Source organism: Pholis gunnellus (genome assembly GCF_910591455.1).
Source record: "Pholis gunnellus genome assembly, chromosome: 17".
Classification (NCBI taxonomy): Eukaryota; Metazoa; Chordata; class Actinopteri; order Perciformes; family Pholidae; genus Pholis; species Pholis gunnellus.
In genome coordinates, this window is record NC_136544.1 from 15,709,111 (window position 1) to 15,850,833 (window position 141,723).

Here is a 141,723-nt window from a genome sequence, read left to right on the forward strand (position 1 = left end):
GGCAGTAATGTGATCAACAGGAACTAATATTTATGTCTTTTTATGTGTTTTTTACTGTAATAATAACCCAAAAAACTAGATATCAGAAGTGAGCTCTTACCAGCTTTACACTGTTAGATATGATACGTGTGTGTGTGTGTGTGTACAGAGGATTATAGATCTTACTCATGAAAAGCAATGATTTAGTCTTTTCAGCAGTGAAGCCACTTCGGTGGAGGATTTTATCTACCAAATATGTAGATATGAAATTCATTTTTTATAAAGGCTTTTGAAAAATATCTATAGAATAATCGATAATATTTTGGGGGTTTTGGTTCATTTATATATTTTTCACAATACATTCACAATTTACTTGTATGTCTTTAATTATGTATTCAATATTGAACACTAAATGAAATGGTGTCCTTACACATTTTATAAAGGATGCTTTTATTAACTTCACTGATAGAGGGTATTTATTTATGGGCAGAGGGAGCACTCCTCATATAATAATTAGGCCTGCAATAAATTGAGACTATTGATGTAAAATTGCTATAAAACCATTAACTTTCATCTAAACTAGTGAAGAAAGAATCACCTTGTGCATGAGCTCTTCGTTATAGGGGAAGGTGTTGGATGTGGGCGTCTGTCCGTCCTCCGTGTCCGTGTCCACAGCAGATGATCCGTACGCGCTGTCCGAGGACAGCAGCTTCTCCTCCTCCTCCTGCCGCCGTGCTTCACATGCGTCCTCCATCACGTTTGATCTGAAGCCTGAACGTGTTCTCTGGACTAAAAGCAGACGAGCTTCTGCAAAACAAACTAGACGTTGAAACTTCCTCTCAGCTTCGTCTGTCGGTCATCCCCTCCGGCCCTCCTCCTCCTCCTCTTCCTCTGCAGGATTATATCCTGAATACACAAGAGCGTCACCGAGGTGTAGTTTACAGTATTTATGAAGTGGAAACCATGTCGGGCATTGCTACGAGGAAGTGACAACACGGAAGCGTTCAGCACCCTGGAGAGCGCCTCCCCTTCTCATAAACATGTCCTACTTCCCTCAGCGGAAACAGGACATTTAAGACTAAAGTTGAATGTAGTCCATCTGGAATATAAGAATTACCATTCTAAGACCACTAGACGAGACATGTGGGAGAAAACAGCACTACAAAACCGTTAAAGTGTTTGTTTTTATTGAGTCATCAGTCAGGATGAGGCAGACAGTGACCGGCTCCTCAGATAAGAGCCACAGCATGACTCAGCAGCCGCTGGTTATCACAACAGCACGGACCTCAAGAGACCCGAACCCCCCAAAAAACACACGGTCTGCTTCAAACGACACCGAGCAGGTGGGACTGTCAGATACAACATGATTAGACAGCAGTGATTAATACTTTAACAGAGCTGGAGATGAACGGACAACACACACACATATACACACACACACACACTTCCTCTCAAACAGCGTAGAAAAATAACATCTGATCCGACGCTTACTCTCGCTTATATCCATAAAACTGGGGCTTCACTGAAGCAACTGTACTGTGCAAGGTGAACAAGGTCACTTGAAAACTCATATGGTGTGGACTATTATTTAAGAGCATTTAAAATTAGGTATAAAAGAAGCTAACTAAGACACAGACGGGGGGGGGGGGGGGGGGGGGGGCTCACTATCCTCTGAAAAGGCATTGATTGCACGTCTCTGGAAGCCGATATCTCGTCGTAAACAATTCATCTTCTCACTAAGTGAAGGCAGCGTAGATTCTCTTGATAAACACACAGCGGACTGCTTAACATTGCGGTTGGTGGACGTGAGTTGAATCGAAATGCACCGGAGGAAATTAACAAACAAATATAATAAACAAGAGCACAATAACAACAACAACACAGGAAGTAGAACGTGTTGTGTCGGAACAAGTTTGCAATTTAAAAGTCTTCAATCTAAAAAAAAAAAAAAAAAAACATTTTGGGGAAATACACTTATTCGCCGTCTTGTTGAGTTAACGTCGAAGTAGAAGATTGATACCACTTTCATGTTACTATGAAGCTCCAGCAGGCAGTTAGCTTAGCACAACAGCTAGCCTTAAGAAGTATTAAAACAGCACATCTAACAGAAGTAGTCCTCATCATCTGTAAAGCAGCAATTTGTCGTTTTTAACCCTTTTCTTCCGGGTTAAACAAACATCTGAGCTTCAGATACTTGAGGTGCTGGTAGACTGATTCAGTTGCCTTTGGAAACCAGGCTAGCCGTTTCCAGTCTTTATGCTAAGCTAAGTTACCCGGCTGCTGCCTCGTACGTACAAAACAGAAGAGGAGTATCAACCCCCTCATTTAACTCTGGACAATAAACTATTCCTTTAAAGTGTTATCTTGTGAAGTTGGCTTTAAATCAAAGAACCAACAAAGTAGACTCATTCATTTCAGATAGTTCGTTCTCAAACTTAAAAACAACAGCTGACAAAACAATCTCAACTTACGGTCTCCTCACTCACTCACTGAGGGTTTCGACAATAGACATCAAAGACTTAAAGAGAACTAACAGACGAAACAAATACATTCAAAAACAAAGATGTGTCACAGTTAACAGAACTAAACTCTCTCCTCTCTTATATCTTCCTAATACAAGTACCAAGTAGTTAGTGATGTGTCTGTGCTGTGAAATGAAAGCGATGACTCCATAACACTGTAACCGAGTGACCTCTGTTGAACGTCACCGTCTTACAGTAAAGTGCACTTCATCTGCTCCTCGTGCTCACGGAACAACAATGCTTCAAAAATAAGCACAACGCTGTCGTTCAGAGGCTCCGCTCTCCCTTGAAATGAAGAAGAGTCCGTAGTTGAGTTTTGACAACATCCCGATTCTTTCAAAGCGGAGGAGAAATGGAAAACTGTGCGTTCAAACGGAGTCCCCCCCCCCCCCCCCCCCCCCCCCCCCAAACTCCGACCCTGACTGGCAGACGGTGTGCCAGGAAAATAAAAACTAAACGTCCGTGTAACCGTTCAGCAAACAATGACACCAGTCTGTGCGCTGGCAAACCGTCTATGTGCAAATTTCCAGCAGTCACATCCTCCTCTTTTGAGTCTGTATTCACTGAGAACGCCTCGACTCCTCAGTGCAGGAAGACCCGTTTGTTTATGTGCCCTCTGAGCTCGGAGACGAGATCCGGTCCACACGGGTCCTCTTGGAGCTCTCTCCAGTGCAGGTCCGGCTCTCCCTCGGTCTTCCTGTGTATGCGTTGAGGTCTACAGTCTCTCCTCTCTTGGGGGGGCTACCTGATCCGCCCGTCGCTTTTGACCGGGCCCAGTTCAGACTTGGGGTCCGGGGACAGGGAGCTCCAGGAGGTCTTGGAGCACGGCCCCACGGCCGGGCAGGAGGAGGACTGTGTGGCGCACAGACCGCCTGTGACCCAGAAGGTCCCGACGCTGCTGTCCACCCACGCTTCGAGGGGCGGACCCACCAGCTGGGCTCTGCGCTGGGCCTCCTGCATGGCCGGCTCCTGGGGGGGCAGCTTGAGAACGGAGCTCAGCTGCTGGAAGCTCTGCTCCAGGTACAGGTTACCCGGAGGCCCCGCATGGAGCCAGCTGTCCTCTTCTGGAGCGGACAAAGAGAAATTAAAGACGGAAAGGAGTTTTTAAAAGATACAAAGAAACTTTAAACCTTCAATATAAAAAAGGATACAGAATATCGCCCGGCTTTTGTCCTTCAGACTCACATAATGACAATCAAAACGCTCTGAATCCACGCCTCACCTTTGCGTAGCGGCTCCTTATCTTTGAAGGTTAGGGGCATGACCAGGAAGCGAACTTCTGCCACTCGCTCCCACTGTTTCAACACCCGCACCGTCCAGGTGCCGGGCCGCAGGGGGCGCTGCAGCGCAGGCTTGTACTGGGTGTACTCCGCATCCACATCCACGGTAATGTCGTAAGAAGCTGCCACCACCAGAGCTGGGTCGATCCACACGATAGTGGCGGTGAGGTTGGGACCGCGTGCCCACTTCTGGACCGCCAGTGGTTCGTTCAAAGGGCCGATCACGCCGCCAAAGTTGCGAAAGATTCTTTCTTTCGGATCCCACTCTGTGCCGATCTGCCGGAGAGAAAGACAAAAGGAATCAATGGATTATGTGACACAATAGAGCAATACAATGCCGCCTCCGGCTCTGACGTTCATATTGTGTTCGAGGACAAGCAGACAGAATATGTTAGCACTCTCTAGCTCACCTCCCAAAATTAACGTATTTAAAATAAAACCTAATTAACCTTCAAAGTCTAGTTGTGGTCGAATTAAGCCCCGATAAAATCAAGCCAATTTTTCCCCATATCAGGAAGAAAATCTTCCTGTGAAGCAGTTTTCTTAAGGCACCTTGATATTAAAAGGTTTGCACAATGATGATGATGAAGAATCCTCATCTTACTTCCAGGTTCTTGAGCCTTTCAAACTCCTTCAGGTTCCTCTCGAGGACGAGCGTGGCTTGGGGCACCGCCCACATCTCCAGTGTCTCCCTGACCTCTGAACCCGCCGCCTGGACTTCCTGCCGCACCAGATACCCTTGGAAGCGGTCGTCATAAAAGTAAACGTGTACTGACAGAGGGTAGTCTACTGGTTCAAACCTGCAGGAAAAAAAAGACAGTTATTTTCACCTGTTTTTTCCCCCAAAAATGTAAAAAGTGAACCGTGTCTACGGACCTGCAGGCCTCCACGTTGCTCTGAGTAGTTGCCAGATTCTTGAGGCCCAGACGAAAGAAAGCGGTGTAAGCGGTGAGAGCCGTGTCCCCGAGCGAGGCCACGCCATCCGGCTGCTCGAACAGACTTTCCCAGTACGCCTTAACGGCAACGGTGCCCGGAGCGTACTGGCCATACAGGTGAGTGTCCAGGATGTCTATGGCCTCCTGGTTCACCGTCGACTCAAACTTGCGTGCAAAGAATGTCGGACGAGTCAGTTGCTGTGAGAAAAAACAAAGAATAACCACAAAAAAACAGCCTTTGAGACACTGGGAAACTAGAAGCTAGGTCAAAAAGCAGTCGTCGCTCTGCAGCTGGTCCGCTCACCTGGATCCGGATGAGGTCTTGTGGTTTGAAGTCATTGGGGGAGCAGCCACACCAGTCCACAATGTGCTTGTACTGACATTTACAGCCCAGCTTACGGTTCCAGTTGGTGACGCGCAGGTTGTTGTCCACCAGGGTCTCACACATGTGACTGTTACCCAGCACCGTGTGGAAGAAGGACTAGGAGGAAGTAAATACGCCGTTTACGCTGTGTTGTGTGAGAGTGAAGATACTGTTTAACGGTCAGAGACGAAGTATAAACTGTTTGTATCCACTGGCTCGAAATTGCAAAAGGTCGCGCCACAGGGAACAAACCACTGCACCTCCTCTAAGACTTTAAAGCACACAGCCAGATAAACTCAAAGGAGCCCTTCTCTCGTCTGGCACCTCTGCTGCGCCCGGAAGCTTAAAGTATTACATTATCTCCGCTGTCGGGCTCTTCTGAGACAGACTTGTACATCAAACTGTCTTGTCTCGACTGCGGGGGGAGATAAACACGCCACCTCAGGCTTACTTACCTCAGCGGGGAGCAGAGCGTAGGAATAGAACTGCTTCAGCCCCGACACCAGGTCGTCCTGGGAGTTCATGACGTACTCGACGAAGCGACGGGTGAGCGCGAACCAATCGGAGCCGCCCGAGACCTCGAGGCCTTCTGGGATGCTGCGCTCGCCGAGGCGCCACATGTGGTTGTCGCACTCGTGGAAGAGACGGTCGAGGCCCTGCTTCTTAATAAACCTTCCACACAGACAGACAACACGGTTTCAATAGGAAGACACCATGGTGCTATTTGCAGCATTTATCAAACAAAAAACAAATGTTTATCTCACAGCTGGCACACTCACCGGGCGTTTTCTCTCCCGTGGGACTTGAGGAAGTTCTTGTCTCTTTGCTGCGACAGGAACTCCACCAGTTCATCGTTGGTCCTGCAGGAAGGCGTTCAGGTGAGAATCGAAAGGTTCGGTTTAAGAGTATGGCGGCTGTCTGATAATATTCATGAGTGGAATTAGCTACTGTGGACAGGGTTCCCGTTGACATGGGATTGTCTGCGTGCATCCAACCAATCAAAGCAGCCCCAGAAATCAGACGACTTATTTACTTTAAGCTCTGTGATTTCATACTGCGGCTACCAGAATATTCTATTCATCTGGCAAATGCTTCTGCTGCTACTAATGTTACAGTCGGTCAGCGAAGGAATCAAATCTGCACGCTCTATTGAAAGATTAAACCACCAGCACACCAGGCAATCATGAGATAATCAACACATACTGGAGATGTTGTCACGGCTCTGACGCGCAGCACATGTATTTAACACTTCGAATGGCGTTTAAATGCATCACAATGACGTTGATCTGCCGACCTGGTGGGGAAATCTGTGGCGCTGAGGTTGATGAAAAAATCCCACTTCCAGTCCGCCATGGAGAGCAGGTCCTGCATGCTGCGTAGGTAGGCCTTCAGGAGGCTGGCACCGCCCCAGATGGTGACCATCCGCCAGGGCGTGGCTCGGATGTTCGGGTACTGCTGGGCGAGCTGCAGGACCTCCCGGTGCAAGTACCCGGACCGCTGGAGAGTTTACAAAGCAGAAAAAAGGCGGAGTTCCTGCATCACAAAGGTAGTAATGTAGCGCCCACAGATCTGCAGCTGTGCCAACACAACCGCACGAAGCTGGCTCCAGTTGAAAGAGAATTGGATGTGAGCAGAACAACAGCCACATGGTGCTTTGTGTTGTGGGTCACCATAAAGACAGAGGAAATAGAAATGAGCTAGTTTTGCCTTTTTTCCCTCTTTCCTTCTCAAAGTGCTAATAGCAACACAGAACTGAGACGAGCGGAGCTTAAAGGATACGACTCTGTTAAAGGAAGTCAAAGAGCCAAGCAGCTGTGAAGCTTTATTCAGAGGCATTAGAGGTGGTGGGAGACGCAGCCACGAGTCTGATGATAGCAGGAAGCCAAAAATCTCTAGGCTCAAAAAAGACCTTTTGTTAAAATTCCCCTTTAATTAGATTAATTACCAACTCATTAACACGCAGCCTGTTTACAAATGAACACGGCTAATAAAAAAGGTCCAGAAGCGATAAATGGGCAGTTTAACAGAGAAAAGACACTTTGATCAGGGACATAAAGTCCAATTGTTTTGTTTTCGTGAAGCACGAACTGTGTGCTACCGGCTCCGTCACTGTGTTAAATAAACTGTGGACATTTGTGGACGAGTCTTAAATTTAGCCGGGAACAATCTGTGGTTATCCTGGCCGTGTTCATGAAGGAGATAACAGCAACGAGAAAGCCCTAAACTCACAGTCCTCGCTCGTAGAGGGGCCTGGTAGACTGACTCAAGTACAAGATGACCTGTTTCACAGACTCATCTGTCAAACAGGCGTTTGCCTCCGTGATAAATAACAGTGTCCGAGATGGCGTCAGTCCCGCTCACTACCTATTCATCACTGCCTCCGGTGAGCCTCTTCCCCCCGTCCTTTGGCAGCCGAACAGAGCGACTCTCCAGGACTCGACAACCTTTCCGGGCTAAACAGGTGCACCGACGACAGGCACCTGAGGTCGGCCGTACATTTGTCTTCGAGCTGCACACGATAGCAGACTTTTCCTCCACTAAATCCGGCCTCTAAGAATAACCACACTTCACTCTATCCAGGCTAATCCCCTTTACCACACCGCCAGCCCCACGGGATATATTTAACCTCCATCGTGCACCAAGAACTAACCGGTAAAAGCGTTTGTGAGCGCCGCAAAGCCAGAACTGAGCAGGGAGCCAAATAACGCGCCTCAGTGTTCAGCATCACCGTAAATAAACAAAAAGCTCGCACCACCAGCAGAAGAAGAAGAAGGAATTCTCTCGTGCAGGATTGTGCCGTCTGAGTGCATTTGCGATGCCATGTACATGTTACAGAGAGTGTTTGGTAGTCTCCCTGTAGGGCTCACCTTGTCCACGTGGATGTAGTAGTAGTGGTCGCGGTGATATATGGCCTTGATGAGGCGCTTGAGCTGCCGTATAGCTCGGCCGTGCACCATCAGAACGAAAGCCACTCTGACGGGGTTCTCCACTCCGGACAGGCTGTTGTCCAGCTCGCCAAAGGCCTGGACCTGATTTGATATTCCTGGTCAAAGAGGACATAAAAGGACTGAATCAGCAGGGACCAGAGAAATCTCACAGGCTGGGTGTAGAGAAAGACACTGTTCGGTGGATAAAAGATGGTTTTAGCAGGTTACATAGTACCACATTTATGGGAATTCTTTTATTGTTGTTGGAACAAATCCTAGTGACTTCAAAAATGCATGTTCTCAAGTATGTAAACCACAAGATCTCCAAATAAAGATACTATTTGTGTTTGTTCTCACCGAGCTGGGGGCAGAACTGAGGGAGTGCGTCCGGCATCAGCTTCCCGGCCTGATGCTGACACACGATGTTACCGATCTCCTGTCTGCACTGCTGCGACCCGGCGCGATGAAGGGCCGACAGCGCGTCCTTGCCTCCGATGTCACATTTGGGCACAAAGTCACTGCTGGGGGGGTGGTGCGCCCCGTCCACGCTGCCCGGCTCCCCCAGTACGGCGGCGGCGGCCGGTAACTTGGCCGCCCCGTCGGCTCCGCCTCGCGTATCGCTGAAGTTACGGCTGCTGGACGGGTCGTGGAGGACCACGCCGTCCAGCCCGGCTCCCGTCATCCCCCTCTCCTGGGGAGACTTCGGCCTGATGCCCGGCTTCTCCCCTCTGCGGCTGGTCCCTCTCCTCAGCGCACTGGCCGCCGTGCCGCCCGTCCTCTCCGACCTGCCGCTCCATCGGCCCCGGTTCCTCCCCGACAAAGAGTTTTGTTTCTCCCAAAGAGAGGCGTCTCGTTTGAGGTCCTGGCTGTTGTGGTCAGGCAGCTTAGACCGCCGTGTTTTTCTCTGAGGAGAGAAGAAGAAAGCAGGAAAGAGAAGGTGGGGGGGGGTTATTGCTAAGAACATCTTGGACAAACACTACTGGGAGGAAACGTTGATTCACAATCCAGGAATAACTTGAGGTAAACTAAGACCACCACTAAGACAACAGCTGCAGGAGCCCCAGAGGGAAGGATGTGTTTACTTCTCTTTCTTCCCATTTCTCTGATCTGGGTTATTTTTAGCTGAGCCGCTGCCTTTTTGTGAAGCTAATCTGCAAAAGGCACAGTTCTGGATAGCCACACACACACACACACACACACACACACACACACACACACACACACACACACACACACACACACACACACACACACACACACACACACACACACACACACACACACACACACACACACACACACACACACACGTAATGAATTCAGTGATTAACTGAAGAGACCTCAACCAACCTCTGTCTGCACCCTCTGGCAAGAAGAAAATGCAGGAAGAATGCAAACAAACGTAGACACGAACACGGAAACAGAGCATGAAACCTCAGACATTAAGGAGGTTGTACAGGGAATCCTCATTTGTTTTTACTGCATGTTTGTGCAAAAAAAGAAAAGAAATGCACTTATATCAGAGGGGTAAATACAGTGAATATAGATGTCAGATACTGCACACACTCTCTTTGCCTGAGATTAGTGCCGGATTTGACCCAGCTAGGCATCATTATTCTTTAATGTTTTTATAATTAATATATCTTCATTCCATCATGACTGCATGATTTTTGTATGAGATTCACATCTCAAAAATCATCCTCTGAGACTTTAGAAACTCTGAAATGTCCAAAAGACGTGATCCTCCTACATTACAGTACATCGGTTTAGTCAAACTGTTCAAATGTCACAAAACTGGAAGTAACAGCAATCAGGGAAAGATCCATTCCAAGGGATGTGTTGTGTTCCTCCAATAGACAAATAAAACATGTCAGTGAGTTCTCCTGCAGTTTAAATACCCACAGCGTACGGTATCATTTTAATTCAAGAGTATCGAGGGAATCAGTCTCACTGGAGCACAGATCCCACCTTCAAAAACAAGACTTTAGCCATTTTTAAAAATCTTCTAGCCAAACAGCATCTCAGCTTTGGCACACCAGATTACTGGATCACACAAAAGGGCGCTTCAAAATGTGCGCTGTGGGAAGAAGAGGAGGAAGAGGAGGAAGAGCAGCGAGTGGGCTGAGAGCTCTCTCTGCCTCTTGTCAGACGATGTGGCGGAAAGGAACGGGAGACCGCTGCTGCTGCGTGGTGGGACGGGGAGCCAGATAACACCGTGCCAACGAAAACCAGCTGCCAACCAACACAGCAGAGTCTGCTGCCGGTGGCCAACTGGACTCTTAGACCCAGTACAGTGCGAGGCATTGTGAAGCCCAGTGACACACCAGTCGTTGCAGCGCGGGGCCTCTTTCAGTGAGTCTACATGCGCCTGAGTTATTGTCGGTGTTGTGGTCCAAACGTCTCCTCAAGAAGAAAGCTGGTTTCCTGAAGACACCCGGTTCACACAGCTAGAGATTCATGCTAAAGAGAAAAAACGTTTGTTCTCAACATCAAAGTCCTGATGTATGAATAAAAACACCACCGTGAACTTCATCTTGCCAGCTGACACCGACAGATATTTTCGGGCTGCAGGAGTAAGACGGAGCTAATGTTTCCACTTTCCTTATCACTCGCTTTCACAGCTTTTAATTAACGCCATCGTGTCAAAACGTGTATTGATTCAAAGGCGAGCCGTGCAGCCTCTTCTCTTTCCAATTAAAAGAGGAGGGTAAACCATATCGGCATCACCATCTGCTGAAGCGGTGAAGCAGCAGCGAGCGCTCAGCTCTGTAGGACAGCACAGGCAAGCAGAGGATGACAGTCTTCTTCTTCTTCTTCTTCTTCTTCTTCTTCTTCTTCTTCTTCTTCTTCTTCTTCTTCTTCTTCTTCTTCTTCTTCTGTCCTTCCCCCCCCTTCAAGGGCTTTAAATACAAACCAATGTGGCCGAGTTCACACATGCACAGCGAGCCACCGATTAGAGCAGATCCGAGTTAGAACATGCAACGACGCAGCGCGCTGACATTTGCACAGATGTCTGCCAACATAGTTTCATGTCAGGCTGAGCAGCAGTGTCACATTACCGAAGCCAGAGTTCACCAAGAACAAACAAGAACCGTTTTCAACTTGAAATTGTTTCTTTAAAAAGAAACACAGCAAATACTTGTGTGCAGCAGTGATGGGATTTTACAGGTGTGTACGTCTGCTCCTTCACAGTCCTCTGTGATCTACAGTCGACCACAGACGCCCACAGACGTGTCTCTGTGACTCTGCTGAAGCATGTTTAAGCCTGAATGCACCTGATGAGGGAGCAGAAAGCCCAGAGGCTCAATGTGCAAACAGGTGATTGAATTAAAAAGCAACAAGATGAACCACATGTCACAACTTCCCGTTTAAGGAAATGGATTACTTCGTTGAGACTGAGGATTGGTGGATTGGCACCGACAACAGAATCACGATCACTTATTTAAAGCATCTCCGGGTCAAACTTTAGCATTACACCTGCCGCCAGCTTCACCCTGCAGGCACTGGTGTCCGTGCTGGGAGGGACATCATACACAGTGCGTCCACGCTTGTTATATATCATGATCAGGGATCCAGCAGCGTTCCTCAGGTTCACTCAGGTTTCAGCGTGCATTCCTGTGACACTCACTAAAAGAAAGACTCCTCCACGTGTCACATCTGTTAACAAACCTCATTCAGTGGGAGACCAGGAGCAGCCACTGCCTCAGGGCGGAGCGCTCCAGGTGTGCGGGGGAGACACAGAGATAAGCTTCCCATGGTGGTTAATGTTAGATGGGTTGTTTCAGTCGCATGGAGAGGATCCACTTTCACCGTTATCCCTCTGCGGGTGTTTAGGTGTGATTCACAGCTGAGTGAAGGTCACATACAAAGAGCAGCGTGTCGATATAAACACAAACAGTGGAGCAGATGTGCAGAGGTGCCTAATGGCGCGTTTTCAGCTCATCGTGACGAACGGTTTGTGATCAATGAATCATAACGGAGTACTTTCACGTGCTCCTGAAAAGTTGCATCACTTCATAGCCGCCCTTTTGACTCTTCGATGTGTAACGTTGGTACTTACTCATCATCATCATCATCATCATCATCATCAACAGTGACTCCAAATGAAATGTAACGTCAGTGACCACTGCCGCTTCTTAAACAAGTTAACAAGTTAACAACCATTACACCAGTACTATAAATACGTATGATTTCTTAGTTATAAACACGTAGTAATGTCAACTGAACTGTCGTGGTCGCTGACAGACAGACAGGACGGGGCTGCTCCGGTTGTAACGTTACCGAAATGTTTCGGAGCGGCGCTGTTCACTCAGCGGCTAACTCAGCTAGCATCGGCTAGCGCTACTGTATCATAACACACAGGGAGCTAAGCGCTACGTTAGCGGTTTAGCTCTAGAATTAAACCCTCACAGAAACAGATCATCTGTGACGGACTGGGACTCACCTCTGCCTCGCCCTCCTCCAGACTCCTCAGGCTCCATACCACGAGCCCCTGGACCAGCAAGATAGTTAACGCGGCGGCTATCGCTAGTTTATATCGGCGGAGCAGCTTCTGTACTCGATCGCTGGCCACCATTTTTCTCGACTCCAGTTGAGGAGGAGCGCGTGCGTGGCGCATTCTGAGCTGCGCGGGCACGCGATGGCGTTCGCCATCCTCAGGTTGCTGCTAAATTTGTCTTTTTATTTTCATTGCGACAAATCCACATATTTCATGTTTCCGTCTGCAGCAGAACCTTTTTTTTAATCATTACATATTCCTACTGAGTACATCTTCTACAGTTAAATGCAGACTTTAAAAAAAAAATCTTATAAAATCTTATATGATAATCCGTTATTAGTCTTCATTAGTCTAATATATATATATATATATATATATATATATATATATATATATATATATATATATATATATATATATATATACAGTATAGTGCGAACAAGAGACATAGTAAAAAAACAATAAGTAAGTAATTAAGTAATACAACAGTAAAGAATATTAAATAATCCACAATAACTAAAATATTACATATACAGACAGAATAATGTTTTGGGTTATGAAATACATCATGTGACCATATACTTCTATCCTTCATTGTGTTGGAGTAGCCCACAGCTTCTTATTATCAGGTTACAGCTGACTTCCTTCCTCCTGCTGCCTTTGGTCCTTAATATATAATATAGTTTATTGATCCAAGTCAGAAAGGCTTTATCAGAGTCAATATGTTGAGAACACACTTTAGAGATCCACCCTGTCAACGGAAGACGCACAGACCATAGTTAGATGAGGTCAGCCTTTATCAGATAAATCCAGCCATGAATAGACCAATACATCTAATCTATTGTTCATCCTTATTACTTAAAGTTGTGGTTTATAATGTTAATCTCTATCCATTTTATTTATTCCTTGTTTTTAGTATCAGTAACTTCTGACAGGCATTTGTCTTAATTATTATAAGTCTGTTGTTTAAAGAGAAAAGCAGTTCCCCCTCCATGAATACTAACTCTACATTGTGGCCCTTTGTCTCATCTCGGGACGGGACCCCCGCGATCTCCAGGGTAACGGGACCCCAGCTCAGGCATCCGGTGAGTTAATCTAGTGGTCTGGATCCACGGCGGAGGAAGCAGCGTGCTGTCTACCTCCTCAACATCATCTGAACTGGTCGTGATCGGCCCGTGAGACAGGTTATATTGCTGTTTTCTGGGGAGCCGTCTGTAATAAATCTGGGGGCTGCTGCTCGGAGTCAGAGCGACGTCACGCGGCCGTTGAGAGGGCGTCAGTGCGCCTCCACGAGCTCCACACACACGCGCTGCGTGTGTTTACCGAGCGGAGAGGGTTCGATCCCCACTTGCAGAGAGAGAGAGAGAGAGAGAGAGAGAGAGAGAGAGAGAGAGAGAGCGCGCATGTAGACTGTCCGGGACCGAGCAGACAATGACGAGGAGCGACGGAGCCGCTCTCCGTTTCCTTCTCTGCTGACATGAGAGGCTTCGTGTTGAGCCTGATGAGTTCAGGAGGATTTGTCATTGGGACGCTGACAGTTTACACAGAAGAAATGTCCACAACTGCAAGTCCAACCATCCCATCCTCACAGCTGACTTCGGATCAGCTCACAGTGGTCGCTGCATGCTGTAAGTTAACTCTTAAAAATGTTATGAAGAAAGCTTGTTTTGTCTCTCAGCATGTGTCTCTGGAAAGTGATTTTAAATGTTCTGCTTCCTGCATGATTGCACTTATTCTAGACATATTGCAGCATTGTGATAAGGGTGGATACTTCCCTTTTATAGTTAACAGCTCATTTGATCCGTCACATATTGCACAGAGCTTTGAACTATAATTAATTACAGAGTTCGTCTATTATTTCCCAGCTGTCATTGTTTTTTGACAGACAGCCAGAGCCCCAGGAGAGAAATTACACCTTTAAGTTTTTTTTAAACTGCAGAGACAGACTGTCAGTCAGAACTCAAAGTGCTTCAGCTCGCTGCATTTAACCAAATTCACCGAACTGCTAAAAAGGACAAAACTGTTCTTTTACAAGTTGTTTCCCAGCCAGAAAACAAACAAAAAAGTCAGTTTGTTTAACAGCGACTAACAGACATTTCCTTCTCTCCTGCTTTTCAATTAGTTTCCTCTCTGGTGTTCTTTGTGGTTATTGTGGTGCTGCTGTCCGTCATCTATCACAAGGATCTTCAGTGCTGCAAATTCTGCTCCTATCAGGGGCCACGTGCAGATATGGTGAGAAAAAAAAACAAAAGGGAGAAAGTGTTTTCTTTCTTAAAAGTGTCTCCTATGTTCAGTTGTTGAGGTCCCGCTGCAGAGAGAGAGAGAGAGGACTCAAAGACACCATGTGCACTCGGTGTCGCGCCATTACAGAGTGTCACATTCAATTTGCATGGCTGTGGGAAAAGGACTACAATAAACCCGATATGATCATTGTCGGGCGGTGGATTAGCTGCCCTCCAGAAATATCTGCCACAGTAACTCTAATGCAATTGGACAGAATCAGCACTTACCGCGCATATTGATGCTACTTCAGCACCAGTGTAATTAAATCACTGCAAATCAGATTTTGTTGCTAACGTCGGCGTAGCAGGTGAAGCAAAACAACCTAATCTTTAAGAGAGTGTGTGGCCTTTCATGTCATTATGAATCTATTTTTTTCACACCTCAAACATCACAAATCCCTCAACCTAAAAACAGGTAAGTGGATAAAGCTGTGGGCGATGGTTCAGGACGAGGTGAGGAGGAAACGTAAACACAGCGGTACCTTTTCATTGGATGTTCATTCTCTCTGCTTCCTCTTCCTGACTTGTTTCTCTCCTCCTTGAGTCACAGGGGTGAAGTCTGAGTGTTATCTTTGGGTCGCAGAGACACCACTCACACCTCCCCCTTCAACAGACAGGAAGCTCTGTTCAAGCTGTGGGTTTTAAGTTTTTAACGGAGGAGTCCTGTTGTCCCATTTAAGGAGTTAACAGAGCGTTTCACTGGTACATAGCGGTCTTAGTTACAGCTGTGTAGGTACACAACGTTCAGAACAGTAAAACACATCGTGATCGTAAACAGAGTGACAGAGTCTGCACCCATATTTTCTGAATTTCAGAGTTCATTTTAATTTGCCACGGGATAATTAATAGACTTCAGAGTCAATATTTCCCTGGAACCGAAAAGGCTTTGTGTTGTTTTTATTATAAGGAGACAGAAAGTGAAGGTTAGTCATTCCACGAATGAAACGCACACACACACAAACACTTTCATTGTGCTCCTGTGGGACATTTCACGTCTTCAACTTCATCGTCACATACCTTTCCCTGCTTCAGTTTGCACCATGAATAGTGGGCCGACCCCTCCGTGGGTGTTGGGGACACAAGGGGGACAATGGGTCTCCTTTAGGTTGCGGCGGTGGAAAAAGGCACACACTGCCGCCGGGGTCCTCCCCCGACTTCAGCACTGATTTTACACGGTTGTGCTTTTTCACACTGGCTGAATAAATGGCAGGAGACAAAAGGACAAGTCTCCTTTTTTTTCTTCTCTTCCTTGAGGACTTTTCTTTTTTTTGTTGCTTCTTAAAAGTACAAACCAGCGAGGGGAAAGTGACCTTTGACATCACTTCTTTGGTGTCGTCAGTCTCCCTCTGAAACGACGTGAGGATTATGGCAAAGGTCGTTAGTTTGCGTCACTCTTAAGTGTGAGTGATGTCATTGTTTGTATTAACTGGCCTGGGAAAAAGATAAATCTGATGTTTCAATACCACTTTTTAGACGTTTGTTGCCTCTCAGTCAGAGGAAATCTCCTCAGCAAAAAAAGCAAAAGTTGTCCCAACGTCTCTTATCCTTTAAATCCGAGTCAGGCGACAAATTGACTTTGTTGCACTGCCGGCCCGAATGACATACGAGGCCATAATGTGCAGTGGAGTGTGCTCGTTAAGAGGTACCTGCTGCAGTTACAAGGGGAAGAGAGAGACACTGAACAGACCACACGGTGGGGTTTGTTGCCGAGGGACCCTGATGCACAGTAGGACATCGCATTGTTCCCCACACAAAGGAGACTCATTTAGACTCCAGGCAATTACAGAGTTTTCCGGGCTTGTCTTTTTTTTTTCAGGATTGCACCTTGTTTTAGAGTGGGTGGGACTGGGAGGAGGAACGGAAATTGGAGGGTGGTCTTCTCATTGATTAGATGATTTATGGCATCGCTAAACCAGCCAGTGTCTACAGTGATTAACCAAGGCATGAACATTGGTTAATTGGGCTGAAAGGAGTGGATTTTTGACTAATTGCAGCAGGATAACTGCTAATGCTCCTCTTTCTGAGACACAGTTATGACTGCTTGTTTTACAGCACGCTCCTCCTCAGTACTACAGCAGCAGGCAGACACTGGTGGGATCTCCTTGTCTCGAGCCGACTCAGATCATGGATGACAGCACTCAGGTGAGAGAGCCACTCAAAGCATCCCTCTTCCCTTCTGTGTACACTGTCCACACACTATGCAGTAAACATATCACCGGGAACATCAAATGAGCTTTAAAGTGCCACATAAAAGCTTCTGTTTCCCGTCCCTCATGAGTGTCCCTCTGTGTTGTGCGTCTCAGCAGGCGGGTCAGCTGTTCTTCGTCGGCCTGCCCTCCAGCTACAGCCTGCCCACACTGGAGGGCCCCCTGCCGAGGCTCCCCTCCTACGAGAGCGTCCGAAAGAAGGACCGCCAGAGGCAGATCCACATGATGATCGCGGACCGCTTCGGCCTCAATGGACCCATTGTGACCGAGGTCAGCTAAATTAGGGATTAGGAATGTGTCGCGGCACTTGATACAGTCACAAATGCTTTTTGACAATGGAGTACGTTCAGGTGCTGCTGTTTCCGTCCGGCAACAGAGAAGATGTTGTGCTCCTGTTACAGTTTGAGGAAAAGCTAAATCTCATAATGTAAACTCGTGTTATTATGGAGGCCCCCCGGCGTGTACCTTCACAATGAATGGAGATAATGAGAAGCGGGCTCTTTATATTATGACCGCGCTGTCATACAATATTGTAACAAGAGCGTGTTCAAAGATTAGACCGCAGTAAACAGGATTCTCTATCGGCTCATCTCGTGCTCGCTGCGGAATTGCGCTGGCGGCCGCGTTCCAAGGTTTTACCGTGTTGATCTTTCGCTGAGCTTTTGACTCGCACAACGCTTGAGCAAGCAAGGTAATGAGTAAGAGGCACATCAAACATAAATTAAGGGCCAGCGTCCTGAGTGCAAACAGAGCACGAGAATGCAGCTTTGTGCTCCCGTCTTTACTGATTTTTTTCCTACTTTGACCTTCCCCCTTTTTCCTTAATTAAACAATCCTTAGCATGGCTGCCCATCCCTTACACACACACACACACACACACACGCACACACACACACAAAGAAGGCACACACAGTACTTTCCAGTCAACCCATCACCAGTCACTTAAAAGTCTCCCTCCCCATAACTAAAGTTCAACCGATGGCCCCTTAATATCTGCCCCTGTCTGTCCTGCGGACCAAGGCAGGATGGTAGTAAAACTTAGCGGCCTGGTGTGTGTATGTGTGTGTGTGTGTGTGTGTGTGTGTGTGTGTGTGTGTGTGTGTGTGTGTGTGTGTGTGTTTGTGGTGTGTATCACACAGAGGGCAGGGTTGTGGGGTTGCTCCTGTCGCCCGAGGGTCCCCAAGCAATTAAAAGATAAGAAGACCCAGCCGGGTAAAGGGAATCAGCCAGATGTGATCAGAAAGATAATGTACTGGAGAAAAAGTATGTTCCAGGCGACTGACGGGGAGATTAATTGGTAGAGTAAATACAAACATGATCCACTTATTTTCAGGGATGGATATCAGACCTCAGGGTGTTTTCACTTTTCATCCCGAGGAAAAATATTTTCTGTTCCACCGTGAATAAATTTGCGGTTATCACCTTAAGTAGTTATACTGTTTCTGACTTCTGTAGATTCTGTTTAGTTTGTTTTGTCTCTGTCTGTAAATCACAGTAATAGTCTCACATGGACAAGTAGCAAAGACTTCAGTCACTCCAAAGACTGGTGGGTCGCAGGAGTTTTTATTAGGGTCTTCCATATTTAAATTGATCTCTTATATATCGATGGTACACCTATTGCAGCTTCTAAGTTTGCTCATTGCTGTACTGGATCAACTTGTCTTATACTGTTAACACAATTCAAATAACACCATTCAATCCAAAGCTTTGCATTGAATACATACACTGAGTGGTCAGTTTATTAGGTACACCTGTACAATCTAGTCAGTGTTTGGTGTCATGGTAGTTTAAGGTGGTGTTGTATTGGACTACATTATATTGAGACACGAGGGGTCCAGAATATATACTTTGTCCAGTACAGCACCACCAATAATGACCTCAGTGCTACAACATGGAATTTAATTAACATCATGATGGTGTCAACAGAAACTGAACAAATAGACCTCATGTCATTACACTGTTTAAGGTTCAAAGATCATTTATTATAGGGTTGCACAAAGAAATGCAGTAGTCCTTTGATGCTTCACAAGACAAAACTAAACAGTAGTGCATCTTCTTAAATTTGCATCAAGAGGAATGTAAACAGCAGCAACAAAACAACTCTCTGGGCAGATAACATGGCCGACATCTTAATATTAAAAATTCGACATCCGGGAAAAATGGATGAACATCGATGTACACCTGCTCTCGTCCCACCAGAGTCCTGCGCGCTCCTGTTAACAAAATCTCGTACTTTGAAACTGTGTTCCTAAAATCCGTCTTGTTTTGACTCATTTCCTCCAGCCTCCTCCTACTTATGAAGAGAGCATCCGCCACTCGATGGAGCTGCCGTACGACATCTCTCCTCCTCAGAGCATCTACACCAGCACCGGGCCCGACACGCCTCCTCCTATCACCTCTGACACCAGCAGCCCTGTTCTACCTGTGTGATTGATTACTGAAGCGAGCTTCTCTATGATGCATGTGAGAGACACGTGAAAGCTTTATAAACAGAGGAAGTTACCAAAAAAAATCACACGAGACTTGTTGGAGACTGGATCACGACTGGATCCTTCAGATACCTCAAGACTTTAAGACGAGAGTTTATGTTGAGATGATGGTGAAGGAGCAACCAAAGAGGAGCTTCAGGAAAGGACAGCTGTGGCTCGGCACTTTTGAATGTTACAAACACTTAACGACAGGTACAGTACTCACTGGAGAATCACTGGATATTCATATTTACTGAGGTGGCTGGTACACCTTGAAGAAGAAAGTCACGGACTACATGAAACCAAAAAGCGAACCACTATTTACTTGTGTTGATTATACTGTAAGCGCACACCTGTCTTCTCTTTTATCGTGCTGTCCCTGAGCCAGAAGCCTCATTGTCAGGTCTGTAATGTTATCAGACACCTGTTTTGCTTCTGTCGAGGCCCAGCACGTAGGTCAGCCTGTGAGAGGGAGGGTTCAGAAGAGGTGCGAGTGCCTTCATGAAGTTACTATAAGATGTGTGTTTCTTTACCGTGCTTATTTTTTCATTTGAGGCCGATGGGACTCTTGATGATTTCTCACCTATTTATAGCTGTCGACACATTGATTTGTTCTGTTCTCCAAAAGGTTTCAAGGAGCAGAGTGAAGAAATGAAAACAATAACAAGTTCCGATCCGACTTTTTCAATCCCGATACCAACACTTAGTCTCTGGGTGTCATTGGATACTGAGAACGGATGTGATGCCAGTGTTTATCTGTGTTATGTCTCACTGTGTGGAAGTGACTGGGATCGTTCTTTTATGTGTAAGGCAACATCAGGCTTGAGTTAAACATTGTTTTCCTAACTTTGTGAAACAAAATGTAACAAACAAACACATTGATATAAATGTACTGAATTGTTATTTATTGAAATAATGCTATCCAATACCAGACCGTCCCATTGTCACAGAAAACAAGCTGTGCGAGTCAGTATCGGACTGATATCAGTATCAGTGAAGCTCTGGTTCCTTGCTTGTTTTTCTTTATCACAGGTTATTGTTTTGCGACCTACCATGCACACATGCCAAATGTGTGTCCTGCACATTGTCATGTACTGTATTTATTGAAGAAAGAAGAGTGGCTCCACATTATTATTTCTGAAAACAAATGTAATAAATCCTTTTCTTTTTTGTTGTTGTTGATGCCGGACTATTCTAATTATACAGCAATAGCACATTATGAACAAACTAACTGCAAACATTATCAGGAAAAAGATCAAATGTGTATGTAGAAAGGGTTAAGAATATTACATACTGTTGAAATCAAGAATGTGTATTCTGTTCTCAGTGGAGCAGGAAAACCCGTTTGTGGGCCGTATGTTTTGATGTCGATATATTTATATCAGCATTGGATCATATGACCGTGTTTAATGGTCATTTCAGTGAAAAGCCCAGTGGAGGTCCACGACCGAGGAGCCTGCAGGCAGAATAGTGTCACCAGTTGTTCCCTTTGACTGAAACAGACAAAAGATATCTCTGTTTGTGAAACTCTAAAGTCTCAAATTAGTCTTTTTCATCTCTGGTCAAATGTTTCTTTGTCTTGACTCAAAATATTAATACTTCGTCAAAAGCCCGGCTTTTTAATAAAAAAAAAGCAGCAGACCAACATATTCCCTGTGTTATTTATATTTCTCATATCAGGTCTATGATGATTAAGTCAGAGTTTATATCACTGTGAACATGTATCAGGTCTGAATTTAAAATACCATCAGTTCAAGTCTCGCTGGTATTATTGGTAGTATTCTGATCCTTTATGTGTAAAGTAGAAATACAACAGTGTACAAATTCCACAGAGAAAAGTCCTGCATTTAAATGATTACTGAGGAGTATTATCAACAAAATGTACTCAAGGTATTAAAAGCTGAATTATATAGGCATGCCGCAGAATGTTAAATTATTATATATTACAGGATTATTATTACTGATGAATAAACATGTTAACAGCATTTGAATGTTGTATCTGACGGAGATGGAGCTCATTTTTAACAATCTGCACCATGCATTACATTTCATAAAGTGATCGTTTTGTATAAAAATATGCAAAGTAATTATAGCTATCATTAAAAAAGAAGTAGGTAATAGTAGAGTTATTCTTTTAAATAATAACCACCGTTTTATTAAAATGTAAACCTGCGTCAGTAACAGCGTCATAGATTACCACTTACATGACCGCGCGCTTCGTCCTCCTCCCTCCTCGTTCGTCACTGACGGAGAAAACCGAACCTGCCCGAGCAGCCGACCGTCAGTCTGGCATGTAAACAAGGTCAGACACTGCAGCACACAGTCCAAACAGCTCCTCCAGACGCGGACGGCTGCACGATTTTAAGGACAGAGAAGAAGAAAACTTATTTACTAAACCTCTGAGGAGAAAGGTAGGCTCGTGCATCATGTGCGCGTTATAATCCGTGTGCTATTTGTGTTGTTGTTGCACGTCCGCACTGCAGTTATATGACAGTACCAGCATAAATGTATAAATGGTGTCATTCTGTTGCATGCACAGCTTCAGATAAATCCCTTTTCAACGTGCACTAGGAGTCTAACTGCAGCTATGATATACATTTACCGCAAAGTCACGCGGAAGGTGTGTGTTTACCTCGTGCGCAGTCATCAGCTGGCCTCTAACTGGGTCGCTCTCACGCTGCAGAAACTGCACGGTCATGTTTTCCCACGACATTGCTAACCCTTAAATAAAGGAGCGTTTCTTTCCAGTCGCTCTTTGGCTTGACTTCAGTCTCTGCAATTCCAATATCTTTCTGTTATTTATGAAAAAAAATAATTTAGTTTAATATCTTACTATGAATTATAATTACTGCATACATTTTATTGCAACACACATACACAGGTACTGTATGTACAAATACCTGAGTGCTGCAGCTTTGTGGAGCTCAATATGCTGCAAACATTTAATGTTGTAATAATTCATCTGCCTAACTTAATTAATAAACAAACCAGCCTGGCTATGTATGAAACTGCGATAAACACTAGTTCCTTATAATTAAATGACATGCAAGTACAAGTTTATTCATGCCAGTGCATTCACCCACATTATCCTCAGTCTGGGCATGAAAACCAGTTTAAACTGGTCATCCCAGCGGCTTCAGTGCCAGACAGACACAGACTGAGCTGGTGCGTTTTTCTGCAGATGACGATGGAGAGAAAAGTGAGTGAGGACAGAAAAGAGAGAGACTAACCAAGGACACTCTCAGACAGGCACAAGTGTGCAGGGCCAGTCACGATTCAGACCGCCTGCTCTGAGAGCTCCATTCTGCTCCAGTCAATCATTCATTTATGTGTTCTGGAACCCGAAAGACTTCCTTCTAGACCTATTATGTGATTTCATTAACTTTACATGTGAAAGTTAAAGCTGCTAAAGCCGAGGACACGACATCCCTCACTTCTAATAAGCTGCTGTGATCACTCTCTGTTCTGAATGTTTAATGGTTTACATGACATTCTGCTGTTTTTGATGTAAACATTAGCAATGTCTCCATTTTCTTTTAAATCTCACAGAACAAAACTAAAAATGCATTTAGGCTTCAAAGTCAAGATATGACCCTGAACTGGTTTGCTAATTATCAAACAGCAAGTTGTGATGTTTCACTTCATGACATGATGTAAATTAAGTGCAGAGTAATCTTCAGTGGTGCAAGAAGTACTCAGATCCTTTACTTAAGTAAAAAGGAGAAAAAACACAGTTTTAAGCCCTGAATTGAAAATGTTACTTAAATACAGTCGTATTATCAGCAAAATGTAATTAAAGTATCAAAAGTACTCATGCAGAATGGCTACATTCAAAGTGAACATTATAATATTTTGTTTTTTAACCAATTAATTAATGTAAGAGCTTCTTAATGTCAATGTGGAGCCAGTTTGACTGGGTAGATTAGTAGTATACAGTATACAGTACTGCATCATATCTTATGAAACACTTCATATAACAAGAAGTAACTGTACGTTTCAAATAGATGTAGTGGAGTAGAAGAATATTAAGTGTCATAAAATGGAAACATTAAAGTAAAGTACAGCTATGTCAAATTGTTGAAGTACCATGTTCATTACCATGTAACCTGTAATGTGTCAAGTATTTGTGTTTATTCACTGTAGGACTCTTAATTACAGGTCTGCCAAGATGATGCAGTGTTTCCACTTCATGGTGGAGCCGGCCAAAAACTTTGCGGCCAAGATAAAGGTGAGAAACTCTAAAAAAAGAACAACAACACGTTGTGTGTTTAATGTGCAAACCTGTTGTTTTGGGTCACCTTGATACTGATGCAGACAGTTGACATGACAACTGTTCTTAATACCGCGTGACTGCACGGTTTAATTCAACAAGAGAGCGTCCGTGAGAGAGAAGGGAGCGGTGTCTTTTCTTCTCTGCTGACAGGAACAGAGCCACCATGTGCATTCTGATCAGGCAGAGAGACCCCCTCCTTTCTACTCTCTGAGGCTCTTGTAAAGCAGCACTAATGTCCTCCAAATGTCCTTATTTTCTTTGCTGAGAACTCCTCCCTTTCTAAACACTTTTCCCACAGAAAATCCTTTAATTGTTAATCTTCCTGCAGGAATCACACAAGAGAGCGAAGAATGAGAAGAGGGAGCCTCTGAATGAGGATCAGCTGTTCGTTGTGGATCTGGCTCGAGATCTGAGCCGAGTATGCCAGGTAACAAATCACTCGTGAAAATCGGAATTACTTGTGAAAAAAATGTGTCCCATGAGGGTTTCCCTCTCTTGTCAATTTAATGAAATGGCATGAAAGTAAAAAAAAAAATAAAGATGCTGCCAAAGCCTCAAAATATGAAAGTACACAATAATATCAATATGAATATTTACACATAACAATTGTTATACAATAATATATATTACAAATATACAAATTACATTTGTGTGTGTGTGTTTAGTTCATTCACTGTTCCTCAGGTTGAGGCATGTTGATATTTATTGGGCAGCAAGATATGCGTTGTGTCTTTCTCCTGGGAGTATTTTTAACTTTGAGAGGTCATTAAACTCTTTTGAAATCCAGGATTACAGAGTTGAATTTGTCAAAATAACAGTGACCACATACTGAATTTTTGTCTCTTCCTATTTGTTGTCTCTCCTCTGCAGAGGTCCGCAGTCCTGGAGCACATCTGGAACCTTGATGACACCTGGCCCGTCTCTCTCTGCAGGGCCTTCATCCTACAGTGGGCCTCCATGTTAGAGAGCAAGGTGCTTATCGGAGAACATCCTCCACCTCCAGAGGGAGAGACCAGGGACAGAATCTGACCACTGAAGGTGTGTGGAGGGTTGCACCACTAAAGGTTTGTGTGTTTCTGTGTGCAGAAGAGGCCCATGCAGACAGACGGCTGGCCAGAGGTGAAAGAGGTCAAACAGCCTGATATGATCAATGAGCAGGACCTGCTGCAGGCCAAAGCTGTGATCCTCAACTGGATCAGGGACCTGAGGGCTCAGCCTGAGGTGAGATGTTCGATTAGCATTTCCTGCTGGTTGATTTGTCGCTCTTGTGTAAGCCCTTTGCGCTGCATTCTTTGTTATGAAAGGTGCTACATAAATTAAGCTTATTATTATTGTTCACTTGCAGCAAAGTGTGTGGCCCGGGGAACCTGTGGCAAAGGTTCTGGAGGACCTGCAGTCAGCCTGGCGTTGGGGCAACGCGCCCAATCTGCTGAGTGCTATGGAGCTGGTTTTATGGACTTTAATGGTGCAGCGCCCAGATAAGGTAGAAGTCCACGTAGCAATTCTCGGAGTCTGCTTAACGGCTTGTGTTTATTGTGCAGGTGTAACACTAACCTCTTTTGGGGGTGTTCTTGCAGGATACCATCCCGCAGCAGTGGCTCACGTGGAAGCAGAAGACTCAGACGATTGGTTTGTAAATCAAAACTGAATCAAGTTGAATTTTGTTTTGAATCTGGAGACTTTCACTTCCTGATGAACCTCTTATTGTCTCCATCCAGGTGCCATATCCTACATTCCTCAACCAGGTGAGTGATACAGTATACCTTCTACCAGCATGCACTTAAAACCAGTACATACAAGCTGCGCTGCTTTCAAGTTACATTCTGACTGCTTAGTGTTGTTGTGTAGGAAAGGAAAATGAAAGATTGAAGATTTCAAATTTATATTTAAATAATTTAGAGATTATACATGTCCTGTATTGCATGCTGTTTGGGCTTCAGGGCTTTTTATCTTTGCAAACAGTAAAAATAATTTTGTCTGTCAGGTCAAAATGTTGCACCAATTACAATTTTAGGAGTTTGGGAATGTGAGAGCAGACATCCTCTCCTTTACTTCAACATTCTCATCATCACAATACCCACTGTTTGTTCCTTTAATACTGGTTTGCCAGCCTATATATCTACTGACCAAATCATTATGTTGTCGCGTTTACACTGTTAGACAAAAGCCCTCTGTTTCTTTTTTTACAGTGTGGGACTGGATCTCAGATGCAGCAGGTACAGCATCACCATATATGTAGAGTATAAACTGTGGAGAACCTGTCTGGTAATTTAATACACGTCCCTTTTCTTCTCCAGTGGAGGTGACTCTGAATCTGGACTCAGCCAACCCTGATCTGCTCATCTCCACTGACGAGAAGAGGATGCGCTGTGGCTTTGAGAGGAAGGATATTCCCAACTACCACCAGCGCTTCGACGGCTGGTGGTGCGCTGTCGGGACGGAGGGCTTCGGCTCCGGCCGCCACTACTGGGAGGTGGAGGTGGGTGAGCGGGACTGGAGGCTGGGCGTGGCCAAAGAGTCGGCCCTGAGGAAAGGCTTCAAGTCCCTGAACACAGATACGGGTTACCTGAGCCTGCGGCTGGAGAGGGGCACCGAGCTGAAGGCACTGACGGTGCCATATACCGCCCTGCCGCCCGGCCTCATCCCCAGCAAGGTGGGCATCTACCTCGACTACGACCGCGGCCAGCTGTCCTTCTACGACGTGGACAAACACTTCCATATTTACACCTACAACGAGAGCTTCGATGAGAAGCTGTTCCCCTTGTTTGGTACAGTGGAGATGATCAAGGATATGGTGATCAAGTCTCCAGCAGCTGGGAGCCAATGTATCTGCCCGACGCCCTGCTTCTGGCGTTGAGTCTGCTCCTGTCACCTCTTCCTTTAAACTCCAGTAGATATAATAATAAAGTACAACAAATGGTTATATAATAATCACTGGAAGAAATCAGAGATCCTGATGTGCAAGACCACCATTGTGCTATTGAATAGCTCCACTATGTGACCCCTGTCTATGCTGCTGCTGCTGCTGCTTTAATGTGATTGTCGCAACCACTTCCTCACTATAGAGTTACAGCGCTCCTCTTTGCTCACACTTATTGTATGTATTTTTGAAAAGGAACCTATAGTAATAATGTAATCTATTGTGCAATATTAACCCAGCAGTGAGAATGCATTTCTGTCTGTGAATGATAAATAAACCAAATCCAAGTCTCACTCTCTGGTCTGTTTATTAGTATGTTAGACATACATACACTGTATATGAAATACATCTACTGTAAATGTTGTACATTCAAGCAAATACATTTATATTATAATAATTGTTGGCATTAGTTTATTAATGCGTTAACGCGATAATAACGTGTTAACTTGCCCAGCACTAATAATAATACGAATGAGTTTGCAAATATACTGTAATTAGTGTTATACTGTAATAATTAGTCACCAGTAATAGTTACCTTGTGTAGAATTGCATGGAAAGACTGACGAGGAGATCGTCACTGAAGCGCATGCGCACTTCTAATCTCTATTTAAAAAAAAAAAAAAAAAAACATGAGCTTTTTTTTTTTTTTTTACTTTTTCCCGGTTAAATAAAATAATTTTTTAAAAAAACGTCATAATCTTTTTTTTTTTTTTTTTTTTTTTTTCCGGTTAAATAAAATAAATAAAAAATAAAAAACGTCATAATCTTTTTTTTTTTTTTTTTTGGGTGGATTTCTTTTTTTTTTTTATGCTGGCAGGAATGGGCTTCCATATAATTACGGGTTGATCTGAGTACCACTACGTGTGTCCCCTAATATACACGCGCGTCATAGCTCGACCAATCAGAGAGCTCGAACAAAACGTAGCGAAATATGAAGAACACTTTCCACCAAAATAATTCATATATAAAAATAAAAATAATTATGTGAATAAATAACATGGAATCGATAAATACAGAATTTCAAAACAACTTTATTTTTTTGTCTCCGATTTTCTGACGACTGTAACAACGTCATCGGTGTGCGACGACGCCAGAGACGGTTCATACATGAGTTCTTTAAAGAGCGATAAACGATGACAACAACGTTAAAACAAGCGTTAAAAACCCACTTTGGGTTTGACAACTTCCGGTCTAAAGTACAGGAAGATGTTGTTAAAGTAGTCGTCAAAGGTAAGGCAGCGAACAGCACTGCTTTTATCTGCTGTGTTAGTTTACATCTGTGCTAATTAGCAGACGTTAGCTGGCTCGTAGCAACAGCAACCTAACTGACGTTTTTGTTGCTGTTTGAATATGAGGCTCAGTTAGAGTCTCATCTCACGTGAAGGGTTGTCAGAGAGAGAGATGAATGTGTGGCGTGGTGGTGACTGGTGTTGTCTTCCTGCAGGTGACAGGGATGTGTTCGTGTGCATGCCCACTGGAGCAGGGAAGTCCCTCTGCTACCAGCTGCCTGCTGTCATGGCTGAGGGTATTACTCTGGTTATATCCCCGCTAATCGCTCTCATTCAGGTCAGTCTCTGTCTGTGGTTGTGCTGCTCCAATGCAGTCTCAGTTGGTTGTTAATCCCTGCCTGTGTTTTCTCCTCAGGACCAAGTGGACCACCTGAGGAGTCTGAACATCGCTGCCTGCTCCATCAACTCCAAGCTGCCAGCAGGCGAGCGCCATCTGATCCTGGCCGACTTAGGGAGCAGCAGCCCCAAGCTGAAGCTGCTCTATATTACCCCGGAGATGGTGGCCTCTCCATCGTTCCAGCCCTGCCTGAACGGCCTGTGCTCCCGCGGCCTGCTGTCCTACCTGGCCGTGGACGAGGCTCACTGCGTCTCCCAGTGGGGGCACGACTTCAGGCCGGACTACCTCAAACTGGGAGAGCTGCGTGGTCGCTTGCCGGGGGTCCCCTGTTTGGCCCTGACGGCAACGGCGCCCAAGAATGTTCAAGAGGACGTTGTCCAGTCCCTGAGGCTGCGCTCGCCGCTGTCTTTTGTTACGCCTGTCTTCCGCAGTAACTTGCACTATGATGTGATCTTCAGGGAGCTGCTGCCAAACCCTTACCTCCACCTCTACGCCTTCATTCAGCAGTCGCTGGCACTGGGCAGTGGCTCTAATCGACAGGTTGGGATTCACGTTGAATAACAGCTCATTTTAAAGAATAGAAACATAAACATCTGAATCGAATAGTGGTGGTTAAACTTAAGTTTTCACTATCTTTCCGGGGTTCTGATATGCAAGAAAAGTTCCTCTTCAAGTTTGCAGGTTAAGCCAAATATCACAAAGCCTTAAGACTTCTTAAAGGTAGAATATGCAGCAATTTCCTAAAAAAATAATCAATGTATAGACTGATGAAAGGTAAAAAACAGCCGCTTTATCACGTACCGAGGCTCACAGACCTGACACAGAGAGATCCTTGTAGATTGTTTATGTGATGTGAGCCGATATATATCATTCTAAACTCTTAAATACCAACATCAGTACCTGTCATGTAGGCTGTGATGAGCCCACTATGAGCTGATAATGTCCACTTGAGCCCTACTTTCTTTAACCTTCTGTTTGTAATACGTATGAACAGGGCTGTGGGATTGTGTACTGTCGCACCAGGGATGGCTGTGAAACAGTGGCTCACCAGCTGACCAAGCTGGGAATCTTGGCCAAACCGTATCATGCAGGTGAGCCTGTTTTTCCTCCATATGGTTGTAGAACTAGAAAACACAAGTATTTGTTCTCAAAGGGCTCAACTTCTGTGCTTTTTACGCTGCAGGTCTGAGCACAGTAGATCGCACAGAGCACCAGAACGAGTGGATGCAGGGGAAGGTGCTGGTCATCGTAGCCACCATCAGCTTCGGTATGGGAGTCGACAAGGCCAGTGTCAGGTGAGGCTGTGAGGTTTTTGGTGTAAGCTTTCGTATTGGCTACAGAATTTAAGTTTTTTCGTTAATCCCGCAGGTTTGTGGCTCACTGGAACCTCGCCAAGTCCCTGGCGAGTTACTACCAGGAGTCTGGGCGAGCTGGGAGAGACGGCCTGCCCTCCTCCTGTCGCACATACTACTCCCCCAAAGATAAGGAGCAGATGAACTTCCTCATCCGCAAGGAGGTTGGCCGCAAACAGGTCAGCACGATGACAGACAGCTCCAAATGTAACCGGCTCATATGAAAACTCTGGGTGTTTGTGAACACTTTGTAAACTCGCCTACAGGGAAAACGAGGCTCTGCAAAGGAGGCCGACAAAGCGGCCATCACAGACTTTGACGCCATGGTGTCGTTCTGTGCCCAAGAAGCGTAAGTAAAGCATTCAGTGCAAACGAACAAGCATGTCACTTATTGTTTAATGCGTACAAAAGTCTAGTCAAAGCGTCACGTGATTACATCATGCCTCCACCCTTCACTCAGAGTATAACATGCAGTTTTATACATTAAGACACAACTGTTGTTACATGCACGCTGTGCTTTTCAGAATACAACCAGTCCACTTCAGGTTGTGTACAGCAGAGGGCAGACTTGATCTGTGTTGGAAGCTTTGTTGTGAAGTGTGTCGAGGAACAGCTTCTCTCTTAGAAAGACCGTAGAAAACTCTGAAGGTGCTTTCACACCTGTAGTTCGGTTCCTTTCATGGACTTAAAGAACTGACAAAGTACACAGATATTATATTATACATATATAGATATAGATATATATTAATCAGGGAAAATACCTGCGCTGACGTGCATACGTGATACTGTTATTACCAAATGATTTGCATAAACAGGTTATATATATACGTGGCCCAATAAAAAGATGACGTCCTGAACAGATGGATTTATTGGTCGTTCAGCTTTTGTAATCGTGTTGGAATCACGTATCTAGTTCGTCTGCTTTCCCACCACAAAGGAACCGCACCAGAGTGCACTTTGAAGCAGACCAGGGTTTGATTGACAGCTTTAGCATCAGCCCAGATGAACTGTACTAACCGGGCAAACAGACTTCAATTTGTTTAAACCGGACCAAACCGGTTGGGTGTGATTTCTGACAGCTCTCATTCCTTAAGTATGACACGCTAACAAACCAATTTGTCTTCCCCATTCACGTCTCACTGTGCAACTCACTGCAGTTTTTTTTTTTTTTAAATCATCCTACACATATTTATAGCTTATATTCCGTGTATTAGCTGGCATTATTGAAAGACACTTTTGGGTTGCCTCTGGTCAGAAGGGGTTGTTGTTGCTCTGTAAAGCGTGGAGATGCGCCAAAGAATGTAGATCCTCCTGAAACCCTGGCAGCTTCAGCGGGTGCGTTTGGCAGCCAGTCAGCACATCCTTCATTGTGTTTGTCAGGTGTTCTGTTGTTCAAGGGTTGGGCTCCTCGAGTGCCGCTCAAAGCTCACTGAAAAGTCTTGAATGTCTGTTGAGTAATTCGACTCGATCCGCAGAGAAAAGCCGTTTGTTGTTTTTCTGAGGTCCTCTTTCCCCTCGTCCTGTTTCCCCCTCGCGTGGCGAACATTCTCTCAAATATTCGATCCCTTCATCTTTGTCTTGCGGCAGCGGCCGCAGCAGCAGCAGCAGCAGTAGTTGACACAGGTCAGCGCCGTCATTAGCAGGACCAACACTGCGGGAGAGCAAATAAAAACAGCATCACGAGCAGCTCGCGCTTTAAAAGAAACACAGGAATGAGTGGCGACAGAGAGCGGAGACTCACAGATGAAGGTTAGGATGACAAAGAAGGCTCCCAGCTCTATGGCGCTGGCGTTGGGGAGATCGTGCAGCTTCCGCCATATATTCCTCAGGATGTACAGCGTCTGTTCTCTGGCGTCCATCCTAACCAAGAAAGGTCACACTTACATTTGGTCAACAGTACACAGTGTCTCGTTTGTTTGCCTGCGTTCAGTCTGCAGGATGTGGTTCCTGTTGCTTGCTACAGACAGCCTGAGTGGGTGAGACCACATGGCCGCTTTGTTGACACAAGCACGTAACTTTCAGCTTTTTATCGGCGGTTACTCAATCTGTAAGTGGGAGCTTTACCACCTGATGTCAAGCACAGTTTATCTAGCCAAAGAGTGAGTCAGTTTGCCAGTGTGATGACGGCGGTGCTGGTGGTTTAGGGTGTTCACGCCATAACTAACAGGTTAACTTCTGTGAAACGTCCTAACAAAGGAGTGACTCATCTGTTGAACAGGAGGCTCTCCGGGCCTGTCTGATGTGTTCCGTCTTTTTAATGTGTGACGTGATTTATTTCACTGTGTTATTCTGCTCTGAAGTAGACGAGAGGCCTCTGGGTGTGACGCCCTGTGGGCTCAGCTCTTTGCTGCTTTATAAGACCAACAATGACTGAATAATACAAACACTGTATTGAGGAATGTTTTGATATTTGGCTTCATTAGTTCTTGTCCGGTATTCGGTGAGATGATCGATACCACGGTGCATTATGTAGCTTTCTACTTGGAGGCAGCAGCAGGCTATCTTAGCTTAGCACAAAGACTGTAAACAAGGGGAAACAGCGAGCACATCTCTGTCTAAAAATAACACAATTCCTCACATAACCCGCTGTAAAATTGTGGATTGCAGCTGTTACGCTTCAGTTTGTGTACTTGATAAACAAACACAATATTTCTGTTAGTGAGCTTGCTGGAAGGCAGGTCTTGTTGCCTTTGGACAAAGTTGGGCTGTTAGCTGTTTACAGTCTTTTGTGCTGTTAGCGCTGCTAAGCTAACTGCACAAAGAGCAGATTTCCCAGAACTTCTGTTATTTGGTCCCAGAAATGCACAAGCTTCTGAATGTGTTGCATGACTCTGTGATACAGTTTTGATTTATTGTCTCCATTCTAATAACAGCTGTCAGTGAACTTGTTTGCCTCGTAAACATCACGACCATGAAGCTGAATCCACTCCTCTGTGAAGCAGTAACACAAACTGAATATTATATTATTACCTTCATGACAGAAAGATTTATTTGTGCTGAGTGCTACTGAATGTTTTCATGCAGCGTCCACTTTGTGCACATGCAGATATCAAACCAGAGGCTGTCGTGTTAGTTTGCTGGTGTTTTCAGATGACTGACTCATAAAGGAAAGTTCTGCACAGTCGATGCTTTGTTGATGTTAATTTTAGATCCTGTTTCTTTTCATTTCCATTTCTTAATATTAAATTCCTTCTTGAAATCATTTGAATCTGCCGACAAGAACATATGAAAGTTTGCCTTTCAATCTGACTTTTCACTCATCATCATCATCACACTCTTTGAGTGTTTTCCTTTAGATGAGATCAAAACGTAAACGTCCTGCTGTTAAAATGCCTTTTGTATCGGAGTTTAAACTCTGAAGCGGGCCAGCTGAACGTCCCAGTGTACGTTTGCACCTAACAAGTGCGTCTTTCTCAACACATTCTTCACATTCTCCCGAACAAGCAGTTCTCCTCACAATGAAAAGCACATACCTGTGGTCGTCTCCGTCGCTGTTGTCACTCGCTCAGCTTGGCTCACACTGACTTCCAGAAGTAAGCGGACCAGTTGATGAGGAGGAGACAGTGAGGAAAACGAGTCCTCTGAAGGAGTTACCTGCTTGTTGAGACGTCCGGTGCGTCACGCGCAGACGGAGATAAGCGGTTGAGATTAATGTGAGGGGGAGTAATTCCTCAGGAGCTGATGGTACTCTGCATATGGAGTGAAGCAGAAGTGAGATGAAACTTTCTCCTCTTTGGTCCTTCAGGTTTCTTGCTCTCCTCTTCTTATTCTTGGTGTTTGTTTGCGGACTAGTTATCTGCTGTGACTTTATTTAGCTCTGCCTGCGAGGCTGTTTTCTCTCTGCCAGTCCTCTCTGGGAGTGACTGTTCGCTTCACAGAGTCTTTCCCCACCTCCTCTGGTGGAGCTGCTCCGCTCTCTTTCATGGAAGCAGCGTTCCCTTTTACAGCATAGTTAGTATGCTAATGGCTGTTTCCCATCAGACGCTGTGTATGTGTCTGTCTGTTTGTGTGTGTGTGTGTGTGTGTGTGTGTGTGTGTGTGTGTGTTTGTGTGTCTGAATATTGGCTGTTAGTGTTTTTTCAGTTTGTTCTACTGGGGTTAAAGTTGAAAAACAGTCAAAAAAGTCATTCAATCAGGAGAGACTTCATTAGAATTTCACAATAATTTATTACACATTGTACAAATGTGAATAGTGCAACGTCTTTGGCGATTGGACTCCATCCTGAAGGAAGACAATCGATGTTGATGAAGGGAGTTGCTGCGGAGTTATAAACAGCATAGTATAGGATGTCGAAAAAAGTCATGAAAAAGTCAGTGTACCATGTCGAAAAGTCATAACTTTACTTAAGTTACTTTATTTTTAAAGTTGCTTTTTTAGTTACTTTACTTTTAAAGTTACTTTTTTAGTTACTTTACTTTTTTAGTTACTTTACTTTTAAAGTTACTTTTTTAGTTACTTTACTTTTTTAGTTACTTTACTTTTAAAGTTACTTTTTTAGTTACTTTACTTTTAAAGTTACTTTTTTAGTTACTTTACTTTTTTAGTCACATTTAAAGTTACTTTACTTTTAAAGTTACTTTTTTAGTTACTTTACTTTTTTAGTTACTTTTAAAGTTACTTTGCTTTTAAAGTTACTTTTTTAGTTACTTTACTTTTTTAGTTACTTTTTTAGTTACTTTACTTTTAAAGTTACTTTTTTAGTTACTTTACTTTTTTAGTTACTTTTTTAGTTACTTTACTTTTAAAGTTACTTTTTTAGTTACTTTACTTTTAAAGTTACTTTTTTAGTTACTTTACTTTTTTAGTTACTTTTAAAGTTACTTTACTTTTAAAGTTACTTTTTTAGTTACTTTACTTTTAAAGTTACTTTTTTAGTTATCTGCTGTGACTTTATTTAGCTCTGCCTGCGAGGCTGTTTTCTCTCTGCCAGTCCTCTCTGGGAGTGACTGTTCGCTTCACAGTCTTTCCCCACCTCCTCTGGTGGAGCTGCTCCGCTCTCTTTCATGGAAGCAGCGTTCCCTTTTACAGCATAGTTAGTATGCTAATGGCTGTTTCCCATCAGACGCTGTGTATGTGTCTGTCTGTGTGTGTGTGTGTGTGTGTCTGAATATTGGCTGTTACATAATACCTGATTTTTTGCAACTAATAACTGTCGTGTCCAAAAAACCCTGATATTTGTAATTAGAAGTTAAGACTAGTTATCTATATGAATATTTAATTTGCTTTAATGTCTTCTTGTTATCATTACATGAAGAAGTACTGAAGTCAATACTCAAGCTTATAACCCTATTATAACTCTATTATAACTCTACTAGCTTTGTATTTTTTTATTTCATGACACAACGGAGCCCAGTTTGACTCGTAGAAGAACAGAAATATTGATCATAGTAATGTGTGTTGGTTACATAAACGCTAATAGATCAATTATGCACTAGACGCTCTGTGAATAATGGAGAGATGTTTGCTGTGAGGCTTGACCTTCTAAATGCAGACTCTGATCTGTAACCAATATCACATTTTTATTATTAACCTGGCCTCTGGTTACTACTTTTAAAAGTTGTGGTGGAGCCCTGGTGTTCCTGCAGGAGCGTAATCATAAACCTGTCTTTACATATATTTCGTTTTAACAAGCAGTGTGTCTCCCACGTCTTTCCACCAGTTGCCGCCATGCCACCATCTCCAAGTTCTTCGGGAACAAGACGCCCAACTGTGCCGGTTCCTGCGACTTCTGTCGTAACCCCAAAGCCGTGCGCGCCCAGCTGGAGAGGGCGGCCGTCCTCAGCACCAAGACGGGGGCTCAGAGCACGGCGCCCACGGGGCCGTTCGGTTTCCAGCGAGGCCTTTACGAAGGCGGAAGGAAGGGCTACGGCTTCGAAAGGCAGGACAACTTCCGTGACGTTTTTTTTGTTTTGTTCCACGCGGATTTGCTTTTCGTAGCGTAAAGTAGTGGTGAACCTTGAGATTGACGCTTGACATCACACGTTGCAGGTTTGATGAAGGGGACGCCAGTAGTGGTGAAGACGATGGCTCGACAAGGAAAAAGGTGTTTTCGGACCTCTACAAGAATCAGATGAAGATGCGGAAGGTGGTGAATCATTGCGCTGAACACACAAAGTGCTTTTCTGTTTGTTTTGTGTCTGTGTGCGTCTGCCAGCCAGCTGTTGGCAGCAGGAAGGCTGAGGCTGTCGAGGCCACTGAAGGTCAGGATCGTGGTAAATCGCTCCCGCATGTTTTAGTGGAATTTGGCGCAAAATCGAAGTAGAACTATTTGTCAGCAAGTCTGAGTTACAACACATCGATCCCACGTTAACTCAATAGATGTCTGAAGCCAAAGTATATCACTGTGAACATAGTCATCATACGGAGATGATTTTGTTAAAGTGGATTAGAAAATATGATAATGATAATATTTATTTATGTAATACGGGCAAAATGATACACATAAACACGACCGTATGATGACGTGACAATATAACTTCACAGAGAAAGAAAGAAACACAATGCGACAAAAATATGAATATATAAATAAAATAGTCAAAATAATCTCTTCATTCAGCGCAAATAGTTGTTGACGGTACTGAAACACAGAATACAGATACATAGAAGCTGAATCATACACGTGACAGGTAGAGTGTGTTTTAAAGTCCAACTTTTCACTAAAGCAATATATGTCCCATTTCATGTTGTGCTACTTTGTAGAAATTGGCTTTGCAATGTATTTATTATTACATTCATGATATTTTTTTATTGAGCTTTAAATATAAATATTTTACACAACAGCCTATTTATTTCCCTGCTGTGAAAATGTACGATTAGAATCAGCTGCTGTTCTTTTGACAATGTTTAAAGCCAACACCGTGTCAAAAGATCAAAAGGTTTATTATTTACTTATTTGACTATTTTTGGTGCATTTTTATTGGATAGCACCACCAGCAGACAGATGACAGGGAATGAGGGAGGCAAAGAGAAGGTGTAGAATGGAAGGCAGGAGGAGAGTGGTTATGCTGCAGAGATGGAGGAAGTGTACCAGTGGGTCACTTTTCTGTACAGTTTCTGTTGTTTTATTGTTATATATGTGAGAATTAACTTCTGTCTGTGCTCATCTTTCTTCAGGTAACTGGCGGTCAGAGTGGAGACTTTGTTCCTCCAGGTAAATATAAACACACCAGTGAACGTGTGTGTCCAGGCTGGCCTGTGCTGTCGTGTAACCGGTGTCTCTTTACTGCGTAGACGCTGACTGCCCACTCAGAGAGGCCGGCAGCCAGAGGATCCCCAGACTCACCGTGAAGGTACACGAACGCTGCGAACAACATTCCTCATAGCTGCTGCGCTCATTAACACGTCTGCGTGAATTCAGTGACTCGTGTGTCATGAGGTGTGAAGACGGGCGGCAGAGCAACGGAGCCACACCACCACTCACTGGTGTGCAAGAAAGTCGATGTGCAGTCGATGTTTGCAGAACTATTCCATCCGGCAAACATTTCTGTTAAATGTGTCTTTCAGCGAGATAAATACCCGTAGCTTTGATCCTTCTTGACATTTTTAGTTTGATTTGTATGACCCTAATATTCTATTTCAGGCCAGAGAGCACTGCCTGTGCCTCCTGCAGGAAGCATTATATAGCCACCAGAGGGCAGAAGACTCATTCAGGTAGTTATGCAGACGACCATGCCTCAAACATCATTCATAAACATTGTGTACTTTCTAACTTTCTTCCCCCACAGTGGCTGTCACGTCTCTTTCTTCTCTCTGCAGTGACAGCCAGACGTTGGCGGCCGATATTGAACACGAGGTCTTCAAGAGCTCCAAGTCCTCCAACTTGTACAAAGCTGCCGTCCTGAAGAAGGTATAGCTTCCAACTGCTCTGCCCGTCGAAGCATCCTTGGTAGCGTGTAATGACACATGTTCCCAACTCGTATGTATTTTCTTTTTAAAAGGTATCGGAGATGAAGAGAACAGCACCTAGAGAAAAGGGAGAAGGTGTCAAGACAGACAGCAGCAGTGAAAATGAGTCCAAAGTCAAAGAGGAAACTCCCTCGTCTTCTTCCTCCTTTTCTGAGGAGCTGCAGGGGTTCACATCTGCATCTGAGATCTACTCGGTGAGTTTCACTTCACACTTGTTTCACCCACCAGTCATTGTGGATCAGTGCGGCTGCACAGTAGTCAGATATTAACTTGTATTCTCTTTTTTTGCATTCCTCCTCCAGATGAAGCGTAAGAGAGTCGGAGCCGGCCTGAGAGGATCATCCAACCCCTTCCTGGCCGCTAAGGATCTGCTGAAGAACTCCGCGTCGGACACTAACAAGTCCAACAAGTTGACAGAGAGCGGCGGATTCGATAACGACAGCTCGGGAGGCCCCGCAGACGCGAACGCAGATGCGTCTGCAGCTGTGACGTCGACCGTCAGAGCCAGAGCGAACGCCGCCGCCGCCGCCCTGAACAGCCCGACGAAGGCAGGCAGAGCCGTGAGCAAGAAGCAGCAGAAACTAGCGGAGGCGGCAAAGAGCTCCCGCAACATTTTCCAGTATTTTGCGAAGAAAGAAACGACGGAGAAAACCGACGAGGAGGAGGAGGCGGAGGTGGAGGCGGAGGCGGAGACGCTGAAGGGACTTGATGCCGCGGTGGTGCTCGCTCAAGAAAGCAACGAGGAACTCTCACCTGTCGCTGTGGAGGACGTGGAGATCAGTCCTGTGGAGACTCAGGACGAGATCCAGGAAGAAAGTAAAAGAGACGTAATAGTTATACATGATGATGATGATGATGATGATGATGATGATGATGATGATGATGAAGAGGAGGAAACACATAAAACAGAGACGTTGGAGCTGGAGCGGCTTCAAGACACATCTGAGGAGAATATCAAGTCCTCTGCAGAGTAAGACGCCATAAATGCACCATTTTAAGAAACGGTTGATGGTGAAGTGTCTAACATTATTTTTCACCGCTCACACAGACAAAACCAACCAGAGGAAGAAGCTAAAGCACCTCTAACAGAAGGCGTAAGTGACGGTTTCCTATCCAATCCTGTAATGCATCTCCCCCTCAGTGACTGACGGTACACTGCTCCTGTGTGTGTGTGTGTGTGTGTGTTGTGTGTTCAGTTGACGGATGATATGGAAGCGTACAGAGAGTCGTCTCCTCCGGAGAAGCGCAGCCGCCTCATAGACAGAAGAGTAACCTTCAACCCCAACGTGCAGGAGAGAGCCCTGCTGCCCGTCAGCGAGCCGCCCAAGCCTGTGATGCTGAAGGAAGCAGCTGACATTGTGGTCCACTACCTGGACCCCTTTTACAAAAAGGGAAGGTTTGCCACCAAGGTGAGAGAGAGAGAGAGAGACGAACATCACTTCATGTTTTGCAGAAAAGCCGTGCGCGGTGAAATCTCAGCTCTTGTTTTTTTTTTCTTGTGCGCTGCAGGAGTTGTTTAAGTCCTTCGCCCGCTACTTGTCTCACCTGCTGGCAGAGGGGAGGAGTCAGGGGAAAGGCCAAGGTAAGCAGTGGGGGTCAGTGATGTGAGGCTTGTGCTCCGCTGCATGCTGCGACGGACTCTCCTCTCTTAATGCTGCTCTCTGTGTCTCAGTTAAAGCGGAAGCCAAAGTTCTCATCAAGAAGTTCTTCAGCGGAGTGGAGCGCTGCGAGAGCGAGGCCGACTGGAAGCACCTTAAGCGACCGCACAGCTGTAAAACCACAGAGAACCAGGAATGATGGGAAGTGGGAACGTAACCCTTCCCCCCTCTTTTTTGTCAGTGCCTCAGCTTTTCTCTGGTCCCGGTGAACTCAGGCTTCACCACAGACGCCTGTCGACCAGCTTCATGGTGGATTTGCTGCTGGAGTTCTGCTCTTTTTCAGGCTCGTTGCTGCTGCAGTAGCTTATGTCAATAAATAGGCAATAACAGTGGCAGAGGTAAATCTGTGTGCACACTAATGGGATGAGTCTTGTTTGTATGTTTCAGCTATTAACTGAAAATTGCGTACATAGTTTTTTTTTAAAATTCGTTTCAGGACAGTATGGCACTTTTGTTGTGCTGCACTCTCCTTAATTCAAGTCAATATGCACTTACATCTTCAGTAAAACATGTTTCAAGTCTCTGCAAGCTGATTTTTGTACTGAGCTGAAAGTAAAGGAAGCCAAAGGCCTTTTGGGATAAACGAGTCTAAAGCCATGCGAGCAGCTCTGTGGCTTCAAACTGAACGCTAACAGAACGTTTGCTAATTAGCACTGAACACAAAGTAGAGCTGAAGCTGATGGGATTAGTCATTTGGTCATAAACAGAATTAAAATGTTGACCTGACGGTGCTGGATGAAATGTCAGGGGATCACCACTAGGGTTCATCCTCTGGGGACCATCTAATATGAACCAAAGGACATACCAACTGATGTGTTCATCCACAGAGTTAGCAGCATGGCTAGAAACACATCGTGTAAATGGTTGACAGCGATGTGAAGAACACATCGTTTGAAGTAAATGGGACTGAAACAAGAACAGTTATCTGACATTAACCGGACGGTTCTGTGTTATTGGAGCCTGATGGATATTTTTTACTGCTGCTACATATTCTGTCTTTGGCTGCTGGACTGCAGAACAAAGAACAAAGTAGCTGTACAACAATGAGATACTGTATGATGTGAAACTGTCCGTTTTTTTTTACCTTAAAGATAAACTAGATTAATTTATATTTTCAGGTATGTTTCTTGGCAAAGGGATCATTTTGCAGAACGTTTCTTTTTTTTTTTAGCAACATGATTTCCGATAAGGGAAATGTTGCTTAGTCATGGTGCCTGTGAGAGGACACAGTCTCTGTCAACACAAAGACCACTGGAACTGATGGACACGGAGGCCTGGCTGTGAGGTCTGAACAGCCACCGTCTAAGTACTCTTTGCTCCTAAATGTTTACAATAAATAATCTACGCCGAATAGGACGAACCGCAGTGTGAGAGTCGTACTGTCTGTTCATTCACCTACACAAATGTCTTGAACTGGAGCTCTGGGGGACAAAGAGGGGAGACGTCCGTGATGGGGACGCTGTCAAATAGACGGTGACGTCACCTCCAGCGGTGCTGCCTTCCATGCCCCTTGTAATTTACGGCCTCCCTACATCTAGACGATGAAAAGGAAGTGTTGCAAATAGAAACATGGCAGTAGTGTCCCATTTAATAAGCACCACTAACAAATATGAACCGACATGATGGGCTACAATGGTATTTAAAGGAAATAGATCTGTTTTATTATTTAATATTGGAAATGTTTTCTACACATTTAACCTTCAGTGGAGAAGATGTAGCGTTGGGAATAGTTTCACGTGGGGCTTACAAACAGTTGTAATGATATAACTTTAAATAAACATGTCAGATTTAAACTTGAAGTCAATTAGCCTCACTAATCTGGGACGATGGAGTCAAACCAGTGTTTAAACGCAGTAATAAAACAACCAGTAAAAAGGCAACGCTGCTGCAGCAGCAGCAGGTAAAGAGTTAATCCAGCATTTCCGACAGCACCTGAACGCAGCAGCATCATTGAGCCACTGAGCAGGCGGCCGAGCTGCTCATCACAGACCGATGAGACAAACAGAAGATCCACCGCCGCGGCTGTCCAGCAGCAGCTCAGCACACCGTTTCATTTCAGGTGTGCAGGTGTGAGCGGCCCGATCACGTGGTTTCGGTTCACATCTATACGCGGTCCAAGAAGCAGGTGCGCTGCCGGGAGGGGGGTTCGTCTCAAAGGGTTACGCACTCGGGGAGGCTGCGCAGCTGCTGTTTGTTGTCACTTCCGCTCGAGCATGCCCGTGAATTAGCAGATCACATCGCCGGAGAAGGAGAAGAAGTTGATTAGCTTCGATGCTCCGTGCAGGAAGGATGGAGGAGTTTGTCACAGAGGAAGAGGAGCCGTGGTACGACCAGCGGGACCTGGAGCAAGGTGAGACCCCACTCCTCCTGTCTTAGGGTGGGTGGGTGGGTGTAACAATGCCCCACACACAACCCACTGGTGTTGTGCCTCGGCTTTTAGGATACATGGATGCAGGAGGGTGTGGGTGGAGGTTGCATTTACTGTAAAAACACATTTCATGCACGTGTGCACGCGCGGTGACAACTGTAAACCCATGACTCTGTCTGTCTCTGCATCTCGAATCCGGATCTGCGTCTCTGCTCTCTTCCTCCGCCAATTATTTTGATCTTGTCAGAGATGTTTCCCAGAATAGTCCTGCTGCCTGCCCGCCTGTCCGTCTGAGTGAATGTTGTTTCTGTTTCATCTTCCTTCTGGCAGGGTCACATCTTACATCGCAGCACTCCTCTCCTCCTAGTTTGAATCTATCACACACTCTGTGTTCATTCTGCTGCGTTGTGGTGAAGCACTGCTCATCTGTGGGGAAGTAGTGGCATGATGTATGTTGTGTGAGGGGGGAAAATGCAGAAAACAACCTGCATTTTGTAATTGTTTGATCAATGATAGACTTATCTATTTTTCACCATGAAACCACCCAGCAGGGATGCTTGTGACCTTAAATGAACAAAGCAAAGGCAGGAAATCAATGTGAAGTGCCTTTCCCCGATGCATAAAGTGATGCGCTGTGTTATCAGCTCTCTCAGTAACGACATCAATGGATGCACTTTCATCGACAGCGTGTCTGTCTGCAGCGCTGGCCTCAGCATCACCCCCCCCCCCCCCCCCACCCATCCCCTGATTACCTGCTGACCCACTCCACTAAAGCAGCTTTGTGCCTCATCATCTCATTGTACACGAGACGGGCAGGTGTGTCGCCATACTGCCCGTATCTCATCTCGGCATTATTCGGCATGTCCAGTCTATAAGCCCCTGGATGATCTGATTAGGGAGCACCAGACTAGACCTCCTTAGTCGGGATCAGAGATTCCAGACTTTGGGGTCAGATCAAGCTCACGTCGTCCTGCGTGGGCTCAAAGCCGGGGCAGGATTTTGCCCCCAGAAACGCTGCTGTTATGCAACTTCTCTGACATTCGGTGACCCCTGCATGTGTTCATCATGATCTGGCAAACGTATGAAGTGTGTCTGGGCAGATGGCGGTGTGGTGATGTCATGTTTATGTCATGTGATTGAACGTGAGGACAAGTCACGGATGCAGGCCATGCCTGTCTTTGTGACGTGACGGCCCTTTTTCTTGTCATTAGGTGATGGGTGGCGATCGTTGTTTCCTTCAGCCACTGCCTGCTTCTTGCTCCCCTCATCCGTGCGCACAATTCTGAAATTACATAACTAAGACTCGGCACGTGTCGGCCCCTCAGGAACCCGGGGGGGGGGGGGGGGGGGCTCACTGTGCTCACACACTCTCACTCAGCTCATTATCACTCTGTGTTTCAGAACAGAGTTCTGTTGTCAGTTCTGCATTGTTGAAACAGGAAATGATTGCAGCCTGTCCCCGTCTCCCTCAGCAGTGTTGGAGGCAGATGTAACAACGCAGGCGTGTGATGATACTTGTTAAGAATATCGGATAAAACAAAAGGGATCCCAGCTGCGTACAGTAACCGTAAATCAAACCAACGTTGATGCATGTGTGAGTGTGTGTGTGTGTTCCTGTCATTGCTCACGCACAACACCGTGGTGGTAAAACACTGCTCTCATGTCCAGTAATGAGTGTCCATGGCTCTCTGTTCCTTCCTGTCTCTCCACTGCTCCAGTGTTGTTGTGGGCTCCAAGTATGCAGAGCCAGCAGGATTCTCCTCCTCCTACTCCTCCATCCAGCGAGGCTTTTTTTCTTTTTCACCAGAGGAGATGAATAATGTACGCTTCAGGCTGTGTTGTGAAATAACAGCAACTGTGGGAGGGGTGCCTCCTGTTGTGTACTCAGACCCCCCCCGGTGTGCAGATGGCTACAGGTTTATATGATCTGTGCTCGAGCGGTGGAGACGAGTATTAGTTAAATCTACAAGGTCCATCATTCCCCTTCAGTATGTTGTGTTCAGATGTTTTTAGCTCTGTTTTAAGGCTTGTTCTGTCTTTTGTTTGTCATAATAAAAATATGAAACTTATGATAAATAGTCAGTTCCTACAAAAAAATGACTCGCCACTGTCCGGTGTTTACGTCTGCTCTTCTTTCTCTGGTTCCCGTCAGACCTGCACTTGGCAGCCGAGCTCGGCAAGACCCTTCTGGAACGCAACAAGGAGCTGGAGGACTCCCTGCAACAGATGTACATCAACAACGACGAGCAAGTGCAAGAGATAGAGGTACGCTTGTCCCACATGTTTCAGCTAATTATTGAAACGCTTGAAGCACGGCAAGAAGAAGACAAAATAGCAAGAAGGACAAAAAGTGTCAAATATGTCATAAAGGCTTGGTAAATCATGTCAATAAAGTGATGGGTCATAAAAAGGTCATTGCGTAGTAACGTTGTGTCTTTAACAATGCCGTAGCATCCCATGTGTGAGGTGTTACCGATGGCACACTGGGGTACGAGTCACTAATCGACTAACTTTAATCTGAAATGTGTCTCCCTCGCAGTACCTGTCCAAGCAGTTGGAAATGTTGAGGGAGATGAACGAGCAGCACGCAAAGGTGTATGAACAGCTGGATGTGACTGCCAGGGAGCTGGAGATCACCAATGAGAAACTGGTGCTGGAGAGCAAGACCTCGCATCAGAAAATAGACAGGTGACGAAAATACGTCCGTCACAGGTCCCACACGCCGCCATCACGTAACAAAGATCTTTAAAAAAACGGACGAGCCTGAACCAGCTCGAGGCTGGTACACGGATACATCACAATACTTTGTAATTCACATCGCTCCACATTTCTGCTGAAACTACGACTACTGTGTGTTTACAAACAATCCCCGCTACCAGGGAAACTAGAGGACTTAACATTGTTGCTATCTTTTGCATCACCATAATCATAATCAGGGGTCGAAGTTCTTTACAAATCACATTAGTGGACTTAATGCTAAAGGGTTCAATGGCTGCCTCTGTTCTTTCTCAATACGCTGCTTCACATGCTTTAAGTTGCAACAGTGGCTCACTGTAGCTTTAGGAGAACGGTGTGCTCAGCAATGAAGTAACTGGCTCTGAACAAACGTGTGTGTGTGTGTGTGTGTGGGGGTCCAGGTTGACGGGCACCATGGAGACCTTGCAGGGTCAGGTGGACAGCCTGACGGCTCGGGTGGAGGAGCTGCGGACTCTGGAAGAGCTGAGGGTCCGCAGAGAGAAGACGGAGCGACGCAAGACTGTGCACTCCTTCCCCTGCCTCAAAGAGCTCTGCACTGCGCCAAGGTCACTCTCAGCAGTTCCTTTTTCTAGTGTACAGCATGTGTGTGTGTGTGTGTGTGTGTGTGTGTGTGAGCAGGAAGGCACTTGACTTTGTTCACACAGATGTGTGTGTGTGTGTGTGGTGCCAATACAACACAGATGATCTGATTATTCTGCAGGACACCTGCTGGGTTGATTTAAAGTAAATCCAACAACTTTCAGACCGCACTGCCCTGCAAAGGCAAAACTCAGTAATTACATATTTGGTCAAAATAGTTACTTTTGGACATCGTACCTCACTATAGAAATTGTTATACCATTAAATGTATATTGGAAATTCATAAGAACTAGAAAACCAAGGTTAAAAACGAGCCGAACCAACTAGCCTAGCATAGCGGTCTTTGTAGTCTCAAACTCTAGTGGAAGTTGCATGTTTTGATGCGCTTAAATTGCCTTTAAATGTATTTAATTAAAGTTGATTCGAGTAAACTTGCTCATTAGATAAAATGAACAAGAAAGCTGAAATTTGTCAAAACATAGAGCGTCATCTGATGTGATCAGTAAAATACTTAATTACCAGCATAAAAGGCGTAAGATTAAGATTTTATCAAAGCCGGGCTGCAGTCATTAACATAATCTGATTCACTGTTGGTTTTATAATGCCTTTAAAGAATGCCCAGGTTGGTGCACCGACTACATGATTGTGCAGTTTTTTTTTTTTAAAGCACAACTTGTTGACTACTTTACATCAGGTATGAAGATGGTTTCCTGTTGGCCAATCCGGGCAGCGTGGACCTGGCTGAGACGCGACCGGTGGACGAGGAGAACGAGCGCCTGACAGACATCGTCTCCTCCCTGCGCTCGGCGGTGGCCACGGAGCGGTCCCAGCGGGAGGGCGCAGAGCGGGAGTGCGCCGCCGTGCTGCAGGAGTTCGAGCGCCTGGAACAGCGTCTCTTGGGGGCGGAGGGCTGCCAGCTGCGGGTTCAAGAGCTCGAGGCGGAGCTCCAGGAGATGCAGCAGCTGAGGAAGTCCAGGTTGTGTCTGATCGGGGGCATGGAAGACGGCCTAGAGACGCTGCTCAGCAACGGCCCCGAGACGGACACCCCGGAGGAGGGCCTGGGGCTGGAGGAGGGAGGTGAAGGAGCTGATGGAGAGCAAGGGGCCACGGGGCAGCAGGGGGGCCCGGTGAGGAAAAGCTGCAGCGACACAGCTCTGAATGCCATCTCGGCCCGCGACGCCTCCGGCAGGCGTCAGGGCAGCTACGCCATCCACGCCAACGGCGTGCGCAAGCGCGGCATGTCCATCCTGCGGGAGGTGGACGAGCAGTACCACGCGCTGCTGGAGAAGTACGAGGGGCTGCTGGGGAAGTGCCGGCGTCACGAGGAGAGCTTGTGCCACGCCGGGGTGCAGACCTCGCGGCCGGTCTCCAGGGACCCCTCCATGAAGGACTACATCATGGTCTGCGCGGGGCCTTCGACATCGGGGGCAGCCGCCTCCGCCTCCGCCTCCGCCGCCCCTCCCACGCCCCCGCAAGCGCCCTCCACCCCGGAGGCCCTGGAGGGGATCAGCAGGCAGGTGGAGCAGGTGGACAAACGTCTCAGCCAGAACACGCCGGAGTACAAGGCCCTGTTCAAAGAGATCTTCTCCCGCCTGCAGAAGACCAAGAGCGACTTGAACTCCACCAAGAGCAAGAAGAGTCACAAATGAGCACGCGCTACCGAGTCTACCAACAGGGACTGCACATGATGTATTTAATGACACTGTTTTGAAGACTTCTCGTGTTACATGTGACCAGTTATGACGGGTGGAGTCCTGGAGTCCTGTAGTCGGGTGATTCATGATATTGTTAGCGGTGGATGGCTGATTCATCTGAAACTGTCAAAATGGTAGATTTGCCTTCATGGAGGATTCTGATGTGGATGAAATAGCTTTTTTTTTTTTTTCCCTGAGTGACCATAACTGATAAAATAATTTTGTTTCTGTCCGAGGACAGTCTAGTGTGTGATGTAGTATTTGTAATTGAGATTAACTGATGCAGAAATGATTTAATTATTTTTTATTTATTGAAAACAATTAAGCCAAATAATTAATACAAAAAAAGAAAAAAAAGCAGCCACTTGTTTTTAACTACTTAGGTTATTTGAAGCATGTGTCTGACTGATGAACACTAAGTGCTAAAAAGCTTTTTAGAAGCAGGTTGAGACTAAAATCACGAGTGTTTGACCAGTTAGTGCGCTTTAAGATAAAACGGTGAATTTCTTGGACGGTGAAAATCCTTCAAGACAGCTGCCAAACTGTACCGTGCATTAAGTGTTTGATGGTTATTTGTTTACATGGTTTATTGTAACTAATCTGGTGAAGATGGGTTTCCACAGCATGCATTACAAGCCGCGGAGTGATTCAGGGATACGTTTGATCATTTCAGACACGACATAATCAGCTCACGCTGTGCTACATTGTCAAAGTTCTTGTTGGAGGCCATTTATGTTTTCTGTTGATTAAAATGAGAAATGTATCGACCACGTTGTTCTTCTGTTAAATGCTCGGGGAGGCAACAAATCAAATCCTACAGCGGGTTGAACTAGAATTGACACCTTGTGGTTGTAAAAGTCAAGTAGCCGTTTAACAATTCAACATTTGAACCTGTAAGAAGTCAGATTTAGCACTTATTCTTGAGTTACGGTCGTGAATTGACCCCAGGACTCTAATCTGTTCATCCTTGAATCCAAGAGAATAATTTTCCTCCCGAGATGTCGCGTTCAAGACAGAGAATGGGGGACGGACGACCCGAAAACACAACGCCTCGGCATAATAAAGTAGGACACAAGCGGGGGCCCAGTCTGAACACTTTAATGTGAACACAGGAGATCAACTGATACAAGTGGCACACGTTCAGTCAAGAACATCAGTCTGACACAAGCAGATTTCATTCCCATATACGTCTGGAGTGAATAAAAACAGATAACACTTGGGAGGTCCGGTTGGGACTGATGTCTCTGGTTCAGAAGTACAGACGACATTTCACCTCACTGATGATCACAAAGTGCCGCTGAGTCAGCAGGAGCAGCGTGTGGTTGTGAGAGACTGGAGGCACAGTCAGCGTGGGTCATTTTTAACTTTTAACTCGAGGTGAGCGGGTCGACAGCCTCGGGGACGAGGGAGGAACCTGGGTGACAGAAGGCCATCAGCACAAGCCGGACTTTAACAAGCAGGATATTTACAGTTAAGTAAACCGAGATTTAGAACGCTACAAATACTAGATGATTGTAAATGACACCCTGATGGAGTTTACAAATCCTCAAACCTGATATAAAAAGGTGATAAAGGTCCGTGTTCTACGAGTAATGTTAAAAAACCGCTCACATAATGGTCTGGCAAATATAATCTGAAGGCAAAGGGCTCAGTTAGGTTGTCTATTTCTAAAGGGTTTTATTTAAGGCCACAATACCCTGCTCACCTACAGCGAGGGGTCACGAGGGGTCAGAAGACATTTGGTGCTAAATAGTTTGAAAAAGAGGCGGCCTGATTTCTAAATAATTGACCAAGAGCCTGGTGCAAATGTGCTCAAAGGCGTTAAGAGGGCTGTGTTTAAGAGCTGTGTCCAGCAGCGGTACGCGACAGTGGATCCGTACATACAGCACTACTGCTTTCTAAGGCAGATCACGGTAATAGTACAAAACAATTTGAAAAATAAAGAATGAAAAAGGGAAGAAAAGAGTTAAAGGGCAAAGTGAATCACTAAGTTTATCAATTTTTCCAAAAGCAGACTATATTTTTTTTTACATATTTTTTCTTTTATAAACAAACCATAACAGCAAAATCTGTATCGTGCACATTGTTGCTTTCTCCATTTAAAAAAAAAAATGTGATGATTAACAAGAAGCACTACGACGGGAGGAATGATGAAGTGATTGGAATTTAGAAACTCGTCGATGGACGGAGAGAGCAGAAGCTGAGAATCAATACAAACTCCAGACAGGAGTAACTGAACGATAGCAAGAAGAAGAGAGAGGGACAGAGGACGACGCTGAGGGGGAATCAGGTCGTCCAATCTTTCTTGATGGTGAGGAACCATTCCCAGGAGAGGTGGTCGTGCTCATCGTCGTCGGTGAACTTGGACTTGATGTTGTAGGTGCCGCGGGCCAGCAACCCTTTGGGTGACTCCTCCATGGTGGTGAGGAACTCGTACTCCTCGGTCGCTCTGGGCCCGTAGCTGCCGACCATGTAGTCAGACTTGTCAACTGCACAGAAGAGATTAATAAGTTGCTTATTACCCAACGTGCTCACTGAGAATAAGTAAAGCAAACAAAGTTAAACACGCAGTACGAACTTCAGTGTTATCATTCCAACAAGACAGCCGGTTTATTTGGCCCGTTTAAGCTTTTTAAAACGTCATTTTGTGGAATATGCTACAAGCTAAGCTAAGCACCGTTTGGCTATAGCTTTATATTTACTGTACAGACATGAATGGATGTTAAATTAGTCCTTTACATTTCAAAGCCTACCTAAAAGATTAGCAGAGATTAAATTAAATAACGGAGGAAGCCTTACGTTTTATTCCTTTCCTGAATGTTTGCTGCGTGTACTTCAGGCCCGACACGATATCCTTGTTGACCTGCAAAAAGGCGACATGCATCACATCCTGCTGACCTCTCTCCCGTGACAAACACCGCTCACTGACAGCGACATGAGACGGACAAACACCAGACTCTCTCACCTTGAAGTTGATCTTTATTCTGTATTCGATTCCCTCCTTCAGCACAAACGGGTTCTTCTTCAAGTTGTCCAAGTCTCCTGGGAGGGAAAGCAACACAGCAGTGTGACGACAGCAAGTTCAGTAAAACGCTAAACGTATAAACTGAAAGGTTCATAAACAAGAAGGGATTTCATGGTTTACTTTTACCAGAGAAAGAAGAAAAACATTCTCAAGTTGTATTTAGACATGTAGTCACTAAACTGACCACCGTGTGGCACAGTGAGCCCGGCTGTGTTGATGCTCACTGTGACCACTGAGGGAGAGCCAACAGGAAATGGCTCATAAGCCACTAACAAGGGAATCTTGTCATTACTAATTAGCAGGCTAATGAACCAGCAGGCTATTTAATCCATATTTGGGAGCGATTACTGTCACTGTGAGCTACTCCTTCCAGTGCATCTGCTGTGAGGAAGACAGCTGCCTAAACGTGGTCATCCATAAAACATCCGTTTATACTTCTATAATCACACGCTTCGCTCTACTCACCCTGCAGGTCGAGGACCAGAGGCTGCGGCGCCGTATCGCATAGCAGAGTCATTCGAGTCACCTGGACGTTTGGGATTTTAGGATCTGAGAGAGAGAGAAGACTCACAGAGTAAGAACTCACAACCAGAAGACCAATCATCAAGTCAAAGGTCCTCTCTCAAATATCGTAACGCACCGTTGAGAACTATCAGCTCTTTGTCTCTGACAGAAGTCATATAGCCGACAGTGAGAAACCTTCAAGTTTCATTTCATTCTTTCAAAAGATTCCTCTCACCGAGGTTTGTTTTATTGGTTAGTTTCATGTTCAGTTCCAGATTTACATCTTCGGTTGATAATATCGGCCTTTAAACACACACACACACACACCATCGGCCTCCGCATGAAGAGATAAACTTCCATATTGTGTTTTTTGTAGCTGGTAGAGTGATTATTATTCAAATATGTTCTATTAAAAACTACTCTTTAACGTTACTTTGCATATTTTATTACTACAAACCCCTTTTCTGTTTTACAAAAGCCATACTTCACAGATATACTCTTTACACAACAAATAACAGGTTTGATGCCACACTATTGGTACTGCACACACACACACACACACACACACACACACACACACACACACACACACACACACACACACACACACACACACACACACACACACACACACACACACACACACACACACACACACACACACTATTTATTCTGTCTTCAGTGGGTTTTGCATCAGATGGCTGTACCGGTGGATGAAATCAGAATATCTCAGCATGTGCTAAGTAACCAGCAGGTATCACTAACCTGCAACGGCAGCACATTTGCCCAGCAGCGCCTCCTTGTACTTGCGCAGGCTTTCGTCGTCCTGGTCCTGCTGCTGGATCTCCTGTAAGCTCTTCTGAGCAGGAGGTTTGTAGTTGACTCTGTTCTCACTTTCTGCGTTGGCTGCTGCCAGCGCTTCCAGCTGCTCCGGTGTCGGTTCCTGTTCGGCCATGGTGAGCTAACGGCAGAAAGAGACAGCGGAGCGGTTAGAGGACGTGATCGAGCAACACGGACGGACGGCAGGACTCCACACAGACGCTTTACTTTGCTTTAATGAAGTTGGATCTACGTGTGGAGCGAGGCAGCGCATTGTCGAGACGTACGGCTGCTACATAACGCTGACATTATTCAGTGCGATGTGCAGTTTTGAGATACTGTAGAGCACGATGGAATTTACTTGGCAGCGCTTAAAGTATGAACATTTTGAAACACTTGACAGCAACAACTTTGACCCAGAGTGAGACGATTAAGGGCGACAACTGAGTTCCTTTTCATGCACAGAGCACAACACGCTTTGTGCGGATCATCACGAGTACATTATCATTACTTTTGGCACGAGACGAAGAAGTTTTGTTGCGTTTTTGTCCATTAGTGTATGCTGAGACATAAGCACAGACGTAAACGTTCACACAGCGGCGACATGGAGCTGATGATTATCTAAAGGCTTCTCCCTCTAGCGCTAATGTGGACCTCTACACCCAGCTGCACCAGTCACTCCGGATTAGAGGAGAGGATGCTGATCCTGAGCAGGAAACGGCACAACAGCAAAGTGAGATCATCGAGGTGCTACGAAACTCAAACGTTGCTCACAAAAATCTATAGATCACTCTTCTTCTTTTTTTTTCCTACTGCTAACATCTGGTGCACATATGCTGGGAGCAGAAATATACAACGCTGATCAACACAGAGGCAGCTGGATGATGTTCTGTGTGGCACACACACACACACACACACACACACACACACACACACACACACACACACACACACACACACACACACACACACACACACACACACACACACACACACACACACACACACACACACACACACGTCGATAAAGTTAGTTTCTATTTCCTGATTCAGGGTGGCGTGTTCTTTCAACATTTGAGTGCTGAAAGAACACGACTTCCTGTATTTGAGAGATACAGCCAAACAGGAAACCGAGCTGACAAACTGTAGAAGAGGATTTATTACTCTGAACTAATATATATATATATATATATATTCACATGAATAGTTGTCTGCTTCTATATTAATGCTCTAACTGTCATATATTGCTCCTTTAAGTTATGATAAAAGGGTTAGAAAACGCCCTTTAAAGATCGATGCTTGAATGTTAACAGTAAAACCAAACTACCCTAAAACGAAGGAAGACATCAGGTGATAAACTGTCTCCATTTAAGTCTAATTAAACTTTAGGGTAAATAATCATCATTTGTTTGCTGCTGCAAATCAGTGTCAACGTGCGAGTTAAAGGTCATAAATCAACAGAGACAAACTTACAAATCAGAAAAATGCAAATGTTCTCTTTACTCGCTGAGCAGAGGTACTTGATGAACGTAATCCCCCGACTCTCTATTTACAACCTGAAGCACAGTAAATCACACCGCTCCACACACACACACACACACACACACACACACACACACACACACACACACACACACACACACACACACACACACACACACACACAGGTTTGTCGCTCTGCCGGTCTGACGCCCTTCTCTGTTCTATTGTGCCCGTCCTGTACTGTTCTGTTGGGTGTTCGCCAAGCAGGAAGTGAGAACACAGCAACGTTTACCAAACAAGGCCTCCGGGCTCCCAAAAAAGAAGCACAAATTCCTCAGTAGGTGTTCAGCTGTGTGGGAGTGTTCCTGGTGAGAGGGAATAAGTGAGACACAAGAGCAGGAAACACAACGACGGTGTCGTGTTACTCTCGGAGTGTCCAACAGGTTGTTTTTCTCACGTCCTCTCCTGTGTGTTGCAGTCACAGGAGGAAGTGAGGAGTCCTTTTAGACGCACCGTGGGCAGAGAGCTGCACTATGCGGACTTTAAGGGTCCTCGAGACGCGACTTCTGCTACATTATTAAGTCTACGGAGGACAAAGATCAACGACACGGATTTCAACATGCTATAGATGTAATGCTAAATTGGTGGAGAGCTCTTTTAGGGGTTTCTGATTGTAGAGCACGATCACTCGTTTGATTCAAATCAACAATAAATACATTTGCGACTATTTTGATAACTGATACCGTGGTATTAACATCGACGGCTATCACTCGCCGTACATTTGCTCATCTACGGTATTAATTAAATTACATGTGTGAGCGAGTTAAAAAAGTAGACAGAAGCAGTCCAGTTATTTTCCATTTAGTAGTTGATTCAACCTGCTATAGTGCTGCTAACATAAACCAACATGCTTTAATTAAAGTTTATTTTTTCATCAGGTTTTAATTCTGCCCTCATTCCTTCAAGAGTCAATGTCGATTAGAGTAATAAACAGATTTATCAATAAAAAAACAGTTGCAACATAACTGGATTTAAGTAAAACAAATGTAACTGTATACTGTGATAGCTTATGATAGCTTAGTGTGAACGAACCAGAGCAGCTTCCCTTCAGTCTGTCACTGTCAGCAACATAGTTCACATAAGCACCAACGAATGAAGAAGTGTTTATAAGTCTGCAACGTCTGCACACAGTCGCATCACTCAGAGACGACATCTTGACAGGACTATGAAATAGTTGAGCAAATTAAAGACCCATGCAATGAGTAAATGGGTTAGTTTAAACAATAGTGACGTCATCACCCTCACAATGATGCACAGTCTTTCTGGTCTATAAACAAGTATGAGGGGGTGATTGTTCAGCCTGCTGGGAAGCGACACTCGGGTCATGAGATCACGCTAACAAACACTGGAGATGCCGTTGAACCCGCTCACCGTCACAGCTCTGTGCTACGGGAGGATAATCGGCGGGCTTGGCGGGGATAAGCTGCGCCGCTTTACAAACACGGGAGGCTTCAGATTTAGGGCTGTTCCTTAGCAACACCGCTGAGCTGTGAGATTAGAGGAAGTGGGATTACGGCTGATGAGGCATTCGGGGACAGGAGAGGAAGTGGCTGGGGAGGTGTCAACTGGCGACACGTCAAGAGGATTCTCTTTGACAGGAGTCATTAGGGTCATCAAACGTTACTGAAGATCAACGAGGACCAGGGAATCCCTGTGTCATGGTACGAGCGTGTGACGTCACGAAGCTAATAAATAATAAATACATCTTCATGCATGTCGTTTGATGTAGTCTCCTGGGCTCTGTCGCCATGGATCACACAGTGGTCAGGCTCTTCAGAGAGGAACAACAATGTGGCTGAAGGTGAGAACTCAGCAGACATCAGAAACACATGAAACCCAACAGGAGCTTTGTAGTTTGTGCGCAGTAGAATTTGGGAAATTGAAGTCTTACAGAAGATGATTAATAATCTAATAAAATGATGCCAAGAACACAACGATAGAATATGAATGTTGCTTCAATAAAAGTAACGGAGAATGATCGACTGTTGTGAAGTGACCTTTAGACGTCACTCACAGATCTACGGCTGCTTTGATCTCCTTTAGTCTGCCAGAGACCTTTGCGTTTCTCCCCTTTGTTCCCCACATGATCTCTCTACACTTCAACGCGTCCTCATCGCGACGCTTTAATAAAAGCGGATCAATTGTAGGAGAAAAACTGATTAAGAATCAACATTTTGATCCCACGGGTTGTTGTGAATAACCGATTCTGCAGTTCTTATAAATCAGTACACGCTTCAGCAACGTGTCGATGCAGTGAATGCATCGACCTCAAAACCTTCAAAGCATTCCTTCTGTCTTTAGCCAAACTATTGTTCATGCATACATTGAGCAGAATTAGCTGCATATGAGCTGATATTATGGTGTAACTCTGACATGAAGAGCAGCACTCGATGGATTTGTCCCACCACCACCACCACCTTTGTGGTGATTTAGATTTAAGTTGCTGAGTAGCAGCAGCAGCCTTTTCGCTCATGCAAGCGAAAGAACCTACTGTAGACTTCCTTCTTCAGGCGAGATGACTGATTCATTTCCTTTAGCGTGCTAAACCGCTAAAGCACAGCTCGTCTCACCAACGTAAACCACCCTGATATGCTTTTAAGAGATGCTGTAATGATATTAGTATTAAAGAAGGGACTCTGGTTACAGGTTATGCGAGCAGATAAAAATAAATAAAAAAATCACGCTGTAGTAACAAGTCGAGGGTGCAGTGCAACGCATACCAACGCTTTGAGGAAGTGTTACAGCAAGAGCTTCAGGCAGAGCTGAGGCAATGCAGAGGCAATCGACCTCCACAGAAAACTACACGGGGGTGAGAGTAAAACAAATGGATATAAGACAAGATAACAGTACGGAGAACCGGTTGTGAGCGAGTGATTATTGATTAAGTGTAAAGGCTATTGGACCAAAGAGCCCAGAAGACTGATCACAAAGAAAACGAGCCCCGGAGAGAGAGAAAAACATTACTCTATCCCAGGAAGAACCAGAACAAATAGGAAGCTTTAAAAATAGCCGGTGAGAAATCCCTGCGTGCGGCAGCAGGAAGCTGCCAGTGAATGGGATCGACAAGGTGCCAACGGAAAGGTCGGGGCTTAGTCACAGATTGGGGTTTGCTTCCAGGCGGCCTCTACGAGATGAAGAACTACAATTAGGTATGACGGGTTCTCTCTAGGGTGGCAACAACCCGACATCACAGGTGGTACAAACCCACAAATTCAGCCAACGGAGGGGTTACAGGCCGCCACACGCTTCTGAAAGCTACATTGTATCGGTAGAATGAGATCAAGTAGACAAACTAAATAACTGGTAGTGTTAGTGAAGCAGCAGATATTGAATATCAGAGACAGGAAGAACACACCGTTGCTTTCTAAATACAAGTTAATATTCATAATTTTACAGTTCAGGTCTGTGTTTTTGACCCGTACACTGTTTGAAGCTCGTTACACCTGGAATGAAAATCTTCTTCTGTGGTTGATTAAAGCTCCTCGGGCCTAACTCGAGATCAACCAGGTCAAACCAGAGAAACGGTTCTGCAAAATGAGACATCCGGCCTCCGCTGCAGCGCTGCACGTCCTCAGGTAGAGACGAAGCACATTAAAAAAGGGCCGAGACAGAAATGTGTTATCTGAAAGTTATCAAAGTCCTGAAAAGAGGAAAAAATAAAAAAAATCTTCCAGGCGATGCAGGAAGGAAAAGGGAGGATATTTAAGAAATCACCTATCAGTCATTCAGTTGAGCACACAGCTCAGCACCAAAGTACACAAAGAGGACGGTCCTGAAGCACACTTGATCTCTGCAGATGTAATCTACGTGCACTTAAACTAGGAAAGCCTTTAAACGGTGGCTGGTTTACGGTGTGAGCCCTGCAGGCCAACTCAAATTAAAAGGAGTAAAGCATTCGTTCCAGGAAGTGGAAGAACATGTTCCTTATGAGCCACATGACAGTGGAGTCGCACGCGCATTTTAAAGTGGACTAAAATCCTCTGAACGCACTTTTTTTGGTCGACTAGTGAATGCATCCACTCATCGTGTGTGAGGTATTGTGAACAGATGCAATGGAGGATCGTTACCTAACGGTCAACACCCGGAAACGAACTACTGCCGCCGAATAACTTGTAATGACTTCCTTATCAGGTGCAGAAAAACTTTCAAGCTACACCAAAGCTCCTCGGACACGTTCGCTAACCGTTCAAACACGTGCCCGCTCGGTTACAACTAGTTAGCAGAAGAGTTTAGCACGTGTTTAATCGACTCTTACCGTTATATATCGCCGGTACTCTGTGACAGCCTCCTGTCGATGGTGGCGCGAGGGGGTGAAGTGAAGCGGTGGAAGAAAATTCAAGAGAAGTTCCCGTTTTTAAGGTAAGACAACATCCGGTGTACCGCCTTCAAAATAAAAGCCTATTTTAAAGGCTGTACTCAGCGTACACACAATGAAAGGCGTTTAAATAATTAACTTGATATTTTAAGAAATGTAAAGCTGTACTTTTAGCTGTAGTATTTTTACATTGAGGTATTGATGTCACTAAAGTAAAGCTCTTAATACTTTAGGGCTAAAGTCAGGTGTTCCGGTTATTGTGTCCACTCACCCGTAGATAAAACCACTATGTGATGTGCAGACACAAGACTGATGCATTCCGTATCAAAAAGAAAAAGCTTTACGTTTCAATCATGAAAACTCCACCGGAAACGGTATTTGTTGATTTAAACATTGGTGCCTTGATGTCTTCAGACACCCCTCCGGAAAAGTGTAAGACACGTGTGGACACGCCGAGCTGTGCTGCACAGACACGCTCAGACCTACACTTTCCATTTCACTTCCACCTCAATATTGTATCTCACTCCTTGAGCTGACATTCCGTCTTTTGGCAACTGCAGAAGTCCTTTATCCACCGAGGAGGAACAGAACATCAGCTCATATCATAGGCGTGGCACGCAGGCACTTCCTTTAGTGCATTTCAAAAATCAGCACCTCTTAAACGTGACACGGAGCATGACGACATCTAGTGGTTAGGATGCGGTAGATTTAAAGAGTGAACGGTGAGTTTCAACCGTTTCATCGTGACAATGCTCAGCTGTTGGAAATTCACCATTTCAAGTGAAGCAATATAGACTTAAATCCACCAGCAGGTACTTTATTGCTTTAACAGTATTTCATTGGGAGTCCTGACCCTGTACTAGTTTCATCAACATATCTATTGAGGAATTGTAGATTCCAAAATTTGTTGTAAAAACATTACAAATGTTTATTCCAAACGATCAAAACAAAAACAGGCAAAAGTATCCCGTTCTTCACATTGAGGCTTCAGAGCAAATGGAAAGCTTGATTTCATGCACATGGTTACCAATTATAATCATACAAACCAAAAAAAAAAGTGTAAAATCATCCTTTTAAGTTACGCACAATAAAACGGTAAATACTCTTTGAAGTTAACGGCATTTTAAAAACAATTGACAAAGATTTGGGCATTGAAACGGAGACAGAATGTTGGTTTATATGCACTGTAGGTTTTATTACAAGCGTCATTAACTACATGGTAGAAGAAAGAACCGGGAAAACCCCAAATTCACATGAACCTACAGCCAAAACCATTTTAGTCAGGAAGAAGAGAAAGAAAAAAATACTGGTAAAAAACACGTCGGGCATTTAAAAGAAGAGGTTGGAACAATAATAATTTCAATCACATCAGAAGACAACCATGTGTAAAACATTCTGCACATTTGTAACAACTACCCTTCTGTGCAGACAGTAAGATTACAAAACCAGAGGCGCTTCATTCTTTAAGTGGTGTCCATCTGGAAACAAAAACAAAAATAATCAATTAAGACTGCCGTTTTATTGAATTGACTGGAGGTATTTCATTGACTGCTGAACCTACCCTGGCATTGTAGGCGTCTAACTGAGCATCAAGTTCCTCTGCTGACAGCGGCTGTTTGTTGGTACCGCCGCGACCACCCCGACCTCTTCCTCCGGCACCGCCTGTACCACGTCCTCCGCGGCCTCTCTGCATGCCTCTGAAGCCGCCCCCGCGGCCTCTCTGCATGCCTCCTCCACCACCTCTGTTCAGACTGACACAACAGTTCCCATCACACAAGGTGTCCACAACGGTTTACGGTCAAGTTGCTTGAACAGCAGACGAGCGCACTCACCCCTGCATAGGTCGCCTCTGTGTGTCGATCTGTGACGTGACGAGCTGAATGTTCATAGGCCGCCCTAAAGTAACAAAGACACCATGAACCTCACATTGTAAGGGCAGCAGTGCTGAAACAGTCAGCAATATGCTAAAAATATGGTGAAAATATTTGCGCATCCATAATACAAAGCAGGGCGACCTGGTGCATATGATTTGAGTTTGAGACATACCATCAAGCGGGATGCCATTGTACTGTTTCATGGCCTTGTGGGCATCTGTTCTCCTTTCAAAGTGGACATCTGCGGTCCCCAGGCTTCTCCCCGATCTGTCGTAATGAACTGCAGCCTTTTTCAGAGTCCCAAATTCTGCAAAAAGTTCCTGAAAAAAATAAATAAATAGGATGTCTTGAGTAGCCATTCCTTTGTCCCATCTGTTTAAAAACATGCACATGTGGCAAACATGCTCCACTAACAAAAATAAATGAACAAAGTAAAAAAAAAAAAAAAAATCCAAGTACCTGAATGTCTGCATCCGAGACCCCAAAATCCAGATTGGAGACAAGGAGCTTCCCTCCAGTTTCCACACCTCCTCCTCCGCCACCTCCAGCAGGGCCACTGAAGCCACTGAAGCCGTTGTCATACATGTCATGCTGCCACTTATCTGGAAGCTGTTTGGGCTGCAACAGATGAAAGAGAACGCACCTGCTGACTTCAGGATCCCCTTGCCTCTGTCATTCACAGAGTCCACACGGCTGGGTGTTGGGGCAAGCAGGGGCTCCACTTCCAACAGGGCGCTCAGCCCCCCCATCCCCCCCAAGAGGATCCCCAAATGTTCCCTGCCCACCCCATCACTACAAGCAAGTGAATCAGTTCAGACAGAGGACATACACGGGACAAAATATAACAATAACAGCAAGGAAATGTGTTGTACATCACTTCTATAATGTATACAATTTTTAAAAAGAGGTCTAGCGACATTTGCTGAGACTGTATACATTTACTCAATGATCCACCCACAATGTCTACGCTAACCCATGAACACCGTGCCCACCCAGGCTAGCTACCAATGTCGCCCATTGTTCTCTTGCCATCTGCGCCTCCACCAAAGGCTCTCCAGATGTGATCCTCGGGGTACACAGGGGGTCGCCATCTGAAGCAGTGTTGCCTCCAGCGTTGCACCGCGTTTCCTGGCACGATCAAAAGTTCTTTACCAAGCCTCGAAAAGGGCTATCATGAAGGGGAGAGTGTCCATAAGATGAGGGGGTGGATGGTTGGTTTTGGAAAAGCAACTAGATACGGGCCTACTATCTCCTCTACCAGAGCCTGGATTATCTGTGCGTCCATTTTGAGACCACGCCATTTTGTGTGGGGCTTTGTTTGGGCTCGTCTAAAACTCATTCACACTTAAGGAGTGAAGGGCGTGCCTTAAATGAACACTTATCAGGGGGTAGAAGTCCACTGAACCATCCACAAGTAACAGCCACACAAACAGGCCTTGTTGTTGTGAAACCCACCGGCCACCTTCGAACAAAAGCCGCCTGGACGCTGCACCGGTACACGGACAAAAACTATGCTCCAAAAGTGGTGGAAAAAAATCATTTGAGGGTGAATTTTCTCGATGACGTGGTTTTCTTTCACCGTCATTCTGACAGTTGGAGTGGAAAGCCGTTAGAAACCCTGGGCGACTAGCTCTAATTTAAAAAAAATGCTGGATTCAAAATGGCGTAGCCGAGGCCTTCCTGATCCAACTTTAGCTAGTTAGCCTAATGTGGCTAACACGTTCGCTCCTCCAACGGGCCTCCTCTTGGAAAAAAATGATGTAACACATACGGGTGGTGGGAAGAAGGGACACACTATGCAATACACTTCCATTAATGCCATTAACCGCAAACCATAGAGCATCCGCGAGGGACACTCGGCGGTTATAGCGAACATTGTATTCGCTTTACTAGCACGCTGGCTAGCGGGTTAGCTATGGAGAATAGAAGGACGTTAACCAGGCATTTTCAGGTCTGCCGACGGTTTGCTCCTTTTTTCTGCTCATTCCTCTTAATTTACCCTGCTGTAAGGCGTTGGTCTGCCTCTAGCGCGGCTCAGGTTCTGTCGGCTCCTCATGGGCCCGGATCCTCCTCGGCCTCCAAACCCTCCGCCGCTGACTCCGAGACGTCCGGGGCCTCCTCGTCCGCCACCGGAGCCTCCGCGGCCTCGGCCTCTTCCACCACCGCGGCCTCCACCTCTCTGCTGCCTGTTCTGCTTGATAATGTCGTCTAGAGACATATCCATTTTATCGGCCATTATGCTGCTGCTCGTATAATGCTAAACTGTCAAAGAATTATAAAAAAATACACCCTAGACTCGACTGGTTCTGCTCCTTTGTCTCTTCACAGCTCAGCTCTCTCTGCTCCTACGACGATACACAATACAGGAGTGTCGACTGTATATAGACAGACTGGTTCGGTACGTGGCGCACGTAAATATTACGTCATCACGTAATACGCATTGCCGAACACTCCCTCAAAAACTCATACTTCACAGAGCAAATCAGAGCAAAGCCAATTGGCAGAAAATCAACCTGCAACGATTTTGTTCATTGATTAATCAAGTCTATTTTTTTTTTACTGAAATGTCAACATTTTACTGGTTCAAGCTTTCTAAATGTGAATACTTGTTGGTTTTCTCAGCCTTCCATGACTTTAAACTAAATACCTGTCACACATAAAAATAAATTGTTTATTGTCTGATAAGTTAAGAACCAAATTATGAATCAATTAATCTAACATGATAAAGCATACTCACTTCTAATTATCTGGCTTTAAGAAATACCCTCCAATGTAAAATGTAGTGTAAGTTTAACTTAGTTTCCCTTTTCCATGGTCAATATTTATGTAGGATCAATACAAGCAGAAGTACTGTAAAAGTCTTTTATTCAACATTTTGTTTCAAGGCTTAGGGGGGTTAACCAAGGGAAGCATACTCGGGGAGGTCTCTACTTAGTAAAGTCCATTTGAGGGCAAGAAAATATATAATAAAAACGTTGGCCTTCTACGTTGCATTTGGCTTCCAAAACTTGCCCATAAAGTGTATACCTTAATGTGACGATTCCATTACTTCTACAATTTACTGATCATACTACCTTCCAAAACAAAAAACAAACAAAAAAAAGAAGTCAGCCCTTTCACATTTTCCTCCAAAGTCATACAAGTAGCAGTAGTAAAGAAAAGGTTTATGTTTAAGACTGCAGTCTTTTGTGTCCTGTGGAGTGTTGACAGTTTGTACCTCAGCATCAGATGTCAGCAAATTTTGATGAAAGTCTGCATCAGTCCCATCCACATAAAGAATGTACATATGAAAATTGTGTGACTTGAAAAAAACATGAACCAAGAGAGACGAGCGGATCTGTGCTCCCTGGAATCCTGGTTCCTTTCTTCGTGGTCAGTTGCAGAGGGTAAAGAAAGAGACAGGCATTGCTATGGTCCAGAGTGGAGAAATGAGATTGGCGTTCTGTGCTAGACTGGCCAACAGGGCTGACTTTCTGGCTGATGGAGGAAAAGTTCTCGAGGATAATGGGTGGAAAGAAGCGACTGGAGCGTCGTGAGAAAGACTAGGACTTCTTGGAGTCCTGTGTGTTGCGTTTCTTGAGGTCGCTTAGGTCCACTGGTGTGAAAGCTGTAAGAGCAGACAGAAACAAGCTGTTAGCTGGCCTGTGCTTGATTAAACAATCCTTTAGTGTGACATACGAAATAAAATCCACGTCACTACTAAGTTACACTGCTACTTACAATGCAGGTTAGGGTTTGGGTTCTTCTCCACGTACTCCTGTGGTCCACGGTCATTACGTTCACTATTCTGTGTTGATCTGATGTCTCGGAGAACACACTGCCAGGCTGGGAAAGAGCAAAGACGACAATGCTTTTGTTACATTTAGGAAACGTTATCCTACCATGCAGACGTGTTAGTAATGACATGACAAGACCGACTGACGGTAAATAAGAAGTTTAGAAATGTCAAACTAATTCTTTAGTACTTTTGACAGTACATAAGTGCTTCAGTGCCAGTATAAATGCACTCAAAGTGGGCAATTAAGTTGTCTGGTTCGGATAATGTAGCACTATTTATACGTTTGATGATGATGATTGAAGTGATCCTTGGAAATAAATCGGAGGAATGGTCTGTAGTCATTAGCTCGACACGATCACTGTCCAAACTGTCCCACCTTCCTCGGTGACATGCTGTTCTCAGGACTTCAAGGTTCCCTGTGGAGGTTTTATCCTATAGATTTACTCTGAAGTGTTTTTATTGAGTAGGCCCCCGTTTTGTTTATCTTGTGCGTGCAAGCGTGCACAAACAGGTGACACGATACCTAGTCACGCTAATGTTTTCATATTATTTGACTGATCTACAAGTGGCAGTAACACACCAAGATACAGATGTTTTTTGAGGCAGGAAATGCATTTGACACGCCGGTTAGACCTCAAGAATACACACGATGAAATCTCATTTAATGACACAATGAGCATAGTGATGAGATTTGGTGAGTAAGACAAGAAAACTCCACAGGGCAACTTTGAAATCCAAAGAGCTAACAGTATACTTCTAGATTCAAGCAATATGAACTGAAATCACACAAACCAGTTGAACTGGAGATGTTCGTGCAAGATAAACAGAAGAGTAAACATTGTGTTTAATGCTGCACATTGATCAGATTAAAGAGATCTGACCTGAACAATATAGTGAATCCAGAAACACACTTTAGTATGATGCCTTTAACACGCTTGTATTGAGATCTTTATGTCGTGATTGGTTTATTATCATTAATTACTCTTTGTAGTTTTGGAACACAAAAAGATGAGCAAAATCAAATAATTAGGAGTATTTTAAAAGTAATTCAACACATTAATGTTAGAAGGTGTACTTACTATCATGAATAAAGCGCACATTCTCCTCGTGTGCTGGGGTGAAAAGCTCCCCACTGTTTGTCGGGGATCGGGGGCTTGAAGTCCGCTTGTAACTATTCACCATCCTGGGAGCAGATGAGCTTCACAAACATGAAAACAGCTAAATCAGCAGCATAAATAGACATTCATTTCCTTAAAGTCTAATACTATTCTTCAGTTTCTCAAGCCCACAGCAGTACATACTTAAAATCAAATGTTATTACATTTTAATAAACACTATTAACGCTGGTCTAGTTATGTACATGTATGTATATACTTCAGTGCATTAACTTGTTACAAACCTGGTCATTCTGTTTGCAGTCTGTACTCGCTCCTTGCTCCTCTATGGTGAGTGGATTTGAAGAATAAAAAGGTTCAGAAGTCCTCAGCTGAATTCTAACAACAAACAACAAATATAGCATCTGTACATGATCCAAGAACTCTGTTTCTAAATGAAACAACACAGATATACATGTACATCAAAACTAACTTTTACAAACAGTAAACTAGTTAAACTGCTGGTTAGACCACAGTGTTAAAGTGTTAGTCACTTAACGTTTAAATACACTATATCATCTGAAAAGTTCTCATAAGTCAGGTTCATTTGTTGTGTTGTTAACTCATAGTTTCTAATGTTAACTCATTTCTATACAGCTATGAGACGCTGTGCGTATGGAAACAATACAAACAGTGGCGATAGCAAACCAAAGAGGCTTTTGTTTACGTTCTTGCTCCAGTAGCTTCAGTGGTGTTAGCATCAGGCTACAGAGACTAACCCAGTGCGTTAACCACTGGTCACGTTCTCGTGGACAAGACTCGTTATTGCCTCTAAAATCGTTCCTGCTTATTGGGATTTGTGCCCCCCTGTAGCTGTGTCCTGGACAGCTGACTGTAGATGTGCTGACACAATGATTTCAGCTAACTTTAGCCAGCTAGCTAGCTAGCTAGCAGGGCGACTTACATTGTCTTAACGTTAGCTTCGATCAGCTAATATTTCTGCTGGGTTTACCGGTCCCAAATATTTATTAGAAATGCACCTAACGCACTTATAACATTTACAACGTGTACAGTAAAGGACACCGTTTTAAGATATTCAACAAACCTTATTTTACAACCCTTCCTTTCGGTTTCTTTATTCAGAGACTGAGTACGCCGTTAGACCTGCTAAAACGTTGCCAATGCCAACCAATCATTTCCGGGAAAACAGAACGGAAGTGAAAGGGCTTCCACAACGACACTGTACGATTGATACTACAAACATCAACAACAACAATAATGCTAATAATAATATAATAATAATAATGTAATAATAATGTACGTATGATACTACAAACATCAACAACAACAACAATATAATAATAATAATAATGTAATAATAATCTAAGTATTGTATTACAAACATCAACAATAATATTAATAATAATATTAATAATAATAATAATAATAATAATAATTTACATATTATATTATAAACATCAACAACAATAATAACAATACAAATAATAATAGACAAAGTCCGTATCTACTATCTAAGATATCTCTCTCAACAAATATGAACATGTGTATGTGGTAAATTATGTTTAGGCTACAATACGTTTTCCACCACTTTAATAAAAATACAACTTTGCAGTTATTTTTTCATTGTTGCTAGTGTACTACCATCTTACATTCATGTAAAGATGCCATACCTGGAATATCAGCATCTATTTTGTCATCATTTGCAGTTTTAAATCAGCAGCAAAACCTGACAAAAGTTGAGGGCACGTGTATCCGCTGTAACCTTTGCTCTAAAGATGCTTTAAGCTTCAGCCTGTAGACATGCTGGTGAACATCTAGTGTGTTCTCTCTAGTTCTTCTGATACATTTTACTTTTTGTTAGACAGACTGCACAACAGCAACTCAACCATATTTATAAAATGTTTCTTTATTTATGAAAAGGTACAAAAATAATTATTGAGGAGAAAATGATAAGACTTTCCTTGCTGACATTTCATTTCTACAGAAACAACAGCAATACACCAGGGGGAATACTGCAGCAGTAAAAGTGCTCAAACAGCATCAACTTAATGTTTTTCTTTTCTTTTTATTGTTTTCTTTTATTTCTGACCATCAATAAAGTATCAATTATTCATGATCCTCTTCTGCCCAGCAGCAAGGATAGATAGCTCAGACTACAGAACACAAACATTTTGGGCCAAAATTCTGTGTTGTAAATTCTATACACATTATAATAATAGTTTGGAAAAATACAGTCTGCAGGGCGCTACCAGCTACTTAAAATACTCAAACCAAAATGCCATGAGGATATAGATTCATCTTAATTCCTCCAGAAATCAATAGATATTTAGTCCTGGACCACAGTGACACATTGTTAGTATTGTATTACATGAACTGAGAGTGAAGACAGGGAGAAAGCAGATTAACATTTGCTGCATAGACACTTGCAGTATATGACAAATACGCGAAATAAAGTAAAGAAATGTAGCCTCACAGTGTATTGCTTTAAGGCTGCATCTAAAAAAATAACTTTTGAAACTTACGTACCGAACCACCATCTTGCATTACAGGGTCAGTGACATGGCCTTAAACCCGGACTCTGCCCCCCTTTACACATTTCTTTGGTATTGCACTGTTTAACACTGTCAAATGTGTTTTTCTTTCTTTTCCAAGTCGCTGCTCAGCCTTCTGTCTTGGTTGCTGCTCTGTCTTGGGTCCTTTTGTTGACCGATCCCACACAGCCCGTCTCGAACAGTTTGACCAGCTCTTTGTTGTCTGGGTCGATGAGGTCTGCAGGCTTTTCTCCGCTTTCATTCTCGGCCTCTGTGCTGGCGCCCATCGACAGCAGATACCTGAGGGGAGAATGAAGCACCAGAGGTTCTCAGATTTATAAAAAAAAACATAGAATAGTTTATTATTACTGCAAATGATCTTCTTCAATGGCTTATAATAACTGGAACTGTCAAAATTCAGTGGTATTAGTATTGAAGCTTCATGTTTTCAGGATCAGTTCCCAAATTACAAAACATCCTCCCTCATATTGGGACATTTAAATTCTCTCCTATCCAATGATTATCCTCTCTTTTGATGCCTGGGCTTGCTTAATGTCGAATACCAATGTTTTGTATATTGTGATGAATTATGTCACTGTTTCATATGTCTTTTTTTATTCCCTGTTGTCAATATTCAGAGCCGTTATATCCAGATAAGCGTTGTCTCAGCAAGGTAATTGCGATCAGGGGAATTCTTAATATTTAAAGGAATATTTGAAGCATTCTCATTTCATAGAAAATGTGCAACAGTTCACTGTGGTTTTAAATGCCGATATCTGTTCAATATAGTAATTAAAGACTATTTATCAGCAGATGATGAAGTCTTTCATGTTTCATTCTGTGCGGTCAGTTTGCTGAAAAAGGGACGCAAGATCAGTCAAGGGTAAAAGGTTAAAAGGTCACCTGGCAATTTCCGGGTAGCCGTCGCTGCAGGCCATGTGTAGCGGCGTCCAGCCGTCTTCGTCTCTCTGGTGAACATCAGCTGAATATTTCACCAGCAACTTCACCACCTCCATGTTTCCCGTTAGCACGGCTTCATGAAGCGCTGCCATACCTGCACATGAGACTATGTCAGTCCTCTGCTGCAGCAATGCAGTCAGTTCCTTAATCGGCTGGTATTATTTCTAATGTCAAATCAAATTTAAAAACTGCTGGAGAATGTAACAAGAAAGGAAAAGCTGTGGAGACATACCCGAGTGGAAGATTGTATCCACACGAACCTTCCTCGCTCTCATGAAGCGACCGATTTGCTCCAAATCTCCTCGTCTAACAATATCCTGGAAGATGATGTCATTGGGGAAGTGCACAGTTCTCTTTGCGGGCGCGGCAGGTTTTACAGGTGCTACAGGTGCTACAGGTGCTACAGGTGCAGGGCTTTCCTGTGCTTGTGTGCGACGTGTTGAACTGTACCGTGACCCGTTGCTGTACGAGGGGATGTATGTCGAAGCGGCCTTGGAAGTGGATGTGTATTGTGAGGGGGTGTAATGCGTCGTGCTGTACTGTGTCGGGGTGTACTTTGTTGGAGAGGTGTATGCGGATGTGTAGTGCGGTGTAGTTGGGGTGTAATGTGATGCTGATAAATAGCTAGGTGTGTGGTATGTCGGCGTGTACTGTGAGCTGCGTGTGTACGTTGACACCGGCACATGGTAGTTGTACTTCATCCCTGCGATGGTTGCGACTCTGCCTCCCCCTCTGCTGTCAGCCCGGGAGGGGGGAAGTAAGAAACCCAAGAGAACACACCAATCCACAGGAAAGAGCAGTATCCTTTGCTCTGTGTCCTTTTTGTCCTCTCCTCGCTTGCTTCTTATCCCTTTGATTCCTAGCTGGAGTATCTCCTGCTGTTTCTGCACAATGCAAACACCTCTCAAATCCTCTGCTTCACTGTGATCCAATCACCTTCTTTAGCTCGTACGGTCCTCTTTTTCTCGTCTGCTGTCTGAATTCTAATTGATCGTTTGCACAGTGTGTTTGCTGTTGCACAGAATCGTCGTCTGATGGGGAAAGTGGGAGAAGACCCCTTTATACCCTCTGTAGGGCTATTTTAGGGCCTAATATCCAGTGACTTCAGCTTAGAAATGAGTGGCCTCTGTTGGGCTCCACCCACCGTACAGTCACATGCCCACTGACACGGCACACACCCCTCATAAAAAATGTTGACAACCAAAATGTTCCCTTTGAGTCTTGCTAAACAATCATCAGTGATGTTGAAGTTAAATTGACAGAAGAGGGACACGATAACTCAAATGCACAGGAGGCTTGGAGCCCAGTTATTTACGTTTTTTTGGGGTCATTAGAAGCAGTTATGTATGCCAATTGTCAGTGGTTTTGGTTGTATTAACGTCAGAGATGTTTTGCAGGACAGATAAACAACAGCAAACAGCAATAGCACGTGGTTTAATTTTGACGTGTGTTGTTGATTTGTCTGCTTACGTCATACCTGATGGTGCAATATAACCTTAGTAGACCAGAGTCATTAGAAGTTGAGTTGAAAAACACACTCTTCAACTTTAACTTTTAGAATAAAGTGGAGATCTTTGACTAATGGTTCTCCTTTGACCCGCAGGTCCGTCATGTGACACTCTGTGGCTGCCCTTCACATCATAACCAGATACATCATAAACGTCCTCTCACTGAGGAGGTTATGTATGGGAATGGGAGTGTAGCCATGAAGCCCTTAAATGTAACCTCTCCCCTCAGATGCCGCTGAGAAGTCCCACAGTTGCCAGAAACGCAGCTATTTACAACACTGAACCTTTGCCTGCCTAAATAACTTTGACACACATGGAGCAAAATGTAGCTTTTCTCTATGTTCTCCTGATTTTGTAACCTTGATATTCAAAATGTAGAATAACAGGTTTTTATCCGTTCTGCAGTACGTGTTGATGGTGCTGTATAACGTTGTGCTGGTGGCTCCAGCTGTCCCTCGACTGGACAGACTTCTAGAACGGGCAGAGCTGCTTTTAACTGGGTCACTAATCCTTTGGAAGAGGTCTTGGGCATTTCACAGATGCTGCCAACGGAACAGAGGAGATAACCGAGCTGCCATCTTCAGGTTTGTGTTTCTGACCACAACTCCAACCACTTAAGATGCGACCTTGCTCCGGAACTGGATCTCCACTGTTGATATTAGCAGCTATTCTAATGCATCGCAGGATATTCCACATTACTACCTGCAGATAACTTTATTTCAGAAATGAGAACACAAAGGGCTTTCACAATATCAGGACCGGTTTGGAGCACATGTACAGTTATATGAACACAGCCAGAGGAGGGAGATCATGTGACTCAGGTCATCCCAGCAGGAAATGTTCAATTCATTTCTGCTGTGGTAAGAGTTGACCCCAGTTCTAAATGCCAATACAAATTATTATTCGTCACCTCCCTGCACCGGTCTCTAAACAGATTAAAGACACATTGAAGTGGGAGGATTTGAATGTTCACAGCTTGAGGAAGAGACTTTTAGCAACAGCTATTAGGTTTCAAAGTCTCTTATATGGTATGGTGGGGGTGTAGATGCGATACTCCCTCCAGCTTCCCTTCGCTCCTCTCCACAGAGACTATCTCACCAGGAGAAAAGAGAACCTCAGCATGCGGCAAATGTTTGTTTATTGCAAATGGATAAACGGCAGAGAGAGGTCTCTAGTGTTACACATAGTCCCCGGCTGCCCCGTGTGCTATGATCCGTCAAATTACCAAGAAGTCAGTTAAAAAAAAACATCCAGGTGTGTGGAGCGTCGCCAAAGACAATGTTGGCAACAACAATCATTGACAGAACAGGGATGAAGTCACACGACCACGTGGTGTCATCAGATTTCTCAGTGGGACTTTTTCAGTTAGTCAACAAGGTCCCAAGTCAGGATTTTAAGGATGTTTACTTTCTTAAAAGCTTTAACACAATCATATCTTTGTGATCAGTGGCTCAGGGAGGCAATACTCCCACCCTGTTCAGCAGTATATTGGCTCTTCTTATGGTGCGGTTTTGACCAGACACCAACAATAAAATGTGCATTTCTAACATTTTTTAATAGTTTATAAGACACGTACTCAGGTACCTGTTTAGTTATATTGTTTTATTCCCAACATCTAAAGCATTTAGATTGTGTTGCTACGCTCACTTTAGGCTGCGAGGACTCTGAAATAAGTCAGATTTAAGTATAGTGAGACCAGAAAGTGCAGGAATCAGCTCATAAAAAATCCTCAGTGTTCATTTTTAATGGCAGAATAAAACTTCCCACAGGCTTTTATTTATTATTATTATTTTTTATTTACTTATCTATATGTTCCTGTTCCTCATAGGAAGTGCATCATTTGATTTGATTTTCTCTGGTCATAAACATATTTCTGTGGGACAGATTTTCACAATAAATGTTTCAATAAAATAAATGCACAATGACCTGTTGGTAATGTGGTAATTTGCTCTAACAGGAACATCAACAACATTAATCTTCAAACCATTTCAGATTGTCTGTGCGGGTCGAGCCTCTGCTTCAAACAAGCTCCATCACAAGCAGCCCATCAATGATGCCTTCGCCCTACATGACACATTAGCTGCTGTTCATCATAAAGAGCATCACTGTTGATATCTGAGATTCTAGTACTGATATTATATAAATGTTACGGCACCTCGTGGTTTGGATTTGGACGCCAACATCTAGCATTCATTCACAGAACGTGTTTTTGTGTCGCTAAATCTTTTAGGTCAAAGACAACCGGAACGCAAATGGCATTTTCTGACTTATAATCAACTCACTTGTGTAAACAGTCTGTCAGTTGGTGCCACCAGTGAACCATTTGCATCACTTTACGACAGTTTCTCTGCTCCATGTGGCCGAGTATTCCGGGAAACACTGTTCAGGAAACATGGAGCTGAAGCCAATAGAATGGCAATTTTAATGGCGACTTGTCACAGAGGCTTATCAGTGGGCAATACATGTTACAAAAAAGCCAGCTATGCATTCCTTAACGCCCAACTGACTCGTCGGAAGCAGGTAGGAGGCAGGTTGGTGACTACATTGCCTAAAAATAAGAGCTGTGAAGCATCCTGCCTTGTGTTTAGCATGTTATGAATGCAGGCTGCCATCCTCATAAACATTGTTTTCTAAAACGGTCGATTGTGTAACACAAGTCATACATTTGAATAATCGTATGCTTCAACAAACTGTAGCTTCACAGCTTTGTTGGGACTCTTAGCAGGAATGTTAAATAGAAGTAAAGCACACGGTGTCTAGAAAACTCAGACCTTCTACAAATACCTTTACAAAAACATCACCTGTTCTGGTCCCATTTTCTCACATCTGGTTACAATACGACCAGTGCGCTCAGAAAAAGGGTCTGGACTCTCTCCTTCACACACCGCAGGTGAAGCAGCCGGTCACTGAAGGAGCTGCACAGAGCTGTTAGAGTGTCCTGCATGGGGTGGAAGATGTTGTCCATCAGGGGTGATAAGCTTAACCATCCTTCTCCTCTCTCCCACCACTTCCACTGGATCTAGTGGGCGTCCCAGCATTCGTGTTGTCGGTCCAGTCCAGTTTCTTGTTCAGGTGAACACCCAGGTTCTTGTAGGATCTCACCATCTCAACGTCTATTCCCTGGATGTTCACTGGAACAGGGGGAGAGTGTTTACACCGGCGGAAGTCCGGAAGCTTCACTTTTTCGAACCGGAGGTCACCCATTGGTCTCAACATTTACAACTAGAATAGCTATTAGACATCACATTAATTAGATTTGTTACAGATCTTTAGTAGAAGATCTTGGATTGTATCTGTTCAACTTCCCACCCTCATGGAAGAAATAGAAATCAATATTATAAGTATTAGATGCAGCTGGAAGTTCTTCATATTCACGGCCTTCTGTTTATTACCAATGGTGAAGTCAGCATAGTGAAGTTGCACCAGGTGACTTATATAGTTTAACTTCCAACGGATACAACAGCAACAACATGAAAATATTAAGGTTAAAGTATGTAACGTTTGAGCACAAATCAATAATAATGCTTCGTATATAAGACGCATTACTTTTTAATATCATCTTGGAGGGAAACAAATAACACAACAGACCCCAGGGACTCTAAGATAGTGTATTTGAGAAAAGCAAATCAATTCTTGCTCTAACATTTGCGTTGTCATGTAAATGAAAGAGCAGCTAACACAGCAAAAGCGTTTTTATTGAGCAATATGTTCTCAGTGGACCCTCGCGCGCATGTAGACTACAAGATCAGTTGTGCATGAGGTGAATTCACAAAAGGATGAGCACATTAGACGAGCCAACCAAAAGTAAACTGAGCTGTTTGCTGTTGATACAGTCCAACTGGCTGCTGGTCCTAAAATACATGGCATGGCCCTCATGGTTCCCATGCCTCTAGACTGTTAACCTGTTGAACCCCCCAAAGTCATGAGCACATAGTTTCCACAGGAATTGCTCCAGATTAATTACTAAACTGAATGAATAGATATATTTTTAACACCATCATATTTAAGTAATATACATGTTCAAACCTGTTTTGGCATTTGGTCCCTGATTAAGATTTAGTTTTAGTGTTTAAGACTTTAGGGACCATTAAAGCTTAAAGTCAGTTTTATTCGGGACAGGCTGCCACATAGTTACCCGCTGAATCAGACGGACGTACGTGTTTAATTTGTCCAGAGGGAAAGTGGCTTTACAGACTTGTTTCTGTTCCCCTGGAGAGCTGTCAAAATGTAGGTGTTAAAAATGTTTTAAATCATTAATGTCGTAGCTATCATGTAGATAACAGGTGCAGACTGCTGGGGGTGAATGAACTCTGGGTAAGCGTAAATTAGTTTTTTGTTCCAAGAGAAATAGAACTGCTCAGGCCGCGTCTAAATGTTGGCATAAGCGAGGGCAGAGCAGTTGAACCCATGCACTTCTCGACTGCACATATCCCCTCATAAACACTTTACACTCGAATATCTTCCAGTGACCCATGTGTTAAAAAAAGGCTTCCAGTACAGCTCTGAATAAACAGTCCCATGAGAAGGTTCAAGGCTTTTATAGACGGTTTAGAATAATTATAAGCCATCCAGCGGACATGGGGGAACAAAAGCGTCCCCGTTGGGAGACACTGCTGCTGACATTAGCCGAGCATGGAGAGCGCCGCCCTGCAAAGAGGCAAAGGCAGTAAACAGATGCAGCAGCTGTCCGGGACTCAGTGAGAGCACTCGGACTCAGACTTAGCACAGAGGGGAGTGAGAGTAGCACCACGGCTGACTGTTTGTGTGAGGATTGGGTTACCTTAGCTGAAGCCCGCATCTCTGGAAAAGGAGGTCAGAGGTTAAAAGTTGTGCATACGTGTGCTTAATGTGTTGATGCTCGATTGCACAATCGAGTGTCTCAGCCGGTGGATGTGAACCCTCGCTGCCGTGCTGCTCTGAGCAGGTTGCACAAGGTTATGTCGAATTAATGTCCTGGATCTGTGAGAGCTCAAGCAATTAAAGACGGAGGACATGGAGCAGGTGGACTTACTAAGTCTAACCTTTACTCAGGCATACGAAGGACAAAAGAGTATTTGACATAATGGCAAGCCTGAGATGCCTTTGCAGTCTACAGCACGGTGACATGTGGCTGCTTGTCAACGACAAGAATCAAAAATGTTACAAAGTGTCGGGACACCCGACGTGACACCAGCTTCAAAGCTTCACTTATATGATCTTTACTGGCACCATTTTCCCACCAGAAAACTGTCAAATGCAGTATTATACAAACACCTGACTTCTATAACTTGCATGAATAATTACTGTTCTTCAGTTATATCAATGTACTACTTAATAGGCTTCAGACACAGACTGTGCACCACTGCAGGCACTCATCTCTAACAACCCAGCACGACTCTTTAATGAGCCTCCGACCAGTGAGTGGTATGTAGGAAGACAAATGAGCCATGAAATACCAGCCTTTTGATAAATATCTCTGCGGATTCCCAATTCATTTTATTAAAAGTTATTTGGAAGGCTTAACATTGAATGGAGGTCGTAGTTTGCATAATGCATCGACCATTTCACAGTTTAAAGCAAATATTCTGTAATAAATCGTGAAGATTAGAAACAATGATTACCAGTTTGACTTATAGCCATTCCTCAAATTGAATATGAATAAAAATGCCTGTAATAAAACATTGAATTGAGCACGTCTCATCTCTTTTGTCTCCTTTATTTGTTTTTTTTCTGCCGCTACAGTTATTAGGGAATTAAGAAATAATGCTGCACAACCAGACTTGAGTTGAGGCAGATAGTCATTTTATTTCTATGTCTTTGCTTTGAATCTATGTGGTGGAATCACAAACTGTCCTGCAAAGTTGGTTTTACATGATATGGCTAATCTTCATGAACACATACACACACACAGTAATGTGAGATATACTGCTGCATTTACCTCTATTACAACTACTCTAACTGCACCTCGATTACAAGAACGGATTAACACATAAGTATAATAATAAGTATAATGCATGACAGAAAAATAATGTCAAGAATTAAATAAACTCATGATGATACTGTTAAATATAAAACCAGATAAACTTAGGATAATTACATGGCGGCTAAGAACAACTCTGTAACATAAACGTTCCTCATCAGGAGCAGGAGAGATGAGGTCTACGTGATGACCTCATTGCTGCATCTGCAGACCACCAACAGCCCTTGGCCCCATAAGGCCAAGTCAAAGGCAGGATATTCCCAGAATGCATTTCACAGGGGTCAATATGCTAATTTTAGCACAGCGGCCAATGGCAGTTCAGGAGTTGTGCTCCAGAAACAGAAGGAGCTGGATCAGGTTACGTGGCGGAGACACGGACAGCGTACGTGCAGCAATAAAGAGGAGACGCTGGACTCTGCCGGGCCTTTAAGAACCTTCTAGCACTCTGACCACATGTCCAAAACCAAGCCGCCTTCCTTAGTGGCCACACAACTGGCCCCATAAGCATCGACCATGTGACAGAGTTACTCTGGCGGTGCATGCCTGCTTGTAACAGGAACCCTAAAGGTGTGTCAGGTCACATGACCTCACTCATTGTAGCTTTGGGAACAGCAGTAAATCCACCATCCTCACTCCTGACAGTTATGATCTGAAGGCAGAACAGCACCATCCTTGGGCAAAGTGTTCGGTGTCTGAGACGAGTGTGCACTCAAAGCACCCTCGACTCTGCTGGCGGTCTCACACACGTGTTTTTGTGGCGGTCGCTAACACACTGGTTTGAATCATATTCTGTGGTTAAAACAGGTGTCGTATGGCTTTGTGGTTTTGTATTTTGGTCAAATGCATCCAAAAATAATACACTTTTCTCTGATCCCTGTGTAATTACGCTCATTTTCTAACAACTTTGATCCCGTATATGTTACTGTCCTGTCCCATAGTATCAGTTCCTGTGTGGCTCAGAATATGCTGTTCCCTTCTGTCAAGGCCGGTTAAGTAATGTGATTAATTAACCATGAGTCGACCGAGACACGGCAGTAGCTGCCTTGTTTTCATTTTGGCACAGATCTGAAGTCGTATCCATTCATAGATGACTCTGAGGACACCACAGAGGCCAAGAAGCACACATAATATTGTGCATGTGAGAGCTTTGGGAGGCCTGAGGGAATGGTGCAAACCCTGGAAATATTGTAGCACAGCCCGCCGCCACATATTGGGCACACACTTCGTGAAGCACAATTGCGGCGGTGAACAAAGCTCAGAGGTGGGCGAGGAGGAGAGATCAGACAGTTCTGTGAACACACAGAAGCGAGAGGAAACCCCAGGCAGGCAGATAATGAAGATGAACAATCTATACGTTGGTCGGTGCTAAGAATGGAGATGAAAGCGCGAGAGCCAGTGGCAGGCTGTCGGTGTTAGCTCTGGTGTCAGGTGTTACAGACTCCCACATGGATTTTATCCTGCTGTTCAGTGTTCCTAAGAGCTTCCTGTCAAAACGCAGATCCTCATAATCCAGACTGTCGACAGCAGTTGCCGTGTACTGAGTGAACCCAACGTATGCCCTCGAATCCAAGTCCAGCAGCTTTGTAATGTGCTCCGCTTGCCCCAGTTCACCTGCTGACAGGTGCAGAATGTCACAATGACACTCCTCACACCCACAGGTCTTTGTAAAAGGTCAGATACGTTTCTAAAGCCAAATGAAAGAATAATAACAATCATTTATAATAATTCTAAAATAGGACACGGAGAAAAAAAAGCAACCAACAGTTAAAGCAATGTAAGTAACTGGTAGGTGCGGGTCGTATCTAACACACTTTCACATAAGTGTGACTTAAGACTTAAAGTCTAAAAGAGTTCATGCCGATTATGAATGTACATTATCCTCCTCTGCTGTGTGGAGTTTAGCAAGAGATATCTGCCTGCCGAACATATCTGGTGTATGGAGACCTTGAATACGTTCCTGTAATATCATTCAATTACAGCTTAGATAATGGAACATGAAAGGGATATCTGTGAGGAAACTGATGCTGTGGACAACACGGTGAACGGAGTCCTCGCAGTGAGGCGGATCACAGCCAGGTGGCACTAAGTTTCCACGCAGCGCCGCCGCCTGAAGTCTGTGCTCTCATTGTTTCAACACCGACTCTCACACACAGTCGATGAATGCAGTCACAACCCCGCCACTAAAGCTACAGTACCACTACTCCGCTCCACTTCAAAGACCTCTCTTTCTATTTGGATTCTGTCACCACTGACACCAGTGGAAGGATATAGAGTTGAATGTCTTTTTCCTTTGTGGCTGCAGCTCACATCCTCCCTGTGCGTCTGGGCAAGAAAAGGGCCAGAGAAAGGACAGAGAAACACTTCACTTAACAAAAACATTTTATTTGCCCTTCAAAGGCAAAGCAAGCGACTCTACAGGGCGGGATGTTCCTCGCAAAGCGTCACAAAAATACAAAAAGTACATAAATGCCGAGAGCCGTTTGAGGTCATTCAGGACAAAAAGACTCCAGCTGCATTAACGAGCCGGATAAATAAAGGAATAAATATTCTTGTTGGGCGTCGGGTCGTGTTTTCATTTCCCGTGGTCATCGGCGTCGATGTGAACACTGTCGATGTCGATCTCATCTATGTGGTCATCGTGGACACTGTGGTCACCATGGTTACCGCGGTCACTGTGGCGATCCGTGTCATGATTCAGCTGTGCGTACTCCACCGACCCCTGCAGAGAGGGAACGAGACACTGAAAGACTGCCGCACGACATTCACGCCTGTGTCGAATGTAAACGCACGTGTTCGTGTGTCGAAGTCATTCGTCTCACACAGAAATAAATATAGTATTGAGAATATGTTAACAGCTACAGCTACAGTCTTTCACAATGTGAGACACAAAGCAAACATGTATAGTTACTCAAAGTGTCGGGTAACACAATTTTCTGAAGATGCCCTGATTTCTAGTCATGCTAGAGGCTCCATGCGACTGTACTTACGCACAGTGGCACTTTGATCTAAATGCTAACATCAACATGCTAACATGCTCACAACGTTGTGGTTGTAACCTGCTGAAGTCAGATAGATAGTTCAGTTTCTGTAGACACATCTTTGAGTGTTCAGTTGACCTCCTGTGAACTGACTTTAATCCAGTTAACTGGAATTAATTAATTGAAGTGTAACAATTGAACATATTTGTGGCAAATTGCAAAGTTCTTTCCAAGACACCTGCTATGTAATTACTAGTAAATTATCACAAATTTACAAAAGCAGTTCAGTTACCCGTCTACAAATAATATAAACTGACTCCACTGGGTTCCTGTTTATTGCAGCAAAGACACAACAGATTCGCGAGATTGTGTTTCCGCCTTTTTGTAGTGTGTGCATGCACTGTGAAGTGTGATGTGTTTGTGTGTGTGTGTGTGTGTTTCCACTTACAGCATCGGCCTGCTCTGGAACACCTGCGAAAACAAAGCCAGAGGACAAGCTCAGGAAACAAAAGGAGTCTGAGGATTAAAGGACGGCATGTATTGTCGTCAGCGCTCCCATGAACAGCTCCCACATCCCAGGAAACTGTGAGCTTATCACGTCGCACACATTCACGCTAATTTGTTTGTGCTAACGGTCTTTATCTACAAGCAAGTCTCCCCTTAGAGCACATAGAGCAAAACACATGCCTGCTATGTTATAGTGTGCTTTCCTCTAACTCTGCTGCGTCATTGTTTGTATCACTACAGCTGACATTTAAGCCGTTAGGAGTTATTAGCAGCCAATGACTGAACAATGGTTGAGAGTTTCCCCCACCAGTATGGAACAATGGAGTGTTGCGCACTAGGTCTTAGCGGATGCACATAGTGTTTGGCTCCGATTGTTAGAACAGGAAGTTCTCTTTTTGACGACAGCAGGAAGTGGACACCTGGCGACTGGGCCTTCTGTTTTAATGGGACATTCTTTCACTAACAATGCAGATGTTTACAGTTGGAGCTGATCCTGTTTCCTGGCACTTTTCTTTTTCAAACGTCAGCGAGCGGCCTGATTTTCTCTCACCGCGTAACGTAAGTGGGCTTTGAGCGGAGAGCAGGATGTGAGTCGTACCTTGCTTGGACTTCCTCACTTCGCTGTACACCGTGTCCGTGCCCTTTTTCACCGGAGCTGTCAACAACACAAACACAGCTATTTAAGACCGTGTTTTTCATTTCAAAATGATTAACCTAATAAATTCAGAGGCAGCCTCACCTCTGTTGGGATCTGGCTGTCTGGTCTGCACATCGGTGTATTGAGGTTCTGGTGGCTTTTCTGGAGCGGTCACACTCTTCTGGTCCTCAGACTCTGCAGTACAATACAGAAGCAAGATGAAGTTAAACAGTGCAGCAGTCAAAGTAACATCTCAACAATAATGCTGGTGATATTCTATATACTTTATCAACAATGTGCCAAATATGTATTGTCTGATAAAATTTAAATGTTGTCAAAAAAACATGAAAAACACATGCATGAGCCACACGGTTGCACTGGCTGACATGTTCCTAAATCAACACTGGCATCTTGAGTTAATCCCAAACACATTGCCCTGCAGCTGAAAATACTCACTAGTGCACCAAATGTGTATTAATCCGCAGCTGAAAATAGTCCCCCACAGACACATTATTTACTCCTCTTCAAGTAATGTTTGCTAAACACTACAGTGACCAGCTGTCGCAGGGAATTACTTAGCCTTTAAAAAAAAGGGAAGGGTGTTCCCTTTTTTTAAAGATTTACATCTTTAGGGGCAGAAATGATTGACGACAGACTAACACATAGTTAGTTTTGTTCTTTTCGGGGGACTTGTTGAGTTAAAAGCTGTCTACATACTACTCACCCGAGCCTGATGCATGTTCACTCCAAACACTCTTTCCAATCATGCCTGGAGTGACTAGACAGAGAGGACAAAAAATAGCACCAGACTCGTTGAAAACTAGTTTACCAAGTCATATTTCGCTCTTACAATTTGCAGCTCAGTATTTCAATCAGCATGAGAGACGTTACCATTGGCCGCCTCGTTGACCTCCGCCTGGGTGAGGCTCAGCCGCTCAGTTTTGGTGCTGGCTGACTTCCTAAGAAGAGGTTGGACGCAAAACACAATCAGCTTTTTAATAAAACAGGAACCTGTACGGGCGTCACCACTATACCTACTCTTATACTAATGTTTGCTTCTCTTTCAACATTTTTGGTAAGAACATGAACAATGCTACTCACACTGACAGCTCGCCAGTTCTCTTCCTCTTGAACAGAAGGAGGCGTCTTTTTAAGGCCATAATGAGGATCAATGCCAGAATGAGCAGGATGCACAAGACAAAAACAGCGATGAGACCTTTCTTCCAGCCAGCCATCTTCACTGCAGAATACATTTAAATGAAATAGACGGATGGGTATGAATTATATTATAATTTGATTATTAAACACAGTTTACCTTTCACTTCTGGGTATACATTTATCCATCATTTAATCAAGTATTTATACAACACATTTAGTCTTTATCACACAAATGTCCTCACTTTTTTACAAAACATCCTTACTCTCTTAAACGCTACTCGGTCCTGACAAAGGTAGGCATCGACAACCATCGCCTCTGCTATTAACTGAAGAGAAAACGCACCTCCGATCATGACGGCGAGGCTTAGTTTGGGTTGGTCAGCCGCGTTGTTGCCCACACAGTAGTATTCCCCTCTCTGCTCTCCTCTGACGTTGCTGATGCTGTAGGATTCCTTCAGATTGTTGGAGGTGTGGGAGAAGAGAGGGGCCTTCGTCTCAGTGTGGAACCAGGTGAAGCTGATGGGAAGAGTTCCTCTCTGAACGGAGCAGACGAGGGTCACGTCCTGCCCCTCGGAGACGTCCCCGGCACCGGGTTGCACGATCAACACTGGTCTTGAGACAGGCTCTGCATGGCGTTAAATGCACGTTAGACCAGCTTTTTTTAGCATGTTAACATCAATTTGTGTCAATGAGTCGTCATCCAACACACCTATAATGGTTGAACGTAGCAGCTGTTGCCCTGCTCCTCTCATAGGAGGCCTGTTTTCACCGTTTGTCGCGTGGCACAGAAAGTTATTTAAGTCGGAAGTCTTGTAGATGGCCGAGGAGTTAAAGATGGCCTCCTCCCCGGGCTTGCTCACCACGCTGCTCTTAGCCAGCTTGTCAGGGCTGTTCAGGGTGTAGATGATGGGCAGAGTGCCACTGTCGCTTTGACAGAGCAGCTGGAAGCGCTTTCCCAACACCAGCGTACCCCCCACCACACTCAGCATGGGTTCGGAAACAGGAACTGGGGATCAGACAATTAGCCGCTTAGTCATTGCAAGAGAAAAGAAGAAGGCAAAGATAAACAAGAGTCTACGGCCACGCTAGCAGCTCTGTGAGGCCGTACTTGCAGCTAAATGCTCACGTCAGCATGCATTTGATGACTCGCCTTTTGCTTCGACAACGACCGCTTGGCTTTCTTTCTCTACAGCGCTGTGCCCGAGACTGAGAGCCCGGGCTTTACAGGTGTAGTTGCCATTTTTGGAAGGTTGTGCCACAGTGTAGTATGTCTCTGCACTGGTGAGTTCGACGGCATCTTTGTAGATGGAGAACCGCATGCTTTCATTGCTGATCCTCTCAGGAACATAGATGGAGACAGAGCAGGTCAGTTTGAAGCGGTCGCCCTCAAATATGTCTGTTGGATTCACAGTCAGCCGTGGCTTTGAAAAGAGCTCTGTTGACGTGGGACAGCAGAAATCAAGTATTACACAATGAATATATGGAGTACTTTTTAATCATGAAAATAGAAGAGACACTTCATGACAACGTTATCCAGTCCTTGCCTTTGACTGTGATTGCTTGATGCGTTTCTTTCTGCACGTTGCCCCACTCTGCCTTGCACACGAGCTTCCCAGAGTCGCCTTCTTGTGCAGTGAACCGATGGACGAGGCTGATTGGGGCTTTCTTGAGGATCCTCCTGTCCCTCGTCAGGAATACGTCAATGTTCTTCAGTGGACCCACCACTTTACAAACCACCTCTACTATCTCACCCTCAAAGACATCTGGCGAGGGCAGCACGTTCATGATCGGGGAAATGTAGAGTCCTGCAAGACACAACTCAGGAGAGTCAATCCCACAAGCCTCTTCAAGCAATGGGATCTTTTCTTGGAGACACAACAGCTCTTGAACTAATAACCTTTGACGATCACTGGAATCTCGTTGCTGCGGTTGGAGCGTCTCAACCCAGAAACCAAATTGACCTCATAGTCACAGTACAGGATGCTGTCTCCAATACTCCTCAGGACCAGCGTGGTCTCTGATGAGTTCCCCGTGGGCGCTGTCTGCTTTATCCTCTTCAAGGCTCCGTTCCTTAATCTCTGGTAAAACCTGAAAATAAGGGATCCTTTCTCTTCTGGAGCGCTGCAGGTGGCTGTGAACTCCTCACTCTCATAGGGTGAAGTCTTATTCAAATACAGAACGGGGGTCTGCAGGCCTGAGGAGAGGATGAACCAAGAGGAAGTAAAGCCATTGCTGTTTGTTCAGATATAATAGTACACACATATGCATGAGCTGTCTGCGTATGACGTGTGAAAAGTCGGTAAAGCCACAACTTTCTCAAATCAATTAATTGAAGTGCCATTCCCATGGGTTTGTGTTTTAGCCATTAACCTTGTTGTTATGCTGCAGGGTTCTAACATTCAAATAAAATAAAAAAACTAATTATTATTTTACTGCATCTATTGTATGTTTGCTTGTTCTTTATCCTTTTCAGATGTCCTATTCCTTGAACACAACACCAAGGGCGTGTTTTAAGAGTTGTGGCATAACTTTTTACAAAATAACAACGCAGCCGGGATTCTTCACTCATATATTAACTCAAGAAAGTCTGAAAATGTTTTTTCTTATACTGCAGAAGGCGGAACGTCAGTCTTAAATCTGTCGTGCTGTGGAAAATGTCTGACAGTATTGTGAATAATTCATCAATTGAAGAAAAAAAACTAAATAACACTAGTTTTGTCCGACGAGTTTATGTTGATTTTTCATCCCCAAACATGCTGATATATGGAAGAATTTCAGCTTTATTATCACATTTGTTCATGTTATACTATCTTGTCAGACAAGAGCAATAACAACAAACAAATGTAATCAAATAAAAACAAATAATCTATTGTAGCAATATGTAGCTCTACCTGCGACGTCGAGTCTTTTGCTGAAGCTGGATTTGCTCTTGTCCTCGACTCTGACTCGACACTCATAACTGCCAGAGTCAGCTGCCCTGGCCGGGTCGAGCTCATATGTGATCCAGTCTTCTTTGGTGGTAGAGGAGTAGACGAGGACGTCGTCCTGTCTGAGCTGGAAATCGTGTTTCAGGTGAGGGATGTTGTCATGACTGACTCTGACCTGGCAGCGCAGGGTCACCGGTGTCCCGCTCTGAACTGTGCTGCTGGGTAGGATTGTAAGGTCAACGGTGTCTATAGTGTACGCTGTAGGTCCAAATGTCACACACACACAAACACACACATACAGACACATAAACATGCATGAGAAAGAAATAAAGGTCTTGTTTGTGTAAAAAAATCAACATCAGGGAGCAAAGTAACACAATCCACCAGTCAGGGTCTTTTATTCTCTCCATAATAATAAAGGTGAAGTCTGAAGGACGGCACTCCCTGGCCTCCAGTCTGCTGTTTACAAAGCAGGAGCTGCCGAAGGAAGGAAAAGGCTTCAACAAACAGCGTCTGACCCCCCCCCCCCCCCCACACACACACCACCACTGGGAGAGCTGTGTTGATTTATCCCAGCTTCTGCTCTGCAGCAACAGCACCGTGTAACCTGCCTCAACAATCACTTAGTCCACGTCCTCAAAGTGCTGCGGTTAGGGTGGGCTCAGTGCTGCAGAGCGACTGAGGCAGTAAGTGACTAACTGGTACGCTGTGGAAATACATATGTAGAGCGAGAAAGTTCATTCAAAGCTCCGTAGACCTTAAATTAAAAATATTTTGTCAAAGAATACATGCAGGTACAGCAATTTTAAAGGAATAGTTCAACATTTTGGTGATACACACACACACTGGCATGTGTTTCCTTGCAGACAGATGAGAATATTGACACCACTCTAAATATAAAGCCACAGACTTTAGGTTTATTAGTGAGCTTTAGAGGTGCTGGTAGGCTAACGCATTGGGTAGCCCAGTGTACGGTTGCAGTAAACAGTTAAAGTTTTGAATTTAAACAAAAACCCTTGCTTAGTACTGTTTAGGAATAAACATCATGGTTGGGCTTAAAATAATTATACAAACTAAGTAAGACGTCAACAGCGAAACATAAGTAAACACGTCACAAACACTTTGGGAACAAAAACTGGTCTCCTAGGGTCTTGTGTTTGTTTGACCCATCAGCCTCCACTTCCACCCACCGTGCAGGTTCTTTCAGTCTTCATACATTATCGCACACATTTTCAAAGTGTCTAATAATGAAGTGGATGCGTTTACATTGTAGTCACTTGTGTGTCTGTATCAGAGGCTGAGGGGCACAACGCGTCGGTATTTGACGCCCTGGAAATGAGAACAGGCTGAGCTATCCGTTCCCCCCACTTCTTCAGGCTTCATGCTAAGCTAAGCTAATGGCCTGCTGGCTGTTGCCGTGTATTGAGCGGACACACGTACCAATCTATTCACCTAACTCTCTGCAAGAAGTGTGTTTCCCAAAAATGTTAAATTATCCCCCCAAAAAAAACAAATAAGCATTTTAAGTCAAACACATGTTGTTTGAAAGCTGTTCAAAATGTGTGAGGTTCATTCTAACTGATTTGAAAGATTACCCAGCTTCACCCGAGCAACTGAAAATATCTTCAATGAATCTCACGAAAGACTTTGAAACATGAAGGAGGCCAGGAGAGCAGGATACAATGCCCATCTTGCCAAAAATAACTGAGGTAAAAATAGCTTTCTTCTCCAATACAGCAAGGACTGGATAACCTGAAACTGTCTCGACACCGGAGGAGCTAGAATCATTGAGTCCACTGATTTAAGAGTCAAATATACACAACGCAGTTCTACTTACATGACTGTCCTCTGGCACTCTGCCCTGTGTTTGGAGGAAAAGAGAGAGAAACAGAAGTGAGAGTCTGAAGATGTGGTTTAACTGAAGGAACATTGTTTACCCTGGAGACAGCACAACATTGGGGTCCTTACAGAAGTGCAGGAGGCAGGTGAGAAGCAGCAGCGGCAGGCCGGGGGGTCTGGAGTCCATCCTGGGTGACGGCGGTTCACTGCTGTAAGATTCAAATACAGCTGCGGGGCCGACAAGACGGAGGCCAGAAGGGCCGGTCGGAAGGATGAGGGAGGGCCGTAGGAAGGGAGAGGTGGAGTGGGTGGCGTTTCAGGCATTAGTGGTGGTGAGGGGGGGGGGGGGGGCTCCTCGTCTTATCATACCCACTCCTTGTGCTGCTTGACTGCCCAGGAAATGGCTGCTACTTCCTCAGGAATCGAGCATTTAACGTGTTTATTCTTTGCTGAACTGCAGCGATTCCTCCCGAGTCGTGGTCCAAACTCTAATTAGATATATCCAAACATTCAGTGTTTTGACTCTGAGTGAATCACTCAAGAGGACACAAACTAAGATCTTAGTAACTGCAGAGCGTGTAGAGATGATTTATACACGACCAAGTGTTTGGGCAATTTGGGGAGGAATACACAACATTAGGGGAAAGTCAGATTAATTATGGCTGCAGGTTGAGATATTAATCCTGCACTTGATCTACTATCCAATCAAATGAGAAACAGACTTGAGAAGCCAGGCACTATGGTTGGACAGTTGTAGATTAATCTCATAACAAGTATTGTAATCGTCGTGTCTGCGTTTCATCGTCAAATTAAAAGCCTGAGGCTATGTGGTTCCTCTGGAGAATCACTCAACACAGTATATTTCCCACAAGATCACAAGCAACATGGACAATGTCAACATCACAGACTGCAATGGGAATTTTAGCTCCTGTTGTCACAAATGCACACATATTTTAACACTGAAAATGTGGTTGCATTTGTATATACATTGCAGATGCAGAGTATGCAACTCAGTGCAGCATCCTGCAGTCCTTCACTGTCACCACTAAGAGCTGCTGAACACCAACAGGAGAACCGTCTGCTCATATCTGCATACTGCTCCCAGTCACTTTCAGCTGTGCCACATTTTAACAAACAAAATATGTCTTCAGGCTGTGCAGAAGTGCATATTATCGTGTACAGAGCAGAGGTGACCTTGGATGGGAGACCGCCATGTTATTCCGACTCACACTGTCCTTTCTGACTTCTGCTGTTATCACTGCATGAATGGTACCGGTCAGCATCGGTAAAGAGTCTGCTCAGGCTTGTGTTTGGTCCACAGACTAGTTCATCCTGCTGTTGATGGAAGCCTGGGGTTCATCAGAGCTCACTCAGCTTTCTGGTACGCATTTTAAAAACACAAAGAGCACATACAGTCGGGCGTTGTTCTAAAATGTGAAGCGTTTGAATCAGGATGTATTTCAGGATGGGATGTTCATTCAAAGTAAGCTAGCTTCCCATCATGTTTCCATTCACACAGTTATTAGGTATTCTGGAGTCCTCTCAGAGGTCTGCATTAATATACACATTACTTTGCTAAACTTCTCCCGCAATTGCTTAATATTATTTATAGATAAATAAACCCAACTACAAGTCTCCCTTTGAAACGTGTGTGCGGTCAGTACTGCAGGAACCAGCCCCTCAAACTGAGCTCACTGCTTCGCCATATTTCCTCTGAATACGCATTTATTAGAGAGGATTAGAGTTTAACTGTGCATCAGCCGGATACGCACTCAGGGGTTGAGCAGAGAGGCTGGTTTGGAGGTGTTAGCGCCGGACAGCAGTAATTATGTGATAACTTGACATTATGATCTGCAATTATTTTGTCTTCTTGAATTATCGGCTTGATTTCTCCTCCTTTAAAAAACGCAGCCCACTTCTACAACTGACTCACTCTGCTGGATGATAGTCCCTGCATGCATTCACTGTATTTCCATGACTGTAAAGAGAGCGTTGCATCGAAGGGGGAGATTGATGGCGGCCATGGTGGCGCCATTGACACCGTCGGTTCTCGTTGGGTCCAGGAGCGGCGGTGTGATGGATGCCTTCGCCCCGGGGCGTCGTCCTGCCAGCACTTCTCTCTGACTGCCAAACAGGTTCTGGCTCTGCTGCACACTGAAATATGGATCCCAGCGTATTGAGATTCAACCATCGCAATGATGCATATCAACGCAAACAATCTCTGCCAGAGACAACTGGAGAAACAGCTTCCTGAACCAAGCAGTGTTTCTGTGCGCATTAAAAAAAAGAAAAGGTTCAAATTGAACACAATGAAGTGTGCTGACGTCTTTCTGAATTAAATAAAGACGTCCTACTGTAACACGCGTCTGAAGACGTGGTGGAACATTTATTTTTACATTATTTAGGTCTGTGGGAAATGTTTTAGAGATGATGAAACACAAGATGAAAAATGTGTTTCTACTCTGAGGAAAGAATCTTCAGGTCTAATTACAAGCAATCAGTTCAGGCTAAGTGGAACATGTAGCCTGAACAGTCACGCAGTCGTGGTTTTATCTGACACATACTGGAACAAATGCTTTAATATGACAAACCAAAAGAGAGGAATTGGAAGTGGGACAGAAGCAGAAATCACTGTGTGAAAAATGAATTTGTTTGTGTACAGAAATGACTTGGCTAGGTTTAACCAAACATCAAGGTTTTGGTTATAATGACTCTTTCCTTCAGGCTTTGTCTTGTGAACGAAAACTCTTTTTGAGATATTTTAACTTTCCAAAGTTTTTCTTACGTGCAAATAAAAAACTGTGAATAAAAGCAGGTGGATTCAAACCCACTTAACGGAACTCTTGACCTCTGTGAGACTTTCACCTTCAGAGTGTTTGCGCTCTGCAGATCTGTCCGACTGACTACTGTTGACTTTGAAAAGCCACTCTCCATCTCCTCCTCTCTGGCACGGTGTGTTTTGACAGAGTGCAGCCAGTTCCGTCCCCGGAGAGTTTCTCCGCCTCACATCGGGGGCAGGGTGACTGGAAACATTGTGGATGAAGGACAACATGGAGATGTATCTGCCTCTGGCACAACAGCCTGCAGGAAGCAGGGAGCGTGTCGCTACAAGGCAAAGCTTTGAGGCTATACGAGTCCCACACAACCTCACGCCCAACCTCAACTCCATCATTCTTTCGCTGTCTGTTCAACATCGCTGTTCTGTTTCACTAATATATTTAACTTTCTATCCTCTCTCGCTGCTGTATTTCTATTTCTAAATAGGTCTTCTGACTGACTTTCTCTCACTCTGCGTCTCTTTCTGTCCTCCTCGCTCCACCCACCTCATATCTGCTGAATCAATAATAAATGATCTCGGCTGTGACAGGCTCTCAGCATCGACTCTCTCAGGATTACTGTGGAGAATCAGACAATGCTCCGGGTCCTGGTACAGCAGCAGCTTTACAGCGGGACGACGAAGCAGAGGGGACATAAAGGAGAGTCGTGCTCATTGTTCCGTACTGCAGGTCATTAACGGTGAGCTCTCACGGATGTGTGCTTCAAACCTCCCCGATGCATGCATGTATCCGTGGCGTGCGGTATGTGGCTCCATCTGAAACTCCACAGGGGGCTATTGCTATTGAGAGGCCTGCTGTGTGCTCGCTCCCCACAAGAACCTGGATCCAAGGCCTCCTCCGTTAAACATGCTGGTTTGAACATGAGCCTAATTCTTTTTCTCTCTCTCTCTCCACCGCCTTTTTGTTTTGCGAGACCCCTGCGAGAGTCACCGTGCTGAAGTGTCCTTGAGCAAAACACTCCAGGGGTGCAGTGCTGCTGCAGATCCTGGTGAGACAGAGCGAGGCAGCGAGAGGATCACATCGGTGAGACTCTCAAAATCTATTATGCGGGCACCGATGAACATAAAATCTAATTGCCCTGTAACTCAATCAGCTCTTCTGAAACAGCGTATCTTTTCTCTCATTCGCGGGGCGACAAGAGAGGGCCTTAGAGGCTCTGAAACTAAAGACATGTTTCCGTACGAAGAAAATCTGCGAAAGCAAATGCTAATTAATGTGCATTCCCATCCACACCTGTTATGAGCTGTGTGCATCAAGATAACAACAATATGAGGTAATTAAAGCCTCAAACAGTGGGACACCATGTGGGTAATATAAAGGTAATATGACATTTCAAGTATAGGTTACAGTCTCATTTCTGAATACAGCCTGATGAAGGTAGGGGGTCGGGTTTCATACAATCAATATCAACTCACAACCACTGGCCCACAATAAAAACAAAAACTTTTGCGTGTTTGTTTGACTGAAACATTTGGAGACCGATGCAGAATCAGCCGACGAGGATCCTCAGCGGTGTGAGCGTTGGAAAAAGCTCTAAATAGCCTCCTCAGAACAGAGGCTCTCCAGAGAGGCAAGTCTTTGTTTGGGGTCTCATACATCATCAGATGGATGCTGGTTCATCTTCAAAGTAAAGTGCTGACACACTCAAGTCAAGAAGACTCTGCAAAGCGATGACGGGGGGTCGGAGAGGAGCCTCGTGATCCGTCACGCAGGCTTATCGTCACCGCTCAGACCTCAGGCGCTCACACAACACCGTGTTTTTGCATCCAGTTTTAAAAAAAACCTGTTTTGTATTGTAGCCCAACAAACACTGATCCCATGTTCTACTCCCACCAGTGTCCCCACTGCAGTGGGAAGTTAACAACTCTCAACAGAGAGCAGGGCTCAGTTAATCAGCAAGGTTCTGATTAAAGCATGCATTTAACCTCGGTGTTTAGCTCTGTCAAAGTCCTGTGGTCTCTTCTCGGTGAAAGGGCATCTGGCAGAACCCACTCACAATCAATACGAGCAGTATTCATCAGCTCTGCTCAGGACTCATTTAGAGCTATAGAAACGCTAAACGAGTGTGTGTGTGTGTGTGTGTGTGTGCCCGCTAATACTGCCACCAGGAATACTGAATACTGAAATGTTTCAGGTTGCAAATGTGTTACAAATTCTGAAACTTTTAAAAAAGGTGCAGTGTGTAAGATGTAGGCACGTGCTCGACAGACTGGACGCTACAGCGACTCGCTATCACCTCTTGAGGTACAAGTGATATTAAAAGACAGGACTAAATATCAATGAAACGTAATACATAGACGTCTGTGACATAAACGCCAGCACTAATACTTTGTCTGTTGATAATGTTATGTCATTTTTTTGAATGCTTTAAACTAAACTTCTTGCCATATCTTACACGTTGTACTTTTTAAGCTTTTGTTTTTACTGTTGAAACATGAAACCACTCCGCAAATGCAGACGTGATTTCAGCCGGAGGGACAACGTTTGGCGTTTTTCTGCTTATTTTCTCAGTAAATGTCAATAACAGCCCATTTTTTGAAAAGTAAAATACCAGCACACAGGAGAGAAGCAGTTGGAGAAGAGTGTCTAACCAAAAGTGAAGTGAGGTTAAGACATTTATTTCAGTGAGTTAGCACAGAGCATTGCATAACTGCAGTCTTGGCTGGCGTTGGCCTTTATAGCGGAACAATGTGTCTCATTTGGGAGGAACACTAATTAGCTGGAGAAATCGTTGGACGAAATGAAGTTAAAATGGATGTTCTATAGGCTTTGAGTTGCCCTCTGCAGCTCTTGGCAAACTAAATGCTGAAAAATGCCACAGTGATTCTGAAGCTTGTGTTTGTTTCGGCGGAGCATAGATTACAGAGGACTTAGTTTTTGTTTTAGTCTCATCAGAAAAAAACAAGTCAATCAACTGTCCTTGAAGAACAAAAAGTCTAATTTACTGCCAACAAGCTCCTGTCACATGCACCCAGCAGTGACTGCAGCGCCCAGTCAATGCAGCACCATTGATGACTGCACTCTTAAGAACAGGTGTAAACATTTGTTTTGTGCAATGGGTTTTCTCAATGTCACTGTTTGTAAAAGAAAATAAAAGTCTGTAGATCTCTCTAAACAAGAGTTGATGGAGCTAGCAGCTTGTGGAAGACTCCAATCATTACATTCAGGATGAATGGAATGGACGAGCTGATTACAGATCTGCAGCCACAGACACTGGATTGTATTCTCTATTATTTTTGTCAGATCCTTTGATTGCTGTCAGGATGTAATGAGAATTTCAACAAATAAAACAGAACCAACCCCAGCCTTCAGCGAGGACAGATCCATTGTTTTGCGAATCCCTTTGCATGCAACAATGTTGCAGGAGAGAGACCTTGCATGATTCCATTTTATTGAACATGCATCTATTTCTCTGGATACCTGCGTGTATGCGTTCATAATCTTTACCTTTTATTTCATCATCTGTTTCAAATGTGCTCAACTCAAAATCGAGGCTCGGGATGAGGAACAAAGGCTCATCAAGAAACCGCACCACACACACACACACACTCACAAAAACACGTCTTCATTCAGTTATTAATGAATACAAATACGATTCAAAATCCAATTAATGCGGCTGCAGAGCCTAGTTAATTATAAACCCGACTGGCATTTTGGCTTGGGTGTTTCGAACCCTACTCTTACATTAGATTTGGTTTTTTTAAACATACATTTCTACATATTGCATCTGTATAATAATAGAATGCACCGAACTCGAATGTGGAAATTATGCAAAATGCCCGTCGCTATTATCAATACTGAAAAGGCTCATTAACTATGAGAGCAAGGAATAAACGGAAGAGGGAGGAAAGAAAGGATGCAAGGAGAGAGGCAAAGGGAGAACACATGAACTGCAGCACTCGACTGTCTGTTGAAGACTGATTACAGTGTTAAGTGGAGGTGAATGTCTCTCAGCACCAACATGGAAATGAGACCCAGCAGGGGATGCAGACGGATCCGACAGACGAAGAACAAAGCTGGAAGAAGACAAAGAAAAAGGTAAAACACGGCTTAACGAGGACATTTCTTTTTCACCCGACTACCGACATCCCAAAGTAATAATCGAAACATGGGAAAACAGGAATCCTCCAAGCTTTGGCAGCGTTGGTATTCAGGCATAAAACACGTTGTGTAACCTACTATGTTATGTTGAGAAACTTTTATTCCAGCCGTTCAGATGTGACTACAATGAGACATTCCCTCTATTCACGTCCTCTCTGCAGGAACGTCTGCAGCACACAATGAAGCGTGAGCAGAGTGACCTCGGTGCGGCCCTAATGGCGTATCCACGCGCAGAAGGTATTCAATGAATGTCAGTGGATTTCTGTGATGAAGAATGATTAGAAAAAAAACATTTGGACCAGAATATAATGAAATGGTCACCACAGCAACGGCTCTGCTAATAGCGAGGAAGCTGTCAGGAGGCCTTTCTACCTTTGTGTGTGTGTGTGTGTGAACAACGGCGGGATGAAAAGATGGGAGAGAATTCCTCCGATTTCACTGGTTTAATGGGACCGACCGCTGGAAGAGGACGGACCTTTTCTGTGACGTGGAGTCAGAAGAGAAGCTGTTAGTTCAGATATCAGATATCTGACTTTTTGGGGGTTTTTGTTACCTCCAGACATTGTTTTCTCGACCTGCTTCATGGTGCAACAAATGTACAAAGCATCCCAGTTTAGGAAGAGCCATTTTATCATACTTGTTAGTGTCTGGTATCAATCATAGCCAATCACATCAGATCTATAGAGATGCACCGAGTGATGAGTGATCGTTTGGGAGCAGCTTCTCCAGAAACACATGTTCTCTAAAGGGATGTGTAACGCAATTATAGATATATTCTTCTAAAACTGAGATCAACTCTCTGGACATAACTGAAACTCATGATGTCATCCTCTCCAAGTGCACAGACCATGTTGAACCGCAAAGATCCACACAATAAACACATCTGCAGTTATAAATACACGAAGGAGTCGCCGTAAATGTCCCATTAGTGCATTTTGAAGTACGCAGCCCTGGTGGGTTCACAATGAAAGCGAGAAGAGAAATGTGAATAGGAATTCTTTCCTCGTATACTCTAGGTGAAAACCCATGCTGGCCTCTCTCGGGGGCTCCGGGGAAAAGCCTTCACTCAGGGTCTTTTTAACTGCAGCAAAGCACAGAGACCTTCGCACGCAGCTCCACAAAGCGGCCGGGTGTCGCAGGAGACCGTGAGCGAGGGCGGCAGAACAAGGCAGGGACATGCTGCGTCGGCTTCCAATTAACTTGAAAACATCTCATTGCTTTAAATCACTGACTCGCCCCCCCCACGCCGCCCTGACGAACCCCCTACACCAGGGGTCTCAAACTCGCGGCCCGCGGGCCAAATGCGGCCCGCCGGACGCTAGTTTGAGGCCCCCGCCTTGATATGAAAGTTTAATGTTAGTGCGGCCCGCGCGAGTTTGACATGGATGCTGTATGGTATCATGTACCCAGAAATGACAGCTTAAAGCTGTGTGCACACCGGACACAATTGACACGATTTTGTCTCGCCCATACGCGAGCGAGCCCGCCTGTTTTGCTTTTTCTCTCATCATCCATGACTGAGATCACCACCATCACTGCGCTGTACTGCTCTGAAAGTCCGAAGCTCCGCTGTCATTTCTGGGTACATGATACCCTCTGGAGGCGTCACATTCTCCCTAGTTCTCCCTATAAACGTGCATTTTTTTCACACTGACAGGCTCAGATAGTTACAATAAGTGTCCGACAACATACTAGAAAGGAGAAATGAACGTATGTCTACCTTTAGCTTGAGATCGCTGTTTGTTGTTGTTCTGTTGCTGTGTGGACTAAAGGGGTGTTCACAGCAAAAGCGACAAAAATAATCGCAAAATACTCAAAAATACTCCCATGGTCAGTAAACGGCCGCCGGTAAACTGTGGGTTTTTCCCCCAGTTCTATCCTTCAGTGCTGCTGCTCTGAGCCGGCTGCCTGCCAGCTAGCAGTGGTTCAGTCCTCCGGTCCAGTCCCGCGAAAAAAATAAACAACCTCCGGTCTGCATTGACTTTGTATGTAATCTCGTCGGTTTTCCTCCGGTTCTCTCCCTCCGAAACTCCCGGTCAGGTAAACCGCCAGCGAACTCCGGTCCAGTCCCATTCCCCCGGTCAGGGGAAGTTCACAGGGGATTCACCGGCTCTCTCCCTCCAGAGCCGGCTGCGAAACATAAACTCTCCTGGTCGTTAAACGGTTGTCGGTAAACTCTGTCTTCCATAAACTGCAGCGGGCACAGCAGCCTGCAGGACACCGCACAGGACCTGTGTGCAGTAACGTTATGAGACTCTCCACACTGATTGGCTCTCGCAACAAACAGCGATCTCAAGCTAAAGGTAGACATACGTTCATTTCTCCTTTCTAGTATGTTGTCGGACACTTATTGTAACTATCTGATCCTGTCAGTGTGAAAAAAATGCACGTTTATAGGGAGAACTTATAATATAAATATTAAACGGCCACCACAAACACTTTGTGTTTCCATGGTTTCTGACGTTCAACCAATCACTAACTGTGCCGTGCTCGACGTCATATGCAGGCGCAGGACCCTGAGCCAATCTGGTACCAGCGGAAATTACGTTCTTTGTACGTCAGCTAAACACTAAAACTTAAACTTCAACACAACAGCGATACCTAGTGGAATTATATATTACACAGCCCCAAACATGTCTTTCTCAAAGCCTGCAGTGAAGAGAAAGGTTGGTGATGAGCACAGACAATTTCAGGAAAAGTGGGAAATTCAGTATTTCTTTGTGGAGCACAGGGGCACTCCGACGTGTCTTATTTGCACAGAGAAAGTTGCGGTGCATAAGGAATACAATTTGAAACGTCATTACACAACTAGACATGCTGAGGACTATGCAAAATACCAGGGAGATGAGAGAGCCAACCGAGTTGCCAATCTTAAAACATGTCTACTGAAGCAACAAGATTTTTTTAAGAAAGTAACCAAAGAGAATAACGCAGCAGTCGAAGCTAGCTATGTGGTTAGTGAGATGATTGCTAAAGCAGGAAAGCCATTTACAGAAGGTGAATTTGTCAAAAAGTGCCTGTTACAGGCTGCAAGTATTGTCTGTCCAGAAAAGAAAGGTCAGTTCAGCAACATCAGCCTTTCTGCCAACACCGTGGCAGAGCGCATTTGTGACATGTCAAGTGACATTTATGATCAACTGTGTGAGAAAGCAAAATGTTTCAGTGTATACTCAGTCGCTCTTGATGAGACCACAGACATCACTGACACTGCCCAGCTCGCAATATATGTCCGTGGTGTTGATGACAATTTTGAAGTGACAGAGGAGTTGCTCACAGTAATGCCAATGCATGGCCAGACCACCGCTCAGGAGATATTTCACCAGCTGTGTGATGCCATTGAGAATGCCGGTTTTTCATGGAAGAGATTTGTTGGGATAACAACTGATGGAGCGCCATCAATGACAGGGAGGAAAAATGGACTGGTGGCACTTGTTCAAAAAAAACTGGAAGAGGAGGGTGTGGAGGAAGCCATAGCTCTGCACTGCATTATCCATCAGCAGGCCCTTTGCAGCAAATGCCTGAAATTTGACAACGTGATGTCTGTTGTTGTGCAATGCATCAACCACATCAGATCCAGGGGCTTAAAACACAGAAGGTTCCGTGCTTTTTTAGAAGAAATGGAGTCAGAATATGGGGACGTGCTTTACTTCACCGAGGTACGTTGGCTCAGCAGGGGAAACATGTTGAAGAGATTTTTTGAGTTGAGAGCAGAAGTGAAAGTCTTCATGGAGAAGAATGGGGTGGCTGTTCCTGTGTTAAGTGATCCTATATGGCTCATGGACTTAGCTTTTCTTGTTGATGTCACGCATGAGCTTAATGTACTGAACAAGAGGTTACAAGGCCAGGGGCAACTTGTCAGTGCTGCCTATGACAATGTGAGAGCATTCTCCACAAAACTTATGCTATGGAAAGTTCAGCTATCTCAGACAAACCTTTGCCATTTCCCAGCATGCAAGGCACTTGTGGATGCAGGCACACCATTCAGTGGTGAGAAGTATGCTGATGCCATTTTGAAGCTACAGGAGGAATTTGACCACAGATTTGCAGACTTCAAGACGCACAGAGCCACATTTCAAATTTTTGCGGACCCCTTCTCCTTTGATGTGCAAGATGCCCCTCCTGTGCTTCAAATGGAGCTCATTGACCTGCAGTGCAACTCTGAACTCAAAGCCAAGTTCAGGGAGGTGAGTGGAAGAGCAGACAAGCTTGGGCAATTTTTGAGAGAATTGACTCCCAGCTTCCCTGAGCTTTCCAGAATGTTCAAGCGGACCATGTGCCTTTTTGGGAGCACGTACTTGTGTGAAAAGCTCTTCTCCACCTTGAACTTCAATAAGTCCAAGTACAGGACCAGACTTACTGATGAGCATCTTCAAAGTCTACTGAGGGTCTCAATTGCTTCCTCCCTCAAGCCAAATGTGGCTCGGCTATGCAAGAGGAAGCGCTGCCAGACCTCTAGCCAAAAGTAGGCAAGAGAAGCCATGTTCAGAACAGCTCATGTTGAAAGTTTCATTAATGTTCATGTTAAAGGTTAAATAACTGTTAATACTGTTAATTTGAATCTGAAAAAAAATAATTTCTCTACCCACCAACTATATGTGGTTTCTTAAGTTTTTCTTATTTGCTGTTTTATTATTATTTTATTTATTTATTACTGATTGATTGATTTATTTTCTTTATTCTTTATTTGTTTATTTATTTTTTCATCTTATTTTGTGTAGAAAATTAAAAATTAAGATATTTGAGAACAGTGGAATGTTTTATCAGAGCTTTTCTTGTGGAAAACCGGAACCAAAGCACTGAAAAAGTGTAGGGTATAGCAGAAGCAAAAGCATTGAAGACAGTTTTTTTTTCTTTTTTTTTCTGTTTTTAATAAATGCGTTTTTTTTGTTGAAAACCTGATGCGGCCCAGCCTCACCCAGACCCTAGCTCCAGTGGCCCCCAGGTAAATTGAGTTTGAGACCCCTGCCCTACACACATTATGGTTTCATCTTAGCCTTTTTATATCAGCTACGTGTGTGTGTGTGTGTGTGTGTGTGTGTGTGTGTGTGTGTGTGTGTGTGTGTGTGTGTGTCACACTGGCACAACGCTCTCTCTGCTCTCTACGGAGGATTTGGAAATGATCATTAAATGACAATATATTGATGAGGCGTATCTCACTTATCTGATCCCGAGTGATGTTCCGTTGACTTTACTTTAAAACACAAACATGTGAGTAGTTATTAGCCCGTATGAAGGACAGGAGAGGCTGTAAGTAGAGGCTGTAAAAATGTAAATAGTTGAATGAATATAGCACGCAGAGCCAACACTGGTAACACTTGTTGGCACTTAGAGAAATGTTTGATAGATTCCGTTGTTTTCCAATTTTTGTCAAATAAATTATGAACGAAATTCTTTTTTTTTAATGATTTATGGCATGGTGACTGTGTAATACTGCACAAAAGACATTTTTGAGTTCTCTCAGCTTCGAGCCATGAATGTGCTTTTCACATAAAAAGGTGCAGGATTTATGCATCGCAGTGAAAAACAAGGCCACCGAGAGTAAAATGTGACGGGAGCAAAAAAAAGCCCCAAACTGCTCGGGGTTCAGAGTGTTAAGGAACGAATCGGGAACAACCTGAGACTTGACGAATTATTAACAAGCAGTTCCTGAATTCTTCCTGAATAACTGTGACTGGAGGATTGTACAGAAAACGATGAGTTACTAGAGAACAGACTGGGAGATAATAATAAATCATCTGGTCATGATTAGCTCATAGGAACAACGACCACTTTCTTCATAGGTAGTTAACTCTAACGATTCATTAATAACTTGTTACTTAATCATTAGTTACTCTTTTCCTGCACCCCAAGTATGTTGCACACACTTACTGAACAGTTCCTTACTACCTCTTGATTACCATACCCGTGTACATTTTACAGGATGGGACCCACAAATTGATGTTCTTGCACCTCTAAAGCACCGAACATCCATCAGAGAGATGTTAAAATAGGAGAGATATGGCTCTTCTCCTCAGTTTCACCTCTTTCTGATAAAAGCATGTAAACAACACTCTGCAGTAGCCGAGGTGAGAAGAGAACAAAGAGTGTATAATCCTCTCTGTGCTGCTTTTCAGGATGGATCCATATTTAGCTTTTAGAGACAGACAGAAAGCCTGGTTGCTTTTTCGTATGCAAGCGACCATATTCCTGTGTTGCAATGCACCAGTCATTCATGCTAATCATCGGCAGCGACTACGAGACAGAGACAAATATATTTCCAGTGGAGTGTAGGCGCACAGAAACTCCTTTCAGCTCAAACCTAACTCATCCTGGTCGGCGCCGGCCCACCCCGGCTCCCCACCAGTAAACAAACTCTGCCTGTTGGGTTGCTCGAGCAGCTGGAGGTGTGTGTGTGTGTGTGTGTGTGTGTGAGAGCAGCCGGTTGAAAGCTCAGGTGATGCGTTAGGGACTATATCAGCAGTGGACTTCCTGTGCCTGCTTTAAACTCCTCTGTTTAACGTGAAGGATGCTCCTAAAAACATTCACTTTAGCAAAGATTGCTACACACACACACATACACACACACACACACATTTGGAAAGGAATAATTAGTAAGGAGTTATGGGCCATAAAGAAGGTCGCCATCAAAGTGTGGAAGAGGAAGCATGCGGGGGCAAATGGTGGCTATTTTCCATCACATTATGTTTCTTAATGCTTGATGGAAAACCATCAGTGTGCAGAGCTGAGAAACACAACTTACTTTTATTTACCTGCCCTCTACCTGACCTGACAGGAACAATAAACAGCTGCATGTAGGCGTGTGTGTGTGTGTGTGTGTGATCAGAGGGCACATCTGCCACAGACGGTGGCAGAGCTGCTTTGATGACTGCCGGCTGAAAAGGCTCGGGTGGAGAAGATGGCCTCCTGACTGATGCGAGAACATAATAACCCGGATAAAAAGTGCCAGGCGCTCATCCGCACTCGACATCGCAAATGGACCTCGGAGGCAGCGCTTCGCAAAAAAGTAGATGAAGAACAGAAGAAGAGATTGAGCTGAAAGTGTGAGGCAGATTCATCCAGCTGAGAGGAGACAAGCTGACGCGGGGATTTCTAGGATGTTAAAAGGAGGACACACTGTCTGTGTGGCCGGTTGTTACAGTACGAGCTACTGTACGAGGTGTGCACGGCTCGAACCCCCCCCCCCCCCCCATCGGGCTGCGGCACAGGGACAAAGCAAGGCTTTGGCTTTCACCCACAGGTCTGTCGCTGTGACATTAGAGCCGCTCCACACTCAGCGTATAATGAAAAGAGCCAGACAGCCGTACTCGCATGGGTGACGTACAGCAGCGCATGGTGATTAGAGCAGAGAACAAAAACATATAATCCCTCAGGTTTTAATTATGGGATTTAATTATAGCAATAGCTAAGCACACCATATTCATGTCTGCAGTGCTGTGGTATCAAGCCCAATGCATGTATATAGAATGACTCAAGGGAACGAATATGCAAAGTAATGCAGAGGCAGGAACAATAGGCCAGTGTTTGCTGTGTACTTGGCAGTGAGACACAGCAGGAGGCGGAGTTAGGTCACGACCACGTGTACACGTCTGTGTCCTGTCCTCTGACGTGCGTCCTCTGCTTTAGGTTACGGTTGTCTTGTCGTCTTTGCTTCTAACAGCAGGCTCATTTAGGGATTTTACAGGTTATTATTAAGTATTCGACAGTTTGACAATTATATCAAAGGGATCTCACGGGAATATGCGAAGTGACCACCGCGAGGTTGTGGTCCTTTCACTTGTTGTGGTCCTGTGAGCTCAGGCTGAATTTCATCAAGCAGAATCAATTGACAGAATAATTCATGATGTGCAGCCAACTCCATCCCGGTGGTCACATGAATGATGAAGTCAAAACAATGTTCATGATTTGTGCCGAGTCAGCGATCCCATCTGTGCTGCCTGCAAAACAGCGTAACCTCAGTAAATCCAGCGTCGAGCTCGCTTCTCCTGCTATTTGGGGCGATCCTCCTTTTTAAAGGGTCCTTTTCGAATTCTCCAACCTGGACCCTATTTCCCCATGTTTTTCAATCTAAATGAATAAGTAGTGTTGCACATATGCATTTATTTTATTCTGATGATATATATTTTCAAGCCTACCTCTAGTGATCAACACCTCATCACTGCCCTTGGTGTGCATTACTTTTTGACCACATGTAAGTGACCAATGAGGTCCGGTATTGAGCGAGAACGCCGCACACGGCAGCTGCTAAACGAGCTGCAGCGAAATCTCTCGGGACAATTGAGCACCGTTAATGTACGCCCACTAAAGGTTTTTGACAGGCTCAGGTTGTTATTATCCGACTTTAAGGAGAACCTTTTAGATAACACTAAACTATGCCGTCTGTCCTCCAACACAACAAACTGACAACACCGGCTCTCCTCTCTCCAACTCTCACTAACGTTTCCACCATTGTCTTCTGGCAACAAGTCACATGACCAATAACAAACAGACCGGATGAAGCTAAAAGTTAAAATAAAGTCTTATTTGTCTGTAGGGTCCTTTCCATGATGTTGTCAGACGCTAATAAATCAAACAATCTGAGCCTGTCGATGGCAAAAAAAGCCCTTTTATTGGACGTACACTGAGAAATTACATTGCAAAAACTTGGAAAATAAGGATACAAAAAAATGAAAATAAAAGTTAGCCTTTAAAAGCATATGAAAAACCACAGCTTAGTAAATCTGGCCTCATATATTTATTCATTGAATGCATATAAAGAGTAGATCAGATTTCACATACAGGAGAGAGGACCACATTATGTTGGAAAGAGTGGTGCACAAGAGCGTGAATGAACTGACTGACACACCTGCTAAAACTTTGCCTCCTCGTCCTAACAGTGTTCCCCGTCACTGATGCTCTGACTGACTGAGAGGACAAAGCACTGCATCTGATAATGAAGTGGCTCCTGTGCTGAATTATTAATAATAAGTGCTTTTCTCGCAAAGAACAGGGATCAGCGCACAGCAGGGGGTCCTCTGAGCTTCCAGGGCTCCGGAAAAAAAAAATCATAACAGCCTTTGTTCAGCTGAAACTCTGATATCCCAGTCTGGCTTTGTAATGCACCGCTACAGTCAATGGGAACTGGATCCATTCTGACAGTGCTTCAAAAGGTTCTTCTATACATCACCATGCTGTAGAGTCATTCCTTATAATGCGTTGGGACAGAAACACACTCGTGAGGCTTCTCGTCCGACTCTTGTGCACGACTGACTTCTGTTGATTTGATTCACGTCAGTAGCAACAGGTTTCTTTAACCCTGTCGCCAATTCTACAATACATATGTGTCAAAACTACTGCTTGGTTTAAGTTGGGGAAATATTTTGGTTATGGCAAATAAACTATAATTAGGGATACCACATTGCTACGGTTAGAGATATAAAAATATACACAGCAGCAGGTCTGTGACAGGACACTAACTCCTCCGAATACCTCGTTATAAGATGGTAGAATAGCTTCGTTAACCTTGGACAACTAGTTATTTTCAAGCATAATCCTGCCGTTAATTTCCAACTCGCTACTTAACGTTGCTTCCTGTTTTTGTACTAAACATGATAAGTCCTGAGCCAGAGCGGCTTATCATGACTTGAACAACATCAAGAAGTTCACATCAGTCGCACACAATCCCCAGCACAAGAAGAAAGTGCAACACTTAAAAGCAGCATCTTCAGCGCCTGCTTGGCTTCACTCCGTCTCTTGACAATTTACCTCATATCAAGTATAATATACTGTATAATGTACTACCAAGCATGTCTTTATCTGCAGGTATTCATATCATCTTTGGTACCTTTTCTAAGGAAATTCAGTTAACTGTGTTTCAACACAGAAGGTGCATTTGTTTCTTTTTAACCTGCAGGGAGTTGAGGGAGTGTTGAGAAGTCATGAAAATGTAATAAATCATCATCTCCTTGGAAAGTCTTCCAAAACTCTGAAGTCCTTTGGTAGCTGCGCCGACATTAGTTCTAACTTTCCTCTGTGCTCCGAACAGATGTGCGTGCTGGTGTGAGCTGTCATTGATAATTCCCCTTTACTTTGAAGAGGAGGATTTACTTAAGTATGTGAGAGAATTCAGTAAACAGCCTCGTGTTTTCCCCCTCTCTGATCCCAAACTTAAAATGCACGCGGTGAAGTCAGTCAACGCGAAACAAGGATGGAAGTGGACTCTACTTTCTATTTTATTCCCCCACCTCACCTGGAGTGCCAAGACTCCAGCCAGGAACAGAAATGAGAAGCGCGCTACTCATACGACAGCAGGCCAGACCCCGCTGGCTCCGGCTCTGGTGTGATTTCTAAAAAGGCAGCAGAGTGTTCTGGCACGTATTCGAGGAGGCTTTGAAAGGCACAGACCCTCCCTTTGTCAGTCCGGTGCAGGCAGGCATGGAGCAACCCGAGGAAGAGTGGCAACAATCTGCCTCGTCCTGACGTGCGCCTTCCACTGGGAGAGCCTGACAGGACGCCCATCAAACGTGACGCATAGAGTTTGCAAACTTTGTTGTTCGTGTCTTTGTTCTCTTCTTAGGTGACTGTCCTATGCAAAACAACAACACTTCTAGGGGAAGCAAGAGAGCCTTCCCTCTTCCCTTGGTTTAGAGCAAAACAGTCAGTAACTGGTGATGGAAATAAACAGCATGAACGTCTTTTTTCATGCAGGAATTAAAACGTTCTTTGCCGAAGCACGAGGACAAATCAACAGATCAACTTTGCTAAAAATCCCACAGGTCTGCCTTTGAAGGTGCCACTGAGCCAACACAGACCTGTTTGCACAATCACACCAATGTTCTTTAGCGTCCCTCATAGTGAGGGGTTTAAGCTGCCATTGACGCGACAGATCTTCAGGTGATCTGAAATCATCCCTCCCTTTCTTGCCATTTCAACTTGAAAGCGGCAGAGACGTCCCCCATCGGTGCGATGCATTATGGGATTTCTGTGTCTCTGGAGTGTAAAACCCTGGGGAAAGATCCAATCATCCCCTCCCTCCGCTCACCTCACACTCTCTCTAGAACTGAAGTCATGTGTGAGGTGAGAAGCAGGAGGAATTAGTTATATGACAGACATTTGAAATCCATGAAATAGGAACTGATGAGGGAAATTAGAGCATTGATGTATTTACTGACTCCAATCATCAAGCAGAACAATAAACCATCACAGGAGAAAATTGAGCTTCTCTTTACTCTTCTTGAATGTGGAAGGCTGTGAAGTTTACCACGTCCCACTCAGTGTGGCACAGGAACACTGGTATGATTTTGGAAGTCCATGCAGCTCTTTGCCTAAGGATAGGTGTGTGTGTGTGTGTGTGTGTGTGTGTGTGTGTGTGTGTGTGTGTGTGTGTGTGTGTGTGTGTGTGTGTGTGTGTGTGTGTTGGAAACAGTCAGGGCTTGTCTGAGGTTACATACGGCCTGCAGGGGTTTAGTGTGAACTGAGGACAGGTGAAAGACAAAAAAAGAGGAAACAAAAAAGTAAAAGAAATAAACTATAGGAGCTGAAAACAGGTGCAAATGCAACATCTGAGCAGTTGGTTTGAATGGGAATTAGTGTACAGGCTTCAGTTAATATGAAGCTACAGCTAGCAGCTGGCTACACATTTATCCAACATTTTATTAAATGATAATTAGCCAGGAAAGCTGCAATTTGAAGCCAAATTGCAGCTGATTAACATTCTATTTTGACACTCTAGCCAGAAACATGATGAGTCATGATTAGTAGCTCTAGCAAACCCACATTATCCAGATCAACATTCATGGATTATCTTAAAGTGACGTAACAGGTGATAAAATCAAAATGATGAAGTTATCAATGGATCATCAACAATGACTCACTTCTTTCCACCAACATGAGGTAACTCTGCTCCGGCTGACAGCTGGTCCGTTTGTCTTGGAGAACATCGAGACTCTTCAACACTCTGGGGAGGAACTCGCTCCACTGCTGCGGCTCCATGTCATCCAGCACTGCAGGCCTGGATAAGCAAGCCCGTGCTTTGAGTTTCAGGTGTCTGTAAGTGTGGATGTAGGCAGTTTTGAGATCCCTCAAGGAACGCATCGGTTACACAACAATGAAGGTTGTGTTGCCTGCAGAGTCAGATCCATGAAGGATCAATAACACAGGAAACCCTTTCCACTTTCTCTTTCCTGTTCTCAAGGCCAAAAGATGCAAATCCCGGGCTCTCGCTGCAGGCTTCTTTGAAACAACCAATGAAGGCTGCACAGACAATCGACACAGCAAAAACAACAAGCAACTCATGAATGTAGTCTGGATACAGTACATGAGCCCGTGGGAGTGCAGTCAGGGTTTTTGAACATGAACATGTCCTTGGGATAGGAGATGACTCTGATTTATCATGACTCTCCACATCCAATAATGCCGCGCCAGCAGAAACCTCTGCTCTCTTTTTCTTCACAACAAAATACAGGGAAACCTCTGACGGCTCAATAAGCCCAATCAGGGATCCTCAGTTTGTATCTTCAGGGCTGAATCCCATTAAGAGCAAATTAAAAGCTGCCTTCAAGAACTATTCATCTCTAATTCAACATGAATAGAGTGGTGAATAGAGGAAACTGAGTTGTATTTAGGATTAAAAGCAATGTGAATACTGTATTCAGGGTTTCCTAAGCTTTTTCTTTCTGAAGACCACGTTTTAAAAATGACAAACCATCACAACCAAATTGACATTAGGGCTCATCTAATGGTGAGAAGAGGGAAATGAACATTCCTGACGATTTCCACATCCCTTTATATTATCTGAAATGGGTAAACCAGCCATTTCTAAATAAATCCCCTTTTTTATTTGCATGTTATTGAAAACATATACAGATATCAATTTCTTTATAAATGAGACCAAATACATGTATTTAGGTGGAGTTAACATCTCATTATTTTCATTTCTCATCAGTTAATCAAACAGTAGGAATATATGAATGACAGCCTTTCATATTAGAGTAACTGTTATAAGTAGGCAAATATTCAGGATTACTAATGTGGATAAAAGGTGAACTGCAGGTATAAATGTTAAAAGACTAAGAAATGTATCTATTTCATTCAGTCCAGTCTTTGGGAAGGACTGCTGTATATAAAGCAGTCTGACAGTAACATTTTAAAGATCCTTTATCACTGTATAATATATGTAGAATATTATCTTAAAGCCTAATCGTTGCACCGTATTGGGACTGATCAAACACTCAAACAGGCTTGAAAACATCAGTTTTCATGTTGAGCAGCATGCACAAGCAGGAACTTTGCTCCACCAACATTTACATGTTCCTTGTTTAAAACAGACCCGTGGAAGACTTGTGTGGTTGGACAGCGGAGGATAAGCCGCAGTATTCGTGCTCAGAACTGAACCATTTTAAATTTTGGATGCTACAGGCATTTCTCCAGAATTTGCAAGGCATGCTGGGTGGATAAAAGTGAGGTGCCTGGAGCTCAAAGCAGCATACCAAATGATCCGAAAAGATACAAAACAATTACAAAAAGGTGCTTCAAACTGGTAAAATCGCACCCTGTGTAATAACAGCAGTCACATTTTTGTGGGAGTCAGGAGGAACATAACGGGTGAACGGGCCAGCCAGGGGCCGAACAAGATAGCACTGGAAGGGATTTGAAAGTGCACAGTTCAGTATGAATACTTTCTATTATCCATTTTACTTTGTGAAAGAAGGCAGAGTGAAAAGAAACAGTAGAAATCTGCTTTCACATATTCTTCATACAAGACTTTAGATTGAAATGATCAGATTTTGCATCACCTTGTCAACCTAATATTTAAATATTACTCAGCATACGATTTACATCCAGTAAAATCGGAGAGAAATGTAAACAATAGTGTGCAGCCTATAATATCAGCTCTGAAAGGCTGCAAACAGACACATCTGTGAGCAGAGTGAATGACAGCAGCAGTATGCTAACATGCTCACAATGACGACGATGATGCTGAGCAGATGTTTACTGTGTTTGCTAATAAATGTTTGCTAACATTAGCTAATTAGCACGAAACACAAAGTGCAGCTGAGGCTGATGGGAATGTCATCAGTTTTGGAAGAATTTGGTCATGAAGCAAAGTATTGAACAAATTAAAATTTTCATCTGATGATACTCGATGAAAGTCAGAGAATCATCAGTTCATCCTCAGGGGAACATGAATCTGGAATTTTAAGTTAGTCCATCCAATGGTACTTGAGACATTTCCTTCAAAACCACAAAGAGGAAAAGACCAGAGAGCATAGAGGTCAGTAGGATTCTAAATTGTCGGTTGTCAATATATTTAAGTCTGGATTTGTCTGCTTTATTGCCCAGTTTAAAAAATCTGTAACAAAAGTAACCAAATAAGTTACATTAATCTGATGAGGAAATTTAAATAATGACATTACTTATTACATTTTCAACTAGTGATAACTAGTGATCTGATATCTAATACATTTATAAAGTAACCTTTACAATACAGACGCAGCAGCAGCAGCAGCAGACGCTACAACTATGAGAGTTCATGAGGAACTGCCTGGTTGCTTGAAAGAGTCATTAATGGTAATTGCGAGCAGAGGGCTGCAGGGAGTCATAGTGGAAACACATCCTATGATGTCAAGGCCACGGGCTTGAGTTATTGTGTGACGACGTGGTTAACTAGCTCAGTGACCGAAGGGAAAAACCCTTCAGGCAATCCCGAGCAACCCCTTCACACAACCCAATACAGACTGCAGTAATATTTCCCCGCATGCATAATACATTTAATAACAAGAGAAACAGAATGGCAAGTGAAGACCCAGCTTCATAACGGTAACGGTCCACTGCTGCAAAAGCAAGAGGCTGCAACTGGGAATGACGTGGTTTCTTCACTGTGGACTGACCCCATCACCTTCCCATAATCCCCACAGCACTGTTACATAGTCTGTAAAACTAAAAACAACTAAAAACCCCGTGTCCACCCATCCAGAGCTCAAACACACTCATCACCTGATCAAAATCAGTGTAGAAAAGACTTTTATTTTAAGTCCGTGCAGCAATGTTAATTCGTTTCTGTTGGTTGCAATATTATCACATTTCTTTCCCTTGATTTGTTTTCAGTTTTGTAGAATTCAATCTCACCCTGTTTCAACACCAGTGAAGTGTGAAAGAACTATACAAAGTATTCAAAAATATACTCTTGGGTACCACAAACCACATTTTAGTCAAGCCCTCTCAGATTAGAGCTTTGGGCTGTCGATACGCCGACCCAATACCGGGAAAAGAAGATCAATACCACTCTGGTGCTATCAATCTTCTCATCTAACTCTCATTTCCTAAAATGTCAATCTATGTCTTTAACATTCCCACCAGGCATACTGTGTATTTATGCGATGTATTTATGTGATGTGACATATTCTGCAGCTGAATAAATTTGCAGAAGGAACTCAAGAAGAGGAAACTGTGGATACAGTAATAGCTGCCTGTTAGTACCATTAGAAGCAAAATAGTGTGAAGCAGAGGGAACACTCTCTAATAGGATGTTACTGCAGGTATTAAAGTCTGACAGCTGGTAGGAAAAATCTGAACGTGAGAAGATATTCGGTTGGCACAACGGAGAAGACCAGAGAAAATCAGAACGGAATGCAATTGACCTCAAAGTTGTCTTCCACAAATTACTCCCTAAATCATCTAATTTGCTGACTGAGGCGATTACTGGATCCAATTTACACGCTGGGAAAAACAGGAAAGATGAGACTTTCAGCAGCCAGAATGCCATTAGGCTGTATCCTCTGGACACTATGTTTGCATCCACCACAGCATCACGTGTCGGGCCAAGGGAAAACAACTTGCGTGCCATCGGGTTCTTACACTAAAGATACAGAAACGTTACCTTCAATATCAATCTTGCAACGCAATATCTGATAATACATACAAATGTAATGCATGTGATATATTGTATGGTGGTTATGTTTAAGATAATGAGTCACAATATTAAAAAAAAAAACTGTCTCTCTGGTTTAGTTCTTTCAATCGTTAGCATAAAACACAGAAAACTGAGCAATGCTAAGAAGAAGATTACACATGAAGCCTCATCATACGACAGTATGAGCACATTTACAAACCACAGCTTGCATCAGCATTGGTTCACATACCCGGACAGAACTTTCGTCAGATCTGAAATGATTAACTCTATTTCTAAAAGAAAGACAGTCTGGATGAGCTCTGCGTGTTGCATTTTAGTGGTCTGTTCCTCGTCTTCATTTCGAATTTGGTCATAAACATACGGGCCTTTCTCAATACCCAAGTTCACAAGTACGGACTTGTGAACTTCTGAAGTTCGGCTGAATCTTGACAAACCGACCACAAAGTTGATGCTTAAACAACTAACTTCTCGCCTAAAAACATCCTAAAATGACTTTGTTACTTAACAACAGTAGTATTTCAAAAGTTTCAACTTCCAGTTGTGTGATTTCTCCTCCGCCATTGTTTCCTGTTGCTGGTGCAAAATGCATTCCGGGATATTAAAATGTCGACCTGATGTTGGAGCGAGATGAAAGGTCAGGGGAAGAAAGTTATTACAGTTCATCGCTGTGGAACAGGAATGTGTGCACCAAATGACACCGCAATGCATCCAACAGTCAATAAAAGTAAATAAAAAAGCAAAATGTTGAAGGAAATGGATCACCAAAGTCAAGAGAATTTTTCTTGTGAGAAGAAATTCATGCCAATCCATTAACAGTTAACATGTTTCAGTCTGGGCTTAAGTTGAGGAAACGCCTACATGGCTCTTGGTTAATGTGGCTACAGAAAGCAATTGACAAAAACGTCAACTGAACCAGAAGACGGTCTCGTAGGAGTTATCTTACTTTTTCTGGTAGTACAGATAACTTTCTGCATAAGATGAAACATTTTTTTGTAACTTATATAAAGCCTCAGTTCTTTGCCAGCTTTGCTCCCAATAACGTAGAGCTACACTGATAATGTTCACACTCGCTAAAAGAAAACCAACGGCACTGTTTTCATTGCATTCCTTGTCGCCTAAAGGAGCGAGCATAAACGGCATCTCAGGAGACTCCGAATCAAATACACGGTTTTATAGTCACCATATTATTATTAAACTTGGCAGGGGGCTCTAATTTTCCAATTAACTCTTACACAACTCTCTCTCCTGCTTCAGAAGAAAAATAAGTTAAATCCATCTGGTACTTGAGCCCCCGAGGCGATTAAACAAACATGACCTCAATCTCTCTCCTGCTAGCTCCTTGACATCTGCTGGCAAGCCACCTGTTTAGCTTACCGCTAATTTGACACTCTCAGGGGAGATGATGGATGCGTGTTTGAGAGCCAGCTGACAAGAGACCCTTCAGAGTTTCACCCTGTGCTATTGCTATGCAAACCCCCCTCATGGCCTTTGGCTATATTCAGAAATGTATTCACACTGAGTTGCATGTGGAGGCCTTTGAATACAGTGAGGGGAACGGAGGAGTCAGCAGGGGGTTAGTCTGTACTGGGGAAACATACTGATATGATGTGCCGTATATCATAACATGACGGCAATGACAACCTGGCAACATCCTGAATCTAACATCTTCCTGAATTCGCCAGTCTTCTGATCAGACGCCTTTGTCCTGCAGCCGAGTTGCCTTTGATCTTCACACAATCCCAGCTCCCTCTCCTCCTCTTAGCCTCATCTTCCTCAGCAGCCACGGAGGGTCATGGGTATGACGCTGATCAGATCGCATAATATATGTCGGGAGCCTGCGAATTGTCAATATTCATGAATTCACAGCATTGAGAATCAGGTGAGCTCCACGTGCATCAGGAGGAGGACGGGGAGGATCCCAGAGGAGCCGAGTTCAAAGCCATCAGGTGCAAACCGAGCACACAAAAGGAGAAACTGCAGGGCACGTGTGTGTCTGGGCGTGCAGGTGTGCGGTACGTCAGAAATGTTTCTTGAGTATAAAGATGAGAGCCTAGTTCATGACACAGTGAATCATCATGTGTGACCATGAAAACCACAGAAACTACAGTGAGGGAAACAATACAGGAGCTGAATGTATCTGCGTTCCCTGAATGACACACCTCTTCACCAGCAGACACCAGAAATGAAGATCAGCTTCAACGTCTGATTACCTGGTCGAACTTTTGTGATGCTATTTCCCCAAAACGTGCCATCTTAATCGTGCCATAGTGCTAACCCTTCCCTGTACTTTGACCCCAGACCGGCGTGATTATCGGTGGATAGCATCAGCCTGTACAGACCGGTCACATCGCAGGTAGCCGAGAGCCGACCCGCTCGCTGTCTGAAAGCATCTCGTTCTTGTTGTCACCGTGTGATAACCAGGCAACCAGCAGAGACTCCAGGAAGTCACTGCACGCTGCAGAGAAAAAGTCCAGCATAAAAATAACCGTCTGTGAAATAAAAAAACAACTTGCTGTAAGAAAAGGGAATAAGCACATTTTCCCAAAAGTTTTCAAACTATTTAAAACCTTTAAGGTTTTGATTTTCATCATTTGCTCGGCCGCAGGAGCTCTTTGTCAGGTCGGTTAGTTTTAGGTGTTTTCAGTGCCGATAGTATCTGACCGTCTTCTCTAGCTCCATCTCCTTTGCACCACCCACCACTACAGTAGAGTTACTAATTTGCCGAAGTACATTTTCACACATTTATTGCACTTTTATAGCAGTAAATTGTAAGAAAGTAGAGTCCACTTTGAGCAAGAGAGAGCAGTCAAGACTGAGGTCTTCACTGTTCCCAGAGAGCCGTTGACAGGTCAGTGAGTAGCAGGGTTCATAGAACATCATTACTCACACATCACAGTCACTTCTTCTTTGATGATCAACTACCAGTTCAGATTGCGGCCTTTTTGTCGAGCTTTAATGCAGGGCCATGATGCGATATACACTATTCCTCTTTAATTAGAGCCTATGCAGGAAATAATGAGCCACTTGGTCGGGTGCCCTATCAGCACTTCTCTCAGAGGCTTTGACATTTACTGAAGTGTCTCTATGTCGAGGTAAGTGCGCACACTCTGTCTTCCTCTCAGCGGGTTCCCTGCACAGCCTGAGCTCAGTCTAAAACACCCCACCGGTCCTAATCTCTTTCAGCCAATAGTGTGGGGGGTGAAAATGAGAAAGACACAGAGGAACAAGTAGAAAATGAGTAGAGGGTGGGGCAGTGGTGGTTGAGATTGCAGATGACAGATGTGGATGAGCAGGGAGGGGATTAGAGCGGCAGGTCGAATGCAGGCACAGAGGAGAACAATTCAAATTAATCCGTCCAGCATCTCCACCTATTCAGCGAACAGACAAACCACAAATATATACATTGAGTTTATCGTAAAACGCTACACGTCCATATGGGGCTCAAGATGTTACCTGATTTTTGATGTTCAGTCAGAGGATGATGACATTCTCTGAAATGTTAATAAAAAGGCTCAAGACAGCTCAGCTTCAATGATATTCAACAGTGAGATTCACATTTGATGCCAGCAAAAGTCAGACTGCTACGTGATGTGTTTTTAAACTGCCTGCGTGTCGGTTTGGCAGGATTCTTTTCCCCGTGTGTGGTTAACAAGCAGCGGTCCCCGCTGCCGAGTGCTTGGAGCCTTGTGGGGAAGGTGCCTTCTGATGCAGTTCATCCAAGAAGAGGCTGCCTCCAAAACAAACCTGCCAGTATTTAATTTGATGGGAAAAGCCTCCAATTTCTCACTTGCAACTACAGTTTTTAGCCCAAAAAATACAGCGATAATGAGAATGTTATGAGCATTTGCATAATTGATAGAAGAGAGGAAACTCTCAGAGGTGGAGGTCACGGCTTGTTTTTTCAACCTAAACTCAAGTGTTGCCAAAATTTGTATTTTTTTGGGCTCCATCTAACAAAACTCCACCTTGCAAAGCATCTACCAGCATGTGAAATCACAGCTGCAACACGCTTGTTAGCGGCCCTATACCTCTGTGCTCCGAAACAGCCCTTCAGTGGGCGTCAAAGCTCATTTCACTCACGTGCACGAACCAATACACGTGTGAATTATCGTCTGTGCTGAGCTCCAATCTGTGCTCACAGCGGAAAACAGGCCACATTTCATGCTGATGTGTATTTACTGTATACAGTGCTGTGCTTGCGGCCATATGTTGCGGCTGATGTACTGTACACTGGGCCACACTCTGTCTTCGGTTGCAGTAACTCACACTCAACGCAGCCAACGGGTGGGAGGAGCGGCGGAGGACGTGATTGCTCTGTCCACCTGCGTCTCCCCTTCCTTCAGGTGTCATGATGGAAAGTCACCCTCCTCCTCCACCATCACTCTGATTTGTTCTTTTTCAATCCCCGTCTCTTACTCCCTGTGGATTACAGAGATCTTCTACCTCCTGCTCACATGCCGCTCTTACAAGGTCTTAATCCCTCCGGGTTGTATTCATAGCTGCTCGTCTGCTGCAGAGGCTTTCTGCGTCTCTCACCACCCCGTCAGAGCTCCTCGACTGTTAATGAAGTTAGTGGAAGTCACTAACGACTAAAATATCCAGCAAATAATGATGGTATTGACATTAAGAGAAAAATGATGATGATCTGATAAAATATAACTAACTTCATCAGGACAGTTGCAGCTTGTAGTCATGCGCTCAAGGACATTGATTTAGTGACGTTAGCAAAATGCATACATTTGTGTATATTTCATGCTGTTGTTGGACAGTCGGCAGCATAGACTGTATATAAGAAGTGGACGTAGTCACCGTGACGTCACCCATTGGTTTGTGGACTGCGGGTTTCAAGCCTCAAGTTCGGCAATTTGGCCATTGGCATATTTGTTTTGCAACTGAAAGTGACACGTACAACCAAACGCTGAATAAGACACTTTTTGGCGCCTGGAAAAGTTAAAGTTAACTTTCATGAACTGAAAACATGCTGTGAAAGGGTTGAAGTTGTAAGACAAAAACACTTCCAACGGGACAACTCTTCCCGAAATCAACAACGGCTAATAAACTCAGCACAACTCCCCAAACTACTAAATCTAAATCTATTAGAACAAAATGTCACAATTCTTTCCAGGAAACGTTTAAGGAAATAATTGGGAATTAACAGATGTCATCTTTCAGCCAAGACTACAAGACAAAGTGTTAAATACAACGGCAAAACTATGACTAAAATAAATGTCAGAGTAGAGTATAAATTCAACCAGATTTATTGTAATTTTAATAAATTAACCTGAATTAATCCTGCCAGAAGTTGAACTGAGGCAAAAGTCAAACGTCATAAGTGTCAACCAAATGGGTGTCTGAATTGTCTGCACCTCTGGGTTGAGAGACACTGACAGAGTGACACAGAGTGAGTGAGACAGACACACACACACACACACACACACACACACACGATGAGAGAAGATAAATGGCAAACCTCCCACGTCTCAGAGCACAGATCCGCCTCCACCACCACTGGGATTATCATCTTGAATGATATTTGATGAGAGCCACCGAAGCAGAAACCCAAGCAGCCGCATCACCACACCCGAGCTGCACCTCTGCTCTTTGTGGCAGGCGTCATGTGTGATGTATGACTTGGTTATCAGAGAACACAGTGGTCAGCTGGATAAAGGTTATAGCTCAAAATGAGTTCACCATGACTCCTATTGACATGGGGAAGACAAGGCTTTGGATATTGCATCTGGTGACATTGGCTGACATGTGAATGGAATTCATAACAATGTTTATTTTTATTTTTCTCCACGTCTCGTCTGACGAAGAGCGTTTTTAAATTGCACTTAAAAGGAGCTATATCATATATCATGTCAAACTACTGCAGACACAAAGCAACGTTTGTTTGGAGTCGTGTTTCTAACCATCTGACGTATTCACCCTCCTTTTATCTCTCATCCCGTTTAAGGGACATATCTGTCTCCTTAGCCGCTAAATGCTCCTATCTTCACCAGATAGCTGCTTACTTTGTCTGTGTGCCATTCCGCACACAGACATGCCATTTCTTCCAGTGGAACCAGCTGTCTGCTATGGCTGGAAACAAGGCTGATGAGAGCAGTGAGAGTGATTCAAAGTTTGGGGCTGTAAAACCAAAATATTGAGCATTTATGGATTTGAAAAAAGAAAAATAACATGCTCATTATTTTTTATGCTTTCCTCTAATGTGACATTCTGCTCATGCTGGCGCTTCACTCTCACTGGACTGTGGTTCCTCTTTACAGACTCGATGGCACTCGGTCAAACACGTTGTCCCTTGAAGTGCACGGACAACATTCACTCCGGTAACCTCGGTCCCAGCCAGACGAGCAGGCTCACTCGCTGCTCACAGGAATCCCACGCTGCAGATGTTGAGACTCGTGGCGCACACAGCAAAACAGAGACGGACGGGTGGCATCGATGATTCGGGCGAGGACTCCGGTTTCTTTTTTAGAAAGTCTCAAATCAATGTCAATTCAGCAAAACAGTGAAAACAGCAGACATTTCCCTCTTGACTGATGCCGATTTATTTCTTTGCATCAGTCAAACATCTCCTTTATGTCGTGCATGTGAGCGGTGGAGTAGTCTAGGGCGGCGCGGCCCACAGGTTGGGATCAACATTACTGAGGCGGTGCATGATGACCGGAGGTGCGGCATCATTCATAGTGACAGTAAAGAGCCCGTTACCATCAGCTACTGCACAGTCAGCAGCGCTGCAACTCAGCACTGGTAACCCTGGGGGATGGGGTTGCCGATAGACAATTAATCTCTCCTTAATGAACAATATCAATAATGTAGAAGCTAGCTAAGTAATTAGACAACAATGTGCATCAGGCAGCAACGTTTTCTTCAATTTCTCTTCATTTTCTGTGAAGAGAAAGAATAAGAGAAGTCAACTCAAGACGCACCAAACGTTCTTAATTGGAGGCATGTGGCTGTTTATTGTGAGCATAGGTGACTCCCCTAAAGGGCAGTAAAACTATCTGTAAATGAAAAGTATTCAGGTGATATAACAAAGACAACGATGGTGATGGTGATGAGGGTGATGGTGTGTGTGCATGAGCATACAAGTCATATTTCTAATGTCAGTCAAAAGCCGCTGCAGCAGCAGCAGCGTCCTAATTTCCGCTGATCTCATAATCTCTCAAATATCAGACCGAGGGAACATGAACTCGCAGCGCTTTGGTACAGGAGCTGAATAAAGCATCAGGTCCCGATAGGGACAACACAGACTCATTTCTAAAAATTAAAAAAAAAAAGAGGAAAAAAAGCACCATCATTTTAGCTGCTGCTGCAACTACACTCAGTTGAGCTGGAATTAGACCAAGATCAGAGACAAAATAATTCATCAGACTGCACAGTATCTGGGTCAGACTACCTGCATCCCCGGCCAAGAGAAAACTCTCGACTGTGAAATTCAGGATAAATGGAATTTGAGAGGCATTTAGCTTTGGTGAGCCAAACATGGCACTAAATCATTAAAGCCTCCAGTTCACACTAACCTCTAATGCACAGTCTCAGCATGTAATCACTGTTGGATCATTATTATACGTCGTTATATATGCGCACAGGCCTGCATGTCTGAAAGTAATGCTCCGCGCGGTGCGCTCGCGATGGTGATCTTGTTAGTGAAATGTCAGTCGATGCTGTAGTTCCCATGTTATCCCCTTGCCCACCTCATCATTCCCTCTCTATCAGGGGACACATATTTCACGAGCCAAGAGCTCTGCGATTGTCCCGGCACCTTCACAACACAGCCGGCAGTCCAGAATTTACATCTCAGCCCCCCCCCCCCCCCTCCTCCTCCTCCTCCTCCTCCTCCTCTGCTCCGTCTCTGCTGTCCTGTATGTGGGAGCAGCTCTCATTAAACACCAGTGAGCTGTGGTACAACTGAGAGGTGTGGCAGGTCATAAAAGTCTGGGGCCAGCTGATGACAATGTGCTCACCAACACACACACACACACACACACACACACACACACACACACACACACGCTTATTTACAGCCATAGATACACAGAAGAGGCTCACAGGTGCTACAGCATGCAGAGCTAAAGAAATGTGTATATTTTGCAAATGGTGCCGCAGGAAATGTTACGGATCAATAGCTGTCGACGGGCCGTGCATCGCACATTTGCGCACGCACACAAGAAATGCATTTGCATATCACACAGTGTACACAGACACTTACAGGGCCACTGTTAATCCTTTGTGCTAATTATTTACAGCAGGTAAACATCCAATTTTTTTGTGTGTGTCGCTCTCAAGAGGACGCAGGATCTGTTCTGAATTCGTAACTGTCATGCTACAAACAACGGTAAAAGTATACTTTTGGATTAGAGATTTCATGAGGGAGCACAGGCTTATAATAACACATTATAACAATAAATAAAGTTACAAAAGGGGGGGGACAAAATGACACTTAAATGTTGCACTCTTATAGAGAGAAATGACCAGTTTCCCTTCGTTTCCTCTTCTTTGTTTTCTTCCATTTACCAAAATGCAATTCAGCGCAGTAATGCACAAGTAAGAACTCAAACGCCGTCCTGATAAGTAATGGAGATAAACATGTTCCACCGTGTTTAATCGCAGTAATAGGGCTCGCATCACCACTAGCAGTTAAAATGAGCGACTGACTCTGAATGTATTGTACGCTTTCTGTGCAGGAGATGAGTGATTACAGTGTCTTCTTCCTGCATCACCTCTTTACGCACTGCAGAGAGTAACGTGTTCAGAAGATGACGCTCAAAGGCCCGCATTTGCATGTGCGATGTACATGTGACGAGCCACGTATCACTGTCACCCCCACGGTGGACCCCCGCCCGTAATTAGGACCCAAATGGCTTTACAGTGACTAATTATTGATGCAGCCAATATGTGACAGCTGCTTATAAATACTCACGCATGCAGGCTGGATCCTGCAGACGAGGACTGCATTAACGATCCACTAGAGGGGGGAAAGGTGAGGGAGAGAAGAGGAAAATTATATGTTAGCAACCAAAGTATGTCCCCGTATATAGGCCTACAGTATGACGTCTTTATGGCCGGTAGATGACAGTGATAAATTGTCTCAATAATACGGTAAAGGAGCTGGGAGAAGAAAGATATTTCTTCCAGGTGTCCTCAATACTGTAAGTCGAAAAAAGTATCGGAGGAAATTGTTACCATCGGCTGTTTAAAAAGGAAGTTTTTACTGCTCTAAAAGGATTTTAGTCTGCCGTCTCCTGTTGTGTCGGTGATCTATAGATCCACTGAAGGTTGTAAGTAAAAGGACTGGTTTCAATAAACGCAACAACAAGGAAGCTCCTTTAATGCAAAAAGCTTTAACAATTGCAACGCAATAGGAACATGAGTTGTATTTTAAGAACATTAAATGACTGTGTAATTTAGTTGTGCATGTTCAATGTGAATCTGCATTTTAAAGGCTAAATCAATATTTGCAGCTTGAGGAATAATATTAAATAGATAATTTTAAAAGCTTTGTCTCCTTACAGCTAGTTTACAGGCCGGTACCTGTAGATTAAAGAAAACCTTATGCTTCAGAGTTTTAGAAGAGTGCATCATCTTAATGCTTTTTAAATGTAAAGAGGCAGTTTATGTATCATGTTACCCTAATGGCTGCACTCTGTGATGTAGGATGGGAAGAGGGAGCGGCAATTTAGGATTGTATTGCAGCACTAAAAAAATCTGTATGTAATGAAGATTAATAATTAATAATCACATGACAGAGTGGCTTTACTGTAAAGAAAGCAGCGCTGATGTAGCAGCACCACTGTTTTCCTCCATATTCAGAGCTCTGTACTTCCATCTTTCTATCTCACTTTTGAAACTTTTCTTTTTTTCACCGTCCAGCTTTTCTATGATAAACTTAATTCAGCCCCAGAGAGCTGGAGCATCATCAGTGCAAATTTTCAGAATTGTTATAGATTCACATAAAATGCAATGCCTGGCGCAATGAAACGGAAATTACAGATAAAAGATGCAGAAGTGGCTGTTTTTTTATATTTCCCCAGTGAATGCCATATTCTAGGGTTTATGCAGTATTACACCATGCATAATAGCCCCATGCACCTATTTCTTTTCTTTTTTTTTTAATTAAAAGCAAACTACTCTTTGATTCTATCAGAATTTACAGTCTCACTTTTTGTCACTCATGTTTATGGACTTCAGCCAATCATGCAGCAACCACCAACCCAGGCTGCTCTGTGGCTGTCGGACTGTGACCTGCTACAGAGCAATGAGCGCAGATATTCTGCTGGTGGTCACTGGAGAGAGGGTCAGAAGGTTTACCCTTTGTTTCAGCTTTCAACGCAGGCCTTACTGACCTCACGCAGCATTACATGAGAGACCCTAACATGTAATGCACCAGTTAAACAAGCAGAGGTGAGAGATAAAGTCAGTGAACTGACTCAGCAATGTTGTTTTTTTTGTACTTGTGAATGTAACTTTACATTTGTTATTTCAAACACAAGGCTGCTTTAATGCAAAGAGTAGAAGCTTCTATGATTTCCACTCATCCTATAGTTCATGATACACATTACAGAGAGTTCATGTGGAGGTTCAAGGGTTCAAGAGGTCAGTTTGATGTCGTATTCATGTAAACAGTGTCTCTGCGTCTTCCCCAAAGGAGACAAGCATGACGTTAATATGCATGAAGCCTTTTAAGTGAGGGAATCTGCTCACCCCGACGTTTCAGAACATGGAGTGAATCATACGTCGGTAAAGAGATTACAACACAGTGTGAACTCTGAGCTTCTCAGACACCCAAAGGTGTTTTTTCAGAAGTGGCCCGGTGCCTTCATAACTCTGTGTATCGACACAACTCTCACTGGGATCCACTCACAAGTCTCACCAGATGAAATTTTCCGACGTCCCAGAAAACAATATATCCCTCAATAACGCTGTCAAGACTTATTCATCCCTGCGAGCCCTGGTAGGCGAGTAGCCTCCGATCTTTACTTATAGATCCGTTTGTTATTAAAAAACACAACCGGCGTCAGAGAAACGGTCGCTCAGAGACGTCCTGGAGTATGAGAGAGAAAGCAATTAGTCTCGCTGAATTAGTTTCTAAAAGGCAGAAAAAACAAATGAGAATCCTGACGACTGCTTGAGTTAAGTTACCGGAAGCATTAAATATTTAGTGAAAAATAATTGACATGGGCTTTGAAAGCTGACACGCAAGTAGATTCTTTAATTTTAAGCAAGAAAATACAATACTGGTTTTGCCCCAGAACTGTAATTTGGTGACACTAAAGCTCTCCGCTGACACTAATGAAAGAAAAACAAATAATTTCTCACTCACTCAGACAGATTGTGGCTGCACACATAAAGCGAATAATATAATGGTGTAAACTCAATAACAATTATATTTTAAAAGTCTATTTCTGGAACTGTCACAAGATACGCGAGCGCTTGAGTGACATTAATGGACTGAGCTCTCAGGCTGCTTTATTTAGGAGGTCAAGTGAGGAGAAGATGGACTGCGATAAAATGTAATCACGTGGAGTAAAGCCGACCGGACGTCAGCTGAGAACATGTCACTGCAGGGAACAAAACCATGTTAAGTGCAATATCATCTCTCAGCTATGTGCACGCAGAGCCCAGACAGCCCGAACTTCCCAAATGGTTGAGGCGGCCATGGCTGACACATGAATATGTTTTATGAGACAAGGAATAATCTCTAACTAGGTTATCCCTGTTGTATGTTGGAATCTGCTTTGACAGCAGAGTTCAGCAGACGGGAGCAGACTTGAAAGCCGTCAGTCTCACACGAGTGAAACATGCTGGATCTTCACACAGAGCGGCTAGTTTTGATCGAGAGTGTGTCTGGATCATCTTTATGCCCACTGTGGAGCTGATAAATAATCAGTGGGATCTCGATGTCAACGTTCCTGAAATGCACATTAGCAACCCGGTAAGGTCATTTTGTCATGCAGTAGGGTTGGAAAAGTTCAACGTTGCCCAATTTTTTCTACAAATGTGATAATATATCATTAAAAACAACAATAAATAAATGGAAATGAACAAAACTCTTGGCCTGTTATAAAGCCACGAGACAGGTGTGAAGATCAGTACCACTCTCAACATCTGTACGCTAAATATACAGTGACTTCTCGTAGCTTAGCATGAACTCTGGAAACATGGGGGACCTGGCTAACCTGACTGTCCAAAAGGTAACAGAACTGCCACCTTAGAGCAGCTGCTCTGCTGCTGACCCTGCACTCAGAACTCCATCTGTGAAACATCACATTTAGCAGACAGTGTTGACATAAGTTATTGTTACTCATTGTGAAAGGATAATGGACTTTTAGTGCACTACCATTAAGGCAAGCCTTTGTGTTTTGCCATACCCTATTTAAGTGTTGGCCTCGAGAGTACTGCAATCATCACATTGCAAAAGCAAGTGGTGGAGCTTTACAGTGCAGCATTGTGCAACAGCCACTGCAGTACTTTGCAGAGGGCCAGCAGTTCCTCAATTGACCCTTCGCTAAGTCCCACCCCTCAAACTCAGACTGGCCAATCACAGCGTAGCATCGGACAGCTCTGGCCAGGGTCCGACAACTCACCGGCTCTGCTCCATAGACTCTCATGCCATCGTTTCAGATTTTCTTCATTTTCAGGCTGGTTTCACGGATACGAAACTAACGGTTAAACGAAGGGGTGCGAAGGAGAGACAGGTTTCTACAAACGTTACGTTTCTACGTAAAAACTTGTGGAGCTATCATTAGCAGAGTATGTTAGCATATCATTTACTGGCGTTAGCTCTTCTATGCTGCGCTAGCAAATGAATAAGGACCAAACCGGCTTTACAGGAACAGTGTTGTTAATTTCATTATCTTCTGTTTCACTGTAGGTTTTAACATCTATCTTTTTAACCGTCTGCTGGATTATTTTAAAACTCTAGAATCTTTCTGTCCGCTCGTTTTTAAATGTTTTTTCAAAAAGTAGATATTACTTCAGGGAGTGCAGCTAGTGACAGTGTGGGCTCCATGGTAGCTCCGACAGGTTGACACAGTAGAAGTGGGGGGCGGGGCTTAACAAAGGATCAATTAACTAGGGCTGTGTATTGGCAAGCACCTCACGATACGATACATATCGCAATACACGTGTCACGATACAATACAATACAATATGATACATATCGCAATATAATACTTTTTTTTATGAAAATGGAGCCAAAAATACAACTTGCTGTATACCACGTGGATAGCCTCACATATTCACATATTGATAACACGGACATATAGTCTTTGCAAATCCTGGGCACTACACTGCTACATACATCACGTGTCGGCAGGAATGAGTCAAGATCCCACCACGCCGCTCTACAGTATACGGCCGCTTGCTTGTGAGACGCCATGTTGTGATTTTGGCCGGATCATGTGACAGGCCGGCAGGTCACTGGCCTTAGCTTAGAAGGAAATAGGCAGCGACATCTTGCATTAGAGGAGCGGAGGAGGAGGTTGTTTGACACACAGGGATTCGAGGCAATTTAAAGGATATTTCAAATCCGTTTAAAACAGGATTGTTTCTTAATGTATCGATAGTAGACACGGACGTATTGATACACTATCGTTTAAAAAAGTGATCGCGATAGTAAGCTATAGATATTTTAGCACAGCCTTAAATTTAACCAACCAGTCTCAGCAACACTCCTCAGGCTTCAGGAAGCTGAACCGGCTGAACCCCGGCCTACATACAGCATTCAGAGAAACACAGAGGAATGAGTGGCAGCACTGTTTGCTGCAGTGTCAGTTAGTATTAAGGTAATGACGCAGGTGCACCCTGTTAAACTTGTTCTTCCTGTGAGATTCTTTATCTTACTGTTTTGGGCATGTATCTACAACCATTGCTAAGAATACAGACATCTCTGTTTAATTTGAAACCACTGAAATGACTGTACTGTGCGTCTCTTCAAACATAATGACTATAACTTGCTCGAGGCAAAAAACAATTGCATAATTTGTTATGCTTTAATTATATTGTTTTAAGTAAAGTTGTCCTAATTTCATCTCTTTGAACATTGAAAACAATATTATCCCCACAGGGCAAAAATCGTTTTGTTCTGGATGAGGAGATCAGTCACATGCGGTTGAAACAGATCTTCATTCATTTCCTTTATTTTGGTCGAGTTAGGGCTTCTAACTGTCATCCCTGCCACTAGTATACAGTTCCCCAAGTGACCTTGAATACTGCCTTCAATCAACCACAGATATATGTATGACTAGAGCGTTCTCTACTCAGATTGTACTTCTTATTTTAACCCAATGAGCAACTTGCATAAAGAATCATGTTTGCCTCAGGCAGCATCCTTTATTGCCCAAACAGCCCGGATCCAAAGTGATAATTAAGCTGCGGTGTTTCTATGATTACAATCACAACATAGCTGTCTCTTCTTTTTACTGTTCTGTAATATACAAGCCTTCATATAAAAAAAACTAATGATGCTTTGATGAAGATAGTTCATGTGATTTATAACAGAGGGGTCTCTGCCTCAGAGCCATTTGTTATCTTTGATTTACGCGATGTAACAAAACAGATAAAACCAAAAAATATGAAGGAGAAGAAATGTGTAATGAGCTCAGTAATATCTTTAACAACCGTTGAATGTTGGGAGATCATTACTCCAGCGGCATGATCATTTTGTTGAAGAAAAAGTGAAACAAAGTACAAGCAATTCTTTACTTCAGTAAAAGTATTAATAATACCATTACAGTGTTAGAATACACTGAACAAAGTACAAGATTGTCCTGCGTCCACATCAGTTGAAAAATGATCAAAAAGTATTTATATAATGTTGAATACGTTTTGTGTCATTGTGTTGAAAGTAGGATGTGTCAGATATATAACATTTTACCCAACAAAAGCAATATTATGAGCTTCATTTCTTCACGTGTTAAAATGTAGAATCCGAAGCTAATTAGTAAGAAATTGTATAAATGTGGAGGAGAAACAAAACAACAATATTTCTCTTTGAAAATGTCAAATAAAGTCTCAGAAGTCTCCTGAAATAGAAAACTGTGAGTAACGTAACAGTAACATATATTTGTTACTTTCCACATTAGTTAATATGTAGATTTTGAAACACAGGATGAAACGGTGAAGCTGTTGAGCATTAGGGGCCCCCAGAGGGACCCCAAAAGGAGGAAATGACAAAATTCGTGGTTTTACGTTGAAAATAACTGGTACCTCTAAGTTGTCAACTTTTCTGTATCTAAGAAAACCATTATGGTTTAGCTGGATGATGTTGCAGTTTTAGGATTAGAGTTTATTCAGAGAAGGCTTTACGTGCTAAAAAGGGTTGAAATGGCCTCAGTGCTTTAGGGAGCATTTAATCCTTTACACAATTTTAAAGGATTTAAAAGCATCATTCACCGGAGATTTTGTATTCAAGTAAGATTCTATTGTTTCTTTTGCAAAGTTTGAAGTAATATTCTGAGCCTTTGGTTTTTGGACAGCAGCCTGTGGTGATAATGATCACAATATTGATAATGATGCATGATAATAACGATATGCAATGTACCTCAGCCCTCATAAAAGATCAGTAACAGATCCAAATCATTTCCTTGCAGTCTCCCTTCATCAGATAACATTTGTCAGCCACAAAAGCACCGACAGATGTGAGGAGAAATTAATACACTGCATCAATTTTACAGCAACTCGTGCAGTACGACGCGTTCAGACGTTGCTCACATATGAAGGGCTGAAGCACGAGAAAATGAGGCTTTCATGGCAGTGTTCCTAAGAGTATCCCTCAGGTAGAGCGGAGGAGGATGTAGAGATGGAGGCTCAGAGGAGGATGCTGCAGAGACAGCGGCTGACTTAACAAAAGGACAAACATCCCTCACCTTAGCATCTACCGGCAGCATTAAGAACAGGATGGGACCAGAGATAAAGACATGGTAATAATAGCAAATAACAGGGCAAATAACAAAGTTCACTGAGGGTGTAAGCAGATGCAGGGCAGAGGAGATGGTGGGTGGTGGAACCCCAGAGGTTGCAGTTTATTTATATTTCCATATTTATGCCTATCCATTTCTCCACCTCCCCTCCTCCTCCTCTCCTCCGCTCTCTCTCTCTCGCTCTCTCCAAGAAATAAAACCTGAGGCTTTCATGTGCAACATCAGCACAGAGCTGCTTTTTGTCACTTTGACAGGAGTTACTATACAGCGGGAACATAGGAGGGCTATTATTCTGATACACAGCACACACAAGCCTACTGTAGAAGCAATTTCATACATGAACATATACAGTAACCCAGGTACATTTATTTCCATATGTTGGAGGAGATAGAGGAACATCGCTCACATGCGTCGGAGGGGGGGAGAAACAGGAAGAGGATAAATCTCGCCTCTCTTAACGAAACATGCCGTGAGCTGAGAAGCCACCGCTTCCCCTTACGGTTGGTAATGCGCTCACAGCGGGAGGCTGTTGGGCCGAGGAGCACCTTCTGTTATCCAGGTTGTTGTACTCACACGTATACACGCTCATCTCTTTATCTGTACACGTACCAGATGCACGCAGAGGGCATGCAACACGGTGACACGAGGAAGTTGAGCAGACACACACTTCTGAAAGTAGAAAGGTTGCTCGCAGCATCCTCTCATCATCGCCCTCGCCTCAGGAAGTGTCTGCAGGTGTCTCATTCTCTCTTCTGTTCAGGATTTGGCATCAAGTAAATCTCTGGTTTAGGTTGAGTCTAGTTCTTCTCCGTTGTCGCCAATATAAGTCAATTCCTTTTCAACTGACAGTACAAACTTCTGCGAACATGCTGACGGAGCTGACAGTGTTTGCCTGAGCGGTTGGGACGGCGTTATCAGCTGTACGTGGGGCACGCTCACATGCACTAAAAGCATCCTATGTGAACACAGAGCGGAGACGCTCAGATAACAACACGCACAGAAGGAGAGGGACTTCATTCTCCATTGTATGTGTTTATAGAAAGTTGTATAAAGTTGTGTAATGCTCCTTTAACGTATAACGTTTGTTCTGTTAAAAAAAGGGTAAAAATTCAATAATACGAAATACAATTCACTGCTTACAGGGAGTTATGTGGTAAATGCTACTAAGCTAGCCGGCCGCTGACTGTAGCCTTATAGAGTGCTGCAGGGATGAATCCTAAAACAAAGAGATGAGTCAGCATTTTTGCACTTTTACTTACCTCGTCTCGGAGTAAAATAAAAAAAAGTATTGTTTTTTGGTTGGATGCCTGAAAACAGGTCCGTGGTTAACACAAGCTTAAGAGACTTTAACGTTCGGTTCTACGATATATAACATGTCAGTAAATACACCTCTTTCATGTGTCTTAATAAAGGCGCTTGCTAACAAATGGCTAAATGGGACGACAAAGGTTTGTTCACAGCCTGTTCGCTTTTACTTCTGCTGATCGCTCTCACCCTTCAGAATCACAACAGTGGGGTTCATTTGTGACGATTATGAAAAAACCCGTACGTATCGTAAACTTGTGTTTGCCACAGAGCTTATGTTCTGCAATAATTAATAATCCTCTTTGTCTTTTCGTTGAGGGAACCGGTGTGATGCTAACCTCCGGGTGTGATGATCATCTGCAGCTCGAGACAGATATGAGAGACTAACTCTCCACATAAAAACCCAACAAATAAACAAAAAATCATGAATCACATTTTGTATATTTTGAGAGAAAAGTATGAGAGCCAGTCAGGTACACTTTAAAAAAAGTTGTTACCTCTTATCGTTATCATTGAAGTGTGAATGATCAATGCTGGTTCAGCACTATGATGGTGATGTGCAAGCGAATGGAAAACACCATCCAGGACCATTGAAGTCAATGTCACGGTTTGAAATGACGACGTAGCTCAGCACAGAAACAAAAGGACTCCTGTCCTTGTCCACACCGATGTATTCACAGCTAGAAACTCTTACACAATAACAAGCTCCCCGTCTTCAGCACCCAACGGAGTGCAGATTTTGAATCGCAGCCGCGGAGAGTCGGAGGGATAAGAACATTTCTTACTTTGTAATACAGGCTCTGCTTACGGTGCGCTCACACAGGTTTCACCAGAAAGATGGGTCGAACAGCAGATTGGTGTGAAAATTGGAGCCAAAAAGACTCCCCGCCGTGGACCCCAGCACTGTCTGCCATCACAACAGCCTTGTTCCTGAACTCATAGGTTTTTATTTTCACTGTAAAAATAATGCATTCTTGCCTCACCGGCCCTTTGCAGGATCAATATGTGTGTGTATGGGGTTCACACCGTGGCTGTATTTGCCTTTTTCCCAGTCAGGGTTCTGTTTCCTGACACGTGATGTGAGGAAACTTCAGAAAAGAAAACATGGAAAACTTATACCATTTCTTTGGCTCCTCACAGGCTGAAAGATCATCTACTGCTCCTTAAAACTTTTACGTGAATTATTTAAGCGGTCTGTAGCAATGAAGGGGCGATTTTCAAAAATACATACAAGAGGAGGGGGCACCCAGAGAAAAGAGGTGGTATATGGGAGGAGACAGAAAAGCAAACCGTATGCTATTAAACATTTATCTGATTCTTACTGCCCAAAGATTTTTAAAGGAACCGCTCTGGTCGGTTTTTCCTCCAACCAAGTTCACTTATTTATTCATATCTCTCTCTCTCTCTCTCTCTCTCTGCATCTCTCACTTAATGTATTCGAGGCACGTATCGACTGCAAGGAAATACAGCAACTCATGGATCTCTGCACAGTTCAACATAGCACTGAGCAGGCTTTGATGTTTTAATACGTGTGGGCTTTCCGTTTGTGTGCAAGCAGCCTCGTGAAGGTCCTCACAGAATTAGAGAAAGAACCAAACCGCTCTTTAAAAAGACCTCACAGCTTAACCTCTGTTTTTCAAGGACTGCAAATGTGTCATTCTTTTTCAACATTTCGGTACTTATAGAGACCAGTTCTGCCTCGAGCGCACACACACACACACGCACACGCACACACACACACACACACACACACACACACACACACACACACACACACACACACACACACACACACACACACACACACACACACACACACAGTTGAACAACAAACCATCACTGGTGACTCCATGGTGGTCAAGGAAATGCAAAAAATAATTGTAAGGAGGTGATTCATCTGTAAAAACCCAGAAATGTTATTCTGTGACAAGGAAATCACTCTAAATGTTATAATTGACGACAGTAATCTGCATCATATGTTATATTTTTTTATACATTTTCACTTGTGATGCAAACAAATATGATGAGGTAAGGGGTGAGGAAAAATAAAGATAGAAACACATCAGAATTCAGTTTTTGTTTTCATAATATATTGTGAATTATTAAAAAGAAAAACGACCGTCTAAAGCAGACAAAGATTGACTGTATCACACTCCTCTGTGTAATATCCTCTCCTTCCTCTTTATTGTATTGCATTCGATCCGTCCTAAGTGGCTGTGAGCAGGTCTCAGCCTTCAGAGACGAGGCACACCTGAGTCTGTTTCCACCAGCTATCAACTACCGATCACATTTTAAAGAGCCAGATTGCAGATAACGAATGAAGGTTGAATTAAACCGATGAGTATGAGACACTGTGTCCACTTAGAGGTGAAATGTCTCGTCCGTGATCTGGATTTAGCTACAAGACTTTACTTAACATCAGCTACTGTAACAATACATTTACCATTTTAATGTTGTACCCAAACCCAAACGAAGAAAAAGCTACGATAAAAAAAGTGAAAAAAAGCCTATAAATTACTAATTACTCATTCCATTTCTTAATTTACCAACACTCAGACAGAAATGTGTTTTCTGTCTATCCAAGCAAGTTATATACCTGCCAATTCATCTTCTCACATTTACACAAAAAAAATCATTGAACTCCAATATTGCCTCATCGAGCAGCCCTGCTTGTTAATTTGCAACATTGACCACAAACATTATGGCCGAGTCTCTGATGGCCACCAGGCTGCCTCACAGGATCTATGTATCCTGATAAATCAGCGACCTCGCCCAAGGCCAAGCAAGACCTCTCCATGTAGCGTGTAGATATCTATGAACAGATCCATGCTGTAAGTGATCATTAGTTGAATTGACATTAAACATTTCTATGTTTCATTACAGCACATAGGTGGGGCTGAAAATTGAAACTCCAGTGAGAATAGAGAAATAAAGTAAAGTGAGCTGTGTGAGCTTCGCCATTATCGTAAAACACGCGGAGCACGCGGGATATTAAAACGTTCAGTCTCTCGCATGCCTTCATGTGAATGGTGGATGGATCGATACAATCTCAGTAGAGCACACGCTACCCGTGAGGGTTTTATGATCACTGATAATTTGCCTGAAGGAATCCCTGGAGGTAGAGGACCCCAAGATAATGTATACAGTGAAGAATATGAATCCTACTATTTAGCATTGAGACTTTGTGCTGAGAGGTCTGACTGAAATAAACAGTGTTACTGTTACACATGTTCAAAATAGCACATTTCTGAGATTCTAAATAGTAACATAACAAAACATGTCATGATATAAATAACTGTGTCATCCTGATGTCAATATGTGGAACACAGAGTGACCTTTGACTTGGAACCTGCAACGGCGGCTCGGTTAAGTAGTGATAATGGTTGATTAAAATGCACCTTGTTGGTTGAGGCTGGGAGAGGATTGTAGATTGTAGTCTGGACAGGCCGTGGATTATGGGGGCAGGTGGGAGCGTGCAGAGTGAGCACTTGGAAAAACGTGCAGGATGGACTGACGAGTTGGCGCGGTGACAAAAAACTGAAAAACTGAAACAGACAGAAATTGTTCTGGAATATTAAAAACAACAAGAATTACGGCCTGGTTGTTGTACACCTCCCACAAACAGTCAAGTTGCAGTTTACATCAATGTCTGTCCAAAATGTCATGAATTCATAATTCAGCCCTGTTAGACATTTGTGCAAAATTGTCATAATAAGAGTAAAGATGTTTGTGCAAGAAATTCCTTTCGGGTGTGAGATATCGCGTTCCCGAGAACGGATCGCACTGTAAAAGGAAGACAACACGTGACAACCTAACGAGTAATGCGGTCTATCAGATAGTGTGGTGCTTATTTTGTACTTTTCAAAGCCGGGACAATAAGTTCAGCATCTTGAGAAGGCCTTGCCCAGCAGATGCCCGGAGTCCGCAGAGGAGCCAAATCTTTCCTGTTGGTCAGAGAATCCATATGGTTCAGACTAATAACTGGCTCATGGATGGTCCAGTCTACAACCTGCTCAGGCTAAACTTCCCTGATTGACAGAGGGCCAAAGCCTGCTGTTCCAGATGGACCTCAAACTGCTGAGAGAGACTTGTTGATTATTCCAAGTAACTAAAGCCAACAAACTGAGTACACAAGAGATGCATATCTTTAAATGGGCCCTAATACGTTTTTACATTTTTTACAAATGTTTAAAGTAACAGTTGGACCTTTTGGGAAATCACATTCTTGCAGAGAGTTAGAGGAGACGATCGATACCTCATGCCTGCTTGTGCTGTAAATATGTGGACAGGTTAATAGGCAGCAGCTGGCGAGCTTAGCTTAGCATAACGACTAGAAACAGGTGGAAACAACCGGCTCTGTCCAAACGCAACAACATCTGGCGATCCACACCTCTGAATTCATGAATTGCTCACTGAAAAACATCTTTGGACAGAGTCACGTTAGCGGTTCCCCCTTGTTTTCAGGCTAAGCTAAGCTAACAAGCTGCACGCTCACTAACAGACATTCAATTGAAATCAAGTTATTTATATAGCGTCACATCATAACAGACGTTTTCTCAGGCAAATTGTCACGTAGAGCCGGTCCAGATTTATATCACATAAGAGTTGTATCGATCTTTCCATATTTCCCTTTCCAGGAGAGATTTAAGAAAGATGAATATTGTTTGATGTGTGAGTGCTGAAGTGCAGGCTGTAGATGTCATACTTTTAAAAAACTTCCATCACACGTTGTTGGAAAACCTCGAGTTGTGCCTGACATGATGTCATTCAACAAATACGACACTAGATGTACTTTTAACAACAAAGAGATTTACTCTTATGCATATTAGAAAACATAAAAACCCTGAAAACTCTATAAAAACAAGTGGCGAACGGCTGGGAGGCAGAGAGGCGGCGTGGGAGATGAGATGGCAGAGCCGAAGTTGAGCGCCGCTCAGGAATTCCCTTTGACTCGAGTGGAGAGCTGGAGGAGGAGGAGACGCTCGCTCACGTAGCTCTGCTTTAAAAAAAAGTGCTGCGTGACTGCTCTGTAACAACGGGGTCAGGAGGAAGGAGACGGGGAGGGGAAAAGTGTCTCAAAGATACATAACGGTCTGGTGGTATAGCACTTAAATAAAATATTTACATCACATTTATATTAACACATCTACATATCATTAATTCATGCAAAAATAAAATTCTTGTATAATGTTTAAGTCATGCACGCCCACTCAAACATATTCTGAAATCTAGATTGCAAACAAATCTGATCCTCATGACTCACTTCTTCTCCGCTCCATCCTTTCCCTCCACGTCTTTCTGCCTCTCTATCTCATCCTCAAGTCACTTTCTTTACTCCCATGTCACCCTGCAGTCCACCCGAAGAGCAATCTGTGTCTCATCCTCACGGAGAGGCACTTTGGCTTCTTTCACACCAAGCCGAATATCTTCACACTGAGAGGAGCTAGAAGTCGAGGTCAGACCGTGGTGGTCCACGATAACCGCAAACTATAGTGACAAGTATCTAAAATCAGCTGCAGCAACAGCAGTGTAACGGCAATGAGACAAAGTGCTGTTCTTTCAATGGTAGACCTGTAGGGGGAGTTCCTCCTGCACATCCTAATGCGGTGGGGCGTTGAGATGGCACTGCTGTAAAGGAATCAGCGCATTCAGGCAGCAAAGACGAGAGCAGAGCTGGTTGATTAAATTTGTATGAGCATGCAGCTGTACATAAAGGCAAAAGGTACATCCAAATATAACCTACAGTTTAGTTCTGCTTGTGTTCTCTTAAGGGGCCGCAGGATAACTTTTCTTCTGAGGTCAAGTTTGATTTTTAAATAATCACCTTGATAAGAAAACCAATATGTGTGGCACCGACTCAAAACTGCAGAAATATGAAAAACGGGCACGTTCACTGATGAACACACCCAGAAAGCTGCTCTCAGCGTTTCTCTGTGTTACATAACCGTCTGTCCCCTACATCAGAGACATTTTGGTGCTGTTTTAATCCATCGGCTTATCTCTGCTTAGTCTCAACCAGTGCTGTGTGTGTGTGTGTGTCTGTGTGTGTGTGTGTGTGCATTCATGCGTGTCACGTTCATTATGTGTGCATTTGTAGACCCCCTACAGCTGCTAATAGATTCTCTATTCAGCTTAAAGTTACACATGTAAGTGAGCATGCAAACACACTCAGACAGGAAAAGAAATGCCCACACACACACACACACACACACACACACACACACACACACACACACACTTATATCTCAGCATACTCAAGGAGAATTACGAAATCAATGCCATTGATTCATTTAATATGACCTGCCTTATAAAAAAAAGGCATGAAAATCTCACTTTCTAAAATACGGGTCATTTAAATTCACCCTCCTAAACCCTTCTGGAAACAGCGATCTTAGAAATGAAAATGGTTAAATAGCACTCTGTCCAATGACCTTCATTAAAGTCTGTGTATTTGGTGAGTCATGCTGAATGTAAAGCTTTACAGATAGTTTGAATCATGGCGAATCAGTTGCTGCTTTCTTTGTGATTCAGAGACGGTCTCACACGATTCAAACATCTTAAGTCATTTCAAAGCGGTTTGTTTTGTTGCTTGAAATGTACTCACGGTGACCTTTCACTGTAATCTGCCAGAGGTCATGTCTTCCTCCGTCTCAGTCTGAATGGGCTCTTAGCCTCTCATCTTACGGAGCGGGCCTAAACCCCTCATTCCTCTCATCTCTCCCTGATTATGGCGGAGCCCTCGGAGACGCAGACCATCAAAGGCTCTGGAGAGGAAGGCCAGGAAAGACAGAGAACACAACTTGGCAGCCTAATTTGGTTTGCCTCGGCCCCCTTTAAGTGTGTGTGTGTGTGTGTGTGTGTGTGTGTCTTTGGGTAGGGCAAATGCTAAGAGCCCTTCATAATCCCTCCATTCCCATTCCCCACCACGCCTGACTGCACCAGCCTCCCTGGGAGCCCCAGCTAAACATGCTCCCAGTACGGGATGCAAGATGAGTTACTGGAGGTGAGCCCTGCTCCTGGAGCACGATCACTTTGTAAGCGATTAGTTACAGTGGTGTCCGTCGGAGTGGACAGTATGGAACCGAAAGAGGCAGCAAGCAGCATGTACAGTAAATAAGACGCTCTAATGGGATCCACGGGGTCAGCGGATGTGGTTTCATTACCTGCAGCGATAAACAAAAGCATCTCAATGTATTCAGCGGATCGTTTGGCACACAGCAGAGACAGTGTGGTATTTACAGTAGCACGCTGCGCGTGTATGGACAAGCATTTAGCATAGCTTTAAGAGTCCACACTAAGTTATTAGAAACAAATAAGCTGAATATAAGTCACAGGACATTATTCTAGTGAGTGGCAGCAAGTTACGCGGCTGTTATCTGGGGAAATCACACATTCATCACATCAAAGTGGATCTTTTCAGGCCGTGTCAGTGCACCAGTCTGGTTTGCACCAGAGATTAAATGACAGAATACACTGACGCTTCTTTTAGACACATGCCAAATAGATAATGAGCCTGAGTTGTTGCAGTGAAAGCTAGTGATGCAATAATGTGGCTTCAATACGTCTCACCAAAGAATAAACATGTTTACAAAAGGCTAGTGAGCGGTTCATTATCTATTGAGAGGGAAAGTTAAGGAATTAAGGCACAACGAGAAGATGGAAGTTGTGGTTGTGGACAGTGAGATAATGTGCACTATGGACCTCTCTGAAGGGTAGAAGAAGAACTGCTTGAACAGCGTTCAGGTGGCTTCCTGATGGCGTCCCCGGAGACGAGACGAGGAAGGGGAAGAGCGATCACGTGTAGCAGAGGAAGCAGGTGCAGAAGTAGACGTAACATACTTGTCATGGAGACTCCTAGTGATGCTGGAGAGTTACTGGTTGTGCCATGAACACTGGCGCATGGATGTGATTATTCTGCTGGGCCATGGTACTGGCTACATCCTGGTGACCAACCACCTCCCACGCGTTCTTCAGTCGTGACAGAACAGATAAGCCGCAATTTGAAACCGTGTTATTGCTCGCACTTCTCTCACGCTCTAATAATCTGCCTTGTCAAATGGTTAATCTGTGTGCGCCCTGTTGTCCATGACCTCTCCCTTTAGGGTGGCCAGGATGTTATTGGTGGAGGTTAGCAGTTAGAGAAGACCAGGATAGGTCCTGAACCAGAGCCCTGGACACACGACCACGGCGGGAATCAAGCTTTTATATTTGTTCCAGAGGCGGAGTGAAACGCCGGCGTATATCGACCAAATCGTTTAAATACGGAGATAACAACTCACATTTTGGTGACAGTCCCTGCTGGAAGTCATTCATAGTGTTGCACTAGCTTATTCACATGAAAAAAAGAGGTCTAGCGAGGAGAAGTTAAAGCCTTGGCTCCTTTCTTACTTCAGCACAGCTGAGCAATCACGGCATGAAGTGGGCGTGATTGTCAGTTTCAGAAAGTTAACCCCTGAAATCCAACGTAGTAAATGTGTGTGTGGGCACCATCTGCACTTCTGATGGAGCATTCAGGACCTGTGTTGATTGGCCCTTAATGAGCGAAAGGTTTGGAGGAAGCAGAGAGAAAGCAGACGAGAGACCTGAGACACATGGAGCTGAGGATGGATCTGCGGGGGGGGGCACGAGAAAGGTGTGGGCACGCCCATGCAAGGTTGCCTACCTCGGAGATAGCCGAAGGTCCCGTAAGTTCCACCCGGCTCGCACGACTTCGCCCTGAGAGGTCGACTTCTGAGTGGACGGCTGAAGTGGGAAGTACCCGAGCGCTGTGGGGAGCGATGACAGCGAGCCTTTGTCTGGTAGCAGAGCAGTTAAAGTACACTTCATCGAGGTTCTTCTCCATCTCTGAATGTAGGTCCGGACAAATGGGACGCCGGCTTGCTTCTGCTCGAGGAACGAGGGGAGACTCCACCAGTTAATAAAGACTTGTGGAGGAGCTGGGGGAGCGTCTCGTGGGCGGACTCTACCCAAAGGAGCAGGTGGGCAGCTTGGATTGCAGGTCTGGATTGAAAGGAGAGGTTCATATGCACAACAGAGAGATTAGTCAGATGAACTGGAGCAAAAGAGCGAAAGAGAGGAGGACGAGGCAGCTGTCTCCATGACAGCAGTGGTTTTATTAGCAGGCTTTCAGCTCAGTGCTTGTCATTGGAGTTAAAGTTTGTCCATTTTGTGTTGTTCTTTGTATTCATGGCGTTTCCTCCCACAATCTGAAGACATGTAAGGTAACCCGGAGTTCCTGTGTGGACGAACGTGTCCAGCAACTTATCCAGGGAGATTCGTTGCCTTAAACCAAATAATTCTAGGATAAACTTGCGTCCCTCTGAGACCCAGAAGGAGCCAAACACTGTAGAGAAAAAGATTTATATCTTTAGTTTCTTTACTTGACGGCTCTGAGGTGCTCACATCTCCCTCTTTGTTCTGCTTTCACATTCTGTCCACGTTTGACAGCAGGTTCCCCTTACAACCTCTCCATCACCCCTCCTCCCCTCGCTCAGTCTCTTTTCCCCGTACAGTTGAGGCGGAGGCCGCATAGCGGCACAGAGGTTACGACGCGGTTCAGCGGCTGAGGCACCAAAGATTACGTAAACCTCAAGCTGACTGCCAGAAGACTGCAAACAAGGGAGTAACGCTGACAAAGGCCCGCTTCATCATCAACAGATTACACCTCCATAATGCATGTGTCTGCGTGTGAAAGGGAGAGAGAGAGGAGTGAGAAATGTTTTCTTTCAGAAAATGTCATTATAAACCACTTTAATCTAGTTCAGTCACTGACGGTGATTTATCAAAATCCTTGAATCTCCACTTTTCAGAAATGAGCTTTAGTCAAATAAGTTGGTTGTACTTTGTAGCAGACAGATGCACCGGCCTGCTGTAACGAGGTTGTCATTGTGAGCATTCGCTTTGTTTGCTTTGTGTTCGTTTGCTGCAGTGTTTGGCTCCGGAATGAACAGATTGCAAAACAAAAAATACAAGTGCAATCTATTTAGTCACTCAGTTTGAATCACACCTTTCTGAGTCACCGTGAAACCAAACTATAAAGGAACAAGTCCCGTCAAATTAAAAGCTTTTGTTTCGGGCCTTACATGGCGGCTACAAGGATGCCACCGCTGTGAAAGCGAACGTAATCATGAAACAATGAATGAAAACGACACAACACACACCTAGATCCTCAATGCAGATAGTGCAGACAACAGAATATAAAATAACTTATGGGATAATCGCAGTAAATAAACCATAAATAGAAGAGGGACATCACTCCGATCTCAGTCTGAGTTTAGATACGACCAGCAGCAAGAAGGGAGGGGCGGACAGACTGCCATGTCAGCGTTTATTAATGCAGTTAAATTTGCCCATCTTCTTGTACTTTAATTAAAGTTCATTAAAATGTATTTAACAGCCCTGTTTACAACTTGTTTACAGATAAATCAATGCTTTATTTAGCATAAGAAGTAGGACTATTTACAGGGACAGCTAATCCTTCACTTTACGTACAAAATAAAATCACCTCCCATTTCACAATAAATGGAGACCTCGAGGAGAGCTTCTTGAGCTTCTTGCTAGAATTTTCCAGCACGGTCTCATAACACACAGTTTACTTTGTCGTTTGATAAATCAATCAACCAGAGGTCAGAGAGCGCTAAGGCCGCAGAGAGGAGGCCTCCTACGCTACCGCAAAAGAAGAAGATGGAAAACATCCCCAGTGTCAACGGATTCTATAAACAAGGTAAGAGCACGTACATGGTTGACCTCAAATCCTTCCAGACCACCAAGCTGGAATATTCAGAAACCTGTGAACCCACAAAACACGGAACAATACGCTCCCGTGCTGTGTTTGCACATAGAACAGATATAGATATAGTAGCTCAGTGTATAGTACATCTTTAAAAGCCAAACTTCATGAACAAAGTTTGACGGAGAAGAAGTCGACTGCCGCCAGCTTACTCTTTACATAATGAACAGTTGGTCGCTCTTTGTTTTTTCAAAATTTGGCAACCTCTCTCTCTGCCGAGCGGCTCGGACGTGCTGACTACTACTGAGGGCAGGAAACCTCGCTCAGTGACAAACTTATAATTGCCGGATTGACTCTCCTCGCTATAATGAGTCACAGTAGACACGCAGAGTTTGCACTTAAATCACCCTTTCTGTAGAGGAAGGTAAGACGACTCTGGAAGCAAGAAACTAGAAACGAGCGACAGTCAACGCCGGTTTCTTCTGACCGTGACTGTGTGTTTTTTACTGTAACCATGGCAACAAACCCCCCCTAATCCTTCCCTAAACCTAACCAGACGAAGGGTGAACACAGCTATATTACAGACAGGACAGCATGAGAAACACGAAACCCAAAATACATTCATGAACCTGAGAAGCAGCATGATATATATCCCCTTTAAAATTAATTTAACAATTACACTAAATCACAGAGTGAGGTTTTACAGTGTAGGCTTGAATGATCGTGGTGCAGTAATTTATAACAGAGAAAAATGTAATTAAAAGGTTCCAAATTAATTTCTCTCTCTCTCCCTCTGTTGTCTCTCTCTCTCACACACACACACACACACACACACACACACACACACATATCCCCACAACATCTGGAATTCACAGTTCAATTTACAGCGAGCCAGACAGATATGATTATCATGCAACAGATGTGAGTCAATTTGTTTGTGTGTGTGTGTGTGTGTGTGTGTGTGTGTGTGTGATGGGTCATTATGCTTCCGATGAAGCAGTGGCTGTGACAGATAGTTGTTTGACTAGTACACACACAGTAACTGTGAGCGTCTGAATTTACAGTGGCAATATTAATGAAATATATTCCCGCTCTACACACAGCGTGTTGCATGGAAACAGTCTCCTGTGTTTGGTTTATTTCACTTGCTGGCTGATTCCCATTCTCCGTGTGCTCATATGTGGATTTACACATGACGCCAAAAACCAACGTCGTCACCGGCGCTTTGTGAGCGAGCCCCGTTCAGAAGACTTCCTGTATAGCTCTGTCACTTCGCAACCGTGATTTCCCTGCACCCCTTTATATACAAACAACTAGTTTTACACTAATCCAAAGCTTTCAACACTTTACAATTTAGCCTCACACGCACTGATGGCGGCTCCATCATTATCGGGAAAATCCTTTGTACCATCTATGACACGTGTTCAACCTTTGTGTGTCGGGCACAGAACTTTGGGTTTGTAGATGCAGACGTGTTTTAAAGGGCACACCGCCATGTCCGCGGTGCCAGGAGGTGATTTGTATATTACAGAGCTTACGCGTCCCTGCTTCCATCCAACTCTGTGAGTCCTTCTATTGACCTCGACGTCATCCACTTCCACAGATCAGATCTGATTAAAACCTCATCCTCTCACTCACTCTAATTATTTTTTCCTTTATACCGCAAAGGCTTTTTTTTCTCCCCTTTAATCATGTTTGCATTATAAGACCAGTGAATCTCGGTTACCCGTCACCATGATCCCGGCCTCTCTAAACTCTTGAAATGTTCTCACCCGTACGGTAATTTGCTTCAACGAGTAGCCCTCTGACTTTCAATGCAACTGTCACCAAGACGTGATGAAAGTGAAGTCGGGGGATTATGTTGTGAATTGTCTCGCCCCTCAATGTGGGAGGAAAAGGGGACGTGTGAGGTTAAGCAAAGGGCAGGAGTCTGCTAAGAGACTGAGGGTCTCCGTGCTCAGGGATGAGCTGCAAACACACAACCTCCAGAGAGAGCGAGAGAGAGAGAGAGAGAGAGAGAGAGAGAGAGAGAGAGAGAGAGAGAGAAGAGAGAGAGAGAGAGAGCTTCCTAGAGAAGGCAGATAAGGAAGGATGAAAGAAAGAGAAATAATAATGGAAGAGATTACTGTGGTTGTGTTGTACATATTGTAGCATCATAATGTATTAAACCGTTGGATATTACAATGTTATATACGCCAAAAGCTACAAATCTCCACTGCTTGTTAAGGCGGTGTGAAAGCCATTTTTCTTAGAAGGAGCAACAGCAGAGGCAGCTGCGTGGAGTGTCCCTTCAAATCACCCGCCAGGTGATCCTGCAGCGGGCCGTCGCTGCTCATTACGGCCCCGCCACTGATCGCCTCATTTCCTCTCTCCCACTGTGGATAACTCTGGAGAAACTTCTGCAGTACACAGCCAGCTAATCCTGGCTGCAAGGATACACCCTCATTTACACACACAGACACACACACACACAGACACACACACTGCATGATGTACTTGGACGGTCGAGGGTGTTGAACCACCAGAGGAAGATCCCAGTTTCACTCACATATAGAAGGGAGACGGAGGAAATTACAGCTGCACAGACAATTAATTCTAAATACACACACACACACACACACACACACACACACACACACACACTAGACAATAGTCTACCATAGTACTATAGCTTGAAGCTTAGCAGCACGGACTGCGCTACTTGACGCATTGGGGTGAGAATGTGTTGGTATACGGCCGCTGACCAGATGCTATACAGCGCTCTCTGTGCAGCTATAACCTTTAGTATTGGAGTGTGAGAAATGAATCATTCCTACTAGACCACACCCTGCTTGATTGTGCCTCTTCTTCAGCTATATTTGTCGCTGACCTCCTCTCGGCTCTAATACACTCAAACATTCATTACAGCGGAGTCTCAAGTGGAATGTACATCATTAGAGGAATTGAGCAGGTCGCTCTCTGAGGAGCCATCCACAGCAGTTTCACTATTGAACCTGGGACCACATTGTCAGCACTCTGCAGTGTGTGTGTGTGTGTGTGTGTGTGTGTTCTTGTTCCAGTGTAAGCATGTACAGACACATAAACAAACCTGTAGGTCAGATTGGAAGAGGCAGACATTTACTGCACCAGAAGAGTAAAGAGGAACAGGAAAGATTCAGAAAAAATAAACCACAGTTTGAACTTTGTGTCTGGACTCCTGCTGTCCCGGTGTTTCAGTTGTAGACCTTTAAAAAAAGGGGAAAAAAAATAGTCTTTCACTAACAGGTTTTATCCCCTTTTAGTGGGCCACGCGGAAACAGAGCTGCAAGTAGAATTGTTTTTAGCTTTTGATTCATTTGTTAATTATCTTCTGGATTAAAGGTGCCCTGTGGAGTTTTCTTGAAAGCAAACAAGAGTTACGTCGACCGTAACTGCTACTTTGTCCTGGAGGTCTAACTAATGTCCAACGTGTTCAATGCATTTCCTTCCTCACAAAACATTTGCAAAGTAGTTCATTTGAACATTTTGAGAAGTGGTCTTCTTCTCTGCCTTTCCTGACTTTACTGTTGCACGTTTCTTCTGTGAAACCGATTGCTTGACTGTCGTGTTCATGTGCTTCCTTGTACACACACGTAAAAAAAAATGCTTCACTGTACGAGAGGTCATAAACTCCTCTGGGTACCTTTAATCAGAACTCAAAGATATTAAGCAGAGAAAAACAAAAAAACACTTGATCATCTTTTGAGATAGACTGTGATTCAATGTATTCATAAAGATCAGCCTGACTATGTGACGTTTGGCAGTGGACACAGTAATGATCTTCAAAGTGTGCGTGTGTCTGTGTATTGCCATAAAAAATTACAATCTACCTTCGGGGCCCTGACAGCGTTTTGTCATTATAGTTGTTTAATATACGCGAGTCCTCACTGAGAGCCACAGAGGCCCGGCCTAGTTAAACACACCTGGCTTTCATCCAGTATGAGCTAATAAACTCGACGCGGCCATGAGACTGCAAAAAAAATTGCAGCAATATGCAGCAGAGGCGCACACACACACACATCAATACATAGAATCACACAGACACACACACACACACACACACACACACACACAGGTGACAGCGCTTCCCACAGGGCACATGCAGTTATAAAATTAGAGATAAAAAAAACCTTGCACATCTCTGGCTCTTTTGATCCCTCTCTGAAGCGCAGAAACACCGCAGTTGTTCAATAAAACACATACAGTATACTGTATTTCATCTATAATAAGACCAGTTTTATTTTCAGTAGTATAAAAGGCATGTATCACCATGACCCATAAACAGTGTTCCCCAATTAGTGTACATGAAGAACCTGTGAGATTCAGTCCATTAGTGTGTAAAGTATGGGCGGGGAAGGGAGGGCCGCATCATTATGCTTTCAAAGAGCGGCGCGCGCCCGTGTGCACTCCGCACTAATCAAGGAGCTGTGATTGATGAGAGTCCCGAGCTGCGGCTGAATCAAAGGCGACGCGCCCTCGACCGCACGGGTTCGGAGAGGAAAACAGGGTATTACTGTAGAGAGGGAGCGCCACTGTAGTGACAGGCACAGCCGGTCGGATTCAAGCTAAAGTACTCAATCTGCTGCGTAGTGGGACAAGCGTAAACCGCACTTTAGTATTCCGTGCATCGGATAGTCTGACAGTAACAGACTTCTTATGATCTGTTTAACAGGTAGTGAAAGGCAGCCACTCCAGAGATGACAAGCAACGAAAGGAAGCTTTCAAAAAGTCTTTGATGTATTTCAAAAAAATGTTGAAACGGTTTCTTGACAAGCTGCTGTTGACATGTTCTTATGCACAGCGCTGAAGTCAGACTCCAGGGGACCTAATGTCTCACATAAACGGGTGTTAATATGCTTTAAAAACAGATATAAAGTAATATACGTAGCGCAATATAATGGAAAAAAAATGTTGTGCTTGAGACAAATTTTCTCAATTATTTTTATTTTCATTAAAGCAAAACTAAAATTTTTGAGAACAGTGGCTACTGTGGCCTCAGTTGCCATTTTGACAAATGGTGAATGCCAAATTGTGCTGCAACAGTAACACAAGTAGAGTCATTAAGTCAAGGAATGAACTCTGTCACGCTGCAATATCTATCGAAAGTTTGACAACTTTCGCTAAAGTTAGTGTTTTAACTTTTCATTTGAAACATGAAGGTGTTCTCATTTCATTTCATACTTTAAGTGAGAAGCACTTTGTCTGTTTCAGTGGTACATAATCCTTGACAGTGTTGAGTAACTAATACATTTAATTTAGAGGTTTATTCGTCTTTACTATTTTTTATGTGATTGGACCCACTGACCAAAATCAATTACTACTTTTTTATTTTTTACATTTGACGTTGATGAACTACCAACACAGGTACACAGGTGTGACTCCACACAGAGCTGAGTGCATCTGGCCTCAGGCTGGACCTTGAACATCACTCTACAAATAGCATCACTTCTCTCTATCAGACTGTCTGTCTGGAGCGATAATCTCTCCATTTGATGATCTCTGTAGCTCATCCCTTCTGTGTCCACTAACAGTATTAGTGTCAAAGACCTCTCACACACCACCACACACAGGCAGAGTCTGAGCACAGCGGAGACTGACCCCGGGACGCTCTGGTTCCCGCTCAGCTCTCGACTCTTGTGTTGGTAAATGCATCCGAGGTCTCAAAAGACATAAATGCACCGAGAGCTATAGGATAATGAAAACTCAGTGGGTACTCATGACTGATGGCCGCAATCAACTCAGCACAATGACAAAACGGATCGCGCCACAAAGCGGAGCGGCGTGATGAAAATATCACACTGCGAAACGGACGGAAATGTGTCATCCTGTCGTCCAAAAGTGGTGCACGGACGCCGATCCCCGCGGAGAGACGAGTCAATCAGCCCCTGTTAGAAATGACAGGCAGGGAGACGAAACTAATTGTGAAAATGGAGACACGTGGCTGACAGGATGCAGAGAGTAGACCAGACTGACGGGTCCACGGGAACAGGAGGAAAAACAAATCACACAGATCACCACGTCACTGGACGAAAACGTGATTTGCAGGTAAACGGACAGCGTCGGAGCAGACAGGCGAGTGGGCGGCGTGATGGCCAAACCAGACCATGGAGGACAGACGGGACACGACCAGACACCCAGTCGCAGGCAGTTAATGCATCACTATTGCGTCAGCAAGAGAGCTGCTGTGACATCTGGGGAGAAAGTCGCTGTAGGTTGGTCACAGCCACAGGGTTAACTACCAGCAGTAATAATCGGCATGGACAGACAGGCCTGATGAAGGGTAAGCCATGCTTACAGCTTCTCCCAGAGGTCAGAGTTTAGCAGATTAGCACTGAAACAAACCAACTCCA

The 141,723-nt window shown here is 44.1% G+C and overlaps 9 protein-coding genes and 1 long non-coding RNA gene across 12 annotated transcripts; 3 read left to right on the forward strand and 7 right to left on the reverse strand.

The window, feature by feature from the left end:
- Window positions 1-2,959: 2,959 nt before the first annotated feature.
- xylt2 (xylosyltransferase II) lies at window positions 2,960-12,593 on the reverse strand. The gene is made up of 11 exons (XM_079177391.1): window positions 12,452-12,593; window positions 8,365-8,911; window positions 7,948-8,123; window positions 6,375-6,577; window positions 5,860-5,940; window positions 5,536-5,752; window positions 5,021-5,197; window positions 4,658-4,914; window positions 4,386-4,581; window positions 3,724-4,057; window positions 2,960-3,565 (listed from the first exon to the last, which is right to left on the reverse strand). Exons 1-11 carry the CDS (start codon window positions 12,581-12,583, stop codon window positions 3,243-3,245), a joined length of 2,643 nt encoding a protein of 880 aa, XP_079033517.1. The 5' UTR covers window positions 12,584-12,593; the 3' UTR covers window positions 2,960-3,242.
- A 9,151-nt stretch (window positions 12,594-21,744) lies between these two features.
- On the forward strand, window positions 21,745-26,890 carry LOC306710049 (butyrophilin subfamily 3 member A3). The gene is made up of 10 exons (XM_079178424.1): window positions 21,745-21,873; window positions 23,621-23,690; window positions 24,064-24,162; window positions 24,606-24,707; window positions 24,822-24,956; window positions 25,081-25,218; window positions 25,313-25,364; window positions 25,454-25,480; window positions 25,925-25,951; window positions 26,033-26,890. Exons 2-10 carry the CDS (start codon window positions 23,631-23,633, stop codon window positions 26,590-26,592), a joined length of 1,200 nt encoding a protein of 399 aa, XP_079034550.1. The 5' UTR covers window positions 21,745-21,873; window positions 23,621-23,630; the 3' UTR covers window positions 26,593-26,890.
- Window positions 26,891-27,750: 860 nt separating this feature from the next.
- On the forward strand, window positions 27,751-40,541 carry recql5 (RecQ helicase-like 5). Its single transcript, XM_079177722.1, has 19 exons — window positions 27,751-27,885; window positions 28,100-28,221; window positions 28,300-28,821; window positions 29,276-29,372; window positions 29,465-29,576; window positions 29,650-29,812; window positions 29,900-29,982; window positions 35,294-35,512; window positions 35,623-35,719; window positions 36,748-36,784; window positions 36,865-36,923; window positions 37,214-37,284; window positions 37,390-37,480; window positions 37,572-37,733; window positions 37,842-38,509; window positions 38,588-38,633; window positions 38,736-38,948; window positions 39,049-39,121; window positions 39,212-40,541. The coding sequence occupies exons 1-19, from the start codon at window positions 27,789-27,791 to the stop codon at window positions 39,334-39,336; spliced, it is 3,057 nt and encodes a 1,018-aa protein (XP_079033848.1). The 5' UTR covers window positions 27,751-27,788; the 3' UTR covers window positions 39,337-40,541.
- LOC306709541 lies at window positions 30,011-33,448 on the reverse strand. Its single transcript, XR_013767477.1, has 3 exons — window positions 33,107-33,448; window positions 31,375-31,493; window positions 30,011-31,284 (listed from the first exon to the last, which is right to left on the reverse strand). It is a non-coding gene; the product is annotated as an uncharacterized lncRNA (long non-coding RNA).
- A 918-nt stretch (window positions 40,542-41,459) lies between the features above and the next one.
- Window positions 41,460-48,345, forward strand: cdr2l (cerebellar degeneration-related protein 2-like). The gene is made up of 5 exons (XM_079177369.1): window positions 41,460-41,547; window positions 43,718-43,830; window positions 44,105-44,253; window positions 44,703-44,867; window positions 45,596-48,345. Exons 1-5 carry the CDS (start codon window positions 41,469-41,471, stop codon window positions 46,548-46,550), a joined length of 1,461 nt encoding a protein of 486 aa, XP_079033495.1. The 5' UTR covers window positions 41,460-41,468; the 3' UTR covers window positions 46,551-48,345.
- On the reverse strand, window positions 47,678-56,800 carry LOC306709295 (rho GDP-dissociation inhibitor 1-like). The gene is made up of 6 exons (XM_079177370.1): window positions 56,741-56,800; window positions 50,890-51,085; window positions 50,086-50,169; window positions 49,561-49,637; window positions 49,395-49,458; window positions 47,678-49,084 (listed from the first exon to the last, which is right to left on the reverse strand). The coding sequence occupies exons 2-6, from the start codon at window positions 51,077-51,079 to the stop codon at window positions 48,882-48,884; spliced, it is 618 nt and encodes a 205-aa protein (XP_079033496.1). The 5' UTR covers window positions 51,080-51,085; window positions 56,741-56,800; the 3' UTR covers window positions 47,678-48,881.
- Window positions 56,801-57,968: 1,168 nt separating this feature from the next.
- On the reverse strand, window positions 57,969-61,049 carry alyref (Aly/REF export factor). The gene is made up of 6 exons (XM_079177970.1): window positions 60,674-61,049; window positions 59,134-59,292; window positions 58,847-58,994; window positions 58,633-58,696; window positions 58,362-58,551; window positions 57,969-58,278 (listed from the first exon to the last, which is right to left on the reverse strand). Exons 1-6 carry the CDS (start codon window positions 60,908-60,910, stop codon window positions 58,264-58,266), a joined length of 813 nt encoding a protein of 270 aa, XP_079034096.1. The 5' UTR covers window positions 60,911-61,049; the 3' UTR covers window positions 57,969-58,263.
- Window positions 61,050-61,522: 473 nt separating this feature from the next.
- Window positions 61,523-64,740, reverse strand: mcrip1 (MAPK regulated corepressor interacting protein 1). Its single transcript, XM_079178226.1, has 5 exons — window positions 64,652-64,740; window positions 63,852-63,945; window positions 63,532-63,650; window positions 62,395-62,499; window positions 61,523-62,281 (listed from the first exon to the last, which is right to left on the reverse strand). Exons 2-5 carry the CDS (start codon window positions 63,857-63,859, stop codon window positions 62,217-62,219), a joined length of 297 nt encoding a protein of 98 aa, XP_079034352.1. The 5' UTR covers window positions 63,860-63,945; window positions 64,652-64,740; the 3' UTR covers window positions 61,523-62,216.
- A 753-nt stretch (window positions 64,741-65,493) lies between these two features.
- Window positions 65,494-68,077, reverse strand: ppp1r27a (protein phosphatase 1, regulatory subunit 27a). The gene is made up of 3 exons (XM_079177903.1): window positions 67,291-68,077; window positions 67,002-67,152; window positions 65,494-66,398 (listed from the first exon to the last, which is right to left on the reverse strand). Exons 1-3 carry the CDS (start codon window positions 67,757-67,759, stop codon window positions 66,227-66,229), a joined length of 792 nt encoding a protein of 263 aa, XP_079034029.1. The 5' UTR covers window positions 67,760-68,077; the 3' UTR covers window positions 65,494-66,226.
- Window positions 68,078-76,891: 8,814 nt separating this feature from the next.
- pecam1a (platelet and endothelial cell adhesion molecule 1a) lies at window positions 76,892-84,818 on the reverse strand. 3 transcript variants are annotated; one of them, XM_079177178.1, is made up of 15 exons: window positions 84,701-84,817; window positions 84,570-84,593; window positions 82,697-82,990; window positions 81,703-81,999; window positions 81,350-81,610; window positions 80,956-81,240; window positions 80,515-80,811; window positions 80,149-80,430; window positions 79,749-79,887; window positions 79,539-79,606; window positions 79,372-79,425; window positions 78,750-78,842; window positions 78,609-78,665; window positions 77,952-77,974; window positions 76,892-77,244 (listed from the first exon to the last, which is right to left on the reverse strand). In XM_079177178.1, exons 1-15 carry the CDS (start codon window positions 84,756-84,758, stop codon window positions 77,098-77,100), a joined length of 2,379 nt encoding a protein of 792 aa, XP_079033304.1. In that variant the 5' UTR covers window positions 84,759-84,817; the 3' UTR covers window positions 76,892-77,097. The 3 variants fall into 3 exon arrangements, 2 of the variants coding, with proteins under 2 accessions (XP_079033304.1, XP_079033305.1); XM_079177179.1 differs by lacking the exon at window positions 79,372-79,425 and having other exon boundaries at window positions 84,701-84,818; XR_013767472.1 differs by lacking the exons at window positions 76,892-77,244; window positions 77,952-77,974; window positions 78,609-78,665 and having other exon boundaries at window positions 78,760-78,842; window positions 79,749-79,882; window positions 84,701-84,818.
- Window positions 84,819-141,723: the final 56,905 nt, after the last annotated feature.

Excerpts from the sequence above, each read along its gene's own strand:
- xylt2 (XM_079177391.1), bottom strand. The coding sequence starts at position 12,583 with ATGGTGGCCAGCGATCGAGTACAGAAGCTGCTCCGCCGATATAAACTA. Across the intron at positions 6,578-7,947 it reads ACTACATCCACGTGGACAAG|CGGTCCGGGTACTTGCACCG; the intron begins GTGAGCCCTACA and ends TAAACTCTCCAG. Across the intron at positions 5,753-5,859 it reads CACGGGAGAGAAAACGCCCG|GTTTATTAAGAAGCAGGGCC; the intron begins GTGAGTGTGCCA and ends TCTGTGTGGAAG.
- LOC306710049 (XM_079178424.1), top strand. The coding sequence starts at position 23,631 with ATGATGCAGTGTTTCCACTTCATGGTGGAGCCGGCCAAAAACTTTGCG. Across the intron at positions 24,708-24,821 it reads CCTCCATGTTAGAGAGCAAG|AAGAGGCCCATGCAGACAGA; the intron begins GTGCTTATCGGA and ends TTCTGTGTGCAG. Across the intron at positions 25,952-26,032 it reads CTGGATCTCAGATGCAGCAG|TGGAGGTGACTCTGAATCTG; the intron begins GTACAGCATCAC and ends TTTCTTCTCCAG.
- recql5 (XM_079177722.1), top strand. The coding sequence starts at position 27,789 with ATGACAACAACGTTAAAACAAGCGTTAAAAACCCACTTTGGGTTTGAC. Across the intron at positions 35,513-35,622 it reads AAGGGCTACGGCTTCGAAAG|GTTTGATGAAGGGGACGCCA; the intron begins GCAGGACAACTT and ends CACACGTTGCAG. Across the intron at positions 36,785-36,864 it reads TGGAGACTTTGTTCCTCCAG|ACGCTGACTGCCCACTCAGA; the intron begins GTAAATATAAAC and ends TTTACTGCGTAG.
- cdr2l (XM_079177369.1), top strand. The coding sequence starts at position 41,469 with ATGCTCCGTGCAGGAAGGATGGAGGAGTTTGTCACAGAGGAAGAGGAG. Across the intron at positions 41,548-43,717 it reads CCAGCGGGACCTGGAGCAAG|ACCTGCACTTGGCAGCCGAG; the intron begins GTGAGACCCCAC and ends GGTTCCCGTCAG. Across the intron at positions 43,831-44,104 it reads AGCAAGTGCAAGAGATAGAG|TACCTGTCCAAGCAGTTGGA; the intron begins GTACGCTTGTCC and ends TCTCCCTCGCAG.
- LOC306709295 (XM_079177370.1), bottom strand. The coding sequence starts at position 51,079 with ATGGCCGAACAGGAACCGACACCGGAGCAGCTGGAAGCGCTGGCAGCA. Across the intron at positions 49,638-50,085 it reads TCTGGTCCTCGACCTGCAGG|GAGACTTGGACAACTTGAAG; the intron begins GTGAGTAGAGCG and ends TTTCCCTCCCAG. Across the intron at positions 49,459-49,560 it reads GAATAAAGATCAACTTCAAG|GTCAACAAGGATATCGTGTC; the intron begins GTGAGAGAGTCT and ends GCCTTTTTGCAG.
- alyref (XM_079177970.1), bottom strand. The coding sequence starts at position 60,910 with ATGGCCGATAAAATGGATATGTCTCTAGACGACATTATCAAGCAGAAC. Across the intron at positions 59,293-60,673 it reads GACCAACGCCTTACAGCAGG|CCCAAACAGCTTCCAGATAA; the intron begins GTAAATTAAGAG and ends CATCTGTTGCAG. Across the intron at positions 58,995-59,133 it reads TCTCGGATGCAGACATTCAG|GAACTTTTTGCAGAATTTGG; the intron begins GTACTTGGATTT and ends TATTTTTTTCAG.
- mcrip1 (XM_079178226.1), bottom strand. Across the intron at positions 62,500-63,531 it reads TGTGCGCTTTATTCATGATA|CCTGGCAGTGTGTTCTCCGA; the intron begins GTAAGTACACCT and ends GCTCTTTCCCAG. Across the intron at positions 62,282-62,394 it reads CCCAAACCCTAACCTGCATT|CTTTCACACCAGTGGACCTA; the intron begins GTAAGTAGCAGT and ends CTGCTCTTACAG.
- ppp1r27a (XM_079177903.1), bottom strand. The coding sequence starts at position 67,759 with ATGAAGTACAACTACCATGTGCCGGTGTCAACGTACACACGCAGCTCA. Across the intron at positions 67,153-67,290 it reads GGATACAATCTTCCACTCGG|GTATGGCAGCGCTTCATGAA; the intron begins GTATGTCTCCAC and ends TCTCATGTGCAG. Across the intron at positions 66,399-67,001 it reads GGCTACCCGGAAATTGCCAG|GTATCTGCTGTCGATGGGCG; the intron begins GTGACCTTTTAA and ends TTCTCCCCTCAG.
- pecam1a (XM_079177178.1), bottom strand. The coding sequence starts at position 84,758 with ATGGACTCCAGACCCCCCGGCCTGCCGCTGCTGCTTCTCACCTGCCTC. Across the intron at positions 81,241-81,349 it reads TCAAGCAATCACAGTCAAAG|AGCTCTTTTCAAAGCCACGG; the intron begins GCAAGGACTGGA and ends CCACGTCAACAG. Across the intron at positions 77,245-77,951 it reads TTCCAGAGCAGGCCGATGCT|GGGTCGGTGGAGTACGCACA; the intron begins GTAAGTGGAAAC and ends CCCTCTCTGCAG.